The following is a 122,180-nucleotide window of genomic DNA, read 5'->3' as shown; positions in this document are numbered from 1 at the left end:
CCCACCTATTTCCATTATATAAAATAAAAAAAAAACCCACTAGAGCTATACCTTGAGTGCCCTACCATCCATTCTTAATTAGCACATTCGTTTAGATAATATCACCAACTTTATCTTTAACACCTATGTGTTCTATTGTACTATTGTTGTTGACATCTTTTGATATTCTGCTTCTATCACTGCTTGTTTGTCGCTACAACCACACCAACCCCCTCCACCTCTCTGTCTCTCTATCTCTCCGCCCCCCACACACACACCTTAAACCAGCTTATATTTCAGCTCTTTCCTGGACTCGAACTCAAGTTCTGTCGAAGGGTCATGAGGACTCGAAACGTCAACTCTTTTCTTCTCCGCCGATGCTGCCAGACCTGCTGAGTTTTTCCAGGTAATTCTGTTTTTGTTTTAGTAAAGTTACCCAGTGGTTTCTATGGAATTCTAGGACAGGACTTTTAGGCCCCGATGGAGCTAAGTGTGAAAACCTATGCTGCTGGCTGGCGTGCCCATGAGTCAGCAGCATCCCACCCCAAAGCATTTTCCTGGAGGCAGGATCAGGTGAGTGCTGTGCTACCCAACTGCAGGTGAAGGGTAGCCAATTAAGAACCTTTAAAGGCCACTTAAAGCCTATTGTCAGAGGCTGACTGGAATTTTCGTTGGGGCTAAGCCAATTGCTGCCTGGTGGCAGCCTCCCAGCGGCTTATTTTCGGGCCCTCATCACTGGCCTGGCAATAGCTGAGTCCACAGGTCACCGTGTAGAGGGGTTTCCTCTCCACAATGGTGGCCCACCTGCTTAAGACACTTCTAAGTTTATAAGTTAAAAAGCTTCTTATCAGAACTGCAAGTTACTGCTTCTTATTATTGGAGAGTTACCTATTGGCTTTCTAGCTACAAGAACCTGTCTGCATTCGATAATTGGACACTAAGCCCATCCTCTGGTCATTAATTGGCCAATTTACTGCTGTTCCCCACATAGTGCAAGGTTGTATCCCCCCCCACCCCTGGGTCTCGACCCATCCTGCCCCTAATTTCAGCAGAGTGGTTTTGATATTGTGCACCATGGTAAATGAAGAGAGAGCAGTGTAGAGATGAGATTAAGAGGAGGGAAACATGTGTGAGAGTGCAAAGGAATTTGAGAGGATTCCTGGGATAGGCTGGGTTACCTTATGAGAAAAGGTTGGACAGGTTAGGCCTGTTTCCATTGAAGTTTATAAGAATGAGAGGTGATCTTATTGAAACATATAAGATCCCAAGGGGACGTGATGCTGAAAGGATGTTTCCCCTTATGGGAGATAGTAGAATTAGGGGACACAGTCTAAAAATGAGGGGTTTCCCATATAAGACGGAGATGTCTTTTCTCAGAGAGTTATAAGTCTGTGGAACTCTCTACCCCAAAGAGTGGTGGAGACAGGGTCATTGACTATTTTTAAGGCAGAAGTTCATGGATTTTTGACTAACAATGGAGTCAAAGGTTATCGGGGATAGGCGGAATGCAGAGTTGAGGTCACAATCAGATCAGCCAGGTCTTACAGAATGGCAGAGCAGGCTGGAGGGGCCGAATGGCCTACTCCTGCTTCTGATTCATATGAGAGGAAGAGAGAGAGAGAGAGAGAGAGAGGGCTGAATATTTGAATGTCTGGAGCTGGGTGAGGCCTCAATTTGACACCCCCAAGCAACGTGCCAGATTTCCAATGCCATCCAGCCTCAAGCGACTTTGGTAGAGGCAGCGGGCCCTGTATACAAACCACCGGCCTGAACGTGGTGGGTAACCAATTAAGCCCCCTAATTAATGGCACTCTCCCAACCATGACCAGATTTTCAATCCGGCGCATGGGGTATCTTTCGTATCAGGAGGTCATCCGTGAAACCTTGGCAGCCTCTCAGCAGCAGAATGGATAGATATCAGAGCTAGAGGCTCAATTTTATTTTCCACTTTGAAAATTGGTCACAATCATGGCAGTGCCCATTACTGTGGGGTAGTGGGGAGGATGCCCCCTGATATATGAAGCCCCTAACCTTTTTGGCCTTTTTACCTCATGTGTGACTGGTTACTGGGAATAAAGTTGTTTTGAATCTCTCTAACTACTTCAGCAGCTCCCACCTATGACCCCTATGGGGTTGCTGATCTGTCGGTGCTGGTTGGCCTCCTATTGGCATTTCAGACTCAGGACCCCACCTAGTGGCCAGAATTTTCCCATTGGCGATTTGGGGGCGGGGCCTGCTCGCCGATGGGAAAATGACATGGGATGATGTTGGGAGGAACCCACGACGTCTTCCTGGTCCCTTTAAATTTTCAGGAAGACAGGTGGACAGCGAAATCAGCTGTCCACCCGTTGATCTGTCAATGGCCAATTGAGGCCATTGACAGGGTAATTAAAGTAATTAAAGGCCCTGCCTGTCCAACCTTAAGGCTGGCGGGCAGGCCAGGAGACCCAGCGGGCTTCTGATAATACTTGAAACCTCATCCACTGGCGGGGTGAGGTTTCATTTTCCTTTTTAAAAACCTTAATAAATGTAATGTGATATTTATTAGCATGTCCCATCTCGTGTGACGTTGTCACATGAGGGGGACATGTTAATAATATTTTTATTTCTCTATTTTTTAACTTTTGTACACTGTCAGTAATCTCCCTGAGACAGCACTTTGTCTTAGAGCGCACTTTGACAGCTGGGGATCCCTCCTTGCCCTGCACAGGAAGGCCACTGGGTGGGCCTTAATTGGCCCGCCCACTCAAAATGGTGGCAGGCCCTGTTTTGGTGACGGGGGTCAGCTGTCCGCCCGCTGCTAAGCCGGTGGGGCCTGCACGCCCACCAAGGGCAAAATTCTGCCCAGTGTCTTTAATTGATGATTAAGCACTAACCATCAGTTGTGTGTGTGGCCTAGCCATGCCTTACGCAAGCCATTATTTGCAGCTCACCATGTTCTGACCTCTGAAAATGTGTTCATCAAGGTAATCGCATCTCCTGCTGCTGTTGCTCTGATGTCAGATGTGGGTGGATGGCACATGTACTCAAGGGGTGCAAAATCTGCTGTGGGTGGCAAGGAACACTGTAGATGTCATTTCAGGGCTGAGAGACTGAAGCTCTGCAGTATTTTATTAACAGGAGAAAACCAGAGGCTGCCCTACATGCCTGGAGGAAGCTATGGTGGGCATATTCATTGTGAATGGCCTTCCTTGGTGATTTGTCATTTTGAGCTGACATACAGGTGAAGGCAGCAAGTAAGAAGGCAATGGACACATTAGCCTTGACTGCAAGGGGGATTTGAGTGTAGGATTTCAGAAGTGTGTGTGCAGTTGGCTGAAGCTTTTGTCAGACCTCATATGGGGATTTGTGTGGCCTGTTCATCTCTTTATCAAAGGTGACAGTAGACCTTGCCTAAAGGGTTAACAACCAAAGTGCATTGGACATCACTGAAGGACCGAGGTTTCAGTCAACGAGGAGAGTGGGAACAGAATGGGCCTGTGGGCCAGACCATGTCGAAGACTCTGAGGCTTTTCATGAGAAGCATCAGCAGCCCTAGCAGGAAAGAAGTTTACTTTGTCTGGAGTGTCCACAATGATGGATCACGGTCTTGCACTAATGACAAGGCCATCTACGACTAAGACTTGAAGGGGTCTCTGCGATTGGAGGGTCCGGAGTGGTTGCGCCTCAGCAATCCCGAGAACAAGCAAGGCACTCTCAGTGAGTGGGCTCCAAAGTTATCTCAAAACTTCTCAGCATGATAAAGGTGTCAAGGGATATGGGCTTATGAAGTGTGAGTGGTGATCAGGGTTGGGGGTTGGGGGGGGTGGCGGTGGTGGTGGTGGAGGTGGTAGGAACATGATCATCCCTCATCATCTGCATGGAGCAGCGATTTCGAGATGCCAACTGGAGTTCTCATGCTGCTCCTCCTTGTGGACCTATCTAACTGGTTCTGCCTGAAAGAGCGCTCTGCCAGGTCAGCCCCCCTTTGGGAACAGGTGTCAGGGTGACATGAGTACATCTCTGGCCAGTTTAGATTTGATATTGCTTCCAAAAGTGGTAACTAGTTACTAGTGGTAACTAGTGCAATTTAATTCAGTTCTCAAAATTAAGGAATATTAGAGAAAAATAATGTCTATAAATAAAATGGTGCTGGGGCCTCCCAGCCAGCAGAAGATAGAAAAACAAAAAGTTAAAGAAATGTGTCACAGCTTACTTTGTCTGGAATCTGGTAGTTATTAGATTGGCACTGGGCTGTCTGCCACCTCATATCCCTGATTTGGCCCTTATCTGCTCCATCCCCTTCAACGCCCTCCCCATTGGAGGAACCATCTCGGTGTTTTTTTGGGAAACATTTCCTGTTGCAAAGCTCATGGAAATACACTGGGGTATTTCTGGAGGTGTTTTTATGTGTTACTAATTTGCTAAAGAGTGCTGCCACATCTTCAGTGGGGGCCAGAGGATTAGGGTAATCTCTCCACACAAAGGTTATAACATACATGGGGGCAGCAGTAGCATTGGGACAGGGAAATGGAGCAGAGGCTATGGTGGGGGCAAGCTCTATGCCATGTCCTCTGCTAAGTTGGAGATGGACTCCTCCATGACAGGAGGCTGTCTGGCAGGCCAGCCAATTCACCCAGCATCTCAGTGTCCATATTTATCAGTACTCTCCTATGTGTTGCTTTATCGAGGTCCTCATGTGAGTCCTCAGAAACAGAACTCATTTGTAACTATGCACCCTGATGAGCTGGCAATCAAACCATCCCTTACCCCTGGCATGACAGTAGCCTGTTCATGCTTAGTGACTTATCACATGCTGATCCTGACTCTGTACTAGCCTTTATGGTATGTGTAGTTGAGCTGGTGGCTGCAAGTATCAAATCAACTGATGAGGCCTCTTCATTAGTGCTGTGCTATTGCTCTCTCTCCTCCTCATGGAGCTGCTGTGGTTGGACAGGTAGCAAGAACTCGGAAGGAAAAGATGTTAGTGGGTTGGGGTGGGAATAAAAAGGTCCATGGTGAGCAGGTTGTTCTTGATGCCAGATTGCAGAATGAGGGTGAGCTGAAGGTTAAAAAAATACATAGAGCAAGAGCACACCATCATTCTTAATATTCTCGGTGATTCTGGATGCCATGGGCCCTGTCACAGCTGGCCTCATGAAGCAGAGAACCATCTCCTTTTGAAAGGCTCAGGAGATTCAGACATCCTTGTCCCCTGCCAGTTCCACGCTGCTTCCTTTTATTTTGTGCCAAGAGAGTGCAGAATGTGAGTAATTGTACAGCACTGAGTTTGGGTAATGTGCCTGTCATAGCCGAATAGCTGGAGATATGCTGAGGCAGTGAGAGGTGGATGTGAGGCTGACAGCACAGGTAGATAATAGTGCATTCTCCATGACAACCAATCAGAGTCCACTTGCCAACCAATTAGCATCTCTTTTCATACAGTATAAATTGTTGTTTTTCCCTTATATTGGTATTCTCGCAAAATGTTCTGATGAGTGTGAGATGAAAAGCTTTGACATGTCTCTTTTTTTTAGAAATTCTCAAGTTCTGTACTACCAAATGACTAAATACATTTTAACAATTGATAACATGTTAGAACTTTTTTAGGTATTAAAAAATGAAGTGAGATTTTAGGGAATGCAAAAGCACATTATATATCATAGTTATATTAATTTGGTTTTTTAGGTTTCCAGAATGAACATTGAACTCAGTATAGCCCATGGTGCTGCCAGTGTAAAATAACTAATATTCACTAAAGGAATGTTGAAATTATATTTGTCTCTCTCTCTCTCTCTCTGCTTGTAGTTACTGCTACCAGGAGATCTGTTGTCTTGTTTTGTCACACTCCTCAGTCTTGCACTATCCTTACACATCCACTGTAGCTCGTCTGCAACCACTTAGTGATGTCCATCATCCAATCACTCCTGGGTCAGCCCCTCTCTGCTGCTCGCCACTTTGCCCTCTAGCATAGATCTCTAGTTTTTCAGCTTTGATCAAATGACCAAAATACTGACATTTTCTTTTCTGTATGTTACTTTTCAAATTTATTTTTGTTCATACAATTCCAAGCACCTCTTCATTTGTCATATGGTCTGCGTATAGAATTTTAAGCATCCATCTTAGCAACAATATTTCAAAGGTTTCTATTTTCTTGTACAGGTCTTCATTTATTGTTCAGGTTTCTGAGGCATAGAGGAAAGTTGATAGAATGTAGCATTTTGTGAGTGTTTTCCTTGTTACAGGCTTGTGTTAGCACATTCTATATCTTCATGATGTTACTTCTGTCTATCTCCATCATTCTTCTGACTCAGGCATTGGATCTACCATCTTCTGTTATCATTTGTTCTAAGCAGACAAACATATCTACTTGTTCCAGTGTGACACCATTCACTTCAGCATTGACTCTCATTTCTTCTCAAGTTTCTTTCTGACCACCATTGTTTTTCTCTGTTTGGTGTTGTGAGGGAATCTGTGTTTTTAAATTTAATTTGTATTTTTTGAGGCAGAGCCTAACTAAAATGAAAACTGAACTTAAAAGGTAATAGAAAGGGAAACAGAACAGGTAAATATGGAAAGGAAACAAAAACAAACTGAGGTTTGGAAACCAAAACTTCTGCCAAACTGAACATGTTTGAAAGATATGAAAGGACACAGATCAGTCCAATCTGGGCAGTAGCAGTTGATGTGTCCACTGGTGCAGCGTAGGAAAGTTGAAGAAGACTGAGGAAGTCAGTGTCCAGATTCGGAATCTGAGAATATGTTTCTGCAACTGTTTCTGTTTCTTGAAGACAACATTGGTGGGTCTAGCCCATCCAAACCAAGTTGAGCAGGTTTTGCAGATGTGAGACATTTATGGTGAAGACCGTGCCCATGGAACTCGGGTTGGTTGTGCTGTTGGCTGGGGAATCAAACTAGCTCTTCGAAGGAGAGGGGCTGGACTTCCTCTGGAGGAAGACATAGTTTAACAAACTTTGTGACTGAGTGCAATCACCAAAATCTGAGTGAACAGCTGAGCCAATTTGTATGATCTGTCTGAGCTGTATCTGCCAAATAGGTACAATTTATTGTTTATATTTGAATACAGTTTTGCTTGTTAATTTGTGCTTAACTCATGTTAATCCTGGATATTAGAGCATAGGATAGATAGTATTTAGTATTTGCTTTGTTGACTCTTGTATAGTAAAAATTCTCATGTTTTAAACTGTAGAATCTTGTGGTTTCATTATTTTAGTAAATAACTGGCATTTTGAATTTTGTCTTCCTTCAAAAGACTGCTACTCCTCTGTTTCAATCCTGTTAGGGGCCATTAGCATTTAAAGAGAAATTTGAACATCTTGTTTTAATCACTAGAGAACTACACCACAAGAGTTCGCTTTTTTTAACAAAACAAACTTCATTGTACATAAAATAATTAAATGAAACAACCACTATTAATTTAACAATACAGTTTATAACTATGCATGTTATGTACTCAGAATTCTCTGATAAAACACCTCAATCTTAAAAGTATTTACTTCTGTAGGGATCACCCATAAATATGTCATAGTTCTCTGGAGAATTCTCCTCAGCACCAGCTATTCTCAAAGGTAAAACTTTAATTTTCTTGACTGTGCATGCTCAGTTCCTTGTTCTGGATACTTTTCCAATACTTCCTAGCTAATCTGCTTGTTGCTTTCTTTGGCACAACTCCCTGTGGGGGATCACTGTAGAATCTTCCACTAGTTTCAAACTAGGCAATCTTCCAACTTCTGTTCCCTCACAAAATTCAAACTGAGATTAAGCCTCACTCACATTCAATGCGGTGAATGATGAAGTTAGGTTTTACTCTACTTAGAGTGCAGGCCTATCTAACTGCCATTTATTTTGGCTAGCTTCTCTCAGTGAGCTGCAAACAACATGAGGTCCAAACTGCAACTAAAAAATCTCAGCAAACACGAAGATAAATTGAAACCAGAGAACATTCCTAAACTCCACCCATCTCCATGACAACAATGTGCAGCTGCACCATTTCAGGTGGCTGGTAGAGGAGAGTGCTGCAGCAGCTTGGGTGACCAGAATTGGGGATGTGCTGGGTGCTGGAGGAGTGAGATGGATGATACCACAGGAGTTGGCGCATCACGCGTCAGTGGACATCCAGCTTGTGGCCAATGCCGTCCATGACCGCGTGCTTGGCACCGATGCCATACTTGGTCTCGAGGATGCTCAGGTCTGTGGTGGACTCCCGTCTGAGTGAATCCCTGCTCAGTGGAATTTACATGGGCCCCAAGCCCCGACCTCTCCCTTGGGAGCCGGAGCCCCACAACCTGAGTCGTCTTGTGGATTTGCCCTTTGTGCTCTTTAGCTCAGCACGGAGGGATTTCCTGTATGGTCCGCTGCTGCACACCCTTCATCTCCTCACCTTCGCCCACAGCCCGGACATGCCCGGTTGCTGTCTGACGGCGGAGGTCCCCAGTGGAGGGCTCTCTACTCGGGAGTCCTCCACCTTGCCATTGGGGACCTGGGGTGGAGGGTGTTGCACGCAGCAGTCCCATACAATCGTAGGATATGTTGGTTCACGGACTCCCAAGATGCCTGTGTGTTTTGTGGCCTTGTGGAGTCCACGGACTATCTATATGTTAGTTGTTGTAGGCAGCATCCCCTTTTTAGTTACTTCAAAAACCTGTTACTTTTATCTTTTTTGCTCTTCAGTTCCACGCTCCTGATCTTCGGTTCGGGAGGGAGGAGGACCACCTTTTGAACCTGCTCCGGGGTCCCGCCAAGTTGGCCATTAGCAGGTCCAGGCAATGGGTGATCGAGAGGGTCATCCAGACCAACTGTCTGCTTCTCTTCCACAGCTATGTTAGCGGACAGGTGTTCTTGGAGAGGTTGCACGCTGTGTCCACTGGAACGATTGAAGCCTTCTGCGCTCGCCGGGTCTGGGGTGTTTTATCGATCCCTTTAAACACATTTTAATTTGATGTTTGCAAGTTTTCTTTAAGATTTTGATTTTCTTTTTGCAACATCCCTTTATGGGTTGACTTTTACTTTGTCCCTCATTATGTTAATTTAGTTTAATTGGTTCAATTAAAAGAATCATCTCCATGACAACTTGGCCTGCTCTGGGCTGCACTCAAACCGTCCCTTAGGTTAATTATCCCTCATTTACAATTTGATCTTTGATCTGATGAAGTAAATAGGTTTTACAGCCTATCAGGAAAATAGCATTATGGGAGGATTGCACACGCCATGTCTCCAGTTCTTTAGTTAAGTAAGTCTGCCTGCTGTTTTGACTGTTCTGACTTTATTAAACAAACATGAGGTCCTTTGGAACTGTAATTTCTTGACTTATTCTGGCAATCTCTAAAGCCCAGAATGTTATTTTTTTGTAACTTTACGACTTTAATCTTTTCAGAACTAAAAATTGCCTTGAAAATATTAACATGAGCCATGAACAAGATATATGCAATGGGCAAGATTTTCAGTTGGCATGCGGGGGTGGGCCTGACACACTGACGTGTAAAACGACACACGATGATGTAGGAGTGCGTGCTGACATCATTGCGCAGCCCCGCGGTATTTCGTTCGGCGGGCGCACACCGGAGTCGGCTGTGCACCCGCCGAAATGTAAATGGCCTATTAAGGCCATTAACAAAGTAATTATTATCATTGTTAATGCTGCCCGTCCAACTTTAAGTTTGGTGGGCAGGTGAAAAGCCCAAGAGGCTTTCGTGTTTTTAGGAAACCTCATCCACGTGTGGGATAAGGTTTCCTAAAGCTTTTATTAAATAAATTTTAAAAATTTCAATCATATAAAAACACATCCCTCTTCATCGATTCAATCTCCCCGAGGCACAGAGCTGCCTTAGGGAGATAGAAGGGCTCTTTCATGCGCATGCATGAAAGAGCGCTGGCCCCAACTCTCCCTCCTCCTCCTGCCCACACAGGTAGCACTGAGCTACCGCTCACATATTATGCTGGGTGGGCCTTAATTGGCCTGGCTGAGTAAAATGGTGGTGCAGAGCTGATTGCGGATGGCGATCAGCTCCATGACCACCTCCGCCTGCTCCCACCAAACCTGCCCGCTGCCTTAAAAATTCAGGCCAATGGGCCTCTACTGAGATAGCAGCAGGGTTCATACTTGATCCATATTCTAAGATTCTGGATTTTACTTGATTTATGATATATTGTAGGGCCTCCTGATTCTGCATGAAGTGCTGTGTTTTCAGCATACCACAAGTTTGTTATTTTCTTGCCTCCAATATTTACATCTGGAAGTGCATCTGACAATGAATAGTTGTTCTGTAGACAAATTGAATTATTTTGGTGACAGTACACAGCCTTGTCATACTCCTATCTTCACTTGAAACTTATCTGATTGTCCATTTTCTAGTATGATGTTTGCTGTTTGGTGCCAATACAGGGTCTGGTTAAATCTCACATCTTTACAGTCAACGTCACATTTCAATAGCACATCTATTAGTTTTTGGTAATAAACATGATCAAACGCTTTTTCATAGCTAGGAAGCATATGTCCTTGTTTACTTCTCAATATTTATCAAAGATTGTAGGTTAAAATTCCCGCTCTTGCTTCTACTCCAGGAGCATAATTTTATGATCTCTTGCTGGCAGGCTTGTCAGTGGGAGGTGCCCATAAAATTCCTCCGATGGCCTTCCCAACACCCTCCTGCTCTCCACACCACCCTCCTGCCCCCTTAACTGGTTCACAATTTTACAGTGGGATGGGTGAGGCCTAGGATGCCTATCCTTGCCTCCCAAGTGGGCAGTTAATGACAATTTAAGGTCAGTTTCCCACCTGGCCTCAATTTTGAGGCTGACAGGAGTTGTTCATGGGCCAGGGGGAAGCCTCGCAAGCCGCTCTGCTCGGGCCTCAGGCAGGAAGGGGGTTTGCCTCCCTCAATGGCATCCTTTCCAACTCTGGCACACACCCTCCCCCCTCAAGGTCTGCCTCCTGGGTTCTTCCTCCCCCACTGGCTTCTCCATTAAGACTCCCACCTCTCTCTCCCCTATTATGTGTTCTCTGGATTGCTGTATATCTTTTATAACTGATTATCTTAAAGCAATGAAACTACTTCTGAAGCTACAACAGGTTCACTTACATATTTACAAATACCTCAGAACTCACAAGATTTCTACACACACAGGCATGAATTTTGCGCACATTGTGCGTGTGCACTCAGCAGGCCCGGAAGCGGACGTGATATCCACTTCCAGCCGGGATCACATTTGACACGTGATTTCCTGCTGGCTGGCCAATTCTGAGCCAGCCAGCATGAAACACTCCCGGACATTGGCACAGTGCTGCTGGTGGGGGTGGGAGTATGGCGGGCGCCAGGTCGAATGTTGACCTGGAAGGGCGGATAAAAAGAGTCCAGGCAGCTCCCTGAAGGCTGCCAGAAGTTGGGGAGGAGCCTCAAGGAGCTGTCCATAAGAGACTCAAATATTTGGCAGCAGTGATGGCCTCAGCAACTGGTGGACGTGGCAGGTGGGTGGGCAATGCCAGTGGGCACTCTGCCCCATGATTCTCTGATGAGTGCCTGTACACTCTAGTGGAGGCAGTGAGTGCCTGGTGTGAAATACACATGCCGTGGGATGGCAAGAAGGGGCCACCCCACCTGATGAAGAAGGACTGGATGGTGGTGGCTGCCCAGGTGAGCAGGCATGATGTTGTGCACCGCACATGGATCCAGAACTGGAAACGGTTCAATGATCTTCTACGCTGCACAAAGATGAGTACCAACATGGTATGGAACTGAGTATAGATGTCTTGGAGGGTGAGCGTTATTTGTGGCACACAGGGGTGTGATGCATAGTGCCAAATAGCACATATCCCTGTGCCTGCCAAGGGTGGCAGATGTGTCTACTTACTTTGAGTATATAGAAGAGTGAAGTGTGCCAGTGTGCCAGGCACCTCAAGTTGGCTGTCCTGGGGGGGTGGGTTGTGAGGCTGGAATCGTGATGCAGGTAAAAGGGTGTTCTAATGAATTCACTTGTGACTGTGCAGGAGAAGAGAAGCCATAAAGCGCTGGAGCGGGCACGAACGGGTGGTAGGGTGCCTAAAATCCTGATTCTCTTCAGATTTGAGATGGACGCCCTGGACATGGAATGCGAGTGAGGAGCAAGGTCCACAGGTCTCGGAGAGGCAGGGGTCTCAGAGGATGGTAGAAGTCCTGTGGGCAGATAAAAGACTGGGGAGGGTTTGCAAGAAAGGTAGGATTGTGGCATGTCCAATGAGAAATTAAAATCCAGAGTACCCATTGCTTGTCCAATCACAGTGCCTCAGTTGTCCGTTGTGGCAAACAACCATTGTCCTTGCACAGGCACCTTGTTATGATGTTTCTAACTGACTTATTCTGTTCCACCTTCAGAAATGCCATCCTCACGACATGAGGCTGACCCCGAGGACCCCCCTTGACACCCAAGGAGGAACAGCTGACCGATGCACCTGCATCACGTCCGCTCTCTGCATCAAGCACCAACTCAGATACAGGCACGTCGGTTGGTAGTGGTGCATTGGCTCAGTTTGTAGTGCACTGTGGTGAGGGCACATCACACTCACACGAGGATCTGGCAGGGGCAGAGAGTGCCCAGGGTGCCGGCAGTCGTAGGACTACTGGAGACCAGGACCTTACTGAGTTCAAGGCAGATGATGAACCTCTGGAGTTGTCCATCAAGTGGCAGGTGCTGACTATGCAGCGGGATGCACGTGAAGATCTGGCGGAGTTCCCTGGAGTTCGGCATGCCATGGCCTCTGTCCTGGAGGAGCCCATGTAGAGCATGAGCAGTGCATTGACCTGGAGCTCCTAGCACACAGCCTCCTCCATTAAGAGAATGATGATTCTCATGGAGAAGCAGCAGGAACTCAATCAGGAGTTTCTGGGGCTGCACTCGGATCTATAAGCCAACAAGCTACCAGTGTGAGAGATGGATGAGGCACCTAGTCACTAGCTGTCCGTCCATCAATAGTCAGCAGGAAGGTTCAAAGCAATTCCATGCTGGTGGACGAGCAGCATATTTTATTTGTGGGCTCCTCTCAGGGAGCTCCAGACAAAGGCAACAGCTACTCCACTCCTCTGCTAGTGTCCATGGCATCTAATGAAGCCACAATGCATAAGAAGTGCTGAGACATGGCACTAGATGCTCCCTCCCAGGTTGGGTCTGCTGCACAGGTTCCGCTGGACAAAGGATGTCCACCAAGGTCATCAGGACTGACAGGACATAACACTCAGCAGGTTGCCTCCAATGCCGCTGTGAGCGATGGGGGTGGGCACCCAGACGTAGCACTTGCAAGCAGCAGTTTAAGGCACTATAAACACAAGAGGGGCTGTCACGGCTGATATAACCTCAGTTGAAACGTTCTTTGTTCAAAGTGTGTAAATATGACCACCAGTTAAAGATGTTATGATATTTCATGGCCTGATTGTGCTTCATGTTTCTCATAGGTGATGGGCGTAGGAGTGGCTTGTGATATTTCAGAGGTAGTTAGTTGACATAAGGGTCACAGGATAGCCTCATCAGGAATGTTCAGCAAGGAGATGTCACCCTTGCTCTCACTTTCATGCCAAGCCTTAGATGCCTAGTTGAATGAACGGAGAATCAAGGCCTCCCTGGTCTTCCTGCCTCCCACAAGGTTCATCACTTCTGCAGCCACGTCCTCACCCTGGGCCTCCACCAGCTCCCCTTCAGACCCATCAGTTGAGTTGGCCTCTTTGGCTTGGGAAGCTGCCTCGTTCTCTTCATCCTCCAATAGGTCCCCCTTTGAGAAAGCCAGACTGTGCAGAGTGCAGCACACAGCAACAATAAGTGAGACGCACTCTGGAGGATATTGCAGTGCACCCCCTGATCAGTCCAGGCAGCAGAACCTCATCTTGAGCAGGCCAATGGTCCTCTCAATTTCTGCCCTTGTAGAGGCATGACTGCCATTGTACTCTCCTCCACCTCTGATGACACAGGATAATGCCCTGAAGAATGTACTCAGCAGAAAGCCTCTAAGAAAGCTTGTGAACCAAGGAGTCCTTCAAAAAACACAGAAAATGCAATGAACTGTCAGAAAAGGACCTGCAACCAGCTCTTACCTAAACTCCGACCTACTCAGAGAGCCGCAGCTTGGGTCACCTATTATCCTGCCCTGGATTGAGCTTGCATGAAAAACAGGATGGCTGCCTGCCTATATGGCCCGTGCGCTGACCGCAAAATTGCACAGGCCATGTAAAATTCGAAACAGTTGGCTTTTTAATGGCCTTACGCTTTTAATTGTCAGCAGCTAGGCTTCCGACTCCCGTGCGCACCCGCCGACCGTAATATGGTGCGACAGCACGATGATGTCGGGAGACCCAGCCCACATTTTGTCTTCCAATTTCACATGAACTCAGGTCAGCCGCGCGCTCAATCGGGCCATGTAAAATTCTGGCCATGGTCTCAACCACAACCCAGATCATTCCAGAACCCCCTGTAAGGTGTCAGTTACTTAAATCTCTAGCTCCACCCACAGGCTTAAGGACTTAGAACCTGGGCACTGCTTGTAGTCCCAATCCTGGTCACTGCTGCTACTGGCACTGCTGCAACTACAGAGCTGTCGACTAATAAGATTAACTGGCAGCTGTCGGAAGCGGGACGTGCTCCTGAGTGAGGTGCAGAAGTCCTGTCTATAGCCAATTAATGCTCCTTGAAGCGTTAAATGGCTGCAGAGCTGCCAGTATTGGTAGGGATGAGCTCTTCGCTGACTCTTCAAGTGGTGGGAATGCCACCATCTGAAAAGTCCTATCCCAGGTCTAAATCCAAACTGCGTTTGACCAATTTCTGCTTCAAATGTATTATTCCTTTCTATTATGATTTTCAAGACCGCTTTATATGAAGAACTGGAAATTACTGGATACAACACATGAATATTTTCAGAAGTTATATTTGGACATCATTGGATACCATGAGTGGAACACGGGATATTAGCCAATTTACTCCTACTGGTTTCATTTGCCCTGGTGTGCATTCTCTCTGGTATCCCTCAGTATTACCGTTTATCCATATAATAGTGGCAAGGTCCACATTGCTGCAGCCTGTACCTATTCTTTGTCTCTCCCTCCAAGTGTACAACAAAACGTAATGCCTCTTTATGCAACCACAATTTCTGTGTTGTATTCTAGAGTGAAGACATCTAACATAAAATGAGTGTGCATTTACAGAGTACCAGAGAGCCACTTAAAGTCAGATATCAATAAATCTATATTAACATGGTCACTGAACTGTCCATTATTGATAATAGCACTTGTACTCATACCGGTTGGTCTATTACTAACCCTATGGCCCAGATTTTCATCACAATGGAGAGGCTCTTGGTCATTGTAAAAAACACAGAATTGGCCAAAGATTCTAGGTCCTGCCCTTGATCACAACATGTTCTGTTTTTGTGGGGCCAGAAGTAGAGTCGGGCCAGGGGTTGTGCATGCACAATGGTCATTTAAATCATCAGCTGTCTCCATGGAATGCGATTTTGGTAGGCCAGGAGTGTGAAACCCAGAGTGTGCAGAATAGAACAAGCAAGAGGAGATCTGAACTTAGTGGACTCATTTGTATAGCGAAGGTACCCCTTTGGAGATATAAGGTACTCCTTTGGATATGGTCCCAAGACACCTTTGAGAGAGATAAGGCATCTTTTGGGATTGTTAAAAGTAAACATGATTATGCTCTTTACTCCAAAAAATTGGTGAAGCATGATTTCCCTTTCACAAAACCATGTTGACTTTGCTTGATTAACTTGAATTTTTCCAAGTGCCCTGCTTCTTTAATAATAGTTTCTAACATTTTTCCCATGACAGGTGTTAAGCTAACTGGCCTGTAGTTTTCTGTTTTCTGTCTCCCTCTCTTTTTGAATAATGAAGTTACGTTTGTCATCTTCCAATCTAGTGGGACTTTCTCCAAATCTAGGGAGTTCCAGAAAATTAAAACCAATGCATCAACTATCTCAATTGCCACTTCTTTTAAGACCCTAGGATGAAGTCCATTAGGACCTGGGCACTTGTCAGCCCACTGCTCCAACAATTTACTCAGTGCCACTTCTCTGGTGATTGTTATTTTCCTCTCTTCCATTTCCTGATTTATATCTGTTTCTGGGATGCTACTTGTATCCTCTACAGTGAAGACTGATGCAAATTACCTGTTCAATTCATCTGCCATTTCCTTGTCTTCCATTATCAATTTTCCAGACTCACTTTCTATAGGACCAACGCCCACTTTGTTATCCCATTTCTTTTTTACACGTTAAAGAAACTCTTACTTTCTGTTTTTATATTACTGGCTAGCTTTCTCTCATACTCTAATTTTTCTCTCCTTCCGTTGCTGTTCCTTATATTCTGTCCAATCTTCTGGCCTTCCACCTATCTTTGCATAATTATATACCTTTTCTTTAAGTTTGATGCAATCTTTAACCTTTCTAGTTAACCACTGATAGTGTGTCCATCTCTTGGAATTTTTCTCACTTGTTGAAAGGTACCTACTCTGTGTATTCTGAAATATTCCCTTAAATGTTTGTCATAGCATCTCTGTTGACCTATCCCTTAACCGAATTTGCCAAATCACTTTAGCCAGCTCTGCTTTCATGCCCTTATAATTGCCCTTATTTAAGTTTAAAAGCACAGGGCAGAATTTTCCAGTCGGCATGTGGGGGCGAGCCCAACACAAGATGCGTAAAATCATGGGCGTGTGTCCCGACATTACCGGGCACCATCACGATATTTCAGTAGGCGGGTGTGCTATAAATTCAGAGGTGTGCCTGCCATTAATTAACGGGCTAGTTAAGGGCCTTGAGGCAGCAATTGAAGATGATTTTTCGCAGTCTGTGGGATTTTCAGGGCGTCGCATGGGCGCTAGGCAGGCGGGTAGGCCACATTTTCAAAAACCTCAACCACGTGCGGAGGGGTGAGTGTGTTGGAATGTGAGTTGTTGGAACTTTGGTTTATTACTTATCGTTACTTACTTGTATGAACAGGACAACTTCATTTCACTTCAGAGCTGCTTTGACAGAAATAACAGGCTTCAGTTCAGGACTCCGGAGGAATCATAACACTTGGGGCCTTCCAGGTATCAGACAGCCTTCTCTTACCCTGGGAATGGGGATTGTGGTCTCTGCTGAAGGCACCTCCTCTGAGGAGGAAGAGAGGGCCAGAAGGGGGAGGAGGCCAGGAGCCCATATTCAGCCTCCAGGGAAGCCACCTGTGGGAGGACAGGCGCAGGCACAAGGGGCTCAGGGCCAACAGGAAGTCCAAGACAGAAGGGGCTGCAGAAGACACCACTATCCTGCTGCCAGGGTTTACAGGTGGCAATACAGCTACCTCAAAATGTCTAAGTTGCAGTGCCGAAAGAGGCTCCGTCTCTCAAGGGATACAGTGACCTCCATCTGTCAGATGTTCAGCCCTGAGATCAGCTCCAACTGTGTGGGTGGACAGCCCTGCCTGTGGTGCCGAAGGTCACGGTTGCCCTCAACTTCTATGCCTCCGGCTCTTTCCAGGAGTCGGTGGGTGATCTTTGTGGAGTCTCCTAATCAGCTGTCCACAGTTGTGTCAAGCTGGTGACAGACGCTCTGTTTAGGAATGCATTGACTTTTATTCACTACCGCTTGGATGGAGGCCAGCCAGGCGGAGTGAGCCAGAGGCTTTGCAGTGTTTGCTGGCTTTCCCTGCATCCAGGGTGCAATAGATATGTGGCCATCCAGGCGCCAGCAGGTGAGCCCGGTGCCTTCAACAACAGGAAGGGCTTCCACTCCACAAAATGTGCAGATAGTGTGTGATCACAGGATGCTGATTCTACAAGTCTGTGCAAGGTACCCAGGCAGCTCCCAAGACACATACTTCCTGAGACACTCCCAAGTGCTGGGGCTCTTCAGTGCTCCAGCTCAGCTGGATGGATGGCTGCTGGGTGGCAAGGGCTATCCCCTCAAAAGGTCGCTCATGTTGCCCTTCTGCCATCCAAGAACAGAGGCCGAGCAGCGGTACAATAGGAGCCACGCCTCCACAAGGGCGGTAGTAGAGAGAGCCATTGGTCTTCTCAAGATGTGCTTCTGATGCCTGAGCCTTTCAGGGGGTGGGGTCCACTGCAATACCCCCCAGATTGTGTGTTGCTGATAGTGGTTGCATGCTGCGCTCTCCACAATCTGATGCTGGAAAGGGGGGACACAGTGGTGGAAGAAGATGTTAACGCAGCTGCTCTGGTGGCAGACAATGATTCCAGTAGTGAGTCTGAGGATGAACATGGTCAGGAGAACGCTGAGGGGATAGACACTGACCTGGGCACCCTCCAGGGAGGCAGGGACCCCTGGGAGGCTTTGATCCAATTCCTCCTTCAGCTGGCCTATCAAAGATGAACCACCAACACACGTCAGGGCTGCAGGCTCCATACTCGATACCTGAGAGCAACATTTGCCTGGTCAGCAACATGAACTATATGCCTTGTCAATAAAGCTCAAAGACAAACAAGTCACTCATAACATCATGGGTTCCCCTTCATCTGCAGAACTAATGAAGCACCCAGAGGCTTGTTTAGAACCAAAGCATTTCACAGATTCATAGAATCACAGTGCAGAAGAGACCCTTCAGCCCATTGAGTCTGCACTGTCACATGAGAAACACTTGACCTACCTACCTAACCCCATTTACCAGCACTTGGCCCATAGCCTTGAATGTTATGATGTGCCAAATGCTCATCCAGCTACTTTTTAAAGGATGTGAGGCAACCTGCCTCCACCACCCTCCCAGGCAGTGCATTCCAGACCTTCACTATCCTCTGGGTAAAAAAAGTTTTTCTTTTTGCACCACCCCACTAACATGCCCCTCCACCTTCAGAGATCTATGGACGCACACACCAAGGCCCCTTTGTTCCTCAGAACTTCCTAGTGTCATGCCGTTCATTGAATACTTCCTTGTCAAATTACCTCTTCCAAAGTGTATCACCTCAAACTTTTCAGGGTTAAATTCCATCTGCCACTTATCTGCCCGTTTGACCATCCCGTCTATATCTTCCTGTAGCCCAAGACACTCAACCTCTTGCCAACTTGCATACAGAAATCAAAGTACATCAAAAGTGTTGAACAGCACACTAACATAAAAGTAACGTAAAAGTGAGGCAAAAGATAACCACCAGTGATAATCTTGTGTTGTGCTTAAAGTGCTTTACATTTACGCTTGCGGGTGCCAGGTCTAGGTGCTCCCCCTTCGCTGGCACCGGCATTGGAGACAGCCTGCTCACTCTGCTGTCCTGTTGGCCTTGATGACCTTGGTGGGCCAGTGGAGCCTGTGCTGGCCCTGACTGGAAGGGAGTGGCCAGTGGCACGGCTGGCACCTCCCCAGTTGCCGCAGCCTCATCAGATGCCATGGTCATTGGCAGAGGGGCAGAGAAGCTACTGCCTTCATCCGGAGTGCCCTGAGAGGGCCTGCAGAGACGACAGACAGCTCATGCACCCACGTGAGATCGCTTTGGACCTCCCATTGATGGGCACCTGGCTGGGATACTGGATGCCCAATCCACCTCCCACACCGACACAGACCACCTGAGGTCAATGCTGCTGTGAGTGCTTGCAGGTCCGAGTGCATCCCCAGGAAGCCCTGATTGTTCTTCTGGAGGAGCCTCTCCATGAAAGTCGCCACTCTCTTCATGGAGGAGGCAGTGCGCTCAGCCATGAGGTTCAGTGCATTGCTCATGCTCCACATGGACTCCACCATCATGGAGACCATGGCACGCATTCCCTCATGTATCTCCGCCAGATGCTGCCACACACCCTGTTGCACTTCCAGCATTTGCTGCCTCAGGGACGACTCCAGAGGCACATCATCAGCCACCAACTGAGCATGTTCCTGGTCCCCAGCATTCCTCCGACTGCCGGCGCCCTGGACACCCTCTGCCTCTGCCTGCACGTCAAGTGACTGTGAGGTGCCCTCACCGCTGTGCACCGAGATAAGAGCTGACAATCTTATCCTCACCGAGGTGCAGGTATCTGCACTGGTGCCTGTCTGGCTGAGAGGGTGTGACGCTGGTGTGTTTGTATCTTCTGGGCCCTCAGGGGTCAGCGGTGGTCCCTCTGCCTCCTGAGTCCAGGCGTGCTCTGGTGAGGCTGAAAGGAAGAACAAGGACATTTGATTGGTTGAAGCCGTTACACTGTTAATGTGCAGTCCTGACACCCGGATCAGATTGGGGATCCCATGTTGGATGCAGAAACCAGTATACAGTCAACAGTGGAATGTTTGCACTGACAGACACGGCACTCTTACCTCCCAGTGGTATCCCAACCTCACCGCAGCCGGTTGACTTGGGTGCATGGTGCCTCTCCAGCTCCAGTGCCTCCTGCTCATATCTGGTCATGATGAGAAGGTGGGGCTGCCAGTCTGTAGCCTCTCAGCATTACTGTGTGCTGTCTTCTCCTGAAAGGAGAGAGGAGCATTGATTAGTCCACCCTGTACCTGCATTGCCATTGCAGCCTGGCCATCCCCACCTGAGGAAAACCTTACAGCGCTCATCTGATTCGTGACCTTGGAGCTGCTATACACTCACTCCAAGCAGCCAGGGCTGACCCCCTTGCCCAGATGCTTCCTCCATAACATTTGCCACTCACACTCTAAGAACTTCCAAACCCATGAGCACTACTACCTAGAAGGACAGGAAAAAAGATAGATGGATGCCACCTGGAAGTTCCCCTCCAAGTCACTCATCATTCTGACTTGGAAACATTTTGCCACTCCTTCACTCGTGCTGGGTCCAAATCCTGGAACTCGCCACCTAACAGCTGTGGGTGTACCTACTCCACATGCAGCGGTTCCAGAAGGCAGCTCACTACCACCTTCTCACGGGCAACTAGGGATAGGCAATAAATGCTGGCCCAGCCAGTGAAGCCCACATCCTGTGAATGAATGAATACAAAATCAAAATCCTGAGTTGGGGGGGACGGGCTGGGGGGGAGCCAACCTAACTGCTGTGCTAAGTGACCCATTCCAACACGGTACTCACCCTTCCTGATCGCAAGAGGTCGTTGAACCACTTGCGGCACTGCACCCAGGTGTGTCTCACCACATCGTGGGAGCTGACCCATACTGCCACCTCCTCCCAGGCATGTTTTGTTATGAGGGGCTGCCTTCTCCTCCCGTCTCTTGGTACCAGGATCTCACAACATGCTGATACCTCCTCAAGGAGGGTAGCGAGGGAGTCATCAGAAAACCGGAGGGCCGACTGCCTTGCCGACCTGCCCTCCTGCCTGGCCTGCTCTCTGAGGATGTTCTCCATCATGCTCCTGACCGAAATCAGTGGCAGCCTTAGCACGGCTGCCTGTGCCATTTCTGAATAGGCCGCCAGGTCGCCATTGGACCCGGTGGATATTGGCCTCACGCCACCTCCTGTCCCTTCCCACTGATCTTGGGAGCCGCGATTTACGCTGGGCAGGCCTTACTTAGCCTGCCCGCGAAAAATGTTGGCACTGGGCCGATTGCAGGCGGCGATTAGCTTCCCGCCTGATCCCGCTGAGCCCACCTGCCGTACGAAAAGTCCTGCCCATAGTCTTGGATCCACTCCTCTTTCCCTCAAACTGAATGTAAAATTTAATCATGCTGTGGTCGTTGCTACCTAGGGGTGCCTTCACTATGAGATCATGAAATAATCCCATTAGAATTACAAATTCCCAGGTTACTTCATCTAACATTGATCTGAGAGGCAGTTTTAACCCTACCCATCCACTAAAACCTTCAAATTGCCCAAGTTACTCATCTGTTCTAGAGCCAGTGGATACTAACTGCTCTACTAAGCAGATGCCAGTGACGCCTCACCAAAGCAGGATACTTTTTTCACACATGCATGTCAGATCCTAATGGCGTCATTGACATCCAATTATAGTTTTAACTGCACAGTCTGAACACCATAAGATAAAGACAGCCAAGACCAAATAAGTTGCAAATGGAACATCTTCAGGCCCCACAAAGAAAGCTTAGGCCTCCCACAACACGGCTTCTTTTCCTTCCTATACCTTCCCGATTGTAAAATGTCCCTGGTAACTATTGCTATCACTCACTTGGTGTCAGTGAGCTGTCTCCAAACTGTGTTTTGTTTTTCCTCTTCCTGCTTTGAATAGGTGAGGAATTAGCTTACAAGATTTAAATAAGACCCAGCTGTTAAAATTGGCCGTGTTTCATATTGTGATGGGTGGGCAGAAAGCTAACTCGCTGGCATAGTTTCCCATCATTAACCTGCTGGCAGTTAAAATTGAGGCCAATGTTAGGGGAAAAAAAAATCCACTTTAATTCCTTATGTAGAGTTAGGTGAGCTAAAAGTCAGCATTCTGTATGCACTTGAATCCTTCACTGGAAGCATTTTTTTTAAGTAATGCAAGTTCCCAGCTATTTTTTTTCATTGCATACCAGAAAAGGGTAATTTTAACCAACTCAGGTCAGGCAGAAACTGACGAGATCATACCAACTGCTCATTTTACAAAAACAACAATACAGGAGCTAAAAGGGTTAAATTATGAGGACAGGTTGCATCGACTAGATTTGTATTCGCTTGAGTGTAGAAGATTAAGTGGTAATCTAATTTTCCTTGGGGTCGCCATAATGCTGGTTGACCACCCTTCTCCATATTGCCCTGTCAGTCATTCATTATGCTTCCAATCCCGCTGTGTTTAAATCTCTCACCATCACATCCTTCCATCTGGTCTTAGGCCTTCATGTTCTCCTTCTTCCTGGCAGTCTCCATCACTCACAAATCCTCTCTCCACAACAGATGACCATGCCACTTCAATCTTTTCTCAGCTACTTTCTTCAATGCTTCACCAATCTTCATTGATCCCCTGATGAACTGGTTCCTGATCTTGTCCTTTCTCATCACACCATCTCAGCATCTGGTCATTGTTCCTTTCTTCTTGGTGTTGCCCAAGTTTCTGCACTAGATAACAAGACTGGTCTCACAACTGTCTTGTAGATTCTTCCTTTCAGTATCAGTGATACTTTTCTATCACAAAACACTCCACTGCACTTCTTACAATTACTCCAACTAGAGCTGATCCGTTTCTTACTTTCCAGTACCATGCTTCCATCTTCTGCCATCACTGACCCTCAGTTACTTGAAGCTATTCACCTTCTCCAGGTCTTTCACCCATAATCTTTACTCCGAATGTCTTCCCTAGGCTCAAACTGACATTTTTTGAGTCTTTGGTCCACTGATCTTCATATCCTGATCTGCCAGTGCTTTTCTCAAGTGCTCCAGACATTCAGTCACGTTCACATCATCCCACTACATAGCTCAGTGTCGTCTACAAGCATCATTGACCATGGTGCTTCCTGTCTCACTTGCTCAGTTAGAAGATCCAGGAAGAGGAAGTGGCTCAGTGCAATCCAACTTATGTGGTGATCTAATTGATGGGTTTAAAATGATTAAAGGATTTAATAGGGTAGATAGAGAGAAACTATTTTCTGCTGTGGGGGAATCCAGATAATGAAGGCATAACCTTAAAATTAGAGTTAGGTCTTTTAGGGATGGTGTTAGGAAATACTTCTTCACATAAAGGGAAACAGAAATCTGAAACACTCTCCCCCAAAACATTGTTGAGGTTAGGTCAATTGAAAATTGCAGATTGCAAAATTATTTTTTATTTAGGTAGGCGTTCTAAGGGATATGGAACCAAGGAGGGGTAATGAAGTTCAGATGCAGATCCAATCATGATCTAATGGAATGGTGGACTAGGCTAAATGCCCTACTCTTCCTATGTTCCAATTTGATTGGAAAGTAATATTAGGTGGTGTATAAAATGGGTGCTTGATCCAATCTTGTCAGTTTACTATCTGGTGAGTTAGGTTTAAATTAGTCCTCATTATAATTTTAGAATTTTGATATCCATTTTATTTTCACAATAGAAATTAGTTGTGCAAATCCAAATCAACCTTATTTGATCTAGTATCTGTGTGAGATACAGCCAACCATATATTCAGGCATAAGCAAAGGTTGAAATGGCATCAACAAAATGATTCATAGAATAACCGCAATAACATTAGACAAAGTACAGATTTAGATAAGAATAACATTTTAAAAGTTACTGTATTTCACAAGGAAATCTTTATTCAAGATTTAATTTTAAGGGATGCAGTTGCCTTACAAAACATAGGATTCTATATCGTAAGAAGATAGGTAATATAGCATCGGAAGCAGAGAATTGTTATAACATGAAATCTGCCCACACACTTGGGCCATGTCCCTACCCTTGTAACCTAACATTTTTAAATTATTGGACTGATTGCTCAGACGATCCCCCTCACTGAACAGTGTCATAAGCGATAAGTTAATATATGTGATCACCAATTTATTGATTATTTGGCAGCAATGGCAAAAGGAATCACAAATCCCTATCAAACACAGTTTATGGGCAAAATTTTCCCCCTTGTCAGAGTGGAAAGTGTGGGAGCGGGCGTGGGCGAGTGGCCCTCCGATCAATGCCCCCAACTGGGGGCACGCCAATATTTTTCATTAAGGCCCACCCACCAGCATGATGTCCACACGGAAGCGCTATGCGCTCCCTGTGTGGGTGGTGGGGGGGTGGCGGGGGGGGCTGTGCGGTGGGTGGGGGGGGGGAGGTGGGGGAATGGCAAATGTGGAAGTGCGCTTCAATCTCGCTGAGACTAAGTGCTGCCTCAGGAAGATTGGTTCCCAAAGTGAAAAAGTTATTTTTTCAAAAATTTCATTTACCATCCATGTCCCCTCATGTGACAATGTCGCATGAGTTGGGATATGGACATAACTTTAAGTAAAAGTTAATCTTAATTCAGTCATGAAACCTCATCCCACCCTTGGATGAGATTTCATGTTTTTTCAGGTGGCCGCCAGCACTCCCGGCCTGCTCGCCAACCTTAAGGTTGGACGGGCAGGTGCACTAATTGCTATAATTGCTTTTTGAATGGTCTCAATAGGCTGTTGACAGGTCAGCGGGCGCACATCTGACTCGGCTGTGCCCTCACCGACCTGAAAATGCAAATGACGTGGGATAACGTCGGGAGTTCTGCCCAACATCATTCCACGTCGTTTTACACGTTGATGAGCGGGCCCCGCCCCTGCTCGCCGACGGGAAATTTCTTGCCTGTATGTTAGGCAATTAATGAATGTAAATTATAGCCGCTTTAATAATTGTCTTAGCAAACATAACCACAGCATGTCAGTTCCTGTTTTCTTTCTGATGTCAACACATTGCTACACTAACTGCTGAAAGCATATTTGAACAGGGGCTGCTATGAGCGAACCTTAAGTTTGTTCATAAAAGCAAAATACTGTGGATGCTGATGCTCTGAAATAAAAACAGTAGGCAAGAAAAAATCATCAGGTCTGGCAGCATCTGTGGAGAGAGAAACAGAGTTAACGTTTCAAGTCCAATAAAACTTTTTTAAGCTGTTGAAAAAGTGGGGAGGAGCAAGTGGAGCAGGCTTGTTCATGTTTTATTTATGCAACAAAATTTGAATAAGCAGATTAAATGTGTACAGCACTATAGCTCCTGAGTGGATGAAAATAAGCTTGTTATATTGGAGGAATTGTGATTCAAAAATCAATAGGTCTTAATGATACTGAGAAGTTTTATATGGAATTTTATGCACTTTCTCTACTTGTGTAAATAAAAAAAAAACTGATTGATATTCATTTATTATTTTTCATGTCTATGAGCTCCTCACTGGCTGCTGGAAGTACAGCGCATATGTCTGATCTGTGGCCCTTACTTGAACACCTTTACAATGTTTACCACACAATATTCCTAAACTTATGCTGAAACTCGTTACTAGCCATTAAATTAACTGTAATCACCAGAGAGCCATTTAATCTCAACAATAATGAATGATGTGGGAAGCATGAGGTCAGGTTGACAAAGTATAGGTGTGTTAGTATATATATGATTTGTTTAGTTGCACTATTTATTATTTTCTAAGGGCATGGCTCTCACTAATGTAACAATTTCAGTAGTTTGCTTCACCTCTTGCCATCTTCTTTTAACACAAAAGCTGCTGAATCTAAGGCTTAAGTGAACATCCTATGATTTCCTATGGGCATGAGAAGTAATTTAATTGTTATTTACTTCTGGGGCGAAAGAGTTTTGCATTGACTACAGCTCCTCACACCCCTCTTCCTGTAAGGAGCCCATCCCATTCTCTCAGTTCCTTTGCCTCCGTCATATCTGTTCTGATGATGCCACTTTCAAAAACAGTTCCTCTGACAAGTCTTCCTTCTTCCTTGACCGAAGTTTTCCACCCACGGTGGTTGACAGGGCCCTCAACTGTGTCCGGCCCATCTCCCACGCATCTGCCCTCACACATTCCTCTCTCTCCCAGAACCATGGTAGGGTCCCCCTTGTCCTCACTTATCACCCCACCAGCCTCCGCATTCAAAGGATCATCCTCCGCCATTTCCACCAACTCCAGCATGATGCCACCACCAAACACATCTTCCCTTCATCCCCCCGATGGCATTCTGCAGGGATCGTTCCCTCCGGGACACCCTGGTCCACTCCTCCATCACCCCCCACACCTCAACCCCCTCCCACGGACCTTCCCATGCAACCGCAGAAGGTGCAATGCCTGCCTCTTTACTTCCCCTCTCCTCACCGTCCAAGGGCCCAAACACTCCTTTCAAGTGAAGCAGCATTTCACTTGCACTTCCCTCAATTTAGTCTACTGCATTTGCTGGTCCCAATGGAACACCTTCCGTCTGTCCACCAGCATGACCCCGACCTCCCTGCCGCTTGCCATTTCAACACTTCAACGTGCTCTCATGCCCACACGTCCATCCTTGGCCTGCTGCATTGTTCCAGTGAAGCTCAATGCAAACTGGAGGAACAGCACCTCATCTTCCGACTAGGCACTTTACAGCCTTCCGGACTGAATATCCACCTATCACTGGCCCTCTATCCAGCTCTACCTGTCCCACCCCCTTAAACCAGCTTATATTTCACCTCTCTTCTATTTTTCCTTAGTTCTGTTGAAGAGTCATATGGACTTGAAACGTTAACTGTGTCCCTCTCCACAGATGCTGTCAGACCTGCTGAGTTTTTCCAGGTATTTTTGTTTTTGTTTTTGTTTAAGAGTTTTGCATTGTTGTTTCTGCACAGGTCTCTGACTGCTGCTATTTAACAAAGCCAAAGATAGCCTGGGTTTTTCACCTTCAGATGGTGGCTGCTCATATTTTTAGCATTCACTTATCATTCCAATTAATTATTTATTTGTTTATGTAAATAATAATGATAATGCAAAATTAAAATACATAACCTTTTCTTTTGCATAGAATAAAGTTACACCAGCATTTAATTGTGAGTCTCTGATTGAAGCTTTACATTTAGCCACTGTTAATAATAGAAAGCCCCCACTTAAACTTTTCTACTAAAATTAGTAACTACTTGGAGCAACAGCTGGTTAGTAGCTATTATAGTACAGCTTTCTTAGTGATAGCTTCCTTATTGGGATAGAATGGAGAGTAAGAAACACATCAGTCCTCGATTTGACAGGTGTTGGATGAATAAGAAAAGTGTCTTATTTCCACAGCTCTTGATGATGAATGAATTCAATGGCTTTTATTCATGCTACTCCTGGGAATGTAAAGGCATACCATGAAAGCTATTGGCTGAATATTTCCATTAATACAATTTACAGTAATTGGAGTGATACTAAAAGTAAAGTGCATTCTACCTTTGACATAGGCATTAATCTTTTCCATTTTGTCTAAAGAATGTATAAAACTAAAATCAATGTGCAATACGGTCAAAATAGATGGAATCTTATCAGCCATGTGGAAGGAGGTTTGGAGGTTGGACTGTGGGGGAGTTTTGAAATCTGTGTGTTGTCTAGCCACCCAGCTACAGCAGGTAGCTGATTATCAGCAATTAATGGCCCACTTGGGGGTAAATTGGGGATGCCCCATGATATTACTGGCAGCAGATGGGCCCCCTGCTGAGGCCAAAGCCCGGTTGGGATTTGGAGGTGGATTCCCGGCAGGGAGTGGGTGGGTGGGGGTTACGGCTGTGCCACATGAGGCGTCCTTTAATTAACCCTCTCCCCAGAACGGCAGGTGTCAGAGGGCTACAGCTGTAGCCACAGGCCATCCTACGGAGGGGTCCCCCCTCCAAACTGATGGCCTGATGGCTTGATGGCCCACAATTTATTTTTAAGGATTTAAAAGTCATTAGTCACGGTCCATCACCTACAATGGAGTGTCCATCTTATCCATTGGAGCTGCAAGCTGCCCAGAAACTTGAATACTCCGTTGTCCCTCCCACCTGCACTACCTTTATTTGGACAGGGGTCCCGGAGGTGGCCTGTTAATTAGCTGCTCCTGGGCAGATCCTGCAGTTGGGAAGACTTCAGAAAACATTGGGGTTGGGACATAGTTTTTACAAGCAGGGCAGGACTTCTAAAGCAATAAGATTCTGTTCTATGTATGTATGATTTATGATCTTGAGTTTTACACTAAGGCTGCTGCTCCAACAACATGCAAGTTATTGAGTTGGGCTGTCTTCCACCTATCATTTATATGCTGACTGCTTTCCACTACATTAGTTAGCAATTATTCTGACTGAACCCTCTCTTCCTATTTGCATTTGTTCCTGCCATCCCCAGACTTGTTTCTGCAAATCTCTAATGCCACAAGTTGAATCTGTACTCCTCCATGTGGAACATCAATTGGAAAAAAACACTGAGAGTGGCAAGGGCACAGAATGTACTCCTGGTGGGCGACTTCAATGTCCATCACTAAGAGTGACTCAGTATCACCACTGCTAACCGGGTTGGCTGCGTCCTAAAGGACATGGCTGCTAGATTGGGTCTGCAGCAGGTGGTGAAGGAACCAACAAGAGGGAAAAATCTACTTGACTGCTATCCTCACCAATCTACTTGTCGCAGATGCATCTGCCCATGACAGTATTGGTAGCAATGACAACTGCACAGTCCTTGTAGAGATGATGTCCCACCTTCTCATTGAGGGTACACTTCATGAGTTATGTAGCACAATCACCATGCTAAATGGGATTGATTTTGAATAGATCTACCAACTGAAAACTGCATGCCCATGAATTGTTGGGGGCCATCAGCAGCAGCAGAATTGTATTTAATCACAATCTGTAACCTCATGCCCTGCCATATCCCCCACTCTACCATTACCACCAAGCCGAGGGATCAACCCTGGTTCAGTGAAGAGTTCAGAAGGGCATGCAAGGAGTAGCAGCATCAAGCATACCTAAAAATGCGGTGTCAACCTGGTAAATTTACAACACAAGAATGCTTGTGTGCCAAAGAGCATAAGCAGCAAGCAATAGACAGAGCTAAGCGATCCCACAACCAATAGATCAGATCTAAGCTCTGCAGTCCTGCCATATCAAGTCGTGAATAGTGGTGGACAATTAAACAGCTCACTAGAGGAGGATGTTCCACAAGTAACCCCATTCTCAATGATGGGCAAGCCTAACACATCCGTGCAAAAGACAAGGCTGAAGCATTTGCAACCATTTTCCGCAACAAGTGCTCGGTGGATGATCCATTTTGGTCTCCAGCATCATAGAATACAGTCTTCAGCCAATTTGATTCACTCCACGTGATATCAAGAAATGGCTGAAGGTTCTGGATACTGCAAAGCTTATGGGCCCTGACAATACTCTGGCAATAGTACTGAAGACTTGTGCTCCAGAACTAGCCACATCCCTATCCAAGCTGGTCTTGTAGAGCTACAACACTGACATGTACCCTGCCCACAAAAAATAGGACAAATCCATCCTGGCCAATTACTGCCCCATCAGACTATTCTCGATTATCAGCAAAGTGTTAGAAGGTGTAATTGACAGCTCTATCAAGCGGCACTTATTCAGCAATACCCTGCTCACTGACACTCAATTTGGGTTCTGAGAGGTGCACTCAGCTCCTAACCTCATTACAGCCTTGATCCAAACATCGCCCATTGATATTCAACGGCATTACCATTACTGAATCTCCCACTATCAACCTCCTTGGGGTTACCATTAATCTGAAACAGAACTGGACTAGCCATATAAATACTGTGGCTACAGGTCAGAGGCTAGGAATCCTGTGGTGAGTAACTCACTTCTTGACTCCCCAAACCCTATCCACCATCTACAAGGCACAAGTCAGGAGTGTGATGGAATACTCCTCACTTCCCTGGATGAGTGTGGCTCCAACAACACTCAAGAAACTTAGCACCATCCAAGACAAAGCAGCCCCTTGATTGGCACCCCATTCACAAATGACACACAGTAGTAGCAAGATGTACTGCAGAAACTTATCAAGGGTCCTCAAGCAGCATCTTCCAAACCCACAACCACTACCATCTAGAAGGACAAGGGCAGCAGGTACATGGGAAAGCTACCACCTGCAAGTTCCCCTCCAAGCTACACCCCATCCTGACTTGGAACTATGGGCAGGATCTTCCGGTCTGCGAGTGGGGGCGGGGCCTGCTCGCTGACACATAAAATGAAGCGGTATGACGTCAGGTGGAACTCCTGACGTCACCCCACGTCATTTCCATTTTCAGGTTGGCGGGGGTGCAGCTGAGTCAGCTGCGCACTTGCCGACCTGTCAATGGCCAATTGAGGCCATTGAGACTCTAATTAAAATCATTAATGGACCTGCCCATCCAACCTCAAGGTTGGCTGGCAGGCGGGGAGCCCTGGCGGGCTTCAGAAAAAGCAGGTGGGATGAGGTTTCATGAGGGTATTTAAATTTTAAATAAAGGTTTCATTTAAAGTTTTGGACATGTCCCAACTCATGTGACAGTATCACATGAGGGTACATGTCAGGGAAATTTTCCTATACTTCTTATTGCAAATTTTAATTTGAAGCCGATCTCCCTGAGGCAGCACTTAGCCTCAGGGAGATGAGTGCGCTCTTTCGTGTGCATGCATGAAAGAGCATACTCCCGGCTGAGGGAATCCCCCCGCCCGCACAGGGAGCACATAGCGCTTCCTGGTAAAACGGCGGTGTGCCCCCGATTGGGGGCACTGATCAGAGGCGCACCCGCCCACGCCCACTCCCACACTTCCCCCACAACGGAGGGAAAATTTTTCCCTATATCGCTGTTCCTTCACTGTCGCTGGGTCAAAATCCTAGAATTCTCTCCCTAATAGCACTATGGGTGTACATACACCACAGAGACTACAGCAGTTCAAGAAGGCAACTCACCACCACCTTCTCAAGGGCAATTAAGGATGGGCAATAAATGCTGGTTTAGCCAGCTACGTCCACATCCCTTGAATGAATAAAAAAAATCCCAGCAATCATGGCATCAAGCCAAACTGGAACATGTGCACTTTGTATCTTCCTGGCAAACTTGTTTTATACATGAACTGAAATAATCCTCCATGAGCACTTGCACTTGCTTTAATTTTCCTTTATCATAAATATTTCATACCATTACCTTCCAACAATTTTCATGCTTCTAAGACACTAGATATTTTGTTGTGTAACCACAAACTCAACAGCTTCAGGCCTCACTTCTGAGTGATGAATAATTCTTTTTCTTTGGCTTGAATTTAATTTTTGGCAATTCATCACTCTTCAATCCTTTCTAACATTCCAACTATCTATTCCTAATACTGCAATAACACTGTCAGGTCATCCATGGAGGCTTTCTGCATTGATAGTTTCACCTATTCTGTCATTACACCAAAGTAGCCATAAAACAGCTATGTCTTCTAATTCATCACCTGTTTGACAGTCTTTCGGATTACTTGAACATGTTTCAGTCAGCCAGAGAAACAGGAAATTCCAGTTTTCTACATAGACGTGTTGATCAGCTATTTCACGTTCATATTAATGGATCTGTTTTGTAAAGGTTAGACCATAAGACATAGGAGCAGAAATTAGGCCATTCAGCCCATCGAGTCTGCTCCACCATTCGATCATTGCTGATAAGTTTTTCAACCTCATTCTCCCGCCTTCTCCCCGTAACCTTTGATCCCCTTACCAATCAAGAAACTATCTATCTTGGTCTTAAGTACACTCAATGACTTGGCCTCCACAGCCTTCTGTGGCAATGAATTCCATAGATTCACCACTCTCTGGCTAAAGAAGTTTCTCCTCCTCTCTGTTCTAAAAGGTCTTCCCTTTACTCTGAGGCTGTGCCCTCGGGTCCTAGTCTCTCCTACTAATGGAAACATCTTCCACATGTCCACTCTATCCAGGCCTTTCAGTATTCTGTAAGTTTCAATCAGATCCTCCCTCATCCTTCTAAGCTCCATCGAGTATAGACCCAGAGTCCTCAAGCGTTCCTCATATGTTAAGCCTTTCATTCCTGGGATTGTTCTCATGAACCTGCTCTGGACCCTCTCCAGGGCCAGAACATCTTTCCTGAGATACGGGGCCCAAAATTGCTTACAATATTCTAAATGTGGTCTGACCAGAGCCTTATAAAGCCTCAGCAGCACATCCCTGCTTTTATATTCTAGTCCTCTCAAAATAAATGCCAACATTGCATTTGTCTTCCTAACTACCGACTCAACCTATAAGTTAACCTTAAGAGAATCCTGAACTAGGACTCCCAAGTCCCTTTGCACTCCAGATTTCTGAATTCTCTCCCCATTTAGAAAATAGTCTATGCCTCTATTCTTCCTACCAAAGTGCATGACCTCACACTTCCTCAGATTATATTCCATCTGCAACTTCTTTACCCATTGTCCTAACCTATCCAAATCCTTCTGCAGCCTCCCCGCCTCCTCAATACTACCTGTCCCTCCACCTATCTTTGTATCATCTGCAAACTTAGCCAATGCCCTCAGTTCCTTCATCTAGATCATTAATGCATAAAGTGAAAAGTTGTGGTCCCAACACTGACCCCTGTGGAACTCCACTAGTCACTGGCCGCCATCCTGAGAAGGACCCCCTTATCCCCACTCTCTGCCTCCTGCCAGACAGCCAATCTTCTATCCATGTTAGTACCTTGCCTCTAACACCATGTGCTCTTATCTTACTGAGCAGCCTCCTGTGCAGCGCCTTGTCAAAGGCCTTCTGGAAGTCCAAGTAGATAACATCCATTGGCTCTTCTTTGTCTAACCTACTCATTACCTCCTCAAAGAATTCTAATAGATTTGTCAGGCATGACGTCCCCTTGATGAAACCATGCTGACTTTGCCCTATTTTACCATGCACTTCCAAGTATTCTGAAATCTCATCCTTAATAATGGACGCTAAAATCTTACCAACGACTGAGATCAGGCTAATCGGCCTGTAATTTCCCGTCTTTTGCCTCACTCCCTTCTTAAACAGGGGGATTACAGCAGCGATTTTCCAGTCCTCTGGGACCCTCCCTGACTCGAGTGATTCCTGAAAGATCGCCACTAACGCCTCCACTATCTCTTCAACTATCTCCTTCAGAACTCTGGGGTGTAATTCATCTGGTCCAGGTGAATTATCCACCTTCAGACCTTTCAGTTTCCCTAGCACCTTCTCCTTGGTAATGGCCACCATACTCACCTCTGCCCCCCCGAATCTCTTGAACTTTGGGGATGTTACTCATGTCTTCCACTGTGAAGACTGACGCAAAGTACCTATTCAGTTCCTCCGCCATTTCTTTGTTCCCCACTACTACTTCTCCAGCATAATTTTCCAGCGGCCCAATGTCCACTTTTGCCTCTCTATTACCCTTTATATATCTAAAAAAAACTCTTGCAATCTTCTTTTATATTACTGGCTAGTTTACCCTCGTATTTAACCTTCTCTCTCCTTATTTCTTTTTTAGTTGTCCTCTGCTGGTCTTTGTAGGCTTCCCAATCCCCTGGTTTCCCACTGCTCTTCGCCATATTGCATGCTTTCTCTTTAGCTTTTATGCTGTCCCTGACTTCCCTTGTCAGCTATGGTTGCCTCATCCTCCCTTTAGTATGCTTCTTCTTCCTCGGGATGAATTTTTGCTGTGTCTCCCAAATTACTCCCAGAAACTCCTGCCATTGCTGTTCCACTGTCTTTCCTGCTAGGCTCATCTCCCAGTCAATTCTGGCCAGCTCTGCCCTCATGCCTCTGTAGTTTATTCAACTTTATTCAACTGTAATACCGTTACATCTGATTCCAGCTTTTTCCTCTCAAATTGCAGGGTAAATTGTATCATATTATGGTCACTTCTTCTTAAGGGTTCCTTCACCTTAAGCTCCCTTATCAAATCTGCCTCATTACACATCACTAAATCTAGAATTGCCTGTTCCCTAGTGGGCTCCACCACAAGCTGCTCCAAAAAGCCATCTCGTAGACATTCTACAAATTCCTTTTCTTGGGATCCACTATCAACCTGATTTTCCCAGTCTACCTGCATATTGAAATCCCCCAAGATCACTGTAACCTTGCCTTTCTTACACACCTTTTCTATCTCCTTGTGTATCTTGTGCCCCACCTCCTGACTACTGTTCGGAGGCCTGTACATAGCTCCGTTATGTTTTTTTTACCTTTGCAATTCCTCAACTCCCCACACAGATTCTACATCATCTGACCCTATGTCATTTCTTGCTATCGATTTAATTTCATTTCTTACTAACAAAGCAACCCCACCCTCTCTGCCAACCTGCCTATCTTTTCGATAGGATGTATATCCTTGGATATTTAGCTCCTAATCCTGATCCCCTTGCAGCCATGGCTCCGGAATGCCCACCACATCATACCTGCCAATTTCAATCTGCGCCACAAGCTCATTTACCTTATTTCATATACTGCGTGCATTCAGATACAACACCTTCAGTCCTGTATTTCCCATCCCCTTTCTCATTGTTAGGTGTAGTTAAAGTTTCCATTTTTGCACATGATTTTCATGTCAGGTTCTTTCAATTTTTCCCAATTGTAGATTTTTTTTTAAATGTTTATTTTTCGGCAGCTCTCATTCTCAGCCTTACTGATGCCAAAAATAATTTATGGTCAGAGCTGACATTAGCATCAAGGGATCTACATGTCAACACTGGATTTCAATCTTCAATTTATGACTCTGCAAAGAAACAAAACAGAGGCTGTATCAGAAGATAAGAGAACTAAATGACTCTTATAAACTTAAAGCGACTATAGTGAAAGACCAAAATGGTCAGATATTTGAGAAAGAACAGGTGAGGAACAGCGATGGAAAGATTATTCTGAAGATCCATACATTACACAGAGCATCGTTAATGAATGAAACTGGGAATATCGCTGTATACAGATAGAAACAGGAGTAGGCCATTTAGTCCATTGAGCCAATTTCGTCATTCAGTGAAATCATGGCTGATCTGTAATCTAACACCATATTCAATTTAAGCAAGGGGAAAATGAATGATTAAACTCATGTATCCAAAAATTCCCATCTGAGTTTTGCTGCTTCTTCATTAGTGCAATGCCACTTTTGTGAAGCTCTCTGCCTCACCATTGAAATGCATTGACTATCATGAATTCACTAGCTTTGTGCAGTAGATGCAAACTAAACCCACCACAGAAAGTTAAGTCTTGCCCATTTTAGTCTAAGTACGCTGTTAACAATGATTCGGATTTTGCAATCAGCAGTGAATGAACAGACTAGATGCTCCTTGCACTTATCCTTGCCCACAGACTTTCTATGGGGTTTTGTACAGGAACTTGAATCAATAAGAGAGCCACTTCAGTTTGGCCTCTTCTACAGGGGACCTGGGACCCTTAATCAATCAGACTGTAGAAGTGTTAAAGTGGCATGCAGAGTCTGAGCCAGGAAGCGTTAGTTAGAGTAGTTAATTCACTGCCAAATCATGTACAGATAGGCATATAAGGAGAAGAAAGGAAAGATAGAATTAAGAGAGAGGTAAAAGGGACAGAAAGAAAGGATTTAATTTTTTTATATCTCCCACAATAACTAGAATCTAAAGAAGTGAGACTTCACACTTATAAAGGTTAATTTTCAGGTCCAGAGAGGTTTTGTTGACAGCAATTAAGATTTACCATGCTGTTAAAACTGCATTTACACTGGAATGGACAAGCTGTAACTTTTTCTGGTGTGCTTAGTGTATAGCTATCACCTAAATACATCAATTTCATACTATTGCATCTATTTCAATTCTGAAACTTTTGGTGAAATACCAGTATAGAACAGCTTTTGGAGGAGCAGAGTAACTCAGACAGCAACTTGCTGATTTCTGCATTTAGCTGTGCTTGTGCAATTGCTGGAATTTGCTGTCTAATTTACACTTTAATAATGGTGCCAGCAAATAGACTGTGCTAGTCTAAATAAGGATTTGCATATCTGTAGTATAACCTCTAACCCCTTGTATTCTAGTCCTCTAGATGTAAAGGCCAGCATCCCATTAGACTTTAGATGATTTTTTTTGTACCTGCCCATGTTATTTTAGTGATCTATGCACATGGATCCCTAAAACTCTTTGGATCTCCATTACTTCTGGCTTTTCACCATTTAGAAAGTGTTGTTTTATCCTTTTTGGGTCCAAAGTGGATGACTTCACATTTGCCACTGCTTTGGAGTTCTGGTAATGCAGCACTCAACAGAACGCCCATTTCTGAATCCACCACCATCAGCATCCGGGGGGTTACCATTGACCAGAAAATTAATTTATCCAGCCAAAAAAAATACTATTGCTACAAGAGAAAGTCAAAGACTGGGAATTTTGCAGTGAATAACTCACTTTGCATCCCCCTAAAGCCTGTCTACCATCTGCAAAGCACAAATCAAGAATGTGATGGAATAGTCTCCACTTGCCTGGATCACTACAGCTCCCACACAATGCAAGAAGTTCAACACCATCCAGATCAAAGCAATTACTTGGCTGTCACCCAATCGACCACTAAAAACATTCACACCCTCCACCGCCGGCGCATCATGGCTGCAGTGTTTACATGCTGCATGCAGCAACTCGCCAATGCTCCTGTGACAGCACCTTCCAAACCCACACCCTACATCACCTAGAAGGACAAGGGCAGCAGGTGCATGGGAACACCACTACCTGCAAGATCCCTTTCAAGTCACAGACCACCCTGACTTTGATTATATCACCTTTCTTCACTGACACTGGATCTAAACCCTGCAACTGCCTCCATAACAGCACTGTGGGTGTATTTACATTTCATGGACTGCAGCCAATCAAGAAAGCAGCTCACCATCACCTTCTGAAGAGCAATTCGGAATGGGCAATAAAAGTTGGGTTTGCCAATGATGCTGTCAACCCATGAGCAAATTTTTAAAAATCTCCCTTCAAAGCCTAAATGTCCTGTTACAGCAAATTATGGCCCAGTTCATTCAATTCGAAGCCATGAGGTAATTTCTGATGCACATTTTCTCTTCTCTGCCACATGCCAAATCAGAGAGTTTTTAAAAAATATTTCCATCTTTTCTCACTGCTGAAGCTAACTTGCTGTGATATAATGCATACCACTCATAGACAATGTTAGCTGCAGCTAAAACATACTTGCTTCTGGGGATTGGTAATTAAATTTAAGATAGACTTACCTATTCATGTGAATATTCGAATATACGAATTAGGAGCGGGAATAGGCCATAAATTCAAGAATTTATGGCAGCTTACATTAGAAAAGAGGTTCAAAATGATTTGCCTTCATCTCTGAAAACAAGTAAGTCAAGTTGAAACTTTGACAGTGTGCAGGGTTATGGATGCATCTTACTTCATATCCTTTTAGTCAGTGTTTGAACTGCTAGTTGGATTTCCTCTTATCATCCCCCTATCAACTGTGTAGATGTTGCAGACAAAGGGCTCTATTTTTACAAAGGGACTAGTGATTATAATTGACTGTTGAAGCAGACAAAACAGAGTATGCATTAGCACAAAGACTGATGGTGTTAATTGTGACATCTTCACAAAAAATAAAATATTAAAGATTCTGGATGCAATTTTTTGGCAGATGTGGTAAGTACAATTAAATCACCGAAGTTTTTTTTTAAAAGATTTGATTTTATAACTGATCTAAAATTTCTGATTTATTTGATTGTTCTGCTATTTATGTGACTGTATTTTCAGCAGAAACGACACTGACATCAAAACAATGTCATCCAGATATAGTAAAAAGTTTGATCTTCTTTCTGGCTGGTATTTGAGGAACAAGTATCTCCAAATTAAATAGATTGCCTTTCATACTGTTTATGAAAGTTTGAAATGTCATAACCAGAACAGAGCCTTGAATAACTCCATTTACGGTAAGAATTCATTCAGGAGTTTGGCCAACTCCCCTGACTTTAATTCTAAAATTAGTACCTCAGTGAAGTTTATAATAATTCAGATTTGACTGCTTACTAATCTGACAGGATTCAGTGTCTCTTAAATTTATTTCTGAGTGAGCTCATTGAAAACAGTCCTGAGATCTGGAACAGTATGATACAAGTTGTTAGTGTTGGAATGCATGAATATTTATTACCCACAAGTTAATATAGAGTCCACAACTGAATCTGACAACTAATGGATTTCATGTACTTACTGTAAAATGTTAAATATAGCACAACAGATGGTCAAGGGTGGATTAATAATGAGTATACATTCTCACATTGGTTTGAGGTTATTCGGGCTTTTATATCAGACACTCATTTTAGTTTCAAAATAGAGTATTGTTAGGATGAATGCTATATATTCATTATTTGTTGAGGATATCCTTATATTTTAATATGCCCTAGGTATCAATTAATCATACTTTTAGCATATTGGAGGCAATAGACAATTGTTTATAGCATTTATCTTGTAACACAAAACTAAATGTGGCAGGTTGTGCTCTTAAGCTGTGATCTAGCTCTTCAATTTGGTCTGACAAATTCACAAATGTGTTGCACAGGCCATTGGGCATTATTACTTAATATAAAAAAGGTAATACTTAGTCACGGACAGTGCTACAGAGAGCATCTTTTGAGAGTATCACCACAGCAGTGAAGAGCAACAAATATGGTGGATTTTAATGACCTCTCTATGAAGCACTTTTGGATTTTCTCTATATTAAAAGTGCTACAAAGTGCAAGTTGTCTTTTTGATGTCACACACACAACACTGTAATAGATATCTGAATCAGAGGTAAAGATTCACATGGACATAACTTGACATAAGCACATGTAATTTATATTCAATTTCTATATATTCAAAATCCATTTTAAATTGTGCTAATTTCCCAAGCCTTCTGCTAATTATGCAGCTAAATTATGTTTCTTTCATTTACCTCTCAGTGCAACCGATGATATTGTTAAGTGAACACAAACACATTGGTGATTCCATCATGAATATAGATAGCTTGGAAATTGTTGTTTCCTTTTGAGCTATATACTTTTAGATAAGATGTTTAAACTGAGGCTCTTGTGCCTTCTCATATGGATGTAAAAGATTTATTCAAGAGAAGAGCAGTGGGTTCTCCCTGCGTCTTGGCAAACATTTATCCCTCAACCAGGTTTCAAACAAATTATCTGGTAATTTTTAAATTGCTGTTTGAGGGACTTTACTGTGTGCAGATTGGCTGGCACATTTCATACATTACAACAGTGACTGTACTTCATTGGCATGAAGAGCTTTTGAACATCCTGAAATTCAGAGAAGTGGTATATAAATGCATGGTTTCTCTTTGCGTGTGAACGAAGAATGCAATGTTACTAGTTAAAACAAGAAGAAAGCGATAAGATAGCCCATTAGTTCTGGTAAACTATTACTAATACAACAGCACATCTATTAAAAGACGATGCTTAACATGAGTAATATGCTTTCAAGTTTTCTTCCACCCAGTTCTGTTGAAGGGTCATGAGGACTCGAAACATCAACTCTTTTCCTCTCCGCCGACGCTGCCAGACTTGCTGAGTTTTTCCAGGTAACTCTGTTTTTGTTTTCTTCCTTTTGGTTGGGTCCATGAGTTCTTTAATCACCATATACATTGCAACTCATGCAATACTATCTACACAATGCACCCATAAGTAGACTCGCATTATGGTGTTCTCAGTCAGGTTGCTGTTGCTCCACACTCTCTTCTTCATCTTGGACATAACAGCTGCAGCTTTTGGGATGTGTGTGTTGATTTCAGCATCAGGTGATGGATTGATGGGGATTGCAGAGTCTAGATATGTGAAGCTATCAACAATGCCAGTAGCGTCACGTTGTCAATAATGATAGATGGCAGTACTGTAACAAACTGGACATTGACATTTGCCTTCCTGATGCTGATGGTGAAACCAATCTCTTCACAAGTATGAGGGAGTCTGTCCAGTTACCGCTGAAAGTGTTCCTTGGTATGGAACATTAATGCAGCATTGTCAGCATATAGCAACTCTCAGATGAGGGCTTGGCGTACCTTGTCTTGGATCTCAGGCATGCAAGGCTGAACAGATTTCTGTCGTTTCCAATGTTCAATGTCCAGTCCTTAGTGAGTGGAAAATACATTAAAGTGACTAGGCTAATCAGTATATTGTTGGATCAAAAGTTGCAGTATGAAATCAATAAATTTAATATCTATTTTACATGAGAATTCATGTCAGTTGACACCCTCTGTAGATAATCTGAAGGCATATGACAGCAGCAAAGAGAAGAATATGCCAAAGAATGTTGGTGCCAGAACACAACCCTGTTTGACCCCACTGCAGATCTCAAAGAGTTCCAATGTTCTCCTGTCATAACTGACCTTACTCATCAAGTTGTCATTGAAAAAGGAGATCACAATGAGCAGCTTTGGCGGGCAGCACATTATCTTCAGCAGCTTAAATAGACCGCTTCTGCTCTCATGGTCGATTAAGACAATATATAGTGGCTTGCTTTGTTCATGTCATTTCTCTTACAGCTGCCAGACTGAGACCATTTCAATTGTAGATATTCCAGTTCTGAAATCACACTGGGATTTGGGGTAGATGCGCTAAGCCAGGACCTGCAGTTTGACAAGAGCAACTTGGCAAATGCTTTTCTCACAATGCTCAGCAGTGAGGAGCCTCAATGGTTGTTGCAATCACTGGGGTTGCCTTTGCTCTTGCACAGGGTCTTTGCATCATGTATATCTTGGCGCACTGCCCCCTCCCTCCAGCAGAGCAAGTGAAGTTTGTGCCGATGCTGCAGGAGTTCCAGTTTCCCATGCTTGATAAATGCAGGCGGTACGTCATCATCATCTGGAGCTTTGCCTAAGGCAAGTGAGTCAATAGCTTTGCTAAGCTCCTCCACTGTAGGTTCAATATCTAGCTCAGCCACGATCTGCTGAAACTATGATGTTACAATTAACTTTAGTGGCCCAGGCCTAAAAAGAACAGAGATGATCCCAAGGAACTAAATTAGCCTTATCCTGATATCCTACCAGTGATCCCAACTCAGAATTGTGATGGGATGTTAGTTGAGCTCAGATGTGATAGATGAGCAGTTTGATGACATTCGCTGTTTAGGCTTGTATATGAAAATGACCGCTTGAATGAAATATTGGAGCACCGTGCACGCTATACCACATAGGAGAGGAAGGGGAAATTCTGCCAAAAAAGAGAAAACTTAACTTTTTCATTCTTGTTAAATAGGGAATTCACTCTCTTCTCTTTAAAAAATGACCCGTTAAAAATCATTTCCATATCTCTGAGATGATTGGATGAAATTTGAATGAGTTAAGCTGCCAAAGTAGTGAACAGCTACAGTTACATGAGGATTGCTATCACTGAACCCTAGGTTCACCACATTTGCTGGGGTTAGGCTGATGGTTCCAACCTTCCTAAGCTGGTCAACCATGAGCCAATTGCGTTCAAGTTTTTCACTGCATTCAGACAGCAAAGCTTTTCTCCCTGACAACGTTCTGGAAATTGTGCTTCTCCCATGCAAATCAATTGGTGAGCAAAACATGATGTGTAAAGGATGCCCACCATTCATCCTATTTAAAGTAAGAAGGTAAAATTGCAGACAATAAATTTTTTTCATTTGTTGGAGATTAAAACTTACTTTAACAGCATTTGTAATAGAGAAATATCTTATACATTGTTATCGTTTAAAAAAAAAGACCTCCACTGTACACAGGTATAAATGCCAGTGTATGCAAAGCAATTTTATCATTCCTTTCCTTTGTATACATGTTTGGGGGTTATTACGTGGGTTATTGGAGGTGTCCAATGTTCAAGAACTGCAGTCCTTAGTGAGTGGAAAATCGATTAAAGTGACTAGGCCAATCAGTATATTGCCAGTTCAAAAATTGCAGTATGAAATCAATAAGGTTTATATATATTTTACATGAGAGTTCATGGCCAACAACGTAGAGTAAATTAATTCCTTGCTTCTATCATTGCAATATATCAGTGAATAAATGTTCATATAATATAGTTAATTGTTAATCAATCTCCTTTGACATGCTCCCAATGAGTCAAAGGATACAGTCTGTCATTCACATGTAGTTGGCGCCTCACTGCTTTGTGTCCAATTTGATGTTACTGTGTGGTTACGCTTATGATGCTGACCTCTTATTTTGCAATCTTCAAAATGCTTATCAACTGTTGATGAGGGACAGTATAAAAGGAAGCAAATAATGCCCTGTCAAATAAATAACAACTGTAATATCAAAACTGTTGTTTAAAAATATGAAAACTTGTTTGATGAGGCTAAAGAAGAACAAAGATAATTTTATATTGGTAAGGAGAAACAGGTAATAGGGTTCTGGAAGTCTAAGGTGGATGGTTGATGTGGGAGTCACGACTGGGCAATGGAGATTGGCAGGCTTGGAGGACTACTTTCAAAAAACTTCATACATTAACAAAAATGAATTGCACATGGGAGAGAAAAGTTGAAGTTTACCTGCATAAACTTTGCAAAGCATGGGGATGGGAGGAAGAGATTCTAATAGGTTTGTTGCATCCTTCGGAGGTGGGCAGGTTGGGGAGGGTGCGGCTCTGTGTTATTGGTCAGCTGCAGGTAACTGGAAACTGTCAAGCTCTATCTTGCGGGAGAAGTGAAACTGTTAGCATGAAAGTTGCTTCTAACTTATCATGGAAAATTTTATTGAGTTGCCACCCTGAGGTATGAGAGGGAGTGATAATAAATGAAATACTGGCCAATATTTATCCCTTACCAAAATCATTTATAAAAAAAAAAATATCTGGCCATTATCACATTGCTGTTTGTGGGAAATTGCTGTGTGCAAATTTGCTGCTATGCTTCTTACATTACAAATTAATTATAATGTGACTTGGGGTGCCCTGAGGTCATATAAAGCACTTTTTAAATGCAAGGACTTTCTTCTCATTACATGCTTACTAAATGGATGGCAATGGATAATTGTTTTTCATTGTTTGATTATAATTACAATCTAATGAAGTTGTAATAGTGTAATAGCAATTACTTGTGGCCATTTGTGTATGTTTGTACATATTGTCAAACTGGAATAAACCATTTTCAGTTGGTACTTGACTTTACATGTGATTCATTGTCTCTTTTCTGTCCTGCAAAGATATCACTGTCTGGCAATGAGGTTGAATTGTGGATTCATTAGCCGAACAAATTTGGTTTAGAGAAGCTTCCAGTAAATAAGCAGAGGATTTTTTTTAGAGTTTTGTTTGCTGAGAAATTGTTTTAAAAATCCAATCTTAGTGAAAAAGTCATACACCTGCATGGACTGATCTTCGAAGAGGGCTGCATGAACAGGTATTGTTGGAGACTGTGAGAGTATAGCCCTGACTGAGAGTTTTTCATTGTGTATGTAAAGCGGCTCGAGATGTTTTTCACTGCTAATAAAATCCTGATAATCCAGCTGTCAATCAAGCAATGGGGGGAAGGAAAAGGGCGATATTTCTGACTGAAGCAGGCCCAGGAGTGTTTGAAATGCTCAAGAATTTGCTCACTCCTGCTAAGCTAAAAGATACTCTGCTGTCAGACATTTTGTGTAAGCCTGAGCGGCACTAGGACATTGGAAAGTTTATCATGACTTAGAAAAAGCTGTATATACATTGTAATTTTGTAGAATTTCAAGAGAGAACATTATGGGACAGATTTGAGTCCAATTTAAAAAATGAATGCATTTGCAGTAAGTTGCTGACATTTTCAAAGTTAACTTTCGACATAACTTGTCAAACAGCATCGCCCAAGGACATGTCGGAACATGACTCAAGAGAAGTCAGGGTTAACAACTGCCAGTTAACTTCTGAAATAAATAAGCTGCAGCAGAGTTAGTAGAAGGCCTAATGACAACACTTAATAGTAGCAGAGATACTAAAAAGTCTTGTTACTGGTGCTTAAACCAATATTGGGCACAGAATTTTCCATTTGTGAAGGCAGAGTGTTACAGCTGCAAGAAGAAGGGTCATCTTGCCAAGGCATGTTGAAGGAAGGTAAACAGAGAAAATGCTGGCTAGAGCAAATGGTAGTCATTGCATACAGTTGTCAAACAGCACCAGGTCGATGAGGATTGGTTGAGGCCCATACAATCCAAAGCACAAGGATGTCCAATGGCAATTCACAGGGTTTTGTAGTCCAAGTAGCATTAGATGGAGCTTGGGTAAACATGGAGGTCGACACTGGTGCACCAGTCAGCGTGATTCCTGAATCACTATACTGTCAAATGTTGAGCAAGCTGGAGAAATCACACATAGAATTGGAAGTTATGGAAGACAGATAATCCCCATAATGGAAACTGTGTGGGTTCCAGTCACCTACAATGAACGATGTACAAAATTGCCCATTATTGTTGTGAAGGGTGATAAACCAGCCTTGTTAGGAAGGAACTGGTTAACAGCATTTAAGTTAAACTGGAATGAGCTTTTTCGCATGGAAGCGAAATTCATAACGCAAGACGACATGATCTCTAAGTAGCTTCAGGTGTTTAGTGAAACCAGCAAATCGATTCAAGGATATAACACCAAAAGGAATGCAAAACCAGTTTTTTTACAGGCCTTGTTTGGTACTCTGTGCTCTAAGAGAGAAAGTAGCACAAGAACTGAAAAAAAGACTTGAGACTGAGAATATGATCTCTAAAATAGAAAGAGTAATTGGGCTTCTCCCATAGTGATAGTACCAAAGTGGTAGAGTAAGAATATGTGGGGATCATATGGTAACTGTAAATCAGGTACTGGAATGTAATCCACCCGATACTTTGCCAAACATGGAGGATCCGTTCACAATGTTGTCAGGAGATCAGATTTTTTCAAAATAAGGTCTGACAAATGCCTAACACAAAAACAGAATTACCTGGAAAAACTCAGCAGGTCTGGCAGCGTCGGTGGAGAAGAAAAGAGTTGATGTTTCAAGTCCTCATGACCCTTCCACAGAACTGACAAATGCCTATATGCAACTTGAGTTAGGTGATGAGTCTAAGTCATATTTGACAATTAATACACACATAGGTGTTTTTCAGTTTCCTAGGCTGCCATTTTGTGTTTCTTCGGCCTCCGGAATTTTCCAACGGGTGATGAACAAAATTTTGCAAGGAATTCAGGGAGTAGTTTACTAATTGGATGAGATACGTATTTCAGCTCCAAACAGGCAGACCCATGAGACAGGCTGAAAAAGGTGCTGCAATGTTTGAAAAAGCATGGAGTTAGGGCGAAGGCACCCTAATGTGAAATGTTTCAAAACTCTGTAGAGTATCTGGGTCACAGGGTAGACAAAGATGGGTTATATCCTTCCAAGAATACGGTTCAAACAATAAGAAATGCAACGCACTCTCAAAATACCTCTGAACTCAGATTTTTTTGGGCTTAGTGAATTACAATGGTAAATTCATATCAAATTTGACAATCTTATTGCATCTATTGAATGAACTCTTGAGTAAGGGTGTTCCATGGAATTGGACAAGGAAGCGTGACAAAGCATTCCAGTTATGTATAAGTAATTTGGTAGATGGTATAATACTTGTACATTATGATGTATCCAAAAAGATTAAGCTAGCATGTGATTCCTCTCCAGATGGAGTAGGTGCTGTGATCTCTCATGTATTGCATAATGGTGTGGAGAGACCAATTGCATTTGCCCCATGCACCCTCAGTAAAGCATTTAGATTACCATTCCCAAGAGAGGTAGAGTCCAACAGGGAGGATGTATTTTTATTTTTGCATGTAAAAGAGCTGCCAGTCACAGCATATGACATCAATAGAACAACTCTTAGGGACTCTGTATTCACACGGGTATACAACTGTATTGCCAATGGGAGGCCAACATAGATACTGGATTTAGAAATCAGGCCAATTTTTATGTGTAAAAATGAGCTGTCTGTTGATAAAGGTTGTGTTATGTGGGGAGCCACGGTTGTAATTCCTGAAAGGTACAGATCGCAGTTGCAATATGATCTTCATATCAGTACTTAGAGATGAGCTTGACAATGAGTCTAGTAAGAAGCTATCTTTGGTGGCCAGGGTTAGATAATGACATAGAAGACACCGTGAAACAGTTTAGACCATGTTAACCTGTAAAGAAGAAGTCACCGTCAGGACCTTTACAACCATGGAGATGACCAGCAAGAATGTAGCAGAGGCTTTGCAGAATTTGAAGGGCATAAGCCATTCATTGTGATAAATAGCCATTCAAAGTGGGTTGAGGAATTTCCAACGAATCAAACAACAACCAGCAAAACTCTAGATATTTTGTGTTGTTTGTTTGCTGCTTATGGGTTCCCAGGGGAAATTGTGTCTGACAACAAACCTCAGTTTTTTCGGAAGAATTTTCAAATTTCTTGAGAATGAATGGGATAAAGCACATTAGAGTTCCACTGTATCATCCCTCATCGAGTGGAGCATCAGAGCACACAGCTCAAATTGCTAAGTATGCTCTTGTTAAACAAATGCTATTTACAAATTGGAAGAAACGCCAGTTGTCATTGAATCATAAACTGGCAAAATTTTTGTTCATTTATCTTAACACACCTCACTACTACTGGCAGAATGCAGGCTGAATTATTTCTTAGTAGGCAGCCCAGAATAAGATTTTCATTGCTGAAGCCACATTTAGCATAGTCAGTAGAAAAGAAACAAACTAGGCAGAAAGAGTCACGATAGCAGTACAGTGAGAGAAAGAAATCTAAAGTTGAATCAAAAGGTTAAGGTGAAAGAAAATCATCATAAGTAGTTGAAGTGACTACCAGGATGGGTCTTGAAAATATGTGGCCCTTACACATATTTGGTCAAGATGTTTGGTAGTGGTAAGGCTAGGTTTGTACATGCAGATCATGTTTTATCTTCGGAAGTTCATGAAGAAGTAGAAAGTTGGGAAGAATCAGATGAGTCTGATGAATTGGATAGCTGGCATACGAGTGGAGTACCAATAGTTACTCCAAAACAAGTCATACCTGAATCTAGTTCAGATCCGAGTCAGAGTCAGAAAGATATGTCTGATGAAGTGGAAATTAAAATTGAAGGTCAAGGGCAAAATCAGACTTTGCTGAAGAAAACTTTTTCTCAGGCTCAGGCCCAGATGGATTCAAGTCTTTCCCCAAGTCTTGAAATTTTGGGCCAAGAAATGAGACATCCTCTTAGGAATAGGAAACCAGTGGTTAAGTTAGATTTGTAAATAAATGAAAAACAAGAAACGTGTATAAGTTGTATAGAATTTGAACATTGTGTAAGTTTCTCATTAATGAGAGAGCAGTGTAAAAGTGTAATAGCACCCTCTTGTGGCTATTTGTGTATGTATGTATGTATGTATCTATCTATGGTCAAACCAGAATAAACTTGTTTCTATTGGTAATTGATTTGCATGTGGCACACTGTTTCTTTTCTGTCCTGCAAATATATCACAGATATAAAAGCCTATTCCAAATGCTGTAGGACACTCAGATTGGCTGGGGTAATTTTGTGGCTAACACGGATGCTGGGTTTAGAAATCAGGTCAGTTTTTAAGATTGTAAGAATGAGCTGTCCATTGCTAATGGTTGTGTTACGTGGGCATTCAGGGTTGTAATTCCTGAAAGGTGCAGCTCGCAGTCGCTACGTAATCTTCATGATCAATACTTAGAGGTGAGCTTGGCAATGAGTCTAGTGAGAAGATATCTTTGGTGGCCAGAGTTAGATAAGAATATTGAAGACACAGTGAAACAGTTTAGTGCATATCAAGCTGTGGAAAAGGAGCCTCCACCAGTACCTGTGCAGTCATGGAAATGACCAGCTGGAGTGTGGCAGAGCCTTTGCAGAATTTGAAGGGCAACAACTATTCATTGTGATAGGTAGCCATTCAAAGTGGTTTGAGTGATTTCTGATGAATTAAATTCAAGATATTTTGTGTGGTTTGCTGATTATGGGTTCCCAGGGGAAATTGTGTCTTGACAACAGATCTCAGTTTTGTTCGGAAGAGTTTTCAAATTTCTTGAGAATGAATGGGGTAAAGCACATTAGAGTTCCACTGTGTCATCCTGCTTCAAATAGAGCAGCAGAGCACACAGCACAAATTGTTAAGCACACTCTTGTTAAACAAATACTAGATACAAATTGGAAGGAACATCAGTTGTCATCAAATCTGTCCTTCTAACAGGGCCTTGGATCCTCTTTGCTCTTTTTCCTTTTGGCACAGTTGGGACAGTATAAGGAAAAGTGAGTCCAAGTTATTTTTTGTCTCTCCTTCAGTGCATTGTACATCATGAATTTTCGACTTTGAACATTTATTCTGATTTAGTTGAACCTTGACTGAGTACGCATTGATGATCTCTCTCTTTCTCTGCGCTGATGCTTTGGGCTATGATGGGATCTAAATAAGGTAAGGGACAAGTCACTAATTCCTTTACTGGAACACTGACTCAGTTGTTAAACTGCACTTTTCTGATCAGTGATGAGCTGGCTGATCTCAGCTGTGGTGAAGCTAAGGGAAAATGAGCTATGGCTTGTTCAGTGACATTGGCTGTAAAATATGTGTTAGTTTCGACAGCAGATGAGAGCTAAGTTAGGTTTTGCTTTGATGCTTCACATAGGAAAGAATAGTTTGCATTCTCAACACTTAAGCTTCCACAAGTAAAACGGCTACTTGTTTGAAATACCTGAGGGCATCTGGCAACCATCGCATTGTACCACAAGCTGAAGCAGAAGCTTCAGAGGAATAAAGTAAACGTTTGAAAAAACTTCAGTTTTGATGTAATTGTTCTCTCCAGAAGAGGGTGCTATATCCTCTTAAAATAAAAGGATAGCACAACTGCCTTATCTTTTTCACATTCATTTCCTTGTGCTATAAGCTTTTTTTTGTAACTCTTTCCTTTATAAACAAATCCATTCTTTACCTCAATTTTAATAAAAGGTTACCACCCATTGCAGGGAAGCTGAAGATGTCTTGGAAAGATTTGCTGGAATGGTAATGATGTTCTGCTCATTGAGCATCATGGCTGCAGAAAGAGACATACATCTGCTTTGTGGATGTGGACCTTTGGCAAGGAGATGGAGGGGGATTACAGGGAGCTAGCAGATGCAGAGCAACTACTACAGGAAATACGATGGGTTTGGACTCTGATTTAAGAATTCTCCCTTGAAGCTTGCCTTTTGAATTGTACTTTCTCCTTATTAAAATGGTTTGATTGGAAATCATTAATTGAAAGAAAACAATGACTACCAAATGTAAGGTTCAGGATCTATTTCTACCTATTTCCCTGGCTCTGCCTGGATGCTTTGTTGGAGGCTGAGTCCTCACTTCAGGCTCTGATTTGTTCAAGCAAAACTTTTGTCCTGCCACAAAGTCTCATTCTCAAACTGATATATATTACCAATGTCGTGCAGAAAGAAACAGTGCAGGAAGAGGAATTTTACCTGCAGAGGAGCCAAAGTAAAAGATTATCACTTTATATACAGGAGGGCATAGCAGAGTAGCTAATAACCTAAATATGTGATTTTGCCATCAATTGCCTGTGCTACAAATTATTCACTTGACACAATGAACATATGCTGCTAGAGAGCATTCAAAATTAGATTGTGTATTAACTAAATAAAAAATACTTCAACTTTTCAGTCCTTTTCTGGAGGTAATTAGGTTGATTCCGCCATTACCTTGTCAAACTGGCCATTCTTCATCTGAAAGCCTAAACAACAATTGTCAACAAGCTGTTCAACTATGCAGAATATTATTGTGGGAACCACTGGATAGTAATCAGACTTGGCAGCATTGGCTGATCTTTTTTTCTCCTCCGTCAATGCCCAGAGGAGCCTAGTCCAATTTTATCATCCCTACCACCCTGAAAATAGAAAAACTCAACATGGACTGGGAATGAAACTTGGGACCTGGCACTGGGCAATGCGCTAACATACTAAACTATTGGGAGTTTTATATATGCTAATTTTGGAAAACTAGCTTGGAGTTCAACACAATGAAATAGTGACAAAATGAGTGCTAAATGGAGAATGAGATCCTGTTTTTCCCATTAGCAGGCTGAGGGACACTTACATCATTGCTTTATAAAAGTTAAGATTGAAATTTAAAAAGAAACCCTTTGAATGTTCTAATATTTTCCCAGTAGTTAAGAGGCCAGTTCTGGAACAGATGTTCTACAGCAGACTGTCCCTAACATTTTCCAGGATCAGGGTGTGCACAAAAAAATTTCCAGTGAGGTAACAATATCCCCACAAGCCATTAATACTGGACTATTTAAGCAGAGATGCAATGGTCTGCATATCTGGTCTGTGACTGCCAGAGAATCTTTAAACTTTCCGAAATTACACCATGGGACGTTAGTCTGTAATTTCTTACATGTCATTTTATAACTGAGATGTTGAGCCAGCTATTTCACATAAGTTAATGTTTCTGCTAATACAGCAGCAGATGGAATTTCAGATGATCACATACTGTGTTTGTACGGTAGCCTCCGGCGGTGCAATTTTAGTACCCAAGTTTTTAGCAATAGAAAAGAACGGAATAGAAAGTTGGCATTTTTTGTACTGTAACTTTTAATGTCAGAGTTGGTTCAGTGGAAAACTGGAAGTCTTTATAAAGTTTCATGCAACTGCAATTAGCTTGAAGCCAAAATGACATAAAATTAATTTCCCCATTCAAGAAACATATAATTAATGCAAGCTTGCTGAAATTATGCTAGTCATCTTGTGTCAGAGCATTGTGGAGAGGTGGAAGCAACCTGAAGTGGGTGGAAGAGTCCTAAAATTCTAGACGTAGATTTTTTTTAGACCTTGAACTGGCCCTGAAGGGAAGGAGAGGCACACCAAACGGGGCAGCAGCATACTTCCTGCTGCACCAGCAGCTATTTTCCACCCTCTTCTTTTGGTCACTAGGATCAAATTCATGAGGAGTCTGGACACAGTAGGATATGCTCCCCACAATGGTGGATGGGTCGAGATCCAGAGGACATCATTACAAGCTGAATGGCAAAAGACGCAAGGGCAACATGAAAATGGCAATAGAAGCGAAAAGCAAATGGCTTGCCGGGCCTCATGCTCTGCTGGGATTTTTTGCTGGTGGGTGGTATCAAGGTGTTCTGTGGCCTTCCTGGCAGGACAGAAAGCGAACTTAAATCGGGGAGAGATGGGCTGGTTAACTTTGCCAGCCAAGTTGTTTTTCCTGTATTCTGTCACTGCTCTGCCCAATTTGGACCTGGTTTGTGGGGGAAGATCCACACCCTAATGTGCATTGTAAGGAAGGAAATGACCCAACAGAATGCATGCTTGGAAGCACAATTTTTCCTTTGATTTTGAATTCATCAAATGCTTGCATTGGTTTGAGTGAGTAAGCAAGTGACATTGGGGAGACTGGAAGTAAGGGTCATGGTATGCACTCAAATTGAAAGGATGTGTTTAGTGGTGTCCCACAAAGATTTCTGGATATGTGCTAGGATCTCACTTATTCACTGCATTTATTAAGACTCAGAAAACACAACAGAAATCCATATATCTAAGTTTGTGGATGGCACAAAGATTGGTGATACAGTAAGTGGTGTATATGGGAGCATAGAATTACAAGGAAACATTGATAGATTAAGCGAGTAGGCAAAACGGAGGCTGATGGATCCTGCTCTCTCAGCTGGATGTAAAAGATCGCATGGTACTATTTTGAAGAAGAGCAGAAGAGTTAATTTCAGTGTCCTGTTCAATATTTATCCCTCAATCAGCATGACTAAAATGGATTATTTGGTGATTATCACACTGCTGTTTATAGATTTTTGCTCTGTGAAAATTAGCTGCTGCATTTCCTACATTGAAACTATGTCTACATGGAAAATTCTTTATTGGCTTACAACACTTTGAACATCCTGAGGTCATGAACGGCACATATAAATGTATATCAATCCTACCTTCCTTCTTTCCTTTCTTCCTACCTTCCTTCCTTCCTCCCTTCCTCCAGTCCTCCCTTCCTCCCTTCCTCTCTCCCTCGTGTCCTCCTTCCCTCCTTCCCGCCCTCCCGTCCTCCCTTCTTCCCTCCCTCCTGTCCTCCCATCCTCCCTCCCTCTCTCCCTTCCTCCCTGCCCCCTGCCTCACTCCCTTCCTCCCTGCCTCCCCCTCTCCCATCCATTTGTACCAAAAGAAGGATTGATCTGAATGTTATTTAAATGGCAAAAAGCTAGGAACAGTGGAGGTTTAAAGAGATTTTGTACACAGTTCGCTAAAATGTTGTAGTCAAGTATAAAAAAATAATCAAAAAGCCTAAAGGAACGTTAGCCTTCACAACTAGAGTGCGAGAATATAAAGGGAAGAACATTTTACTATAACTATATAAAGCCCTGGTTGAACACACCTACACTACTGTGTGCAGTTCTGCACTACACTTTAGGAAAGTGTACTTTGACTTTGGAGGCAGAGTGCAGATTCACCAGAATGTTCCAAGAATTAGATTATGAGGTGAAATTACAAAAACTCGGCTTATATTACTTGGAATGCAGAAGATTAAGAGGTGAATTAGTTGTTTTTAGGATTTTGAAAGGAATTGATGGAGTAGACAGAGATGAACTATTTCCACTGATAGGGGAGTCTAGGTCGAGGGAATGTAATCTTAAAATCAGAGCCAGGCCATTCAGAAGAGAAATCAGGAAGCACTTCTTCAGTCAAAAGTGGTAGAAGTGTGGAACTCTCTCCCACAAAAAACAATTGTTGACAGCTAAATTAACAATTTTTATCTGAGATTGATAGCTTTTTGCTAGCCAAAGGTATAAAAGAATATGGATCAAGGCAGGTGAATGGAGGTAAGGTACAGGTCAGCCATGATTGTGGAATAGGCTTGAGGGGTTGAATGACCTACTGCTGTTCATGCTTTCCTTTGTGAGTGAACGAATTAATGAACATTTGAGTGTGTGAGTATGTGCATTGAGTGTAAAATTAGATGGATTCTGTTAATGTTTTAAAGTTTACAAGTGGCTTTTCAGTAGCAAAATACAAACTAAATTAAGATGAATTGTTTTCAATTAATCCCTATGACATTATGAATTATGTAGCATTCTTTGTTTCTGTGCATTTCACTTAATCTACTTTGTATATCTGTAATTTTTTCTACAATCAGCTTTTTAGATGTTACATGAAAGAAAAAGCTGTGTGTTTTGGATGTACTTATAGTCTGTTCTCAAGAAGATTTATCATCTCAACACATCTTTTCTATGGTTGGTTCGCTAGACAGCTGGAGAGACCTAATTGTACATTGTAAGTGTGACTATGTAGTCGAATGGAATCAAACACTAACCTTTTGGCTATTTTGTTTGCAAGTCAGTCCAAACCAGCATAAAAATTGAGGAATTTATAATGCAATCTACATCCAAAATTTGTATATTATATATTTCAAAGCTACACAGAAATATCACACCAGCTTCCACATGTAGGAGCTTTTTCACAGTGCTTTAAAATGTTTGCTCCAAGCTTAGTGCTTTTTGCTTCCAGCAACTTGTACAGTTTGTTTACTTTTCTCTGTGTCCACACCCAGGCTTAACTAATCAAGCACAATATTAGAATAGTCAAAAGACTCACATAATCAAACACAGAACAATTAAACAATAGAACACAATGGCTGGAATTTTCCTGCCCCGTTGGCATCTGATATCATGGTGGGTGGTGGTGGGGAATTGATGTGTTGATGAAGGAGCATGACATTACCCCTTAATCTCCCAAATCCGGTAAATGAGGAAGGATACTGCTGGGTATAGTCTGCATTGTTGATCACACTAGTGTGTGCTCCTTCAAGTTTAAAGATGTCTTTAAGTTTGAAGCCAAGCTATCAAAACGATTTACCTCCATAAGTTTTCTGCCTTTGGTTACATGGAACCTGAACCTATCTAGTTTAATGTTTTTGTAGCATATTCGAACTGTGATCATTACCAAAACTGAAATAATTGAATTGTTGTAAGCTTGGAGGAACACCTGCAGCCAGGTCTTAGGGCTGACATAAAAGGCCTCCAACAACCACAATCATACTCCTTTGTGTTAGGTATGACTTCAGCCAGGGGAGAGTTATCACTCTGATTCCCATTGACTTTAACTTTATTAGGGTTTCTTGATTCCACATTTGATCAAATCCTGCATTGATGCCCAGGGCAGTCACTCGCACCTCACCTCACCTTTAGAATTAAGCTCATTTGTCCATGTTTGACCAAAGGTGTAATGAGCTCTGGAGATGAGCATCAGTGAACAGGTTAGTAAGTGCTGCTTGATAGCACGGTTGACAAACCACCTTCCACTTTGCTGTTGATAGGAGTAGGCTGATGGGGCGGTCATTGGCCGGATTGGGTTTGTCCTGCTTTTTGTAGACGGGATATGCCTGGACAATTTTCCACATCGTCAGGTTGAATTGTCAGGCTGCAATCATGGGAAAGGATTAACGTTGGTTCCAGTAGGGAACAGGCAAAATGAAACATAAACTGGAAGTAACCTGAAAGCCTGAAGTCTAGTTTGATTGGAATAATGCATTTTACTAATTCTTTTGTGTGAATTAGCATCAGGTATGAAAATATTTTGGTTCTATGGTGTTATCTGTAATTAGAGACAAACTTCAATTGAATTAATTTAACTTAGGATTTCTCTTTAAATACACCTCCATCTTGGCTACACTGAGATTCAGGAGATGAAATTCATCAATGCCAGCTGCTCAAACCATGCTTGTAGCAAATTAGCAGCTGATTTTTCACTGTGGCAATTTTTATTTTTCATTTACTCAGAAAATATTGTCAAGATATTTAATTTTAAGCCAGGGGCAGAATTTTATAGTCCCCTGCCGGCAGGTTTGTATGCAGGGGTGGCTGTAAAATTTCTCGAATGGCCTTCCCACTGGGCTCTCATCCACCCCAACCTCTCTGCAATTTTACTCTGGGACCCACCCTTGCCCCAACTGAGAGCCTTAAGTAGCCTATAATAGATCACTTAAGGGCTGTTTCCTGCCCAGCCTCAATTTGCAGGCTGGTGGGAGGAGTACAGGGCCAGGGGAGAAGCACGAAAAATAACCCTGTTCAGGCCTTGGGTAGGATGGGGTGGGAGGGGGCAGGGTGCGGGTGCCTCAGGTTGTCCCTACCCCCCCCTGGCCTTTCCACCAATACTCCCACCCTCTTCTGCAGACCCCCCTGGGGTTCACCTCCCTACCCCACACTGAGGCCTGCAAAACTTATCTGGCCCTGAACTCCTGCGACTTAGGCCCGGGGGGACTGCTTGTAGTCCCAGTCCTGTCCACTGCAGTTTCTGGAGCTGCAAGGATAGAGAGCTGCCAGTTAATCTTATTGGCCGGCAGCTCTCTGAGGCAGGACTTCTCCATAGTGAGGGGCGGAAGTCCCGTCTCCAGGCAATTAACAGTTGTTGGAATGTTAAATGCCTGCTGGACAAGCAGTATTGGTGGAGATGTGCTTTCCACCGACTCCTCAGATGGCAGGAAGGGAAAACCTGCCATCCTAAAGCGCCTGGCCCAAGTAAAACTGACATTGAGAATTGAGTCACTAAAAAGTTTGAACTATCATCCTGTGAACTTTTGTGGAAAGAAGAAAGGCATAGTGAAAAAGTAACTGCCAATTCGCTACAAGCCCACTTCGCACAGCTGGCATTGACTTTTCACCCCCACTGTGGACAGAATTTAATACCCACCCTCATGGTGAGTTTGGTGTTGAGTGGGCATTTAATCAGGTGGGAGGATGATGGCTGGTGACCCCACCGCCTTCCTGCCACTGCCCTGATTAAGTGCACGGCGGGAATGTTTGTGGACAGCCTTCCTACCCCTCCGCCAATTGAGGCCCTTAAGTTGGCAATGCCCATTTAAGGGCCTCATCCTGCCACCGCTGGTATTCACCCAGTGGTAGGCGGGGACTCACCATGTGGAAAAACAGGAAAGTAAAACCTGTCGGAGTTGCTCCTGGGCTCCCTGGTACGAGTGGATCCCTCATTCAAAGGCACTCAGTGCCTTATTGAGGGACCCCCTCATGGGAAGGAGATTAGGGCTGCTGAGAGCAAGCCCTTGCTTTGCTGCTCTTCCTTTGCTGCTGAGCCCCCTCCCCACCCCTCCCCTGTGGCACCCACCTTGTGACCCATCATTCACCTGTTCCTGGGTTTATGGCAATCTTCAGCCTTGGATGAGAGTAGCGCCGGCAATAGCCACCACCTCTCCTGTGGCACTGCTGATCAATGAAGAGCTGCTGGCCTCTGATTGGCAGGCAGCTTTCGGCAAACCAGATTTCTGCCTTGGGGGATCCTTGATCCTGGGGAAGATCCACTGCTGCCCAATTAAGTGCCTCACCTGCACTTAATGCAGCAGGCCTTCCTGAAAAGAAGCGATGCAGAACTCTCGTTGGCTGTCAAGAAATACTGCCCAGTATTTGATTCTATGACTCATTCCCAGCTTTATCACATTATCAGCATCTAGAATTTATTCCAAAAGGCCTTGTAAGGATTTCATTAGAATTTTGTTACTCTACTTTGTGGTGAGTCACAATCATTTCAGCAGTTGATAAATTAATAAATATTTTACTTGACAAGGGTAATTTTCAGTTTGAGAGCATGATCAATGACCTATTGGCTTACAGGGCTGTTATATCTCATGTGACCATTCAGCATACCACACATATGGAATGGCAAATAATGGCTAATAACAGTATAACATTCTAAAGAAAGAAAGATTTGCATTTATATAGCACCTTTTGTGATCATCCAAAGTGCTTTAGAGTAATTACAGTACCTCTGAAATTATTGTGTAGGAAACACAGCAGCCAATTTGTGCACTGGAAACTCCCACAGACCTCAAGGAAATGTGATGATGAACAGATAATCTGTATTTTGTAACATTGAATAAATATTGACTTGGAAACCAGGGAATTAATCTGCGGCTCTTCTTTGAAATAGTGCCATGGGATCTTTTGTATTCACCTGAGAGTACAGATGGTTGAAAGTTGGCACTCTGATAGTGCAATGTTCCCTCAGTGCTGGAGTGTCAGCCTAGATTGTTGTGCTGAAGTCCTGGGGCTGAATATTAAAAGGCGGGGGGGGGGGGGGGGGGGGGGGGGGGGGGGGGGGGGGGGGGGGTGGGGGGGTGGTCGCTGGTGGGGGGTGGGGGGAGGGTTAGGCAGGGACATGCAGCACGCCCCCACCCCGCCAGCAAACTACGTTGGCATGCAGCCGACTTGCCTCATGCCAACCTGCCCCACAGCTATAAAGCTGTGCGGGGTGGACTACTGAAGGCCAAGTGGGGCTTTAGCCCCTCATTGCGGCACAAGTCCCATTCTCTGGAGCTGCTGGCCAATCCGATTGTCTGGCAGCTCCATCAGTCCCGGCAACGTCAGGAAGGCGTCAGTGGCTGCTGCTGGGACTGCAGAAGGAAAAGAATATCAAGGTTCGTAGATTCCTGAAGCAACTAAGTCCAGGGTCTTGGGCCGGGAGGGTTGTGTAAGTTAGGGAGAGGGACGAAAGGGGAAGTGGATGGGTTTAAGGGAGGGAGCGGGAAGGAAGGAAAGAGGATGTTCAACCTAAGGGGGGGTTGCCTCGCGATTGGCAAAGACACCTCCCTTCCTTCCTGCCCTTTAAACATTTAAGTTAAAAAAATTGAGCATCCTGCTCCTGCCCGGCTGCCGAGGTCAAACGTTTTATGGCATGGGCAGAGTATAATCAGGCACAATTGGTTTGATAACAAGCCTAATTGACCCTTAATTATTCATTTAAATATGGTGAGTGGGCTGCTGATTTTGGCACCTGCCCACCACCCCGCCCACCCCCCCCCCCCCCCCCAACCCCCCCCAACACCGGCTTCCTGTAACATGGGCATGAGCCCGGGGGTGGGCGGGGAAGTGGTGGGATGGGTGCCCACCCCATTTTAATGTGCCATCCCTGTGAAAAACATGCTTGCAGAGGCACACAAAATTCAGCACCTGGTGTGAGTTTGAGAAATTAGTGTGAAAGGAAATGATTTTCCTGTAAAATGCAGTGAAATCATTAGGGGAATTGTAACCCACCCTCACCTGCACACCCACCCCCCCAAGAAAAAAGCTGGGGGTTTGGGGTGGGTGGGAAGTAAAAATGTTAAAAATTTCAATCCTGACCCTACCATGCCCCAACTCCCTGATTTCTAGTTTTAATGGAAATAGGATGGGGTGGTTGGGGGCTTCATTGGTGATTTCCCTACCTCTACCCCATGATCAGAAATCTGCCCCAGCCAAAATCTTCCATCAGACCAATCCTTCCAATCTCCCCTCACTCCTCCCTTTCTATGTGCTCCTGCGATGCAGCCTTCAATCTATCCAAGCCTGATGATCTCCCTATCCACCCTTTTGATCGCCACCAGTCCGGGTCCTCATTCCATCCCCTCAGCACCTTTGTTCTCCTCTGCAGCCTCTGATCTCTCCCTACTCTATCTTCTCCAATCCCTCACTCCTACCCGCTTGCTGGCTGCTGCCTGGTGCCAAAAACCTATCCGCCTAACAGCCTTCAAACTGGTTGGCTGCGGCTGAGCAATGTTAAAATTGGCAGGGCCTGAGGAAAGCCCATTTTGGGCCCACCCCTACCCCAGGACCCCCGCATCCCAAACTCTCCTTGCTTCCAAGTTGTAGTAATTATAGTTTTGATAAACATAGGACTGTAGCTTTAAGAATAATCCTCTGTTGTAAGATCACATGATCTGCGTAAATCATTGCGGAGAACCTCTAGGAGGGAGTTCTTCTTTAGTTATGGAGTTGGATGCACACATGTAGCTGCTGCTGCTGTCTTGTAAATAAAGTTTAATGTTTCCACCAAGAAAAGTTGCCTGGAAAATCAATTCTATAACAACTGGTGATGAGGATAAATCAGATCCGGTGCTGTCTCTCGCCCAGCAATTGTATGTAAGATAATTAAAAATAAAGGAAAATATACTTGTCCGAGATGCCACAATTTAGCAGAGTTGATCCCTTTGAACCAGCCACAGATGACTGGTCTCAATATATAGAACGTCTTGCGTTCTACTTTCAAGCCAACAAAATCATGGGACAGGAAAAGAGGAGAGCGATTCTCCTGAGTATTTGTGGGAGCAAAATCTACAGTTTAATTCGAAGTTTGAAGGCCCCCAGTGTCCCCAATTCAAAGACTTTCAGTGAATTAGTGGACCTCATTAAGCGACATTTTCAACTCAAGCTCTCAGTCACAATGCAAAGATTCAGGTTCAATTCACGGAATAGAGCCCTGGGGGAGACCATTGCTCCCTCCATGGTGAAATTAAAGCAACTAACAGAATATTGTAATTTCAGTGAAACCCTGAATGATATGCTCAGGGATCATTTGGTCTGTGGCGTGCAAGAGGATGCTATTCAGCGAAGATTGCTGGCTGAAGTGGATTTTGATTTTAAGAAAGTGTTAGAAATAGCACTGGCGATGGAAAACCCTGTGAGTGATTCACAAGTAATTCAAGGGATGCAAAATGCCACTATTTTCCTAGTTGGGCAGGAACGGTCAGACGAAAGTGGCGCGCAAAGCCGGGATTCCACTGTGGAGAGAGAAACAGCCCCCGCTAACCGAAAATTTAGAGGAAAACGGCTTATTAGCTAATTTGAAAACTAATTTTTATTGACTTGGAAACAATCATACCCCTAACGATTGGCAATTTAAAAAGGCAGAGTATTATTTTTGTCACACAAATGGGCATATATGGAAGCATTGCAAAACGAGATTAAAACAGACTTCCAGGCCACAAATGAAGTCCAATGAAATCTATGGTGTGGAAGAGCCAGAAACAACCAATTCTGACATTTATTCATTATTCAACATGAAAGTTGGGAAGACAGAGCCAATTATTGTCACATTACAAGTGAATGGTAAACCCTTAAAAATGGAAGTAGACACTGGTGCTTCTACCACTGTAGTAAGGGAGAAAACCTGCAGATATTTAAATAAAGGCGCTCAACAATTAAATTTGGAACAAACCTCTGCCAAGTTGAAAATGTACACGGGTGAAGGAAGCCAGGTGAAGGGAATCACCAGAGTACCTGTTTATCATAGACACCAAACAGCACAGCTACTAGTGATGGTATCAAAAGGCAGAGGACCAAGCCTTCTAGGTCAAAATTCATTGAGGAAAATAAACCTTGATTGGCCAGTGAGGTTTGAAAAGCAAGAAGGAAGAGTTCCTGAGTTGGAAAAAGGAACAAGGTATAGTACTTCAGAAAGAGCCTGGAGAATCCTAGGAACACAACTGGATGAAAAAGGAATGTGCAGCCATTCAGTAATCTGAGGAAATGAAGACTGTCTTAAACAGCAACAGGGTTCTGGGGCAGGTGGGACCAGTACAAACTGGATGGGTTACACCTGGGCAGGACCGGGACTGTTGTACTAGGGGAACATTTGCTAGAGTAGTTGGGGAGGGTTTAAACTAAAATGGCAGGGGGATGGGAACCTATGCAAGGAGTCAGAGGAAGAGGAATCAAAGACAAGAACAAAAGACAGAAAGCGGAATAAGATAAGTGATATTCAGAGGAATGAAGGGCAAGAATCAAACAGGGCCTCAGTAAAAAATAGTGGGAATGGGACAAGTAATGTTAAATAGACAAGCCTTAAGGCTTTGTGCCTTAACATGAGGAGCATTCGCAATAAAGTGGATGAATTAACTGCGCAAATAGATGTAAAGAGGTATGATATAGTCGGGATTACGGAGACATGGCTGCAGGGTGACCATCCAGGGAACTGAACATCCGGGGGTTTTCAGTTTTTAGGAAGGACAGACAAAAAGGAAAAGGTAGTGGAGTTGCATTGCTGGTTTAAGAGGAAATTAATGCAATAGTGAGGAAAGATATTAGCTCCGACGATGTGGAATCTGTATGGGTAGAGCTGAAAAACATTAAGGGGCAAAAAACATTAGTGGGGGTTGTATATAGGCCCCCAATCTGTAGTGGTGATGTTGGGAATGGCATTAAACAGGAAATTAGAGACGCATGTAATAAAGAAACATCTGTAATTATGGGTGACTTCAATCTGCATATAGATTGGGCAAATCAAATTAGTAACAATGCCGTAGAGGAGGAATTCCTGGAGTGTATATCGGATGTTTTTCTGAACTAATACATTGAGGAACCAACAAGAGAACAGGCCATCCTCGACTGGGTATTGTGCAATGAGAAAGGAATAATTGGCAATCTAGTTGTGCGAGGCTCTTTGGGGATGAGCGACCATAATATGAGAGAATTCTTCATCAAGATGGAGAGTGACGTGGTTGATTCTGAGACTTGGGTCCTGAATCTTAATAAAGGAAGCTTCGATAGTATGAGGTGTGACTTGGCTATGATGGACTGGGAAACACTACTTAAAGGGATGACGGTGGATAGGCAATGGCAAACATTCAAAGAGTGCATGAGTGAACTGCAACAATTGTTTATTCCTGTATGGCGCAAAAGTAAAACAGGAAAGGTGGCCAAACCATGTCTTATAAGGGAAATTAGAGATAGTATTAGATGCAAGGAAGAGGCATACAAATTGGCTAAAAAACACAACAGACCTGAGATTGGGAGCAGTTTAGAATTCAGCAAAGGAGGACCAAGGGATTTATTAAGAAGGGGAAAATAGAGTACAATAGTAAGCTTGCAGGGAACATAAAAACTGACTGTAAAAGTTTCTATTGGTATGTGAAGAGAAAAAGATTAGTGAAGACCAATGTAGGTCCCTTACCGTCAGAAACAGGGGAATTTATAATGGGGAACAAAGAAATGGCTGACCAACTAAATATATACTTTGGTTCTCTCTTCACAAAGGAGGACACTAATAACATACCAGATATGTTGGGGAACACAGGGTTTAGTGAGAGTGAGGAACTGAAAGAAATCAGCATTAGTAGGGAAATGTTGTTGGGGAAATTGATGGGATTGAAGGCCAACAAATCCCCGGGGCCTGATAATCGACATCCCAGAGTACTTAAGGAAGTGGCCCTAGAAATAGTGGATGCATTGGTGGTCATCTTCTGAGAGTCTATAGACTCTGGAACAGTTCCTACAGATTGGAGGGTAGCTAATGTAACCCCACTATTTAAAAAGGGAGGCAGAGAGAAAACAGAAAACTATAGACCAATCAGCCTGACGTTGGTAGTGGGGAAAATTCTAGAGTCCATTATAAAAGATTTAATAGCTGAGTACCAGGAAAACAGTGGCAGAATCGGACAGAGTCAGCTTGGATTTACGAAAGGGAAATCATGCTTGACAAATCTACTGAAATTTTTCAAGGGTGTAACTAGTAGGGTTGATAAAGGGGAGTCAATAGATGCGGTTTATTTGGACTTTCAGAAGGCTTTTGACAAAGTCCCACATAAGAGATTGGTGTGTAAAATTAAAGCACATGGGTTTGGGGGTAGTGTATTGAGATGGATAGAAAACTGGTTGGCAGACAGGAAACAAAGAGTAAGAATAACTGGGTCTTTTTCTGAATGGCAGGGAGTGACTAGTGGGGTACCGCAGGGATTGGTGCTGGGACCCCAGCTATTCACAATATATATTAATGATTTAGATGAGGGAATTAAATGTAATATCTCCAAATTTGCAGATGACACAAAGCTGGGTGGGAGAGTGAGTTGTAAGGAGGATGCAGAGATGCTTCAGTGTGATTTGGACAAGCTGAGTGCAGCCTCAGGGAAATCAGCTCAAAATGTACAAAACCTAAAAGTAGAAAAGTAAAATTTCCCTAACATGTCCCCTCATGTGACAATGTCACATGAGTTGGGAAATGTCCATAATTTTCACAAAAACTTTATTAAAATTTTTAAAAACCTACATGAAACCTCATCCCACCCGTGGATGACGTTTCATGCTTTTTATAGTTCATGACAGGGCTCCTGGCCTGCCCGCCAGCCTTAAAGTTGGACGGGCAGGTCCTTTTATTACATTATTGGCTCTGTCAATGGCCTCAATTGGCTTTTGACAGGTTGACGGGTGCTGATTTTGCTGTGCCCCCTGCCTTCCTGAAAATTTAAATAGGGCGTGGTGTAAAGGAGAATTCCTCCCAACATCATTGCGCATCATTTTATGCGTCAGCGAGTGGGCCCCGCCCCCCCACTCGCCAGCATGTAAAGTCCTGCCCAGAAGGAACTTAGTGTCATTCTGAACAAACTGAAGAACCAGTTGGCAAAGAAGACACAGCAATATTCAAGGTTCCTGGAGGAAGCCAACGGATACAAGAAGGAGACAAAAGAGCTGAAGAATCAGCTGAATCAAGCTAAAGAGGCTTTGAAAGCAAAAGTCGTAGAACTTTGGAAAATGTGAGTAGATAATGAATTCATGGGTAGCTCAATTACTGAACTAAGATGAGTTGAGATTTCAGCTGAGAAAAGCTTGGCTGACAGGGAAGTCAAAAAGAAGGCCGAGACTGAACTCTGTGGTGGAAAGAAGAAGACAAAAGGGAAGGTCTTTTTGGTGTAAAAAAATTCCACCAATACGTGCATGGATGATACTTCACAATAGTATCAGGCCACAAACCACTTTTGGGCCTGTTTAGCGAGGAAAAGGCTATCCCTACAATAGCTTCTACATGAATTCAAAGATGGTCCCTAATTTTAGTGGCATATGAATACACCTTTGTGCATAGGCCAGGGATTCATATAGCAAATGCCGAACCCTAAGTCACCTTCCTTTTCAAGAGAACAATGACCATGTCCCAATTCCCCAAGAGCTTGTATTAGTGATGAATTTCCTGGATTCCTCACCAGTCTGTGCCAGGCAGATAAGATACTGGGCGAATTATGATCCAGTCCTGTATTGAGTGAGAGACCAAGTCTGAGATGGATGGTCCCAGGAACCAGTCTCTGATGAATTGAAGCCATTTTTCAACTGAAGACACAAAATGAGCAGTCAAGATGGTATTCTATTATGGGGTGCATGAGTAGTAGTTCCTTCACAAGGAAGAGAACTGCTCTTAGTAGAGCTATACAGTGCCCATCCAGGAATCTCAAGAATGAAGACGATAGCCCAAAGTTATCTTTGGCAGCCGGGAATGGACAGTAATATTTAGAAGGTGGTTAAGCACTGTGTGCAATGCCAACAGCCACAAAAATTGCCTGTGGCAGCCCCATTACACCCATGGGAGTGGCCTGGTGTACCCTGGGTGAGATTGCACATAGATAACGTTGGTTCTTTTCTTGGAACCATGTTTCTACTGATTATAGATGCTTATTCCAAGTGGTTAGACATTTATGAGGTTAACTCACCAATGTCAGGCGCTACTATAGAAAAATTGTGCCAAAGCTTTTCTATCTATGGATAGCCAGAAGTAATCGTCTCAGATAATGGCACTGCTTTTAGTAGTGTTGAATTTCAAAAATTTGTCAGCCTGAATGGTATCAACCATTTGACTATGCACCATACCTTCTGTCATCTAATGGATTGGCAGAAAGAGCAGTACAAACTTTTAAGGCAGGAATGAAAAAGTTAGCAGTTGAATCATTGAAAACTAAATTTGCTCATTTCCTATTTCACTACAGAACAACCCCCCACATTACAACAGGTGTAACACCTGCAGGATTACTGATGAGGTGCCATCTTCGAACAAGACTAAGCCTGATACTTCCCAATTTGGAGTGGAAGGTAGAGAAAAGCCAAGGGAACCAAAAAGTGATTCATGGGGCTGAATTTCACCCATGTTGGGCAGGGTCAGCGGAGGCGATTGGGAAGCCGACCACCGCTCGAGATCAGGGCCGGAAGGCAATTTCATGCTGGCGAACCAATTAAGGCCCGTCCAGCGTGAAATGCGAGCTGCAGCGCTGCCTTTGCCAGGGGCGGAGGGTGGGGGTTGGGAGAGGAAGGCAAGTGGGCTGAGCGTGAACTTTGTGCATGCATGTGAGTGAGTGCTGCATAATCTCACTGAGGCACAGAGCTGCCTCAGAGAGATGAAAATAAAATAAAAATGTAATGAAACGTGTCCGCTTATGTGACTCTGTCACATGAGCAGGGACATGTTATTAATGAAAAATTTAAATTTTTATTTTATTTTTATTTGCTTTTGGAAACATCATCCCGCCCGTGGATGAGGTTTCCAAAAAAATGCAAAGGCTGCTTGGCCTTTTCACCTGCCCCACCAACCATTAAGTTGTACGGAGAGTGAAAAATTTAAGTTAATTGATTACTTAATGGCCTTATTGAGCCTTTTGATTGTTGGTGGAGGTACTTCTGGCTCTGGCATGCACCTGCCGACTGAACAATCGCACGACTGTGCGTTGATGTCAGCACACTCGGCTGACGTCGGCACACTCAGCTGACGTAAACGCACGTCATTTTGTGCTTGACCGGGTCGGGCATGTGCCCGCCCACTGATCGAAAATTTCTGCCCACGATTTGTATAGTCCTGAGTGACAGTTTACTGTTGGAGAAGCTGTGTATGTCAGGAATTTCAGTGGAGGACTAATGCGGTTACCTGGTAAAGTAAACTCTGTTACTCGACCATTGTTGTATCACATGGAAGTGGAGGGCTGAATCACCCATAAGCATATGGATCATTTAAGAAGAAGGCAGATACCCCAACAAAATGATGTTCCACCTGTAACCTTTGCTGAACCTGTAGTCCCTGTTGAAGTTGCTCAACCAAGGATAGACGTGCCCGATGTCTCTGTCAGAGTGGACGACACTGAACTGCCTGTGCCTAATAAGGTACCTGATGTTAATGCGGTTCCAAAGAATCTGGTTCCTGTCAAAGAATCAGAAGTTATAGAGCTACAACTTTCCAAATGGATCAGAGAACCACCTGAAAGGCTGAACTTGTAATTTCATGACCTGCAAAAATATTGTAATGTCATGAGATAACTATCCTTGTAAATACAAAATGCACAGAAAAGTTAAAGGGGGAGGAATGTAGTAAATATAGTTTTGATAAACATTAGACTGTAGCTTTAAGAATAACCCTGTATTGTAAGATCACATGTTCTGTGTAAACCAATGAGTTAGTAGCATGGGGAACCTCAAGGAGGGAGTTCTTCTTTAATTATAGTGTTAGATGCGCACATGTAGGTGCTGCTACTGTCTTGTAAATATACTTCAATGTTTCCACCAAGAAAAGTTGCCTGAAAAATCAACTCTATAACAGAAATTAATACTAATATTGGAAGCAATTTTTTTACAGATCTGGATGAAATTCCACCTTGCATTCGCTAATTGTTCCAAGTGGGAGTATCTGGAAACAAAGCCTCCAAAACAGGATTGGCAAAACCTTATGTAAACAGAGCTAGCTGCAGGAAGTTTGATTGCAGATTGGGAACACATTTGTTCTATCAGTGGTCTTAGCCCTGGCTCTTCAACTCAGCCACGGCAATGGCAACATGCTTCCAGGTTTTCCGACCAGTCATAGGGGGTGGGTGGGATGATGAGCTGAGTCTGTCAGAGGAAGATTTCCAGTAAAAGCAGCCTCAGTAGTGGTCAGAATGGCTGAACTGAGGCTTCACTGGCTTCAATGGCTTCACTGATTCCTGAGGCTTCAACAACCAAAGGAATGGGAAAGAGACCTGGGAAGGCTGCCCCATCCCTCATACCCAGGGCCTCATTTTCAAATCTGGATGTCCTGCTGCAGGACCTGAGGGACTGGAGTGAGGTGATGTTTGTCGAGGTTGGGAGGGAGAGGTCAGCCTCTTGAGCCAAGCAGATTTGACTGGGGAGGTCAGCAGCAGGAGTGTACTCCCTCCAACCTAATGACAGTGTCTTAAGAGGTTCAAGGGCCTCAGGCGGGCAGGAAAGGTGAGTGGCATCCCACTTTCAGACGCCAAACTTTCTACTTTGACTTCTCCGGCATTCTCCTGCATATCTCTCCTTAAGTTGGATCTTTGTTTCCACCCCCTCTGCCCTGTGTGGCATATCACTGAGGAGAAAGTACTGGTGCTGCTGTTGTTGTTCCTTCTGCTCCTGCTGCTGTTGGTGTTGTGGGTCCTGATGTTCCTCATCAGAGGTGCTAGGTAGAGCTGCATAAGCTGCTCCCATGCCACATGAATGTTAACAATAGGGAAGCCGAGATCAAAGTGAGTGAAGTCCAAACACTTCTAAGAGGTTGGAAATCATCTGTCATCAGTAAAAGCACACTCTCAGCCTTTCACCTAGGCATGGGCGCAGCTATTCAGTTTCACCCTTTGACAGTTTCTCTGTCTGTAAGTTTCACTGAATAAGCACTCGCCACTGTGCATTCACCTGATTGACGCTGGCGAGCTGCACATAATTTGGGAAACCAGTGCGCTGGCTGTTAAAGCCAGAATGCTGGGTTAAATTCCGGATTCATTTACTCATTGTATATTTTAGTTATTTACCTGATAGCTCTGTCTTTGCCTGCAAACCCAAGCCCGGGTTAAACACAGAAATAACCCCAGAACACGGATTATGTCGGGTGCCTGACCCAATCCCATTTTTTGGAGCTTTAACCCTCCTCTACCACAAACCAAACCAGCCTCAGATAAGATTCTGTCCAAAAGTGTATGAAGTCTCCAGCAGATGCATCTACACGAATATACTTAAATGCTCCCTTCCATTCTTGCCAGAATGTTTCAGTTAAAGTAACAATTTTGAAGTGGGAAGTAAACAGCATTTAGAGTTAACAATGCTGAAAATTCATCAATGTTGTAGATTAGAACCATGTGTTATTATGTTAAAATGTTCTGTTGGAAAAGGTTTGATGGTTAATTGGGTTCTGGTGGGTATAAGCCCATAATACAAAACCTTCCAGAATGTAATGGTTAACCTTAGTAGTTGAGGTGTGTGCAGAAAGTAGAAGCATTCAGACAGATGCATTTGCTCCCTTTTCTTGCTAGATTCACATCAACAAATACATTTCTAAATGCAATGTGTAGATTTATCTGCATCTGTAAGTTTTTATAGTGAAGGTCAACTTGTATATATTTAAAAGTTGTAGTTTATGATATCTTTCCAATAAAACTTGAAGTTTCTGCTTAAAAACATTTGTTTATATCAGGGCATTTAAAAAAAACCCTGCAAGCTTAAATAATGGTGCAGTTTTTCTAGAATTTTCATTGTTTCTGTGGATCATTTTGGTTTCCTGGTTATTTTGATTTCTCAGATGAGCATAAGTAGAAGAAATATAGTTGGTATAACCATTTAGAACAAATTACTAAATGTGAAGGTTTCCCACTCACTGCTTTTCTCCTAGGGTGTTTCTGTGTTCAGCTCCCTTGACGTATTTGAGGATTATCATTGTGGAAGGTACATTAGTAGATTGTATGTATTGGTTTTGTTTTCAGGTTTGTCTCTGAAAAAATTAAGGAGTTTATGGTTTACAATTTTAAAAAATACTTTATATAAACAAAACCAAACTCTGGTTATTTTCACAGCTCCTAACAATGGTTTACTTGGGGAGTTGAGTGGTGTGAGTGGGAGGGAGTGGTGTTTGCTGTCAGTACTTTTCCATGATTAGGGGTCCTGATGTAGCCAAATGGTAATGTGGCCAAAGAGAAAATAGATGGATAAAAGCAAAATACTGTGGATGCTGGAAATCTGAAACAAAAACAAAAAAGCTGGAAAAACTCAGCAGGTCTGACAGCATCTGCAGAGAGGAACACAGTTAACGTTTTGAGTCCGTATGACTCTTCATCAGAACTAAGGAAATGTAGAAATGAGGTGAGATATAAGCTGGTTGAGGGGGATGGGACAGGTAGAACTGGATAAAGGGCCAATGATAGGTGGAGGCAAAGAAGAGATTGCCAAAGATGTCATAGACAAAAGGGCAAAGGGGTGTTGACGGTGGTGATATTAGCTAAGGAATGTGCTAATGGTGACAATAAAGGTAGAAAGCAGGATGAGCAAGTGACAGATAGTCCTACTGGGGGTGGGGTGGGGGGAAGGGATCGAAATAGGCTAAAAGGTGGAGATAAAACAATGGGTAGAATTTTCTTCCTGTCGGGCGGGCAGGCCCGACCCAATCTCCAGCGGGCGGGTAGCCGATCCCCACTGGAGAAGCAGGCCCCACCGCCATTTTAAGTGGGTGGGCCAATTAAGGCCCGCCCAGCATGACGTCCGCCGGGAAGCGCTATGCGCTTCCTGTGCGGGCGGGGTGGGGGAGATTCTCCAAAAGCGAGAGTGTGATCTTTCGCGCATGTGCACAAAAGAGTGCACATCTCTCTGAGGCTAAGTGCTGCCTCAGGGAGATCGCTGATATCTGCATAAACTTTAAAAATAGAAAAATAAAAAAATCCTTAACATGTCCCCTTATGTGACAATGTCACATGAGATGGGGCATGTTAATAAACTTCACTGAAACTTTAATAAACTTTCTTAAACCCTACATGAAACCTCATCCCGCCAGTGGATGTTTTTTCAGAAGCCCATTGAGGCTCCTGGCCTGCCCGCCAACCTTAAGGTTGGACATTCAGGTCTTTTAATTGTTTTAATTATCCTGTCAATGGCTTCAATTGGCTATTGACAGGTCAGTGGGCGGACAGCTGATTTCACTGTGCCCCCGACTTTCTGAAGATTTGAATGGGGCAGGATGAAAACGGGGATTCCCCCCAACGCCATCCCGAATCATTTTCACATAGGCAAGCAGGCCTTGCCTACTGCTTGCTGACAGAAAAATTCAGCCCAATGGATGGAGATAAATTTAAAAATAATGGGAATAGGTGGGAGAAGAAAAATATATTTAAAAAATCATAAATCATTGGAAAAAGAGGGATCAGAAAGGGGGTGGGGTGGGAGGAGAGAGTTCATGATCTGAAGTTGTTGAACTCCATGTTAAGCTCAGAAGGCTGTAAAGTGCCTTGTTGGAAGATGAGGTGAATAGTTCGATGTTGCTGGCACATATGCCATAGAGAACCATTGCCTGCTACCTTATTGAATGTCTTTGGTCTTAGATTTGGGGAGTGTCGACACTCAAATCTAAGATAGGCACAAGCTTCCAATGGAAAACATTACAAAAATGTATATAATGTTGCTGCACAGATACGTTGCATTATTTTCTGAAATGTTTTTGTGTTTATTATATTAGAAACATTAAATTGCTTGTTTAGTGGGGAAACTAAGACGATGCATAAGGTGAGTTTCAATAAATACTTGCAGCAATTTTCCTTCCACCTCTGTGACAAATAAATATGTTGAAACCTGGACATTCCACGACCTTTTTCCACCCTGCCTTAGCTTATCTGTTGCTGGCATCCTCCTTTATGCCTTTATTAACTCTAGACTTGGGTGTTCCAATGCACTCCTGGACAATCTCTCATCTTCTACCCTCTATAAATTGAGCTCATCCAAAACTCTGTTGCCCATCTCCTAACTCACACCATGTCCTGTTCAGCCATTACCCTTGTGGTTGCTGACCTAGATTGGCTTCTGTTCCATCAACACCTCAATATTAAAATACTCATCTTCATTTTCAACACCCTGCATTGTCTGGGCCCTCCCTTTCTCTGTAATCTCCTCCAGCCCTACAGTCCTTTGATTTCTTTGTGCTTCTCCAGTTATGGCCTCCTGCATTCCCAATTTTAATTGCTCCACCATTAGCTGCTGCGCCTTCAACTGCCTAAACGCTAAGCTTTGGAATTCTCTCCCTATGCTTCTCTGCTTCTCTCCCACTTTCTCTTGTTTTAGGGTGCTCCTGAAAACCTACCTCTCATATCAAGCTTCTGGTCATATGTCCTAATATCTTCTTACGCGGTTTGGTGTCAAATTTTGTTCAATAGCACTTCTTAAAGCACTCCTTGAGATTACAGAGATGGGGAGGGGCCAGATAATGGAGGGTTTTGAAAATGAAGATGAGTATTTTAATAGGTGTTGATGGAGCAGAACACAATGTAGGCCATCGAACACCAGGGTGAAGGCTGAATGGGACATAGGGCAGGATTTGAAACTCGGCAGGTGGACACAGCTTCCTGACAAGCCCCCGGCTACCCCCGCCAACCCCACATGCCATAGGCAAAATTCTGCCCATTGCCTGACTGAATTTTTTTATTCATAAAATAATCAAACTAAGCATATCATAGGTTTGCATGAGTTATACGGTGTGAGACAGAAAGCGTGATGAACAAATTGATTCAGGGATTAACTTGTTTGTACTTACTCTTTAAGTAAAAGCCAAGTGATGGTAAAGTCACCAAGTTATGCAGCAAAGTGTAATTTAAAGTGGGGTGGTTGGGGGGGTGGTGCAGTGGTGGGGGGCTGCACTAGTTAGTGTTCCCAAACTGTATTCACTGACTTGTGAAAAGAATTGAATTTTAAATTTAATTCTGCAGATGAAAGAAATTTAACATGTTAATTGGTTAGGTAACAAAGAAGTTGGTGTTCTATGCACTTGACTGTTTTGAAAATAATTTCAAACACTTGTGAGTTCAGTAATTCATAATTGTTTTTTATTTATGTATCAAATTAGGTTTACATATTCTGAGTGTATTCTCCGAAATATAATTCAAAAGTGCTAATTTTTCCACAGTAATCCAGAGGCTTCTATGAATTCCCAGGTTGTTCATCTTCTTGTTAAACAGCTGCCAAGCCTTGGCCCCAAGAACAGTATTTCCAGGAATCCCCTTATCAGTACAGAAGGGATTCCTGGGAAAACTGGACCCTGAGGAGAAGGTCAGTGGAAGATCGGAAGTGATGGTGTGTGGAGAGACAAGACATTCTCAAGAGAAACACTATGCTGCATTTCATTTCTCATTACCTATAGAATAGAAAGTCTGACAACACTCCCTTTGTAGATTTCTTTAGGAAATATGTAAACAAAACTGGCAAAATGGATAAGGATTTGAACCTTTAGTGGTTTAGTTGTCCAGAACTTGAGTATTTCTGAAAAAAGGGACACGATATTGAAGCTTTTTGTCATGCACTCATCAGGACAGTTTGCAAGAATACATGTTGTAAAGGGAACAACAATTTATTCTGCATGAGAAGAGATTGCTGATTGGTTGGCGAGTGGACTCTGATTGGTAAAGGTGTTTCCATGGAAGATCCACAGGAAACAGTTAACTCCTAAGCTTTTGTTCAAATTCAAACCGGGCAGGTCAACACTGATTGATCACGGCACTGCCATGGTGAAAGAACCAGGGAATGGATGTTGTTTAGTTAGTCTTTTTTCAGCAATATTCAAGATCTGAACATTTATACCAGGCAAAAGCCATGCTGTAGCTTTTGTGTAAAATATATTAGCAACTGTAAGATTATTGTTAAGAAAGCATTTATTTACAAATGGAAACTCCAGGATCTTATCAGAAACACACACCCCAATGAAGCATATTATAAACTGTGCTGAATTCTCTATGCTAATATATAGGGAAAGTTTTCTGAGGCTTCACTTTTGGCAAGGATCTTCATTTGACAGAAGCACGGATCAGAGAATCCCTGGTGAAGGTGACTCCCTTCCTAAAACTGATACAGGAAGATTGGAAGTAGAGTGAATTGTACATCTTGACCTTCATTCCCAGTTCCCTGACTGATACTCCTGTTGAGTGAAGCTCCTCCCAGGGAACCCTGCTTCACAAAATATACCTTTATATCCCTAAAATAGAAAGGGAAAATGGTAGAAATGCACAGTAGCAAGTCAATCAACATTTTAAAGAGAAAGATATTTACATGTTCTGGATTCTGATAATGTTCACCCGAAAATGTTAACCAGTATTTCTCTTTCAGTTGCTAAGTTGCTTCACACTTTTAGCAATCTCTACTTTATTTCCAGACTTTCAACATTTTTGCTTTTAATTTCCTAGTATTTCAGGCAGGCAATTAATCACCTGGTTTGCAAGACAGAAAAAGCAATATATTTGGCCCAAATAGTAATAACTTTGCAAAATCTGATGCATATATTATAAATTTGAATTTGTTAATTTCCTTAGCAGAAGTAATAAAAACAATTACAAGAGTTTTTTTTTATTTTTCATCTTGCATGTTGGTGGTTGAGTTCTCAGAGGAGTGAAGTGGTTATTAAGATTTGTCATTATCATACATCAATTTTATTACATTCAAAGTGGTAATTACCTTGCTGAAGTTGTTTTAAAGCAGAACAATCTTTTCTTAAACTCCTTTTTATTTTCTTTCTCTAACAAACTATGCAAAGACAGTACTGGAAATATTCTTTTTTGGTGAGAGTGCTTTGCAATCGCACTGAGATTACTTTGAATTTTGAGTTTCCAGTTTGATTAATGGAATGCCTGGCATGAGACTAGGAAATGGATTGGGAGTTGCCTCATTAGAAAGCTGACCCTTTATACTTCAGGATGTGACCCAAGTAACTCCACCTATCAGCTACTTGACACCTCTCTTATGATGCTCCTGATTGGTTAAGAATCCTGTAGTAATCTTAAATTCTGAGATATTGCAGCTGTGACGCCATTAATTAAAGAGATGAAAGATATACAATATAATGATACCATGGGAAGAATAACATTCAGAATTGATTGCTACAGATTGCCAGCCTCCCATGGCAATAGTGAGTGACATCCTATTTAAGTTAAACAGACTGGCTGTTTTCAGAATGAAACCATAATATTCTCTCATGGAGCATAGTATATTACATTCACGTTCTTTCAGCATAAACTGCTATGCCAGAATCTCATTCATGCAAATTATTTTTGCAAATTTCTTCTTGCAGCAAATATTTTCTCTGGTTCCAGCAGAAGCTCAATTATGGACAGGAAAAAGGATTGAACCATGAGACGATGACCTCCAGATATGGAATATTTTTCATTTTCCCATGGGTTCGTACTAATGAAGTCTGACTGTTGTTTGGACATATTTGTTTTAATGGTTTTGTACATAAAAAATAGGGGCAACTCTTCCTCAGCATAAATAATTCTTAAAATCTCAATCTGTAGACTTTTAGAAGCCTACAATAAAAAGAATATAATGCTCATATCATCAAATTGTTTTTCTTTTTAAATGCAATTTTCAAGTTATGCATTTGACAATGCTGTACAAGCATAATGATAACTGTTTATTTTTAATTAAATAAAATTCATAAGAAAATTCTTTCATGGGATCATAGCTTTATTTTGCTATTCAATAATAAATATATAATTAATGACACTTGTGTCAAGATCTTTGGCTAAAGCAAAAATGAAAAGCCTGCCAACTATACAAGTGAACTTTATAAATGCAACAGAAGTCTACACATTACCTTCATTCTATGTGGTGCTGTCCCACTCTATGTTCAAGGCCATTGCTGCAGTGTTCATCCTCCAGAGCTACAGTGCTTCATCTCAGACTCACAACTGACCAGAGATGCAGCACTGCACCTCTGGCTGATTCACGTGTGAGGCCTTATGCTCCATTGTTCATTCTAGAGGCCTACAATGGGGAAATTTAGCTCTTTAATCATTGAGTAAGATCACCATTGAAAAAGATTCAGATGATGGGAGGAGAATTTTAAACAAAAATAAACTGCTGTCAAAATCTCCTGTTGATAACATGTTCTATTGGATATTATAGTGTCTGGCATTAACCAGTCTGCAAGCCATCCAGTATTTACACTATTGTAGAATAACTCTTCTTTATGCATACAGGTTTAATTATCATAAAAAGACAAATTTGTCTCATTAAACATAAAGAAAGGGTGATTCAAATTTTGTAGCAGCCACAAGGACAAAGGAGTTTATTTTAGTTCTACGTAGCCAGGCAAGTGGGTAGTTAAAATTACCCAATTCATTTTGCAACCTTGGAGTTGGCAGGTCATTTTTGACACATGCACGGTGATGCCATCAGGACCTGATTGTAATTTTTAGTAAAAGCTATGAGGAAGAGGCAGCTTTGAAGAGGCCCCAAAAAGCTACATTTGAAAAAAATAAACTTTGCCTGCTGAAACATGACAGGAGTATTCCTTTAGGCCCCACAGGCTTCCGCTGCCATGATCATTCAGAAAATACAACTGCAAGACATAAAGAAAATTCAATTTTTGATGACATCCTTTCAGAGCACATTTCTTTTTTGCTTATTTTTGGGAGTAACTAATTTTATGCTTAAATTAATGAGTTTATCGAATTACAAAATAAAAACAAAATAATAACAGATGAATTTCTGTACCATAAATATTTGATAAATGAGAATAACTAATTTGTTAATTTATAAACACTTGTCTGCTTTGATTTAGCTAGACTAATAAATGCCTCCTGTTGCAGTTGATATTAAAAGTGCTGCAATAAATAATTTTATTTCTTTAGTATTGTAAAACACAGAATATTTGAAACAATAGCAGCATCTTATCATTTACTTGAATCACTTTATAGTTAAAATCGGTAACTGCGAAGAGACCATAAGCTCACTGTTTGATTCGCTTACAGTGCAATCTGTTATGTTATATTATTTTTAAAAATCTGCTTCCTGTTCAAAAATAAGCCAGAGCTATGGGTTTGGGAGGTTGAAGGCAGATCGTGGAAACATGAATTAAGTTAGCCTTTAGTTGGATCCTTTTTCCCAGAGTTTCAAAATTGATGACCTTTTGACCTGGTGATGTGTATTGGCTGCCCTCTTAGTTAGTCCTGGCTCCTTGCCCATTAAGACAGAATCGTGGGTGGTCACACCTTTAAAAAAAAGAGGGAAAAGGTTAAATTTCCACTCCTAATGAAATTGAGGAAAAAATACAAATTTGATTAGGGTTGTGCAAGGAAAATAATTATGTTTGCTGTACTCAGATTTAGTTTATTCAACTGTACACTAGTGCCAACACTGAGGTCAAGTATGCTACTTAAAACATCTGGGACTGAGTCACAAAGAGTCAGTTTTAAAGCCTATTACCTTCTGTCCATGCTTTGGACATAATCATACATGAAATGAAGGTGAGATTAAATACTGATTGAGGAAGGACTTACTTCAATATTTTATTCAAACAATACAACAATGTCAAATAGTTTGCATTTCAGATCAGGCCAATATGCCTGAATAACCGATTCTCTTTCTCAATCATGAACTGGTATTAGGCAATCCAGTTATCACTACTCATTTTCAGTTACACACTTGTCCCTTTCACTTCCTATATAAATTCCTAGTCTTCTCTACTTACTGCATTGATGCAGCTTTTCCCTTCCATTCCCACACTCTTGTGTCAGAGTTTTTTGACTCATGGGGGCATGACACCAGTTTTCCCATACGTGGGATTCAATATTTCTCCCAGGAGTTAGCTAGCTTATGACCAGGTTTTAATATAATTTAAGTTGTGTTGTTAACCCTTCAGGGCCAATGTTTTCCATGTCCCTAGTTGAATAGAAATGTTGGTATTCTCATGACTATGAGCTACAGAGAAGAAGTGTATGGCCAGAATCTTCGGGTCGGCGTGCGGGAGCGGGAGTGGGTCCCGCTCGCTGATGTGTAAAGTGACGCGTGGTGACGTTGGGTGTGCGTCCCGATGTCACAGCGCGTCATTCCGATTTTCAGTTTGGTGGTCGACTGCGCGCCTGCCGAACTGTCAAAGGCCTATTAAGGCTATTTAAAAACTAATTAAAACAATCAATGGAGCTGCCCGTCCAACCGTAAGGTTGGCGGGCAGGTGAAGAGCCCGAGCGGCCTTCGCATTTATCATGAAACCTCATCTACGGGCGGGAAGAGGTTTCCTGAAGGATTTATAAATGCAATAAATTTTTAAATTAAAATTCATTGATGTGTCCCAGCTCATGTGATACTGTCACATGAGGAGACATGTCTGAATTTTTTTTTTCTTCATTTAGCTTTTGAAAAATGAGTTTAAACTTCCTGAGGCAGCTTCATGCCTCAGGGAGCGCTCAGCGCTTCTGGGTGCGCAGCACACTGGGTGGGCCTTAATTGGCCCGCCCACGTAAAATGGCAGCAAGCAGCCAATCGCGGATGGCGATCGGCTGTGCGCATGCCCTTGTCCACTCCTGCTCAGCCCCCCCAATGGGGAGAAAATTCTCCTCTATGTTTTATGGTTTGTTAGGTTTGATTATTTGATTCCTGATTTGAAAATTGATCACAGATAATCTATGTAAGTTGTTCCAGAGACAATAGAATGCATACAATATGTATACATATAACAAATATATTATATTTACATATATATGTGTATGGATCTATATCACTGTATGGGAATTTATTAGCAGGGAAGAACAATTTGTTAGTTCACAGAATCAGAAACTACAGCACAGATGAAGGTCATTCGACCCACTGCACCTTTGAAAGAGCTACTCAGTTAATCCCATTCTCCGGTTCTATCCACATAGTTCAGCAAATGCTTCCTTTTCTTGTATTTAGCCAATTCTCTTTCAAAAACTACGGTTGAATCTGCTTCACCACCCTTTCAGGCAATGAATTCCACTTGAAAATTTTTCTTTATTATTTAAAGTGAAGCAATCAAAACTAAAACTACTTCACCACCAGATAAAGTATTGTTTCCATCCTTCTCCCAATGATTTTCTTATTTGATTTAAAAGCTTTAACCATTTACAAAAAAGAACAGACATATTTAAGCTGTTGCAGCTGTTCCATTAGCAGCATAAATATTTATAACCTTTAAAAGGCTCCTTACATTACAGTAAAGTTGACCATACTGATATATATTTCAAAATAATTGTCTGCTAAACAATTCGTGTGTGGGCATATGGGACATCTTTACACAGAGATCTTGATTGGCCATGTGCCAAAGCATCTAAAAACAGTATTAAAAACAGAAAAGACTGGAAACACTCTGAAGGTCTGGCAGCATCTGTGGAGAGAGAAACAGAGTTAACGGTTCATGTCAGTGACCTTCCAGCAGTTAAATGTTTCTCTAATAAAAACTAGTACTCAGGGTGGAATCTTATGAGAACCACGGAGATGGAGCTCAAGCTGGCTACAGGAGGGAAATCCAAAAGGTCACTATTGAGTCAATAGGCCACCGTGTCCCACCCTGGGGGTGATCTTCCTGGAGGCGGGGGTGCAGTGCAAGTGGCTACCTGCCCAGCACTGACGATTGGCTTATTAGTAGCAATTAACTGATCACAGAGCCGGATTGAGAAGGCTGCTGGGATGTTACCAGTGGCGACAGACCCTACGCTGGGAGCAAAGCCTCCTTTATTTATTACACTCTCCCCTGACCCCCAGCAACTCTGAAGCCACTTCTGTCACATGGTGACCACTGTCACCGAATGCCATCCTGTGGAGGTGTCCCCCTCCACAATAATGGCCTAGCAGCTGTGGCCCAAATAATTTTAATCATTTCATATATCTTCTGAGGGTGCCTCCATATTGAGGCACTCACACATTCTCCTGCCTGCCTCAGCAGCAGTGTCCACCTTGCCAGCTGGGGCTGCCAGCAGGACAATGCTGTAATCTCTCCCATTGGCCAGCTGTGTGCCAGTTCCGCCCACTAAGCTTAACTGACCACCACCTGTGGGTGGTCAGGCATCAACAATGGGATTAGGATCCGCTTTTGGTCCTGACATCAGAAAATCTTCAAAGACTGTAAGATTCCACCTTCAGTGACCCAGGATTGTTCTCATGCGCCAAGTGGTGGAGGTAGAAATATTGACCTCAACTGGGTGTAAAATCAGTGGCACGGTAGGCCAAAAAATAGCTCAAATATTTAGTTTATCCAAATATGTCAATTATAGGATTAGACCCTCATCTAATGGCAGAAGAATTACTGGCATGCTTTTGTCAATTAGACTAAATAGACAGATTAAACTGAGAATTAATGTTGATTAGAACCACTTTATTGTGAATATATGGAGGTCAGATTTATGAGTTTATAGATGTTTTTCTCCATGACCAAGAGCCACCAGAATTCGCATCTGCAAACATATTGGTTAGAAACAGCAATCTGCTTAATGATGTCCATGACTCGAATCAATGGTGACAGATCAATTATTTATATTCATTTAAAGAATTCAATGCCAGTAGATGGCTGAAAAAAAAAATGATTTTGCATGACAGCTCTTGGTCAATTGGTTCTTGGATGAACGATAAACAAAACTATGCAGCATTCTCAGTTCAAGAAATAGAAAACTTGGTGATTCGATGCTAGACGTTAAATTTGTTTAAGATATGTGATCGCTTTTCTATCCGCATTGCAAAACCGAGAGACTACGAGAAACTGTCAAACCGAGGAGCAAATATGTGCACAATTTGCGGATGTGTGTAAAAATAGTAACAATAGGGTAATTATATTATGTGATTTCAACTTTCCCAACATTAATTGGGATAGACATAGTGTTAAGGGCTTGGATGGAGTGTATTTCTTGAAATGTGTACAGGAGAACTTTTTAGGTCAATATGTAGAGGGTCCGACAAGGGACGGTGCAGTGCTGGACCTAATTCTGGGGAATGAAGCCGGAAGGTGGCTGAGGTGGTGGTGGGGGAGCATTTTAGTGATAGTGACCACAACATAGTACAACTTAAGCTTGTTATGGACAAGGAAATAGATAAGTTGCAAAAAAATGTTTTGGATTGGGGGAGAGCCCAAATTAGTAAAAAAAAAAATTAGTAAATTAAGGCAGGATCTAGCCAAGGTAGACTGGAAACAGTTGCTTGTGGGGAAATCTACAGAGGAGCAGTGGGGGACATTCAAAAAGGAAATGGGGAGAGTACAGGCTCAACATGTTCCCTCTAGGGTGATAGGAAGGAGGAACAAGCCCAGAGAACCATGGATGACCAGAGATATTCAGCATACGCTGAAAAGGAAAAGAGAGGCTTTTAGCAGGTACAAGGGAAGCAAATCAGCGGAGGCATTAGTGGAGTACAGAAAGTGCGGGGTGGAGCTGAAGAAAGCAATTAGGAGAGCAAAGAAGGGATATGAGAAAGCTCTGGCTGGTAAAAGTAGGGAAAAGCCCAAGATATTCTATCAGTATATCAATGGGAAGAGGATAACCAGGGAAAGGGTAGGACCCATTAGGGACCAAGGGGCAATCTATGGGTGGAGTCAGGGGACATCAGTAGAGTGTTGAACGAATACTTCACATCCATCTTCACCCAAGAGAATGAGGATGAAGGTATCGAACTTGGGGAGAGAGACTGCGAGGTTCTTGAGCAAATTGATATTAGGAGTGACAAGGTATTGGAGGTGTTAGCTGGCTTAAAAGTGGACAAATCTCCATGTCCGGATGATTTGTGTCCCAGAATGCTGAGGGAGACAAGGGAGGAGATTGCAGGGGCTTTGACCCAAATTTTTAATTCCTCTCTGGCTGCAGGGGAAGTGCCAGAGCACTGGGGAACAGCTAATGTGGTTCCGCTATTTAAGAAGGGTTGTAGAGATAAGCCAGGGAACTACAGGCCAGTGAGTCTCACGCCAGTGGTAGGGAAACTATTGGAGAAAATTCTGAAGGAGAGAATCTACTTTCACTTGGAGAGGCAAGGTTTGATCAGGGATAGTCAGCATGGCTTTGTTAGAGGGAGGTCATGCCTAACAAATTTGATTGAATATTTTGAGGAGGTGACCAGGTATTTAGATAAGGGTAGTGTAGTTGATGTAGCTTATACGGATTTCAGAAAAGCCTTTGACAAGGTCCCACATGGGAGACTTATAAAGAAGGCAAATGCACATGGGATACAGGGTAATTTGATAAGGTGGATTCAAAATTGGCTGAGATGTAGGAGACAGAGGGTGATGACAGAAGGATGCTTTATTGACTGGAAGCCAGTGTCCAGTGGTGTACCACAGGGATTTGTGCTTGGTCCCCTATTATCTGTCATTTATATAAATGACATAGATGACTATGTGGGGGGTAGGATTAGTAAGTTTGTGGATGACACAAAGGTTGGCCGGGTGGTTAACAGTGAGATTGAGTATCTTGGGCTACAGGAAGATATAGACGGGATGGTCAAATGGGCAGATAAGTGGCTGATGGAATTTAACCCTGAAAAGTGTGAGGTGATACACTTTGGAAGGAGTAATTTGACAAGGAAGTATTCAATGAATGGCATGACACCAGGAGGTTCTGAGGAACAAAGGGACCTTGGTGTGTGTGTCCATAGATCTCTGAAGGCAGAGGGGCATGTTAGTGGGGTGGTGATAAAGGCATATGGGACACTTGCTTTTATGAATGGAGGCATAGATTACAAAAGTAGGGAGGTCATGTTGGAGTTGTATAAAACCGTGGTGAGGCCACAGCTGGAGTACTGTGTGCAGTTTGTACAGGAAGGATGTGATTGCACTGGAGGGGGTGCAGTGGAGATTCACCAGGATGTTTCCTGGGATGAAACATTTAAGTTATGAAGAGAGGTTGGATAAACTTGGGTTGTTTTCATTAGAGCAGGGAAAACTGAGGGGCGACCTGATCGAGGTTGCAAGATTATGAGGGGCATGGACAGGCTGGATAGGGAGCAGCTGTTCCCCTTAGTTGAAAGGTCAGTCACGAGGGGACATAAGTTCAAGGTGACCGGCAGGAGGATTGGGGGGATGTGAGGAAATACTTCTTTACTCAGAGGGTAGTGATGGTCTGGAATGCGCTGCCTAGGAGGGTGGTGGAGGCGGATTGCCTCACATCCTTTAAAAAGTACCTGGATGAGCACTTGGCACATCATAACGTTCAAGGCTGTGGGCCAAGTGCTAGTAAATGGGATTCGGCAGGTAGGTCAGGTGTTTCTTACATGTCGGTGCAGACTCGATGGGCCGAAGGGCCTCTTCTGCACTGTGATTCTGTGATTCTGCAAGAAGATGCACAAGCTAAAGATCTCTGCCTCTTACTCAACACAAATTTATCACCCAGAAATAAGTTCGCAACAATAATATCATGGCCCCAAGAACATGATAAGAAAATAAAGTAAAAATCAGAACCAAATTTTCCCAAACAACTCTCTAGCATTTCATTTGCAACATTTAAGTATTTGCTCTCATATGGCAATATGTTACTTTTCATCTGCATATTCTGCTCCGACTGTACACCTCTAATTAACAAGCTTGCACTGATGAGAATTCTGCTTATCATTTGATTTTGTCTGTATATCATTATCTCATTTCTGTACGTTATCCCTGTTTTATGTTGTCACAATGGCTTCAACAATTGCAGATCCAATTAGCTAATTGGGAAAATGCATTTCCTGAGAAAAGGATTGCACAAATGTTGAACCTCCAGCACTGCACAGGATCACGTGGTAAACAACATCAGGAACTTGAGTATAAAAGTTGTCATATCTGTGACTTTATTATTAACATCAACAGACTCTGAATATTAAATCTACTTGCTGAATGTTAGGAACTTGCAGGGTAAATAGTTAAGAAGTAAAGGATATATAAAGAAAGAATAATTAATGTAGCTGAAAAAAATACTGAAAAGCAAATAGTTGGAGAAATTCAAATGAAAGCAGTAATAGAATTTTATAAAATCTAATGGGGGAAAGAATAAATTGAAAACACTTGTATAAAATACAGAAGCAACAACAACGTTTAAAAGGAAAATGAATTTAAAAGGATTTAAAGGAGAAGATAGAAATAATGGCGATAGGGGAAATAAAGAGAAAATTTCACAAAAAAATCTGTTATACATTTTTTCAGACGAATGGGGTTAATGGGCCAGATTTTGCTGTTTTGATAAGGTGTAAACTCATGGCTGGCATGGGGAAAAGAGTCAGGGGAAACAGAATTCTGAAATTGTTAACTGATTTTCACCAACTGCCATTTTGACTGGCACAGGAAATGTGGTGGGTTGCAACAAAAACAGGCGTTATAACTTCCATGTTTCTGCCTACCTCAATTTTGTATTACCTGAAGGTTGAAATTTTCTGTGTGACAGGTGGATTTCTGAAACTTGTGGGAGCTATGTCTGGTCGGAGGGTTTGTGAACATGGGAGAAGCCTGTTCTGGAGTCAGGAACCTTTTGACAGGTAAGTTTAAAAGTTGTTAGCAACTTCACTTGTCATAATTAGATGCTGTGTGATAGTTAAGTGTATTTTAATGCAGTGATTGATGATAGGGCTTTGTTCCTAAAAGATAAGTGACCATTAAATTGACCAGCACTGTGAAAGTGTTCAGATGAATTAGAGCTCTATATCCACTGAATAAAGTGCTCCTCTGAATTCAACAGTATAGAGATTCAGATCACAATGTGTTGTTTAGACTCTTTGTTTTAAGCTTTATATTAACTCTTAGTTCAGTCATTTGTTCAGCCTTTGAAATAGCTGAACAGATATCTATCCATTCATAAAACAGTTACCCAATCTGCATATGATCTCACCTGTGTAGAGGTGACAGCATCATGACCAGTGAATTTGGTATACTAAATTGAAAGGAGCACAGCTAGATATCCATTTCAGCAAGATAGATTGTTTTGGGGTGCTGGGTTAGAGAAAGGAAAGAGGTAAAAGGGCAGGCATTGCATCCCCTGCACTTTCATGAGAAGGTTTACTGGGAAGGGAAGGGGTGTATTAAGGTTGAATGAAGAGTGGACAGGGTGTTTTAGAGGAAACAATTCCTTTGGAATGCTAGAAGGGGAGCTGAAGGGAAGATGTGTTTGGTGCTGATATCTTGCTGGAGGTGATGGAAATGGAAGAGGATGATCCATTGAATATGGGCAAGGGAAACTCTTTCATGGTTCTGAGAGTAAGGAAAAGGGGCAAGACAAGAAGTGTAGGAAATGGAATAGACCTGGTCAAATCCATATCAACCAAGGAGAACATTGGGGGAAAAGGAAGACATTCTGAAAGGTGTTAGCATCAGCACAGATGAGATTGAGAAACTGGGAGAATGTAATTAGAGTCCTTACAGGAAGCAGGGTGGGAAGAAGTGTAATCAAGGTAGCTGCATGTCAGTTAGCTTATAGTGGATATTGAGTTGATAGCCTATCTCCAGAAATGGAAGAGTTGGAGATGGGCCAACTGAAGTTGAGGGAAGGTTGGAAATTGGAATCCATTTTGTTTCTATTTGCTTTGCTGTTACATCTATTTTAATAGTCCTGGTGAAAGGTCATTGACCTGAAACATAGGCCTAGATGCTATGTCAGAGAGGCTCTCCATCCTGGTGAAAATCTTGGAAATGGCTGGAAATTCCAAGTTTCACTCCCCAAACAGGGCTTTTCCTATTTTTTCAGGGGTGGGACTGGAGCACATGCACAATTTATGGAGGTAGCTGACCATTTAAGTCACCAACTGCCTTATCTGAAATGGGATTTTGGTAGGCCAGGAGTGTGAAACTCAAAATGTGCAGATTAGATCAGGTAAGAGCTGGTCTGAACTTGGTAGATTCATTTGGATATCCAGGGTATCCTTTTGGAGAGGCAAGGTACTCTTTTGGATATGGCCCCAGGACATATTTGGGGGAGGTAAGGCACCCTTTGAGATTGTTAAAAGTAAACATGATTGTGTGCAAAAAGTACATAGACTAATTGGAATTTTCAAAGCTGTCAAGGAACTGTCAAAGAACAGTCAAGTTTTCAAGGAACTGTCAAGGCTGTCAAAGGATACTAGGTGAATTGACATGAGGATAAGGACAAAGGGTGCTGGTGGAGGGCATGTGTTGGCATGAATTGGCACTTGGCCTAGGGGCTATAAAAGGCCATGGAGATGTAGGGACCATGGGGGTGGGTATAGGGGCCTGTGTTTGCATTGGGGTGTAAGGGATCATTGGGGGGGGGGGGTATATGGGCATGTGTTGGCATGGTGAATACAAGGGGCCATGGGGTAGGTGGAGGAATGAAATGGCATAGGTTGGCATGGATATGGCATGGGAAGTGTGTAGGGGGATGAGGGGTGGTGAGGGGTGAGTGTTGGGAGGCATGTTTTTTGTTTTAATCTTTTAAAAAATAATTTAAGTGAAGTGCTGGAACACAGAGGTAGGCCTTCTGCCCAGCCTGCCTCTGCACTTGGCAGCCCCGGACTTATTCCACTGGCAGTGGCCAGACTTGCAATCCAGCGTGCCCTCCCTTGAGGTATGAAAATCACAACCGCAAGCCGCCATTTTTAAACACTGGGTTCGCAGAACCAGGAGTGAAAATTTGGACTGTTAATTTTGTTTTTCTCTTTCCACAGATACTGCCTCACGTACTGAGTATTTCCAACAATTTCTGTTTTTATTTCAGATTTTTAGCATCCATAGTATTTTGCTTTTATTAAAGCGTGGTTTTCCAAGCAGATATTGCTCCTAAACAACATTCCCAGCATAGTAGTTTCCCAGCATAGGAGAATTTCCGAAAAATGGTACTCACTCATTTCATTTAATTTACATGTTCTTCAATCATTTGTCCATTTATTAGCTAAAAACCTTGTGCTCCACACATTCCCCTTGAGCAAGAACTGTCAGTCAGGGGGTCATATGCTTTCTGATGTCCGATTAGGTTTCCATCTCAAATCTCACCTGATTGCTGAGAGGTTCTGAATCAATGGAATGCAACTAACTCAATCTTGTGCAGGCTGATGAGAACCAAGACCCTATAACGCAAACCTGCTGATACTGTGCTTCTCAATGGAGTATCATCTTTATTCAAACACTTACTTTCAGAAGAAGTCAAACCCCTGATCATTTGGCGTCTACAAATCAGACCACCTTTAAGGACCAGTCCAGATTTAACATATTTTCCTTATACCTCAAGCGAAATATTCCTATTACCGTGGGACTATAATGTATACAAAATCTGCAAAATCGATACTGAAGAAAGCTTGGTTGCTTGATTTAACCAGTGACAGATGCAAAATTTGGTCCTTAAATTGTTGGGTTATGAAATAGCAGCTTGTGATATCAACCCATTGATCTACACTTATTTGGAAAGTACTGCAGCAGGAGCATTTTTGGGCCACTGATGCATGTGCCTCATTTAAAAGTAAAATAGTTTTGAAAAAATACAGATCCTATTGAAGTTCGTTACTTACCAGGAGAAATAGGTATGATAACACCAGCTTTTTTATAAATGTAGGCAAATAATTTCCCTAAATTACGTTAAGTGAGATGAAGATAATTTTGCTTTGGAATTAATTGATAGTGTACGTGCCATATTATTATACCTAGGGTCACAGCTAATTGTCAGTGGACTATATATATATATATATATATATATATACAATTTAAATTAACTACAAAATAATTAACTAGTTTAGAATGACAGAGAAGCAGGACTCAGTAATGAACTGTCCATAGCTTTGAACTTGCAGATTCTGTGCACTTTAATGTTACAATTATTCCAAGGTTATATTGTGTAGTTATTGAGAAATCTAGTCGATTTAACTCAAACTGTAGCTCTACAAAGTAAAACATGCATGCCCTTAGGAGCAGAAAGCAATCATTAGAACCAACAAGCCCTTTTTTGGTTGATCTCAAGCTCAACTACCAATTTATTACCAAATTCCTCATTTGTCTCTCTCTCTCTAGAAATACATCCAATTGTCTCTTGAAGACCTTTGCATGCTCTTCTGTACTAACTCATTTTGAAATCCTATTAATTATTTTCTTTCTTCTAACTTCTTTACTTTTAATCTGTGTCTCTTGATATTTGAACCTTTAACTTTTAAAACAATACTTGGTCACCCTTCTGGAAGAAGAAGACATGCTGCTGTATAAAATGTTTCATAAAATTCCAGATATACAAATAATTTTGGCATAATTAACCAATCAGAATGGAGGTGAGGGAGTAATTGTTTTGGTCACTAACAGCATTGTAAATTCATTTATTGAGGATAATTCTCCTCCAACCCTACCACTGTGAGATCTGCTCACTGTCGTACCTATTAACAGCAGAATATGATTGTTACCAACTTTTTTAAAATACTAAACCATTTCCTTTTCAAAATTATAAATTATCTAATTTATTACCACAACTTTTCTAAGTTAAATATCCTAGTCTATGCTGAGCAATTTTAACCTTTTCCCTTATCTCCGTTTTAATAGCTTTTACTTATTCTAAGATGGCTGAATTGGCAAACATCATTCTTGATACTTGGGGTCCTTTTTACCTCAAATTTGTATAATTTCCTGCTTTGGTTCTATGGAAAACATCTGACAGGTATAAAATAGTTGTCTATATTACATAATCCTCTTGCTTAAACAGAATTTAACCAGTGTGCTACTCTGAAGGTGTGGCTTTTACACAGGGTCAGACATTAAATTTATATCCACTTGAAAGAATCAGCAAATGAAGCAAAAAAGCAGAATGAGGACATGATATATGTAGTGTTTTTATAAACAACTGTCAGAATGTTGTGGCAAATCAGACCTTTATATCTCTCAGTGTCTTGTAAATGAATAACTTGATTATTCGTTGTTGTGCTTTCCACAAGCTATTACTGTGCCACTAAATGCTGATGCTTGCTATATATACATATGACAAAGCCAACTATTATTATAAACTGTTTCATGAAGCTAGTGTGCTGGTATGAGACAAAATTATGCTGTTTTATTGTATTGTTGTATCTGTAATAGTATTGCAGTCATTTATTTTATTAATTCACCCAATCAACGGGATACCATTCAGTTTCTTTGCTGTTATGTTTTTAAAAATGATCTGGAACATCTGAGTAAAATATTTAACACTTTTTTTGCATTTAAAGATACCCCGGCTGTATTTTATCCAGAGAACACAATAGGGGTTGATTTTAACTTCAAATGAAAGGCGGGTGCATAACAAGCAGGCTATAAAACAGGCAGCTAGTCTACTGCAGTGAGATAAAAACAAAAAACTGCGGATGCTGGAAATCCAAAACAAAAACAGAATTACCTGGAAAAACTCAGCAGGTCTGGCAGCATCGGCGGAGAAGAAAAGAGTTGACGTTTCGAGTCCTCATGACCCTTCAACAGAACTAGGTGAATCCAAGGAAAGGGGTGAAATTTCCCTTATCTCTTTCCTTTCCTTGGATTCACCTAGTTCTGTTGAAGGGTCATGAGGATTCGAAACGTCAACTCTTTTCTTCTCCGCCGATGCTGCCAGACCTGCTGAGTTTTTCCAGGTAATTCTGTTTTTGTTTTCCACTGTAGTGAGGATAGTTAACATTTTCCATATAGATTCACACACTCCAGTGATCATATGAAAAAAGATTGGAGTTATGGTGCAGTTGTAAGACTATCATAGAATTGTTAGTTCATACTTAAAGGTTTGTGCCAGGAAAAAGAATGAATGGTTTCCTTGATTAAATAGTTGTCATAATATGTTAGTATAATGTTTCATTAAAATATGCATAAAACAATATGACTGTAATGTTATTACATTGCTTCATGAGACACACTGATTCCTTTATTAAATACTTATGTAATGATCATTAGCATTTTGTGAATAAATAATAATGTGTAATTCAAGGAAAAGGCCTGATTTAATATACTTGGTATTCAATTGGCTGATTTAATATACTTGGTATTCAATTCACTTCTTCATGTCACTTCACAGAAATGTCATAAACTATCATATTTTCCCACTATTAAAATATGTCATGATCTATTTGTGCTTAAACAATGGTAACTATTACTAAAATCTCAGAATCTCAAACCTGTCACTAAGGTCATGGTTTATTGGGCAGCAATGATCTCCACACTCCTACATGCTTCAGAGACTTGGACAGCCTCCAGCAGGAACCTCAAAACAGTGGAGAAGTACCACCAGCAGTGCCTTCATAAGATCCTCCAATATTCTTGCCGGTGACAAAAAAATGGTCCAATAGCAGCGTCCTCTGCCAAGCCAACCTGGCCAGCATCGGGATGCTAATCACTCAAAAACAGCTCAGCTGGGTGGGACATGTAGTTCATATGCCTGAAACCAGACTGCCAAAGCAGCTGCTCTACTCAGAGCTTGGTCACAGCAGGAAACTCCCAGGAGGAGAGTGGAAACACTTTAGCAATGTCGTCAAAGCATTCCTGAAGAGGTCAAACATTCCTGCCGACTCATTGGAAACCCTGGCTTGTGACCAACTAAAATGGTGAAGGCTCATCTGGGAAGGCACCAAACATACCGAAAGACTTTATTAGGAATGTGCAGAAGCATTGGAAGGAGGGCACAAACCACCCAAGAACCCATCTACTCAACCCTTCAAGCACCTGCCCCACATAATGGCAGAGTCTGGAGGTCACGCATTGGACTTATCAGCCATCTCAGAACTCATCAAACTGGAATGAAATCAAGTCATTGTCGATCCTGAGGGACTGCCTAAGAAGAAGATTACTAGAACACATCATTTGAGAGCTGCACCAAAGGACATTTCTTTTTCCTAATAAATAAGCCTAAAACAATTCATATTCAAAACTAATAGCATATGAGGGTCTTTTTGTAAATGGCTAATGCATATGTAGGTGCATAGAAAGATTCAGATCAAAGATTTAAAAGAAAGCTTTTGCTTGTTTCTTCAAATTCTAAAAGCAATGTAATTTGGTTATAATACAATGATCATACATGAAAAGCAAAGAAAGGCAGGCTGCAGATTCTATTTATGTTGAACTTTTAGGAGACAGATACTGTTTTTATTGAGGACATTTGTTGAGGCTTGTGATCCTGAGGATTTATAAAGCCCGTGCAGTGAGAGGAAACAGCAGCTGTCATTGAAGCCCAACCTTTGTCATATACAAAACCAGACATAGTAAATTTCAGCACCAAGAAAGGAAATGCTTTACTCTTCGACTGCCCAGGAGTTCATGTTATTCTTAATTCCAGTCTCCAATTCCAGACCCCTTCGCTGCTTTCCCACAGTTCACATATGTATTCTGTTTGTGAAATAGGGGCTGGGATATGTCATGTCTTTGTTGTGGTAATAATAGTATGTGAATAGACTCTACAGAAATAATTGGAATTATTTAAAGAAAAACTAAATAAATCTATTCCTATTAAATGAATAATTTTCTCTAGAAAAGATTTGACTACTTATTGGCAAGCATGACAAAAATGTAACATAATTTGATACTTTTTATTACAAAATTTAAAATAGCTCACAATTATTTAAGAGCTACTAAACGGAAAAGTTGAAAATTTATAAGCACCAAAACATGTAATATGCAATTAAAATATTTAAGCCTATGAGCAGACACTGCATTTTGGTGGATTTACTTTGATTTATTGTGAAGATAAGAAAAAGAACACACATAGCTCATTACTCTGTTCTTGAATCTGTTCAACTTCTGGTATCACTGAAAAAAATGAATCTTTATTCTGTTTATGGTTCAATGTCATCATTAATCTACAAAATATATTGAAAGTATTTGTATTTTTTTTATTAATTTTGGCACTAGAAGTTAATGACAAAAAGGTGCACTTTCTTCTGAAATATCTTAGTTAAAAATGAAATACTTTATAAATGTTCTGTTTTTCAGATCACTATTATTATTCTGCCAGTACTCGGAAGGATTGATCAGTGATAGCAGATTCCATGTATTTGTGCAAGGACAAGCTGCTGTTTGAAGGTACATCTTTAAGTCTGATAAACTGTCTGTGTTACATAATTGTTTGTCAGTTACTGTGAAGTCTCCTTCTAATTAAATACAATCATCTCTGATAATTAGGAATGACATTCCCTATTTCTCAGAGGAAACTATTCAAGGTTTTGGGCACGGTCACTGCAAATGATTGGGCACACCTAAATGGTCTTTATACATAAACTATAGCCAAACTGGGTATAGATTCATTGTAAACTTAATGTCTTCATGAGCATTGCCAATTGCTTCAGTTACTCTCACTATTGTATAATCTTGGAGTCACTGCTAAATATAAATGTCATAATTTACCAAAGCTCTTTCAGCAACCTCAGTTGAGTGATACTCAAGTTTGTTTTTTTTTAAATTAATACTCACCACAAGCCTAGTACATAAGGGAGTCCATTCAGTGCTGAGTGAGATAAAGCATTAATTGATTGGATATGAATGATACTTTAACACATGACCACTAAAGTGAAAGGATTTTCAAGCCAACCACACCAAATAAAATCATACTTTTCTAATCATTTCAATTTTAAAAATGAGAGCATTTACAATGCATGTTGAATGTTAATTATAATAGCAAGATAGATTATTTGTTGGGGCAGCTGAATTATGCTTTGAAGATATGTGGATCCTTACTTCACAAACAACCAACAGTCCTAGCATCTACAATATACAATAACTTCATATGGCTATATAATAATATGAAAATAAGTGGAAATAATTTTTGGATGGGGGGACCACAGTTAGAGAAGGCATCTTCATACTTCTGGGATTGAAATCACCAAAACTTTATATGACCTCATCATTGCCCAATTAGCATAGAGAACGACATGTTTTATGTGAAGTATTAAACCTTTTGGATCATGAGAGTCACAACACTGTGTTTTACTTTAAGTCACTTTTTGAAGTGTTACTCTGCTTTGCCAGTATCAATTATCTCTGGAGCTTTTAATCCCAAAAGAGACAGCACAAAAATGTTGAGATGGTGAATAGTCAAAGTTCATTTTTGTTGCAAACAATTTCAAATCTTAATTAACAACTGAGATAGAACATTTCTTAAAGCTCTACGTACTTTCTTTCATAAGGCTAGTTGCACAACCAGTGGCACAGATGAAAGATAATCCCACCCCCCCATTTATTTTCTTCCTTATTAACTCAACATCAATAAAGCTATGGGTCATAGGATCTTCAGCCTACCTATAATTCCAAATGGTTGTAATTGTGATCCATCATAATTGTTGGCATATTTACCGCTACTGAGAATAAAAGTATTTCAGACCACTATTCTCAAGTAAAGCAAAGAGCATACCTGAATGTTTGCAATGATGAAGAGGGTCTTCAGCTTATCCAAAATGGTGCTGAATGCCCGATTCCAGAAGTCCTATCCCAAACTCAGCACACGCCATTTTCGCCAGGGTGGGAGTGGGGGGAACGGGGATGATTTGCACTTCACACATCCGTGGTCCATGGAGGCAGCTGCATGTTTGAGTGCAGCTGCCTTCTGTTAGATCCAATTTTTGCCAGTGGGGTAAAACACAGCTATGCACTTTAGACCAATCAGGAGAAAGTCCAAAGTTAACGGAGTTCTGAGGAAAGGTATCTTTTTGTACAAGTAGGGTACCCTTTGGGAGAAATAAGGTGCCCTTTGGGAGAGGTCAATTGCTTTTTGGCATTGTTAAAATTAGACATGAATGTGTGCAAAAAGTGAATAAACTCATTAGAACTGAAAAGCTATCAAGTGAGCTGTCAAGCTGTCAAGGGAACTATTAAAGCTCACTGGAACTGTCAAGCTGCCAAGGCATTTAAATCTCCTGACCTTTAAACTTTAAAAATAGCAATCTGCATCTTAATAAAAAAATCAGTGCTTGCTGTTTCACTCTGTCTGTTGACATAAGCCTCAGGGCTATCATTATAGCATTTACACTGCATGACTGATTTCATAACCTATCATTATCACAGTTGGGAGCCTGTCAGTTCACAGTCTGATTGATATCTCCAAGTGGTTATAATGTCTTTGAAGTGGAACTATGAATACAAATACTTGTTATAAGGGATTCAGTGGTTGAAGGAATTTGGGGCAGAATATTATGCTCAGCGTGCAGGTGTGTGCCCATCATAACCGAATGTAAAATGACGTGCAGTGACATCAGTCTCATGATATTTCATTCGGTGGGCACACGCTGGAGTTGGCTGCATGCCCACTGACAATTAAAATGCCTATTAAGGCCATTAAGAAGCTAATTTAATTCAAATTTATGCTTCCTGTCCAACCTAACAGTTTGCGGGCAGGCGAAAAGACCAAGCAGTCTTTACATTTTTTTAGGATACCTCATCCACGGGCAGGATGAGGTTTTCTAAAGCAAACAAACATCAAATAAAAATTTTATTTTTGAATTAAAAATATGCCCTAGCTCAGAGGCACATAAGGGGACATGTTTTATGATAATTTTACTTCCCTTATTTATTTTTTTAACAGCTCCATGCCTCGGGGAGATTGAAGTGCTCTTTTGCGCGCATGTGCGAAGTTTGTGCTAGGCCCACTTGCCCTCTTCCCTCCACCCGCACAGGCAGCGCTAAGTGCTGCCACTCGCGTTACACACTGGGCAGGCCTTAATGGCCCCTAACGTGAAATGGCGGTGCAGAGCCGATCGCGGGCGGTGGTCAGCTTCCCGACTGCCCTGCCCCGCCCCGGCCGAGCATCCCCACCAAGGACAAATTCCAGCCCGTAAATTTAATGAATGGGTTTTTCATCAATAGACACAGGACTTTATTTCATTCACTCTCAGTAGTGGTACTGAGGTCTGCCCGTGATAGATACTTGGTGAGTTGGTATGGAGGATGTAAAAGCACTGGTGATGGGTGGGGGCATGGGTTGCCATTAATTTGCACTAAGTTGGCAAAGAGGTTATAAAGGGCCCTGGGGGGTGGCTGGAGGGGCTTAGGTTGGCATGGAGGTTATTAGAGGCCATGGGGTGGGTGGAGGGTTCATGAGTTGGCACGGGTTGGAATGGATGGCGCACAGTGGCAATATGGGGGGGGTGAGGGGATATGAGGGCTAGAGGGCTGTTTTTTGTTTTCTTATTTTTTTCTTGCAGCTGGGACAAAGGGCCGGATCACTGAGCCTGGCCTTTTGCCCAGCCGGCCTCCATAACCAGTCCCCCCTGTGCTGTCTCCAACTGTTTCTGAGGATGGCGGGCATGACTCATGTTAACATCCCACTCCCCCCATTCCGCCCGCTCCCGCAATGAAAATTAGACTATCTGAGGCACTTTCTCCTGAGACAGGTTTGTGGAGCCGGGAATTTTCTCAACTCTGCGTTCCCGACTCAGGAGCTAAAATTAAGGCTCACAAGTGTGCTCTTCCATACCTGAGGTTCTTAAGTAGAGAAAGACCACTGCCTCAAGGATTCATTCAGGGATCGGGATCGGCTTCCTGCCCGCCAGAGTTTGGGTCAGGTCCGCCCACCTGACAGGCAGAAAATTCTGCCCCATGTATCTCCAACCAACAACCACATTTTCAGCCTGCTACTAAACATATGAGAACCGACGAGTCCCCAGTTAATCCTGAATACAATTATACCCAATTGACATACAATTAACATAGGAGGCCAATTCTCTGAATTATAACATGGTTAATGAGTTATAGTAATACATTTCTATAACTGCACCGCTAATTTACTGTTGTAATTTACTAGATTATCGATTATTTCTTATAGCAGGATTTGGTATTATTGTGATTGAACTCTGCAACTGGATTTAGGAGATGAGCCTGGAGGAGCAGGGACCTTGCTTCGCGTAGGGAGAGATCACTGGTCCAGTGCAAATGAAAATGCAGTGGTAAATGATAAATGCTTGGTTTTATCTTTGCTCATGGTAAATCAGCACAGTCAGTGTTAAGTACCCTTATTGGATCATGTGGCAGTCCACTTATTTATTTTCTCCAGAGCGACAAGGTAAGAGCTTCAGTTCTTTCCAACCTCTCTCTTGGATCTACCAAAGTTTATACAAGACATGTTAATTAAGGCTGGAGAAAAGTGAAAGGCTCATAACTCACTTGCTACAAACATACGAACATACGAAATAGAAGCAGAATTAGGCCATTCGGCCCCTCGAGCCTGCACCGCCATTCAATAGGATCATGGTTGTTTGCGTTTTGATTCCATGGCCAGGATTTTACTAATGGAGGGTGGGCTGGGCGGGAGTGGAGCCGATCACCACCCACGATTGGCTGTGCACCGCAATTTTATGCAGGCGGGCCAATTAAGGCCCACCTAGCATAACACATGGTCGGTACAGCTGTCTGATGCATGCATGCGGAAGAGCGCAGAAATCTTTTTGAAGCAGAGTGCTGCCTCGGAGAGATTGAATAGATTATAAAACATTTTAATAGATGAAGTAAAAATGTATTTAAACATGTTCCCTCTTGTGACAGTGTCACATGAGTTGGGACATGTTTGTGAAGTTGGGGAAATTTTATTTATTTATTTAATAAAAGGTTCAGGAAGCCTCATCCTGCCCGTGGATGAGGTTTCCTGAAAAACGCGAAGGCCGCTCGGGATCTTTGCCTGCCCGCCAACCTTACGGGCAGCGTTCTAAAGTATTTCAATTAACCCCTTAATGGCTTTAATAGGCCCTTAACATTTCGGTGGGCATGCAGCCGATTTTGGCAAAATATCGCGATGACGCGCGATGACGTCGGGACGCACGCCCGACATCATCACGCATCATTTTACGCGTCAGCGTGTCGGGCCAGCCCCCAAACGCCGACCGGAAGATTCAGCCCATATTCCCATCTACCCCGAACCTTTGATTCCCTTGCCTAACAAGAATCTATCTATCTCCGCCTTAAAAATATTCAATGACTCGCCTCCAACGTCTTCTGAGGCAGAGAGTCCGAAAGTTGCACAATTCTGAGAGAATATAATTTCTCCTCATCTTTATACTAAAAGAACAACTCCTAATTTTAAAACAGTGCCCCCTAGTTCTGGACTCACCACAAAAGGAAATATCCTTTCCATGTACACCTTGTCAAGACCTTTCAGGACCTTACATAATTCAATCAAGTCACCCCTCACTCTTCTGAACTCCAGTGTAAACAAGCCCACTCTGTCCAACTTTTCCTCATGAGAATAACCCACTCATTCCAGGTATCAATCTAGTGAACCTCCTCTGAACCACATGCAGTTAATTTACATCCTTCCTTAAAGAAAGAAAGCAAAACTGCACACGGTATTCAAGATATAGTCTCACCAATGCCCTATATAACTGAAACATAATATCCTTACTTTCATGTTAAATTTCCCTTGTAATAAAGGTGAGCTATCACATGTGATTTCTAACTTTGTTGGATAATTAAGGGAAAACCAACAGCTCACCAACATGGAGGAAGTGTTTATTCTTTTCTGTTTGTGGCTTGTCATCGTAAGATGAAATTTAAGCACCTCTTTAAATAAGTTCTCAAATATCAACAGCTAAGCAAAATCTAATGCTTCTTGTATAGTGATATTTTCATAATTACAAAATAATAATTCTGAAGGAAATCAAGTCAGTGTTTGCACTCACAAACACCGTTAATGTGACTCACTCTGCCTCCATGTAACATCCTTGTGTAACAAAGCTGAGGCCCTTGCTTGTGACATTTCAGATACATAGGAAAATTAACCTATGGTCATTGCTTTGACTGGTGACCAGATCAAAATGACGATCAGTGAGGGATATAAATGAGTCAGGAGAAGTGTAGGGCTGGAAATGAGATTCTCGTAGAAGGAGAGAATTAGCTTAAAACAGAAGCACTGGAACTGAACGTTTAAGTTTTACCTCAAACAGGGTGCATCTTAAGACTTTGAGACTTTGCTAGCAATCTGGTAGTCATATTGTGCAAATTTCAAATAGCCTTTTGTTGATATGGTAGCTTAAAAAATTTTCATGAAATATGTGGGTGTGACTACACCACATGGACTGCAGCGGTTCAAGAAGGCAGCTCACCACCACCTTCTCAAGGGCAACTAGGGATGAGCAATAAATGCTGGCCCAGCCAACGAAGACCACATCCCGTGAATGAATTAAAAAAAGTTATATCCCCAGATTTGAGGTGCATATACCTTTGAATATAATGACAAGAATGTTGAGTTCTATGCAGTCTAATCTCATTGTTCCAAACTGATGAATAGAGTACAACAATACGGTTCTTACCCAGAGGTCATTTTATCAGCAATTGAGCTTCTCTGACTATAATACACTTTCAGACAGGACTAAGGGAAAAGTTTCTGATAATAAGCATGTAATAACAGTTTGGAGCAACGCTGGGCTTAATTGTGACTTTCCCACCTCTAAGTCAGAAAGTGAGGGATTAAAACCCCACTCCAGATGACCCTGAGTGAAGGTTAGAATATCGACTCTAAATACTGGGTTGATATCTATGTTCAGATGGAGTAACCACTAACACAGTGGGGATACTTCCATCTTGGTGAACAGGCCCCATTCCAGACAGAACTGGCAAGTGGAGACTGGAGCGCTGGCTCTGAATGCTGGATTGTTGTCCGGGGTGAGCATATGCTGCCTATGGGTGCAGGTAACTACCCTTTTGTAAAGGGCAGCTCAGGCTCTTTAGCTTTGGCTGTGGTTTACATGGGAGAAGGTACTCTAAAGCTAATAGCTATTAGGAAAGCAGCATGGAAAACCACATCAACCACTCTTCCCTACTAAGTGGCTCAAGAATCTCATGTCTAAGGTTTGAGTTAGCATCTGCCCTAAAGCAGAAGTCAAAGCACAGTCAAAGTAACAGATTATTGCAAGGATATTCAACTGCACAATGTCCTAATATAAACATTTGTAATCATTGAAAATATTAATAACATTTAGTCAAAAGTGAATTTTAAGGTGCATAGTGGGTATAATCCTCACTTACAGATCTGAGAAATATCATTTTCCAAACATTTGATCTGAGATTTCCCAGTTTCCTGAAGCATTTTATATGATTGAGTTATGCAAACTGATTTAAAATATTACAATCTGGCGTCAATTACTTCAAGAAGAAAGACTAACAACCAGTAAGGTTTTTTTCTTCCTGAGACATCCATTTTGATTTAAAAGCAGAGATACTTTTTTTTATGTTTGTTCCTAATAGTGGACTGGAGTCATTTAACACTGGATGGTTTTCGATGTGAGTTTCAATCTTCTGCTTAGTTTGTTGGTCTGTTAGTGAAACTTCCTGTACGATTTCGCACAGCAAATACTATTTTGTGGTATAGAAGAAGCATAAATATTTGGCTTGACAACCTTAGATGGACATTTTTATAAATTGTCCCAATCTAATAGATTAAAGGTTAAATAAGTCACAAAAACAGTTGACAATTATGCATTACAGTATTTACTAATTGACACATTTTGGCACATTTTCCTGAATATTTTCAGCATCCGCTATACAACCTTGGGTTGGAGTTTTCATTTTATAAAAGATATTGCCCACAAAGTGGGGAAATTGACTGGCTTAATTAAGTTTACAAGCAGGGCCTAATAGTTCAATGAAGTATGTCACAAAATCAAATAATTTTTTAGAGTTGTAATGAATCTTGAGAATAGTCTGAAGTTGGAGAAAAAAGTTGAACCATTAAGTAGCAAATAGATGTGTCACAAACCCATATTCTAAAGAATACACCAGGTTGTTGTATATAATAACTATTCAAAAATGTTTCGGAATGTGTTTATATAATTTATCCTGTGCTCCATGAAGGCAAAACTTTCCTTCTGTCTAGTGTCCTCTTAGTTACTAGCCAGAGACTAAATACTCTTTATGCAACTACAAATTTGATTCAGAGATACTCATTTAATTTTTCAGCATCCTATGCTACACACCAAAGTTATTAGCAGTATAGCAGAGTGCCCTGAGTCTTAAATTCCCTGTGTAGCTTAAAGAATGTGTTTTCTATCATATAACATCGGCAAAATGTTTTATTTTGAAATTAATTCCAGTACTCAATGCTATAAAGTCAAATTTTAAGCCAAATAATTTATGTTCAAAGACCTTCATTTATTTTTTTAAAAATGTGTTACTTATTGAATTAATTTACCAGTTTCCCAATTGTAGTCAATCTGCCAACTTGAAATGTACAAGCTGGAAATTTATGCTGAAATTTCTTCAGTTAAACTGCAATTATTTGTATAGTCTACAGTTAATACACAGTATAATCCAAATACACTATATTAAGTTTTGATCCTTGATAAACAAATTCCTTTTCATTTATACATTGTTTCCAAGCACCAGTTTCTCTTCCTTAAATAGTAATTTCATCAGTAACTTTTCTTCTAACATACTTTTCTAACATACAATCAGCTTGTAAATAACATTTTTGGCAAACAAGACTGTGGAATGTATGCATGTTTATATATTCCTAAATAGGTAACAAATTAATATTTAATTCTCTTTCATGTTCATTAGATCAGGATTGAAAGCATTTACTGTTCTAGTCTATTAAGGTGAGTAAAGAGTGCAAATTATTCTGCAACAAAATGGATAAGTTATACAAAATGCAATAAAAAGGTCTGGTTCTGATATCAAGGCTGAATATTGATGATCTCATAAGTCTAATGTTAACTAAAAATACCATTACTTTTTCCATTCTCCGAAAGAAAATCAATTCCATATATGGTAAAAGCCAGCTTCCAGTAACTGTGATTCAGAGTGCCTTAATCATGTTATTGGAAACATGCCAAAAGATCTGAAGAATTTGTGGTTTTTACTGGGATAAATTAGAATACCACGACTTGTAAAGGGTATAACATGTTAAACTTAAAAAGCTCAGTCTGACTTTGAAAAGTTTCTCTGCAAGGGGTCAAAATGATACCTTTGCTTTGGGCATTTTTTCCTTTAAGCTGTAACTGTTTCCTGAGAGGTGGTAGGACTGGATTCATTCAAAAACTGCTCTGCATCCAGGCAATTTGGCCAAAATGCATTTAGCACTTGGAACTGCAAAAAGAGCAATAAAAAAAGAAACTGAACTTTTTTGCCCATTCCAAGACTGCAGTAGCAATGTCCATGGATCTAATTCAGGAACAATTGGAATGTTTGTTTCGGAAGACTTACATTGTAACTTTTTTTTTCTATTTGATTAAATGGAAATTAGTAGCCATCGGAAGAATTTGTGACACTGTGTGTTTCATGAGAACACAATTTTGTTAGGGGACAAGAAACCAATGGGATAAATCTTGACCTCGAGTATATTGTGTAAAACAGCTGATAATGTATCAGCACAATTAACATTACTCCTGATTTTTAAAAGTCAGGAACGATGTAAACCAGGCTGCTGACTTGCTAAAACGTGATTAACACAATCACTTAAAATTGATCTATCCCACCAAGCCAAATACAACATATCAGTAATAATGATTCTTTAATAATAACACATAACTAATGGAACTTTTAACTGACCTAAATGTTGAAAAGTGTTAATAAAACTGTGATGTGTGGAAAACTAATATAAAATTGCCAAGGTTAAAAATACCTCTTTACCAATCAGTCGCTGGACATGCTGTTTGGCTGAGGTTGAATGGTTCTCAATGAAACAAAGAAGTCAATAAACATAGCAATTTGTCTTAGAAAAAGTCATCAAAGCTCCAATAACTGGAGGACCTTATGGAAGGTCCAGCAGGAACTGCACAATTTAAAAAAGGAAGGCAACTAGCTGAATAAAGAATACTGTACTGATATAGAGAGATGCTATCAAGGATATAGTAAGTTATTCAAAGTTAAAGTATCAATGATATGCAAATTGCATCATGCATATTATGATAGCAGCTAAGTAGGGATTTTCATTTGTCAAATCATTCCATCTCAATTCTCACTGTTCTGTTGTTTGATGGCCAGCAGGCAGCAGCTGCTGTACCCTATATCCAATAATGAATGAATTAACTATGATGAAAGAATAGCTGACTTATTTGGGAAGGAAAGTCTAGACAACATTGGAATAGTGGTGATTAGAGGGGTGCGTAGAACTACTGGCATGCACCAGATTAATCATTCTATGCTTTAGAAGTTTTACATTATTTTAACATTTGGGGTATGGAAGCATAGTGTTACTGGACCAGTAATCCAGAGATTTGGACTAATGATCCAGTGACATGAATTCAAATCCCACTACAGCAGCTGGGGAATTTAACTTCAGTTAATTAAAAGTAAATTTGGAAGAAAAAGCTACTATCAGTAATGGTGACCATGAAACTGCAGAAATGTTGCAAAAAACAATCCGGTTCATTACTGTCCTTTAGGAAAGAAGATCTGCTGTCCTTACATAGTATTGTCTGTATGTGACTCCAGAACTACAGCAACGTGGTTGACTCTTAACTACCCTCTGAAATGGCCTAACAAGCACTCAATTGTGAAGGGATAGGCAATAAACACTGGCTTTACCGGTGACACCTGCAGCCTATGAATGAATAAAAAAAAATCATAATTGCATATTAAGAACAAGTGCTAGCTATGACAAGGACACATCCATTTGGGTATTGTAAAATTTACTCTTAACATTTGATCTCTCTTTACAAAGCAAATATAATCCAGTGGTCTATAAAGCACATCTGAAGACCATTAACCATCATCAGCTCGTTCATATATTAGTGGTGTTATACATACTATGGAAGAGAAAGACAATGAGGTTGAAGAGGAAGCATAATGTGACACACAAATCTCTATTGCCAGTGGGTGAGCAGTGAAAAATTATGGAGGCTGTGTGATACAAGGCAGAATTCGAGCATGCTGATGACCAATCCTGAGCTATACAGGGACATCTGTGGTCCTGGTTTCATAAGGAGACTAACACTGCATAACATGGTGGCGAGAAGTTCTTACATGAAGAATTCGATGGTGTTAGGATTCCAAGAGTTAAAAGTAGTGTGCATTTTGAGGAGATGTGGAGTATCACAGGAGTACCTTGTTGGCACTCATGTCAATGTCATCATGTAAACATCCAGCCATCATCTAGAGCACTTTAGCAAAGTGACTGGTACTGATATAGGTCAATTAGGATTAGACATAGAAACAGATAATGGCTCTTCTAATCCCAAATGCCCTACCACTTGGCTATGAAATCATGTATGATGTATTCCATCAGTTAGGTGAGTACTTAGTCATAGTACATGCTCACACGAGCAATATGAAGATCAAGCAATACATTAAGGAAAATTTACCAGGACAATATATTAAATGCATGCTAAATAATTATAAAAAGCTTAATTCAATTAATTCACTTTTAATATATCTTTCTGTTATTCTTTAATTGTAAAGAAAATGAAATGTCAGATGTCTAGAGTACCAAGTGTCTGATTCTGCAGTGTTCCTTGTGGCGGTTTGAAAGGTATCTGTGGTATATAGGTTGATGGTATTGGTGATTTTCATAGCCACTGATAGAGTTTGATAGATGGTTGGGTGTCAATTCCGGTTGCATTGTCCACATAGAACCTCCTTGGTAAGCCTGTGGCCCCGCATGCATTCTTCCCCAATCTTGACCACTCTGTTGCAATATTTTCTGTAATGAGTTGTACAGCCTTTCTCTTCTCTATCTTCTTGGCTGCTCTATCTCCTCTTCCTTTTGCTTCACAGTGATATAACTGGAAATAGCAAATATATCCATGTTCTTGGATAAAAACTGCAGTCACTGCCATGCTGTTATTTTAAAATATTCCCTACCTTAACCAGGTGGAAGATTTCATAGTTTATCTTTTATTTTTCTTAGTCTTGTTTTCTACTCACTGTTATTCAGGAAACATTCAGGAAATATGACAATTAAGCAGAAGCTTTAAAGAAACCTTATAGGAAACCCATTGGGATTTGTTAATTGGAATGTGCTGGGCTTTCATTTGGACAAGTGATCTACATGGCAAAGTATATTCAGAATAACAAAACTAATGTAAAGGTGAATAAGACCACAAAGAACTGAGGGAACAGAAAAGGAGTTCCTGAAAATGCCTCTGGTTACTTCCCAGCTAATGCCCCAAAAGCCATGTTAAGTCGATTTCAATATGTATACATAACCCATGAAGGATGAAACCAGGAAATGATTTTCACAGAAAAAGATTATATAAGAAAATAGGAAAAAATGAAAGTGACAATTAATAAGAAATACTGATTGTTTGTTTAGGAAGATATTATTGAAAGGTTTTTGCTTAACAACAGAAAGAGGTGATACTATCCCAGAATTTGAACTAAGATTTGCAAAGCAGCCAATAGTTTCTGTGTCTTAGATTTAGCATTAACATATTTTTCTAGCCACAGATTCACTCTATGGCCAATTATAAGGGGAAATAAAATGAAAAAGTGCCACAAACCAGATGGTTTTAATCTTTCTAAGCTAAATTGCTTTGATGAACTTGAAGGTCAACTATCTGGAATGTAGCTGTTCATTTTCGGCTAAGTTGGAAAACAGAACAGTACGTTTTTCCACTGAACATGGTTTAAGATCATGCAATTATTTCTGTCATCTGAAAAGATGTTTAACTTAGATTTGAAAAATTATGTTTAGAAAGACTATATCTGCTGTATTACAAAATCACAGGCATACACTAAGCATTGTTATTCACAATTATAACCAATAGACAGCAATGTTAGTTTGCATATGTGGGAAGTGTTCCATATTTTTCATAAAAACAAAACTTCCCAGAACAAAATTCTAAAGTGACATAATGCCTCCATCAATCAATATGTTGCCAGAAGAAATTCAAAATAACAGCGTGTCTCACAGTTCCATCAGGGATCTGTTTTTTTTAAAGAAAGGATCTGGCAAATGTTGTTATAAATTGCTAATATTCTCCACACTAGTTGATTGTTGCTAAGGTCCAATGATTGTAATCTTGAATAGTGTATCAGTTTCAGTCTAGTAATTTCAGCTATGAACAGTTATTTGAACTCAAAAGTCTGATCTGTAACATAAGACAGGATCTACATAAATGAATTGGATTTGCAGCTGGAAAATAGTTCACCAGTGATAAAAGTGACAAATGTAGGTCGGCATTCCTTTGCAGTACATTTACTGGTATAAGAAATTGGTGTTTCTTCACTGAGCTATTCAAAGTAATTGAACAGTGCATTTCATCTACTTCATACAATATAAAATATATTTGTAAAACAATTTGTAAAGTTAATGCCTCTTTGAGGAAATCATGTCAATAAAAAGAATAGCGAATGTTAAATATATGGATTTCAGAAAGCATTTGATAAGGTTCCATATACCAAATTTGCTGCAAAAGTTAAAGCACATTGGATTAAAGAGAATGTAGCTCCATGAATAGAGGTAGCTTGAGACAGAAACCAAGAGCAAGTGGGTTTTTTTGGATGTAGACTTTTAGTCTGACGTAGGTCGTGTTGTGACTGGCACTTCTTTTCCATTTATATAAATGATTTGTATATAGGCACAAGAGAAATGATATTGAAGTATGCATGAAGATGCTTAATTAAGGAGCACGACAAACTGTAAAATTGAAGGCATTGAATTTATATAGCACCTTTCACAACCACAGGTTGTTCCAAAGAACTTCACAGTCAATTAAGTACTTCTGAAGTGTATTCACTGTCACAATGTAGAAAGCACAGCTGCCAGTTTGTACAAAACAAACTCCCACAAAGGGCAATATGATAATGACCAAATTATCAATAAATATTGGCCAGGACATCAGAGATAGTTTCCCTGCTCTTCTTTGACATAGTGCTATGGGACTTTTACATTCAGCTCCGAGGGCAGATGGAACCTTTGTTTAACATCTCAAACAAAAGATAACACCTTTAACAGCTAACTGAACTGTTAGCCTTGATTGTTGTGCTCATGACAGATTTTACACTGGCGGAATTTTACAGTCCCGCCAAAGTCAATGGACTTTTGTATAGTTTGTTGCATTTATGACCCTGCTGCTGCTGCGATGGGGCCGTAAAATTCCACCCCTAGAGCGGGACTTGAGCCCACAACCATCTAACTCAGAAGCAAGATTGCTACCAAATGAGATATGGCAGACTGTGAGGAAGAAGGTAGGAGATTGCAAACAGGTTAGCAGGATGGACAAATAGGTGGCAATTGCAGTTCAATGCAGACAATTGTGAAGCAGCACAGTGGACGGAAGTGTATCCCAAATAAGAGGATTTTTAACAAGAGTGGAGAGATCTAGGGGTGCAGACACATAGGCCAGAACTTTAAGCTTGGCGGGCGGGTGGGCGTGCACCCGACTGAGCATGAAATGACACATGATGACATCAGCGGAGAATGCTGATGTCAATGCGCAGTCACGTGATAGTTCAGTTGGTGGGTGGGCGCCAGAGCTGGCTGCCAACAATTATAAGGCCTATTAAGGCCATTAAGTAATCAATTGTCATTAATTTGTCATAGCCCGTTCAACCTAATAGTTGGCAGGCATGCGAAAAGGTCAAGTGGCCTTTGCATTTTTTTGAAAACCTCATCCATGAGCAGGATAAAGTTTCCAAAAGCAAATACAAATAACATAAAAACTTTATTTTTTAATTAAAAACATGTCCCTGCTCATGTGACAGAGTCACATGAGGGGACATGCTTTATTACATTTCTCTGTTGTTTATTGATTTTTTCAATATCTTCTTCATCTCCCTGAGGCACGGAGCTGCCTCAGGGATGTTATTCAACACTCTTTTGCACATAAGCGCAAAGTTCGCACTAGGCCTGCCCGCCCTCCTCCCACCGCCTGACACAGGCAGTGCTCAGCGCTACCGCTTGTGTATCATGCTGGGCAGGCCTTAATTGAAATCGCAGTGCGTTGTCAATTGCAGGCAGCAGTCGGCTTCTTGCCTGCCCCCTCCAATCCCGCACACCAAGGGCAAAATTCTGTCCATTGGAAAAGGGGTTTATGGGTTTGTATGTAGAGTCACTAAACAGAAACATAAGGACATAATGTAGAATTTATACATTTGGAGTGTTATATATAATTCTAGGCTCCCCATCATTAGAGACATGGAAAGATTATAGAATAAGATGACTGGAATGATAGTAGGAATAAAATGATATTGTTTGATGAAAAACTAGAAGAGCAGACTTTTTTCATTTTGAATAGAGTAGGTTAATGGGGACCTATTAGAGGTCTTCAAAATTGTGAAAGTTTTTGAGAAAGTAAATAGTGAAAGATTGTTTCTATTGGTGGAAGCATCAAAAATAAGACAGCTTAATAATTGTTCTCATTTTAAGAAAATGAAAGGGAAGGTTAGACTTTTACATTCAAAATGCTATTGGAAAATTGAATGTCTTACCACCAATGTTTTTTGAAGTCAAGAATACAATATAATTCAGAAGGTAACTGGATAAGTGTTTGAAAAGGAAATATATATGTATGGAACAGGGCAGGGAAATATGAGAACAGTGGATGGTTCCAGCTGAAGAGCTTGCTCAGGAACAATGATCTGTTTGGGTTCCTGTTCTGCACGTTCCAATTTTCCACGGAATGTGTCTAACATGCACAACAGATATTTTATGATTTTTTACATGCATTTACATGCATCACCATCAGAGCAAAAAGATAATTAACTTCACATATGTTACTTGAATAGATAAAGAGACAGAGAGTTGGAACATTCTGTTCAAAGCATATTGTTAAGTGTGTTTTATCGTGCACAGTTTTTGCCCAACAAAAATCAGTTATAAGAATAATTCCGTACAATAAGACCTGAAAGAAAATAAGCGGCCTTCTAATAATGTATAGAAATTTAAAATATATAAAAGGACGACACTCTTTAATTGCTTAAGTTTACAAATGAATGTATGTCTGACATTTTTGTCTTACAAAAATAAATCAATGATATCATACACAACTTAACAAAACAGAACAGATTAATTTTCATAGTCAACTAACCACAAATAGCTGTAATTACACTCTGAGGGTGAATCAACAAACCATGTCTGAGACACAGACTGCCTGAAAAGTCACTTTAACCATTTAGTGCACATATCTGGAACAGTTTTAAAACAACCTAATCACTGTTGGAGCCTTTTTCCCCAAATGCATCCCAAAATATTCTGAAGGGTTGGATTTAATGGAGCTTGTTGCAGCAGGAAACATGGCGGCCAGGCACACTTGATGGCAGGAGAGGCCCGCGTCAGTCTCTCGGTGGCGGAAAACCCCCCCACCCGATTATGTTAGAGGATGGATGGGGCTGACGCCGGATTCCCAGCTGCTGGTGGTATGATGGCAATTTAGCTCATTAATGAGCCAATTGACACCCATTATCCCTCTTCCCTCCTCAATTTGGCGGTGGTTCAGGAATTAAATGGCGGCTGCATGGCTTTTCTGTGTTCTCAAAAGGCCGCCCATTGAACACTGTTGGGTTTGCCAGCAGCCTCCCGGGATGTGGGGGGTGGCGGTGGTGGGGGAGCTGCCTTGCTAGCAGACACTCTGTGCCCAATCGATTGGCTGGCAACTCTCGGTGGCCACCGCGGGGATCCTAACCACAAGGAAGGTTCAACGGTTGCCACTTAAGTGCATGAAAGACACTTGATTCTGTTGCCCCCACCCCTTCAGAGCTGACAGCAATTCACAGCTGGTCCTTTGACCAATGGATGAGACCCCATTGTTCTGACAAAATCCTAAAGAGTTTCTTGTAGATTTGATATTTAATAGAGATGATTTAAATTTCATCCATATAATTGTACTGCAGCTGGTGTTTTTTGGAGAGTGTCTATGGGTTGAAGAGTACCTGCCTGTTTTAAGGCAGGCAGTCACTTGTAATATTAGGGTCCAATGATGTACATCAGCCAGGGTTGTAATTTTGAGGCACAATCAGGTAGGGCAGACATTTGTATGCTCCACCCATTTGTGCCAATGGTTAAACAGTCCTGCAAAAGCCTGCTGGCGACTGCACACAAAACAGCCAGGTGCTGTTAGCTCACCTTAAAACACACACCACCCCAGGTTCATGTCCACCCACAAGCTCTGATTGTCAGCCAGCTCAGCATGGGAGCTGGCCAATTCTCTGTTCTCCCAGAACATGTTAAAGAGTCTCAAAATGGCTGGAGCTGTAAAGCAGGACAAACAGGCAAGCAGAGGGCACATTCCATTTGCCGTCTGCCCATTCTCTGCTTCTAGTTAAAATCAGCTTTAATGAGTGAAATTCTTGATCATTAAAAATATCATGATACTGGAAGTGTCAGTCTGAATTGAAACTAGGACTGCTAAAAATCAGCCTAAACACAAATTTCTGAAAACATTGTGGGTCAGTCAAGCGCAGACAACTAAAGCTTTCAGGTATACTCCTTAACGTGATGAAGGGCAACATCTGAAATGTTAATTTGTTTGTCCTCTAAACATGCTGACTGAGTTATTAAGTGTTTCCAACATTTAGAGATTTTTGCTTTTTGTTTGAATTGTTCAATGGAATCAACAGAAATGCTTTATACTGATGGCTTTGTGCCACACACTGGCTATAGGAAGAAAAGAGTTGTTAATGTTTGTGTGCACAAGCATCTGCATGTAGGTTACATTTTCATGGTAACCAGGAGTCAACAAGACAGATAACTTTTAATCTTATCATGTTAGTAAAATGCTAAGTTCAAAAGTGAGTTTCATACCACTTGCTCAGGTCTAATCTGAAAGATTTTTCTTCTGATTTACAATGCACAATTTCCATTGAAGAAAAGCTGAAAGTGCTATGCTTCAATATGTATTATATAACTGGCCTATATTCATTTCTCATCTCAAATTTCCAGTGGAACTGATCCTAAATGTTAAAGTAGACTGGAGGGGAAGCTAAAAGATTTACTTTTTAACTGGTTTACAAATGCAAGCTATAGACATGCTTTACACAATTTTGTAACAGTGAATACTCAGTACTGTTATGAAGATTTTCCTAAACCAATATACACTAAGTGCTGATTGCTGCTCCTTTAAAACAAAAACATTAAGACCAAAGGATGTGATTTCCCTTCAGGAAGCCCCATGCTACAGAACATGTTGTAACATTTTATGTGAAGGAATTTTACTACAGTTTAAGGTTAATTGTTCCTTTGCATGCAACTTTGCGGTAAAGAACAAAAAGGAAGTCTGCATGGAGAGAACTTAATAGAGTACAGAGTTCCTGACTGGTACTGCATTTTCAAATTAGGTGGAATAAAATTGTGCTTGGGCAATGTCAATAGGTTAAGGTAAGAGTAAAGGTTACAACTGATATTGTAGTGATTTATGTTGTGAAATAATTATAGACCAGATGTATATACCCTTACATGAAAACATTCATCTTAATATTAACCATGAAATATTATCAAGTATTCAACAACCTGAAATGTAGATCTCTAGCTACACACTTTCAGTTTTTACACCAACATGTGTCAAAAGCTGTTGTTTTTTTTTAAATCACTGATGTTAAGAATCTAATTATAGGAGAGATTTAATTATTCACAGCAATAACCTTGTTCTCTAGTGTTATGGAGGGTGTGCAACTTCAGGGTACTTGTGGCATTTGATGTTTTTATAGAGGTTAAACTAAGAGATTAGGATATAATTTGGACAGATCCTTGTACAGATAACATATTAGATTTATCCAGATGTTGTATGTTGGACCATAGTGATTTGGGAAAAGAATTAAAATATCAAAAAGCTAAGAAAATAAACCAATAACTGAAATAAATAGATGACCCTACTAACTTAGTCTTTAATAAAGACCATTGTGAAAATGAATTAAGATGAATAAGGTTTATTTTAATACCAATATATTTTAAAATATTTAAACAAAAATTGCGAAAGAGAACATACTTTAAAACCATTAATAATAGGAATGTGTTCTGTTCTTTGCTACATTTGATATGTTGAATCAATACAAGATGGATTTCATCAATAAAAATTTAGTTGATTATTATTCGCTTTAAATTCAATATTAAAATTCGTTGAAGAGGACAAAAATTGTTGCTGATTATGATGAAAAGAGTTCAGACTTGTTGCTTATACTTGGTGCTAGTAAAGGATAATTCTTGATCACCAAATCCCTTTGTTTGGATTGTCCAGAATTACGATGGAAGCATCTTTCTGTATTTGCTCTACAGGCACTTTAATCTAGTCTTTTCAGTAAGATTGATTGATGCTGGTTCTCCTGTATTCATTAGTAACAATTCATATTCTCAGATAAGGCCAACTGAAGATTGTCAGAACTCAATGCAAATTGATAAGACTTTCAATCTGCAGTGAAATCTGATAGAGTCACTCACACATCATTATTTGACTGACTAGAGCCCACAGATGACCTCACTATTGTGTTCTTTCCTTTTTTAGCTCCCATAGCTACCTGTCCATTGTCACCCCTACCTTCTTGCCCCTTCCCCATTCATTCCCACTGCCACCAAAGCCCAGAATGGAAAAATGTAATTTTTTTGGTATGTGTAATTAATTCTTGTTAAAACAAAAAAGTCTCAAGTACGCACTTAATATAATTTAGCCAATTAACTTCAAAATGAATGAAGATACAAAAAAATAAATTTGGATAATGTTGGTTATTAAACATTCCACATGTTAAATTTCCAATTAAAGCTGTTTGTCAAACCATAAAATGTTATTGACTTTAGGGATGAGAATTCTGATAATTTTCCATACAAAATAAACCATTTTCCTACCAAAGCATTACTTTAAAGGGTTATTTTGCTGGCTTTCTCCATTGTTATCTTTGATATTGATAAGATCACGGAAAAATAAATTTTTGGTTGAAATGTATGCAGAAAATGGCAACAACTTGGATTAGTAATTATTAATTACAATTGACTGAGAAACACGAATAAACCTGTACTCAAACACATTATCAAACCTACAGATTCAATTAAAAGCAAAACTGCTGCTTAAATCTGGGCATTGCCTTTTAAGGAATAACTTGTCATCTGATCTGCTGTATTCATCTAGACAGGAATCAGCTTAAATCTGGAGGAGGCCACTTCAGTCTCCCAGCACATTTCCTGCTTTCACAACACAGTATTCTCTGGAATTTAGCTCATTTTCTACTAAAGTTACAAGTTGAGGATGAAAATAAGTCTGCAGCTTTCTAAAGCTATATTAAATATGTCTATTTCCTGTACAGACATATATATAATGTTTGGCGTATAAAATAAAAATCTAAAGCATGTAGTATTGCATTTGAAATCTTTCACAAACACCATCTGGCTCTAAGGGCTGAATAAAATGTTTCCTGATGGAAAAGCATCAGGAGGTAAAGATCAGGGGCCTCATTGTTTAATCTCCTTTGACTGCTGCTTACAAAATTGTAATTTTTTGCTGATGCAGATTAGCAATTTAATAAAATATTTTGGTATTGGTGCTACACACATACACAGGATGGAAGTGTGCGCCCTCCTGAAGTTTCACAAATATTATTTTATATGTCTTCAGCTGTCATAACATGACAAAGTAGCTTATTACTGGTGTCTGTGGCATTTCCATCCCATCACCACTATCAAAAATGGTGCCTTCGAGACTGTGGTGTGGTAAAAGCTGTTTTAATTTGCTTATTTAAAATGTGCTGGTGCAGAACTATATGAACAACAAACTGCACAAAATGGGGATTTTCACTGAGCTAAAGCCAACACTATATCCACCTCTAAAAAGTTAATATTGGTTTAGTAAAGCTGTTGAAAATAATCAATGCAAAAGTCAGTACTTATAATAAATTATATTATATAGAAGTTAAATAAGTTCAACACAATGAAAAGCACACACTTTATTTTGAAACCTCCATAATTCGGATTTAATTTTTTAAATTGAATTTAGCTTTCCCAATAATTCTGCAATCTATCCGGTGAGTAGCAGAGCCATGCAGATCAGGCCAAATCCCATTTTCATCCCCTCTTTGTAATGAGTTACTGTACTGTAGAAGCACTAGGATTGGCCTCATGCGCCCTGAGTTGGGGAAGGTGATGGGGAGTGCCTGCCGCCAAGGAAATGTTCTTTAACAAGGAGCTGAATCCTTTGGGAGAGGAGCAAAGGTGAAACAGTTGGCATGAAAAAGAAAAATTGAAATTAATTAGGATTGATTCAACCAAAATGTGTCAAGATTTGCAAATAGATATAATTACAATGGCCTTCAGGGGCATGTGAGTAAAGTAAATGCATTGGCATCAAACTCAAATCCATTGCACCTAACAGTTGTTTAATAATATTATTGGTGGAAGTTTATTTTACTTAGCATTTAAAACAGATACAGTTCATTGATCCCTTCCATGAGTTACAAAGAAACAATTTGAAATCATTATTGACATCAAATTTTTAGTAACACCTACATCTGGCAACAAGTTCACCAGTTGGAATGAAATTGGAAAGTGAAAGACTTTACAATATAACATACAAAGATTGGCCTTTCTTCTTTCTTTCCCCACTATTCTTAAAGTGTCAGTCTCCCTGTTACCTTGTGCCTCTTAGATGAATAGGCAAGTGAACAAGGTGTGGATATGTGCATCAGTGGTTTTCCGTTCTGAACAGCAAGATGAGTAGTTCCAATTTGTTCTTCTTACAAAATCAAATGTTCTGCTGTTGTGATAAGTTCCACGGAATATTTCATTTGTAGATGAATGAAACTAATCACAGGTGTAAAACTAAAGCCAGATGAGTTTGATGTAAGTGCCTTTGCTTCTGGCTAGGGAGAGTAGAACTAGGGGTCACAGTCTCAGAATAAGGGACCAAGCATTTAGGACCGAGTGAGAAATTTTTTTCAATGAAAGAGTTGTCGATCTTTGGAATTCTCCACCTTAGAGAGCTGTGGATGCTAAGTCATTGAGTATATTCAAGTCAGAGACCAATAGATGTTTGGATACTAAGGGGATTAAAGGATGTGGGAATAGTGCAGTAAGGTGGCATTTAGGTAGAAGGTCAGCCATGATCGCATTGAATGGTGGGGCAGGCTCAAAGGGCCAAATGACCTACACCTGCTCCTTTTTCCTATGCTCTAAAGTTCAATGATGCTTAGCTATGCTTCTTTACCTTTTGGAGCTTGTTTTGCATCCCGCTGCACTGATTTATTTATGGAAACATTTTCATGCTGAAATTGGAATATTTTTATTATTGTCATCCCGTAGCAGCACTGAGAACTACTAAATCAGCAATGCCATAAACCTAAAGAACCACATTAACAATGCAGTCTTAATTGCAAGTCTAAGAACTTAACGTCCACAACATTGATAATGTTTCCATTATCCAATTGTCCTATCATAGCATCTTTGAAACAAGAATGAGAAAACAGAGGCAGCAGAAGAATGCATGACTTAATTACTAAAATGATTAGGGAACAAGTACTTACTTTATGATGAAGAGTTTTACTACTTAATTTGAGTTATAAATTTGTCTTAAATGCACAATGGTGTACTGGTGAGACCTCTTCAGACTAAAACTAATTTGTGGTCCAGTGCACAATCTCAGTTCTCTTCAGTATGGAACCACACATTAAGTATATACTAGAATCTAGTCCTCTTTGACCCAGTGATTTGCAGAGATTTAATTAACATTAAGGATCCACAAGTACAAATGCATGTACCAATTTAGCCATTTAGTGTAATTGGAGGAGATATTTAAAAACACTTCTTAGCTAGATTGCTGTGTTGTTTCCTTTATTCTGGTAGCATCTTAAGATATGTAACCATTAGCAATAAATACCAAAATAATAAATATGCATTCATTTAATAGATCAGCAAATTTGTTCTGACACTATCACATGTAATATTTATTAAACAATAAATAAGCAAGTCTATATTTTTGCCAAAATGAGAAAAAATGCCCTTCACCTTGGCCAGAAGTCAAGATTATTTTTGCAGACAGCTGGAACCATCTGGAATTAGTATTCTGTTCCAGAGACAACCACTGCTGTGTATTACATTCTGTGTTAACATAACATTTTGCATATACCCTGGAGTCTATGAGTACTGTCTATTTAAACTAAGAATTTACTTTTTGAAATCTTACAGACACTTTTAGCTTCATTCGTCTATTCATCAATACAAAACTTTACATAGGTTTAAATCTAATCTAGGATAATATATAAAATTGAGGCTAAAGCTTTGCATTAGCTTGCACAATAGCCTGCCTAGTTTATTCTGAAAAGCACTTCTACGTTTTGCAAATGATGCATGAAACAGATGGAAGTCATCAGATTTTTGAAGCTATTAAATACTAAAGCAAAAGAAAATATGACTCCGCTTTGGTGAGAAACTAAAGCTATAATAAGGGCTTGTGGATATATAACGTCTGAAAAGGGCTAAACTTTTCGTTGCCATAGGCGTATTGTAAGATTGCATCATCCTGCACAAGCAATAAAATAAAATTTCTATTTTCTTCACTGTCAATGCTTAAAAGGTGGTTTTAAATTCTTAACACAATTTATATAAGCTCCATTATGTAAAGTATAAATTTAAGTGTAAACAATGTTTAGATTTCTTAAGGCATTGTACCTTTCAGTTCTGTAGTTACGGGGATTAACGGTACATACCTCTATTGTCACTGCTCGGCTGTTGAGTCACACCTGTTGGAAATGGACAGAGCCTCAATTTTTTCTTCCTGAATATAAATACTGTCGCTGAGGATCAGGGCTACAACTCTGGAATTTTATAAATTATGTGGGCCTTTTGAATACTTTTCTGTGCTGCTTCCTTTGGAAAACCCTTTTCTTTTACCTTATATGAACTGAAAAAGAGGCAATGCTGCTGCATGCCACAACTGACAGACCCCTGAATGAATCCTATTGGCCACATTAAGTCATATGAACCCTGCTGTGACCTGTGGCAGTTGAGCACAGAACTTGCTTTACCCACTAAGGAAGCCGTATTTGGCAATTTTCATATTTCTTCTAAATTTGGAGTTTTTCAACGATATTGTAGGCTTGGCTTGAGACTCCTCTCATCCATGTGGAAATCATTAAAATTGAGAGGCTCAGTGACCAGTGCCAGCTTTGTGCCTGGGAACGTGAGTGAGCTGCCTCAGAGGTTGTTTATAACAACTAACTTCCTCCTTCTCCCTATGGACAATCTCTGGATCTGGAGATTATAGTCACAAAAAGAGAAAGCAAACCAACAAGCCTTAAATTACCCAAATGCGTGGAATTTCTATCTGCATCGGAGTCTTACACAGCTCAAATAATTCCTTTTTGCTACAATACCTTCTCATTCTGTGTGTTGAATTTCCTTAGCAGAACACAAGGAGCAGATCGCAGTTTTTGAAACTGACATCATAAAGAAGCAAGATGAAGTTAAGCCAGAAACTCCGAGCTCTGTTGCATGTGTCAGTTGATACTGGAATGCTGCTTTAGGATCCAAAGAATAATGCATATTATATATAAAAGAAAAAAAACTTTGATGGGATCAGCATTCAAACAACACTTTAAATGGCAATGTTATTGTAATTTATCTTCCTTCTGCCTGAGAAAATAGCTGAGAAATGAGTAATTCTGGCTTGCTTTGCGCCTTTGCATTTGTAAATTATGAATCTGCAGTCCTAGTTACACGATGAATTTTATACAGCACTTAGATTCTGGAAATCTGTTGAACTATTTAATTCCTATTGCCTTCTTCATATATCTATACTGACTTATGAGTGGTAAGAGTTGAGACTTCCCTGAACCTGAAATTAACTAAAGCACGCCACACACAACAATTATATGATTAATGATATATAAATTTATATAAAATATATTTATATAAAACATGAAATATATCTCATTGTTTCCCACTAAAAATAAAATAAACAAATTTTAATGAATAATTTGGATCTAATGTTAATCTCACAAAAAAAGCCCAGAATGCTGAATTTATATGAGCTTAAATTTCCTTAAACAAAAGACTCGTTCTGAAGCTTTTTCTAAAATTTAAGTACAGAGGTGATTAACTCCGGCATTGTTTTTGTGCTTTTGTCAAGTTCTGTTGATATCTTAGACTGTGTTCCATAAGTGATGATTGATGATCATGCTATTGAACGAACTGACTGGAAGTGTTACCAAGCTTGCAAGCATAGAAACTGAATTAAACATCAGTACAGTTAATAAGAGGACATCAGCTAATAATCCAAAATGGTTACTTGGACATCAGTGCATTGAAACCACTTGGAAGAGATGGTTTTGCAATGATCAGGAGAGGCACTGAGTGGAAATGGAGCTATTGTGAGGCTCCTACAAAAAAAAAATGTTGGGGGGGTTTTACTAAGTTGGTCTGGAGATGGGGAGCAAGCAAAATTGGAGAAACTGTATTGTGCTTGTTTCCCAACATGTTCCCGTCTCCCCTTGCTTTTCTTTGAGGCGGCTGTTGTGTGGTGACGATAACCTGCTTGGCAATGGCGGAAAACCAATTAAGCATGTTAAATGGGCAATTAGCAGCAATTTTCCAATGGCAATGTAATTTTGACAGGGTCACACAGGCCCTATGCTATGTCAGAATCTTGACTACTCAGAGGAGGTGGCAGCACAGCAGGCGTTCGGAGCTGCTTGAAAATAAAATGCAATCTGACCTCTAAATGGTGCAACTGGCAAGCATGAGGGCATCTGCAGGTAGAGGCAGGTCATTGCCAGAGCAGCTCTGGAGGCTGTTCTCAGAGACAGTTCTTGGGGTGCAGAGATAGCTGCCAATCCATTCACCCTTTGGCTGCGGCCAAAATAAGCTTTCATGTTATTTGGAAATGTCACATAGACTTGACTTTGAGAATGAGGTCAATTGCAGCAAGGCAATTACTGCCTGCTCAAATCATCAGACATGCTTTGTTCAATGTTTGCATGGGACACTGCTCAGGGTAGTTCTTATTGAGTCCAAAAAGCCCGTGGAAATGGTCAGCTTTAACAGTCATCAAAGATTGTGAATGGTGATGTGGTGAATTCATGAGGTTTGTTTTAGCCTTAACAGGCTGAATTTTCCGGATGTGGAATATTTTCATCTGTCAGGACCAGAGCAGTGTGCCTTCCCAATCAATTTCTCACAAGGTGACAACAAGTTGCCTCGGGTTTGCCATTCAATTAGGAATGGCGGGCAGGCTGAGGAGCATGGAGGGCCGATCAGCATCGTGGCAACCTTCACAGGCCTCCTTTGAGGCTTTTGCATCAGCAGCACAGTGTCAGGAATGTCAGTGGCAGCGCACTGACATTCCGGGCATTTTGCTGGCAGTTGGGTTATGGACCTGTAAATGGTCCCAACAGCTGAAAATATCCTGCAATATGTCCAGAAAACTCAGCTTGTTAAACCTAAGACCATCCTCATTCGCTGGCTGTATCACCCATTCACACCTTTTAAGGACTGCAAAGAGCTGACCATCTACTGGGCCTTTTGGAATCAATAAATACTACCCTGTTCAGTGTATCATGGAATCACTGAATAAAGTGTATTTTTAAAAATTTATTCTTTCATGGGAAGTGGGTGTCGCTGGCAAGGCCAGCATTTGTTGCCCTGTGCCCTTGAAGTGAGTGGCTTGCAAGGCCCTATCAAGGGGCAGTTAAGAGTCAACCACATTGCTGTGGGTCTGGAGTCACATGTAGGCCAGATCAGGTAAGGACAGCAGATTTCCTTCCCTAAAGGGCATCAGTGAACCAGATGGGTTTTTACAATGATCAATGATGGTTTCATGATCATGATCACTGAGATTAGCTTTTAATTCTAGGGTTTTATTAATTGTATTTAAATTCCACCAGCTGACATGGTGGGATTTGAATCCGTGCCCCCTGAGAATTAGTCTGGGCTTATGGATTAATAGTCTAGTGACATTAACACCATGTCACCATCTTCCCCTGTGATGTGATGAATTGGTTAGCAGTGAATATCGCCTATTGTCACTATTCACAAATCAAAAAGTGGAACCTTCCATGCCCATTGGCATTGGGCGTGTTCAGCTGCGTGAGTGGACAATATGGTGAGAAGGCCAAAAATTAGTTTCACGACGTCATGAAATCAGTTTGCATTGTCCACTCTGCCCATCAATGGCATTTGCCGCCCTTTCCCGCCGTCGGATGTCGGAAAATTCAGTGTAATACATCTGTATGTCATTATAAGCCCAGCTCGCCGGAATCATCCCCTGACATTGAACCAACCGAGACACGACGACAAGCGCCTGCTGAGCTGCACTTCGCTCGGGACTTTGGGGTTTGTTTGCCAATCTTGCTTCAGGCAGCACTCGCAGGCATCAGCACCAAGCTTTGCAGACAGTGTCACATCATTGTTAGTGGGCTCATGGGCAGGTCTCTACCTACCAGACCACAAATAAGGCATGGGTGGCTTTTTAACAGCTGCAGGGCCAGGTCTCGCTTGGAGATGGGAAAGAAGTGGCCTTCGGCAAGGAAGATGGTGCAGGGCGAGGGCTATATTGAGGAAAGGAGTATCCCAGGGTGTGTGGGGGCACAAGTTGATCTGCGCAAATGGCCTCAAGATGGTAAGTACTGAGGAGGCAGCCTCCAGAGGAGATGAGACCAGGTGGAGATGTAAGGGTGTGTGTGAGATAGTGAGTCGTGATGTCGCTTGAGCTGGCAGTGAGTGAGATGCCAGTGAATTTGTGATGGCCTTGTGAGTGTGTGAGTTTAGAGTGATGAGATAGTTGTCTTACCCTGGTGGCACAGATGAGGTCATTCATCCTCTACCTGCATTGGATGGCCAACATCTTCTGTGCAGTATTGGCACTGATCACCACGGCCATTGTCTACCAAGCTGAAGTGGCAATGTTGCTGCCCCTCCTATGGCTAGAGAAGGGGTAGAGGACATCATGGCGGGCCTCCACTGCGTCAAAAAGGCGCTCAAGGGACAGATCATTAAACCTGGGGGCTGCAGTCTTTTTGCCTTTTGGGGCTATGTTTTCTTTGCAGCAGCTGTGGGCTGGAAGCACTACAAGGTGTGCGCGAGGCTGCACTTCAAATGAAGTGGCGAGGTGCAGGTATGGCAGGTGAATTGGAGCCTGCCAACCATCGAAACTACATATTTCCCAGGAATGCATAATTAATAAGGCATGATTGGGATGATATGGCGTGAGAAGCCACCATTGAGGCCAGTAGGTAAACCATTCTTTTTCTCCGCCTGCTACTGCACTTAGTCAAATCTGGGATGATTCTGCCCTATATAGTCTCTCACAGTACAGCATGGAAGTTTATTTTTTCTCTCTTTTCTTTCTTGGCTTCCTGTTCCATCTCTTTTATTGTTTCTTTCTCTGTATACTTGGCATTTCGACTGCTTTTTCTATGTCACAGTTAATTGAGCTACTCGACTGCAGAGTACCTTTTATTCAGACTATGTCATCATTTTCCCTTGCTCATCAGTGGAAAACAACAAGCTATGGAATTGGGCATTGCTTAGCATCCATTGTGCAACTTGAAGAGTTGTATTGACAGAGCATTTTCAATTGCTCCATGAATGTTAGGAAAGTAACTCCTCCCTGGTATTTTCCTTCCTTCTCTTGTTTAAGAGCTAGAAAACAGGAAATAACATTTAACTCTCAAAACTGGAATGACTGACAGAAGTCCATACAGGCATTAAAATTACATATCTTAAATAAGTTGAGATATTTTAGAGGTAAAATTCACACCACAGCACTCAATTCTTTCTCTCTTGGGAAACTAGTCGAATTACATCTGGAACCTATTGAAGCTTCAGCCCCAAGACCTTCTTTTGTAGTTTGGTTTCTGTAAGTCCATCATCCTTTGAGTGATAAATGTTTCTCCTGACTTGCCTTCTTGTTCGAGTTTCTTGATTTTGAACTTGTGCCCCCTCGTGTTAAAAAACTTCTTTAAACTTTCCTCAAATCTCAAACTTCTCCTACTTGGAATCATCTTCATTTCTCATTTCTACAACCTCCTGAGCAGAATGACAACTTACTGATGATTAGGTGATGAGGATAACACACTGTACCTCCAGACGAGAACTATTCAATGCTTTACAGCAGCAGAATAACTGGACTAGAGATCTGCTGTTGTGACCATTATTTACATGCAAGCCTTGGGAATGAATTATTCACAGACTACCTATCACAGTCAAGCCTGGTTATATCTTCACTCATGATTTCCACAAGCACACATCCAGTTGGGATTGTTAGATGAAATTCATAAGCAAAAGCCCTAGCCAATGTTCTTTGCCCTTGTCCAGAGAATCCAGGTCAGTTGTGGTGCACCTTCTCAGCCCGAACTGAAATCAGCTAACAGTGCAGGCTAAGACAGAAAGATAAAAACAAAAAAACTGCGGATGCTGCAAATCCAAAAAAAAAACAGAATTACCCACTTCTCTCTCTCTCTCTGTCTCTCTCCACACCCCCCACCCCCCGACACACACACACCTTAAACCAGCTTATATTTCAACTCTTTCTTGGACTCAAACTCAAGTTCTGTTGAAGGGTCATGAGGACTCGAAACATCAACTCTTTTCTCTGCCAATGCTGCCAGACCTGCTGAGTTTTTCCAGGTAATTCTGTTTTTGTTTTAGGCTAAGACACAAACCTGGTATGTGTGGCTGAGGTACTCATTGCATAATCTTACTGAGTAATCTAGAAATGTATGCAGTCATCTTTTGTGGGAAATTAATGATAGCACGGTCTTGATTTCAGACTTTGCAAATGCCAGAATTTTGAACATATCAAATCAGTTAGTGCAGTACAAGTAAATTAAACAAAAGTAAATGTCAGAGTATTCCTGGCATGAAATTACCCAAATATTGTGAATTGAACTCAGTGAAGGCTAATGATATATTTTATAAACAGGTTAAGGACAAGGACTGCCAAGATTTTATAAAGCACTGCACAAGAGGCTCAGGGCCAGATTTTTTTCTATTGAGGCGGGTAGCTCGAGTCGGGAAATTTCCCAACTCGGCAGACTAGCCTTGATACAAAGGGCCTTGTTAGGCCCAAATTTCACTCCAAAGAGCCAGGACAGGATCAAGACGGGTTCATCAGCCAAGGAAGCAATTCCTTGGTGACCACAGGGGCTGACAGGTGCCAAGGTGGGCTGGTTAGAAGACCTGCCTTGGGACTTTGTTCCAGTTGTTTTAGAAGCCATAACGCCCTCTAGCCCTCACCCCTCACACCTCCTCACCCTCCCATCCACCCCGCCCCTCCCCCCCCCATGCCGGCTCATACTCCCTATGCCACTTTCACCAAGTGTCCACCAAGGGCAGAGCTCAGGAGCCATGTGGGGATGAAAAAAATAAACTTCTAACAATCTAATACAGCTCTCATTCATACATACTTGCTAGTGAAAAACCCTCTCAATCATGGAACCCATTCAAAGCTTTTAAATCTCCTTAAGTGGTTAATCTCTTATAAAAGCAAACTTCTATTCAGGCTCCGTATCAAAGACAACTAATCCTTTCATCGTCTCTTTAAACTGTCAAACTGTGAACTCAGACCAATTGCTGAGATAACTGTAGCTTTTGAAAGTCAGTCAAGCATTCATAATTACATAATTATAGCCTTTGGGAAATGTCAGCAAGGACTGTTATTGAAATGGCACGAGCAGTTGGTAATGCTTTTTCTTTTAACCTACACCAGATGATCTGTCAATCAAAGCAATCCAGCAAATAGTTCTTTTTTAACTCTCACTGACAACATAAACCTATTTTTTTCATGTTTAAAGAGGAGATGTGAAAAAAACTTTAGATCATAACAGTAATATGGACCTTATCCACCTTTTAAGAGAGCTAACATCTATTCCATCAAATGGTGACACTCACACACTATGGGTAAGGCCCTTGGCACAGCCAAAACAGGATATGCTTGAAATCAGCATTAAGTTCCAATGGCCCTGCTGAGTATGGGTTTCTGTCAGAAATGGAGGTGGAACATCCAGGTCCCTCCTGCCATTTTTAAAGGTCCATGGAATCTTCCTGAGTCCACAAAATATTCATCTTGGGGAATTTATTTGGGTGGTTTTACACTCTTTGCCATTGAATAAAAAGTTATTGCTTGAAATTTGTTAATGACAGTTTTGAAATATTTCTTGGAAAGTTACAATATTCAGAATCAGTACATGTAATTTTAATTTATATAGTTTACATTGTGAAAACAATTACAAAACTGGGTGGTGCCAGCAATTTAAACATTCTCTTTTCATCTCTGGGACTTACGTTTGTATGCAGCCCTTGGGATGGGATGATAGGCCATGTTCTCTATAGCTGAAGAACTATGGGGAGAATTTTTCCCATGTCGGGCGGGCCAAGCAGGAGCAGGCATGGGTGGGCGTGGACCTGATGGCCGCCCGCGATCGGGTCCACGCCACTGTTTTACACGGGTGGGCCAATTAAGGCCTGCCCAGTGTATTTCTTGACTCCTGAAGATAGCGGGAGTGGGCGGGTGGGCGTGCACAGACTGCCGGGTCCAATGGCAACCTAGAAGTCCGTTGAAATGAAGGCCTGGCAGCCTTTGCAAGGCTGCTCACAATGGCCGGCAGAAGAGCACAGCAGAGGGCTACTGTCCATCTTGCAAGTCCGGAGGGTAGGCCAGTGGAGCAGGCCAGGCTGGAGGGTAGGCTGGCGGTGCAGTGGGCCGCTCGTTTCTTGGATGAGTGCCTAGCTGACCTCCTGGAGGAGGTGACAGGGTGGCGGGAGGTCCTGCTTCCGAGGGACGGGAGGCGGAGGCCTCCCCACCTGACCAAATATGCCTGGGAGGAGGTGGCCGAGAGTGTGAGCTCCCATGATGTGGCACGATACAAAAGGTCCAGTGCCATAAAAGATTCAGCGACCTCCTGGGCTTGGGAAGGATGAGTAACATGTTGGTTGAGGTCACGTAAAGCAGCCGTCACCCTTTCCCTCCAATCCCCACCCCCACAGACCGCCCCCCTTGCCTCCCCACTCCTCCCCCACCCCCAGCAAGTCTGAGTACGGTAATGGCATTGAATCCCTCACAGCATGTATTCACTGGGTGGTCCAGCAGATATTGCCCATGCCTAGTTCACCCTGAGTGGGTAGTGCTGAGTTGGGTTCT

General features: G+C 41.7%; 1 long non-coding RNA gene across 1 annotated transcript; it reads right to left on the bottom strand.

Annotated features, from left to right (window-relative positions):
* Positions 1 to 71,429: 71,429 nt before the first annotated feature.
* LOC121281314 lies at positions 71,430 to 113,981 on the bottom strand. Its single transcript, XR_005943859.1, has 3 exons — positions 113,752 to 113,981; positions 75,517 to 75,601; positions 71,430 to 74,949 (listed from the first exon to the last, which is right to left on the bottom strand). It is a non-coding gene; the product is annotated as an uncharacterized LOC121281314 (long non-coding RNA).
* Between the last annotated feature and the right edge of the window lie 8,199 nt (positions 113,982 to 122,180).

This window comes from Carcharodon carcharias, chromosome 8 (genome assembly GCF_017639515.1).
Source record: "Carcharodon carcharias isolate sCarCar2 chromosome 8, sCarCar2.pri, whole genome shotgun sequence".
Lineage (NCBI taxonomy): Eukaryota > Metazoa > Chordata > Chondrichthyes > Lamniformes > Lamnidae > Carcharodon > Carcharodon carcharias.
This window is presented reverse-complemented; position numbering and strand designations above follow the sequence as displayed.